At 35.7% G+C, this 144,179-nt stretch overlaps 7 protein-coding genes and 1 pseudogene across 18 annotated transcripts; 5 read left to right on the top strand and 3 right to left on the bottom strand.

The window, feature by feature from the left end:
* Window positions 1-61,742: 61,742 nt before the first annotated feature.
* On the top strand, window positions 61,743-69,401 carry LOC115959373 (DIS3-like exonuclease 2). The gene is made up of 7 exons (XM_031077735.1): window positions 61,743-62,213; window positions 63,052-63,518; window positions 63,630-63,683; window positions 63,792-63,860; window positions 64,190-66,418; window positions 68,107-68,178; window positions 68,300-69,401. Exons 1-7 carry the CDS (start codon window positions 62,090-62,092, stop codon window positions 68,711-68,713), a joined length of 3,429 nt encoding a protein of 1,142 aa, XP_030933595.1. The 5' UTR covers window positions 61,743-62,089; the 3' UTR covers window positions 68,714-69,401.
* Window positions 69,402-86,652: 17,251 nt separating this feature from the next.
* LOC115959460 lies at window positions 86,653-90,964 on the top strand. Of its 2 annotated transcripts, XM_031077866.1 has the most exons (8): window positions 86,653-86,856; window positions 86,942-87,089; window positions 87,635-87,736; window positions 87,884-88,008; window positions 88,802-89,088; window positions 89,164-89,257; window positions 89,935-89,980; window positions 90,435-90,520. In XM_031077866.1, the coding sequence occupies exons 1-7, from the start codon at window positions 86,779-86,781 to the stop codon at window positions 89,941-89,943; spliced, it is 843 nt and encodes a 280-aa protein (XP_030933726.1). In that variant the 5' UTR covers window positions 86,653-86,778; the 3' UTR covers window positions 89,944-89,980; window positions 90,435-90,520. The 2 variants fall into 2 exon arrangements, with proteins under 2 accessions (XP_030933726.1, XP_030933725.1); XM_031077865.1 differs by lacking the exon at window positions 89,935-89,980 and having other exon boundaries at window positions 86,655-86,856; window positions 90,435-90,964.
* A 1,406-nt stretch (window positions 90,965-92,370) lies between these two features.
* LOC115959754 lies at window positions 92,371-96,283 on the bottom strand. 9 transcript variants are annotated; one of them, XR_004084983.1, is made up of 4 exons: window positions 96,052-96,270; window positions 93,707-93,881; window positions 93,345-93,429; window positions 92,371-92,833 (listed from the first exon to the last, which is right to left on the bottom strand). XR_004084983.1 is itself a non-coding variant. In XM_031078297.1 (4 exons), exons 3-4 carry the CDS (start codon window positions 93,386-93,388, stop codon window positions 92,599-92,601), a joined length of 279 nt encoding a protein of 92 aa, XP_030934157.1. In that variant the 5' UTR covers window positions 93,389-93,429; window positions 93,707-93,760; window positions 96,052-96,254; the 3' UTR covers window positions 92,371-92,598. The 9 variants fall into 9 exon arrangements, 8 of the variants coding, with proteins under 8 accessions (XP_030934157.1, XP_030934155.1, XP_030934153.1 ...); XM_031078297.1 differs by having other exon boundaries at window positions 93,707-93,760; window positions 96,052-96,254; XM_031078295.1 differs by lacking the exon at window positions 93,707-93,881 and having other exon boundaries at window positions 93,345-93,439; window positions 96,052-96,253.
* Window positions 96,284-103,334: 7,051 nt separating this feature from the next.
* LOC115962246 (kinesin-like protein KIN-4C) lies at window positions 103,335-113,021 on the top strand. 3 transcript variants are annotated; one of them, XM_031081147.1, is made up of 14 exons: window positions 103,335-103,645; window positions 103,729-103,878; window positions 103,969-104,121; window positions 104,202-104,404; window positions 104,577-104,755; window positions 105,407-105,498; window positions 105,971-106,213; window positions 106,302-106,682; window positions 107,419-107,441; window positions 107,543-107,588; window positions 108,711-108,764; window positions 108,877-108,945; window positions 111,608-111,703; window positions 112,524-113,021. In XM_031081147.1, exons 4-8 carry the CDS (start codon window positions 104,334-104,336, stop codon window positions 106,629-106,631), a joined length of 915 nt encoding a protein of 304 aa, XP_030937007.1. In that variant the 5' UTR covers window positions 103,335-103,645; window positions 103,729-103,878; window positions 103,969-104,121; window positions 104,202-104,333; the 3' UTR covers window positions 106,632-106,682; window positions 107,419-107,441; window positions 107,543-107,588; window positions 108,711-108,764; window positions 108,877-108,945; window positions 111,608-111,703; window positions 112,524-113,021. The 3 variants fall into 3 exon arrangements, with proteins under 3 accessions (XP_030937007.1, XP_030937008.1, XP_030937009.1); XM_031081148.1 differs by having other exon boundaries at window positions 112,500-113,021; XM_031081149.1 differs by having other exon boundaries at window positions 107,524-107,588.
* On the top strand, window positions 107,362-112,596 carry LOC115961674 (general transcription and DNA repair factor IIH subunit TFB4-like). The gene is made up of 6 exons (XM_031080611.1): window positions 107,362-107,441; window positions 107,543-107,588; window positions 108,711-108,764; window positions 108,877-108,945; window positions 112,120-112,145; window positions 112,500-112,596. Exons 1-6 carry the CDS (start codon window positions 107,362-107,364, stop codon window positions 112,594-112,596), a joined length of 372 nt encoding a protein of 123 aa, XP_030936471.1.
* A 1,127-nt stretch (window positions 113,022-114,148) lies between the features above and the next one.
* Window positions 114,149-115,169, bottom strand: LOC115961673 (zinc finger CCCH domain-containing protein 57-like). Its single transcript, XM_031080610.1, has 3 exons — window positions 115,165-115,169; window positions 114,703-114,895; window positions 114,149-114,477 (listed from the first exon to the last, which is right to left on the bottom strand). Exons 1-3 carry the CDS (start codon window positions 115,167-115,169, stop codon window positions 114,265-114,267), a joined length of 411 nt encoding a protein of 136 aa, XP_030936470.1. The 3' UTR covers window positions 114,149-114,264.
* A 1,688-nt stretch (window positions 115,170-116,857) lies between these two features.
* On the bottom strand, window positions 116,858-121,639 carry LOC115962088 (annotated as a pseudogene).
* Window positions 121,640-134,536: 12,897 nt separating this feature from the next.
* Window positions 134,537-135,545, top strand: LOC115960330 (cold shock protein 2-like). The gene has a single exon (XM_031079170.1). It carries the CDS (start codon window positions 134,709-134,711, stop codon window positions 135,264-135,266), a length of 558 nt encoding a protein of 185 aa, XP_030935030.1. The 5' UTR covers window positions 134,537-134,708; the 3' UTR covers window positions 135,267-135,545.
* Window positions 135,546-144,179: the final 8,634 nt, after the last annotated feature.

The following is a 144,179-nucleotide window of genomic DNA, read 5'->3' as shown; positions in this document are numbered from 1 at the left end:
AGGAGCTATCTTAATATTAAACCGGTAGTATTCTAAGAATGCATTGGCCATCTCTCTCTAGTTTGAGGTCTTTTCCAATCTCACATACTATGTAGTTGCAGGGCCAGTTAAGCTATCAGGGAAAATCTGGCAAAGCAAAGGATAATTGTCTCCATAGGGTGCCATCTTCCTACAGAACATGAGCAAATAGGCACAAGGATCTCCAGTGCCATCATACTTGACAAACTCAGGCGCCTTGAACTTGGGAGGCATGATGACCAAAGGGAAATTAGTCAAACTATCTAGATCGACACCTCCTCAAGTGCCAGAGCCCTCTATGATACGGATTTTCTCAGTCAAAGTCTCCACTTGACTTTTGACCTGACCGTAACCAGACTCTGAGGTCTTATCCTTAAGAGGATCCATTTCTTGGTTATTCCCTTGTGGGGTGAATGGTGGTGTAGTTTGGCCCTGATTTGGATCTGGTGGAGGTCGGTTCTCATTTTCAAAATAAGGCACGGTGACCTTTAGAGTGGGACTAGATGATTCTCGGTTCCCTCATACAACTAGCTGTTGCATCATGCACATCATTTCTACCATCTGTTCTTTCATCTGCTTTAACTCGACAACACTTACTTCAAAAGCTGAAGGGTCACTAGTAGACATCTCTCTAGCACGAGACCTAGTGATAATGGGATCACAACGTGAGGGTAGCTTAGACTTTTCCTTTGACCAATCTTTTCTCTTTAGGATCTTGGAAAGGAAAAGAAGGGGATAGGAAAGAAATAGGGTACATTTGAAAATTTAACAATGTGAAAACATAAAACAAATCCAAAGTTAGTGTATGTTCTTGCTCATTGAAAATGCACCTATCATTTTTGAAATATTGGCTTGGACCCTATATCAAGTATTTTTCATGGTGAGTTTCTATAGTGATGCAGAGTTAATGCACAAGCTTGGCAAGTAACCGGAACTTTCATATCATGCTCAAGATTGCGGGATGGACCCTTCTCTTTTGATTACATGGAAAAGTAATGCTTTTACAAAGTTTGACTTTTTACAATTCCCCAAGATCATGGGCTATAGACAATGGCTCCAACAGTGGGCCTTCTACAATACAAGGAAATTCAAATTTACAATGAAGAAACTTCATTCTGAATGGTCTTGCCTTCTCAAAAAAGACCTTGAACTCTTGGCAATGTCCTCATTGGCGCGGAGTTCTAGCTATTTGCCACTAATTTTATCTGTACACATTTACATGACAGGGCCATTAGTGTATGCATGCATGCCCTTGTAGGGTTGGAAACCCTTAGGGACCGAGTATGATCTAATGTGTGAGCAACGGGGTTGCATTTCCCTAGGGGTTAATCATAGATGTTGTGTAAGCAAGATGGATAGAAACTGGAGTAAAGCATGACTCTTTGATGCAAGCAAAAAGGGCAAACTTGTAAACAAAAATGGACACTGTCCCCTTGACTCATTTTGAAAACAATCCTATGAAGGATATCCTACCCTAGGCTGGGATGTTCACTCGGATTTGGCTCTTCCTGGTCCTCACGGGTCTGACATAGTCTAGGCCAACTATATGAGACACAGCTTAATTGGTAAGTTGGTCCTATTCTTAGGGGGGATCTCGATCATCTAATCTTTCCCTTCATAGAAGTTGCAGGATATAGCAGATCAAGGGGGCCTTTTCTGCATAATCCTATCCACCTATATACCCAAGAAAATCCTACAATTTGGCATCCATTAACTATCTAAGGTGTTCACATCCAGCATTAGCCTTCAATGCTGCGTCCGGTTCGACCCAATATGAGGGCTGATGTCATGCATTTTGAAATGAAAGGGGAAAGACTAAAGCATAGATAAAGTGTAGCAGAAATTAAGTCTTACTACCCTTGGTTCGCACATGTGAAGGAAAGCTGTAAAGCATGCTTTAGGAAAGCAGGAAAGCTTCACACATATGAAAATATCTCAAAGTCTATTTTTGGAAAACAATTTCGAAAAACATTTTTGGAAAATATTTTTGAGTTTTGAAAATAGTTTACTAGGATAGAGTAAAAGCAATTTTCAAAAAGAAAGCCCCAAAGGCTAATGCCAATTTCAAGCCAATGTCCAAAGATTAGGATGTTATCAAAAAGCTCTAAAGGCTAAACTCTCTAAGTATCCTCAGTGAAGTCGCCAGTATGTCGATGCCTAGCGACTGCTCGACCACCCATCACGGCAATGCTCGCACCTCTTATTTTTATATCGGCCTCGATGCGAGAGATGATTGTATGGAGGTGTGTCGTTCCTCGAGTGTATGAGTCAATTTTATGGAAATTACCAAGGGTAAGTGAAGTCGCTACCAATCATTGGGTTTTTATAGGTGTGATTGGTCACCTGACTCTATTTTATTTTATGACCAATCCTAGGCTAAGAAAAATGTTTTTTTCCTAATCTAATGTGTATGGGTAAGTTCTAAAAAAAAAAGAAAAAAGAAAAAAACAATGTGTATGGGTAAAAAATCTTGATTCTTGAGTTCGGAAGTTTGGTTATGTGTGGAGAAGGTGTTAGGCACCCCACAACGCTTGTTCAGGGACAATCCTTTATTTTGGTAAAATCATAATTTAAGAACATTGGCAGTTTAAAACAAGCTATAGGCATTAGCTTTCGAGGCTTTAAATGTGTTGGGTTTTGAGGTTTGGTTTTGGAATAGGTGTGGTCCCGATTGATGCTTTCCAAGTGTGTTTGGAATTGTTGCCAAATTTCCGTGACAACAATCCAGCAGCATTTTGCCTTTTTTTTTCGTGGTGGAAATCCAACAGTGCTTTGCCTCAGATGCGTAATAGCACACAAAATGCTATTCTCACCAAGCCTTCAACTTGAGAATAAGGCAATAGGGATGCCCTATTTTCACGACGAAAATCCGACAGAGTTTCGCGTTTGGTGCGCTGGCACATCAACAGAGTTTCGCATCTGTGTATACGGTGCGTATCAACATGCTCATATTGTGACGAGCTGAAGCCCTTCAATGCATCAAGCATGCTTATGCATGTCGCATACATGAGAAAACCAATGTCACTTGGTGACATGGATCGAGACAATCACACTGCGATGATCATGCACACAATATAGCATGAATATGCACCTACGGTAATCGCCTTGAGCACATACCCATAGTACAAGGTCAAAAGCTCTTATGACTAGAGACAGTCACTCCCATAGCCACAAGAGTCCATCATACAAAGTGCAAAATCACCCACACACATGCAAGCATATACATATACATACATCATGCATAATGCTATCACACAGAGTAGGAAATGAAATACACATTGCCAACATTCTAAAGGTGTGGCCTAGCAAGGTATAGGAAATGTAAATCAGACATTGCCATACCCAAGGAACGTGGCCCGAGCAAGAAGCAGGAAAAGTAAATGGGTACAAGGAGAGGGGGAACCCTAATACATGCTTAAGAGAAGAGGCTTAGAGAGAGAGAAAGAGAAGACCGCTCTAGAGGGGCTAGGCCTCCTAATCAACTGAACACTACTTGCTTCCTTGGCCTTCTTCTCATGCCTAGAAGGTTGTACCCTTGCTCTAAGTGTCCTCACTCCATGCTTGTACATGGAAAGACAAAAAACAAGCTAGCAGACAAGCAAAGAAATAAATGGAAGGAAAATCATGCTAAAGACAAGCTAGGAAAAGACACCAAACGGGGGCAAACAAACATATGAAGCACATAAAAAGGCAAATAAACATGTCATCAAACAAAAGGAGGTGTCTTAGGAGGACAAATGTAGGTTTGGATCGAGTGTTCATAGTTCCATTGGATTAGAGTATAGATGACACATAGACTCATGCATGAACATGCAGGCAAGCGTGCAAAGATGCAAAGAAGTAAAGAAAGCCAAATGGGTGGCACAAAGCAAACAAGTCCACTCTGTGCAAATCAAGCACACCAACACCACGAAGGTGTATCTCACAAATGGTTACACCCAATCAATCCTTAAGAGATATAGGTGCGGCCACACAAGCACAAGCCCACGGAGGACACAAATCATGGCAAAGCCTAGATCTAGAGAAGCTAACATGAAGATCAAGCGTAGAAGTAAGCAAGCAAGTATAGACATACAAAGGAAATGATCCAAACCTTTTAATATAGGCCTAGGTATACGGATATAGGCCTAGACCACAAGACCTATATCTACACCCTATTGGAAGGGTCAAAACACAAGAAATAGAGATATTAAGAGACAAAAAGGGCTAAAGTAGCACATGGCATAGCAACCAACATAGATCTGAGCCCACAAGCATGGCATAGAGCACATAAACATAAAGATCTAAGCATAAGGATGTAGATCTAAGCACAAACATGTAGATCTAAGCAAAAACATGGTAAAGAACATACAGGCATATGGATCTAAGCATAAACATGGCAAGTAGCCTAAAATCATGTGGATCTAAGTACAAACATTAAATTGAGACATATCCTAGCCCAAGAAGGCTAGGCCAACAACATCAAAGCGATAGATCATGGCATAAGCAAGGAAACATGCTAGAAAAACTATAAAGATGTGCTAGGAAACAAGAACATGCTAAGGAAAGCAATAAAGTATTTTATTAAGCAATAATAAAGTTATGAAAAGTTATAAAGAGAAAAGGTGTGGATTGTAGCTAAAGAGCTACATCCACACCCCAAAACCTCAAATCCAAGGAATGGAACCAAGGAGAAGAAGATTGGGTGCAAGAACATTGCCTTGATGATTGTAGAGAAAAGAGAGAATCTAAGGTGTTTGAAGATGCTTTGATGTGTTTGGATGTGTTTGGGTTTGATTGGATGTGTTTGGGAGAGAAATTAAAGAGGGAGGAGAGAAAGAATCTGCCTAAAAACTACCCAAAACTCTTTCTTTCTTTTTTTTCTTTTTTTTTGCAAAATGAGGGTTATGGAGTCATTTATACTGGAAAAATGACCATTCGGCTTCCGGCGTACCTTGCAGGGCCATCGGCCACCCTATTGACATCAGCAATTTCAGCCTTTTCTTGGTTCAACTTAAGACATGTATTTAAAGGTCTTGGATTGAGTTGATCTTGGTGTCCTTGGAAAGCTGTGGATGTCTAGTTTTTAGAAAACTATAGAAATTAAAAATCTAACAGTCTGATCAAAAGTTATAGCCTCGAGAAGCATGATGATGCGCTTTTTTCGGTTTTCTAGATATCTCAACCGTTTTAACTCTGATTTCGACCCATGAATAGTCGTTAGAAAGGTAATTTGATAATATTTGTAATAGCGCTAGTCCCAACCCATTCTAACAATTGGATCAAAATTAGGGTTTTTGGTGCCCTTCGGAGTCAACTTTGGGTCAAACTTGGTCAAAGTTGACAAAAATAATTGAGTAGCTTAGGTTTGATGTAGAAACATGAAAAATGTTATTTTGGGATGATTTTGACCAACTTTGATTTTCGGTTATCCCAGGGTTGACTAGGGGCATTTTGGTCAATTTGACTTGAAATGGCACTTCAAGTGCTCCGATGCCCAAATAGGATGCGCCACGTTAATCTATTCGGTGATTTTCATCAAATTTGTTTGACCCGAGGTTGAATCTCGGGGGCACCAAAAACCCTAATTTTGATCCAACTGTCAGAACAAATTGGGACCAATTATAGGAAAAATATAGTTTGTATCGCATACAAAACATACGCAGTGGAAAATTAACGGATCTACTTCATTCGCAATTGATTACATGTACTATGTAAATTTCAGAATTTAACAACAAGAGAGTGTACCTTGGTGCAGTAAAATTCAAAACCAAAGATTAGAAGTACTTGGGAACACTTTTAATCTTCAGTCCAATTCCACTTATGTCCAAGAAGTATGGTATCTCAATTAGTTTATATATATGTGTTCAAGGGAGAATAAGAGAGTGGCTTACACTCACATACACACCATTTTCATAAATTACAAAATTTTAATGTTTCTCTCCTTATATATAACTGATTAATTATATTTAATACCACTTTATAAATATAATTGCACTCTAGGCCTTATTAATAAATTATATCCCAAGACTTTATTATACATTCAACACTTTCATTAAAATATTTGTAGTAATACAAAGTCATAAATGTTGACTACCACTTTAAAGATTACTAAATTTTAATCCTTGAGTACTCGGTTTAATCCTTAAGTTATTCATCATATATTTATGAAATCCAATTTCATAAATATATAATTTAGTAACTTCTTATTAAAGTGGTTAGGCCTAACACTCTGAATAACCAAACCCATTAAATTTATCTCAAGGGAATATTTTATATCTTCGTTAAGAGATTATGAATTCCATCTTTAGAATATATGTTCCTTCAATATTAAATGAGGCTGTCCAACAAACTGAGGTTTTGATCGTGACCTTAGATCTCAGTCCTAATATATCAAAGCAACCTACACTTTATATTCAGGTTCATTATTCTCTTAGGATTGAGAGTTTATGTAAATAGAAGTCGTGAGATTTATTATTCATTTGACAGTTGTTAGTAGAATAATAAATCTCACAGCAATCTAGTTCAATATGTCATAACACTTAAAACATATCAACATATCAACTAGAAGTCTCCACTTCCATGATCAAGACAAATCATCTTAGTTAATATGTTATAGTCTTCGCAGATGAAATGCCCAATTTCATCATCGACTATGAACTAAAATTCTGAGTTTACAAAGAACTTGTGATATATATCTTCTGTAACTAAATCACATACTATGCATCTCATGGACTATATGATAATGTCCAAATATTCTTGTTACCATTATTTTAGATAATAATAAAACAACTTTGTTAATCACAACATAATATCATACATAGCATCTTACAATAGGATTTAAAGGGCACATATATTAACACTAGTGCCATTGTGAAGATCAGAAAATCACCTTTCCAATGACTATTCATAGGTCAAAATCGGAGTTAAAATTGTTGAGATATCCAGAAAATCATGCAAAATGCGCCAGCACGCTTCCCGAGGCCATAACTTTTTATCTGACCGTTGGATTTTCAATTTCTTTACTATTCTGGAAACTAGACACCCAAAAATTTCTAGGGACATCAAGATCAGCTTAATACGAGTCCAAGAAGGCCTTCAAATACATGTCCAAAATTAGACTAAGAAAAAGCCAAAACTACTGGTCAATAAGGGTGGCCGACGGCCCTTGTTTGGCCGCTAGCCAACCGGAAGCTGAAGGGTCACTTTTCAGTTATAAAAACTTCCAGACCCCCCATTTTGCAAAAAAATAAAAAATATTTTGGGTAGATTCTCTTTCTCCTCTCTCTAATTTCTCTCCCAAACATATCCAAACACCTTTGATTCTTCTCTTTTCACCACAATCACAAGGTAGTGTTGTTGCACCCAATCTTCCACTCCTTGGTTCCATACCTTGGATTTGAGGTTTAAGGGGGTGGATGTAGCTTTTTAGCTACAATCCACGTCCTTTTTTCTTGTTCAATAATGTGTTTTATTGCTTTTCCTAGCATGTTCTTTCTTCCAAACATGTCTTTATAATTTTTTGGCATGTTTCCTTGCTTATGCTATGATTTATCACTTTGATGTTGTTGGCATAGCCTTTTTATGCTAGGATATGTCTAAGTTTAATGTTTGTGCTTAGATCTTCATGTCTTTTGCTTTCTATGCCATGCCTGTGCTTAGATCTATATCTTTGAGTGGTCTATGCCTTGTTCATGTCTCTAGATCTACATGTTGGTTGCTATGCCATGTGCTTCTAAAGCCCTTTTATCTCTTGATGTCTTTCTTTCTCGTGTTTTGGCCCCTTTGGTAGGGTGTAGATCTAGATCTTATGGTCTAGGTCTACATCCATACACCTAGGCCTATATCAAAGGGTTTGGATCATTTCCTTTATGCATGTCCATGTTTGCCTGCTTGCTTCTATGCTTTGTGTCTATGCTTGCCTCTCTAGATCTAGGCTTTGCCATACTTTGTGCCCCCTGTGGGCTTGCTTGTGTGGTTGTGTCCATCCCTCCTAGGGATTGATTGGGTGTAGCTGCTTATGAGATACACCTCTGTGGTGTTAGTGTGCTTGGTACACAACTTTCTTTGCTCCGTGCGATGTTTATATGCCTGCCTTGCTTGCTTTGTGCCACCTGTTTAGCTTTATTTGCTTCCTTGCATCTTTGCATGCTTGCCTACATGTTCATGCATGAGTCTATGTGTCGTCCATACTTCAATCCAATGGAGCTATGGATACTCAATCCAACCCTACATTTGTCCTCCTAGGAGACCTTCCTTTTGTTTGATAATATGCTTGTTTACCCTCTCATATGCTTTGCATGCTTTGCTTGCCCTCGTTTGGCTCTCTTTGTTAGTATGTTCTTTGCATGTTTTCCGTATCTCCTTTGCTTCTTTCTTTGCTTGTTTCTTTCATTTTTGCATGTACACATATGGAGCATGGACACTTGGAGCAAGGGTGTGACCTTCTAGGCACAAGCAAAAAGGGCAAATATGCAAGCCCACAAAGGGCAATGTTCAGTAGATTAGGAGGCCTAGCCTTCCCAAGTGGTTAGTCCTTCTATCTCCCTCCTTAAGCCTCTTCTCTAAAGCATGTATTAGGGTCCCCCTTCATGTACCCCTTTTTATTTCCTTCTTTTTGCTTAGGCCACGCTCCCTGGGCATGGCAATGTCTGTTTTACAATTCCTATACCTTGCTGGGCCATACCCTTAGAACATTAACAATGTCTGTTTTGCTTTCCTTCTCTGTGTGATAGCATTGTGCATGATATATGTGTGTGTGTGTGTGTGAGCGTGTGTGTGTGTGCGCGCGCGTATGTGTGTGCATGTGTGTGTGTGCACACCTGTGCTTGTGTGGGTGATCGTGCACTTTGTATGATGGACTCTCATGGTTACGCGAGTGACCCTTGCTGATCACGAGTGCTCTTGACCTTGTAGTGTGGGTATGCGCTTAAGGCGATTGTTGTAGATGCATATTCATGTTATATTGTGCGCACGGTCATCGCGGTGTGATTGTCTTAACCCATGTCCCCTAAGTAACATTGGTTTTCCCATGTATGCAACATGCTTGGTGTTTTGAAGGGCTTTGGCTCGTCACAATACGAGCATGTCAATACCTGCTGCATACACGACGTGAAACCCTACTAGTGCACCACAACACACTAAACGAGAAACTTTGCTAGATTTTCACCATGAAAATGAGGCATCCCCATTGCTGTATTCTCACGTCGAAAGCTTGGTGAGAATAGCGTTTTGTGTGCTATGACACATCTAAGGCGAAACACTGCCAAATTTCTGTCGCAAAAATAAGGTGAAATGCTGCCAGATTTTTGCCGTGGAAATTTGGCAACGATTCCAAGCACACTAGGAAAACATCGATCGAGACCACACCCATTCTAAAACCAAACCTCAGAGCCCAATGTGTTTAAAGCCCCCAAAAGCTAGTGCCAATAGCTCGTTTTCAACTATCAATGTCCTTAAATTATGATTTTACCAAAACAAAGAACTGTCTATGAACAAACGTTGTGGGGTGCCTACTACCTTCCCTACACATAACCAGAATTCCGAACTCAAAAATCAAGATTTTTGGCCCATACATATCAGATTAGGAAAAATGCTTTTTTTTCTTAACCTAGGATCGGTAATAAAATCAAATAGAGTCAAGTAACCAATCACATCTTAGAAAAATCCAATGAATGGTGGCAACTTCACTTACCTTTGGTAATTTCCTTAAAATCAACTCAGATTCCAGTCACACATCCGAGGTACAACACACCTCTATACCATTATATAACTCTCACATCGAGATACTAGATAAAAAAAGCATGCGAGCGTCGCCGTGATGGGTGGTCAAGCAACCGCGAGGCATCAACGTTATGATGAAACTCAACAATTAGATTCTAGAAAAGCTTATAGTATATAACTCAATATGACATTTTGGAAATTAAGATCTTTCGGACTCCTATCATTTTGTATCGATGTCCTTTCTAATGGCTTTGTTTGGACTCTTAAGTAAACAATCCCTGGAAACAATTTGTTAATGATCATACAACCACCAAATAGTCATAATAACCAACTCATCACTCTAGTGCCCAATTCATTATACTTTTAAGTTTTAATGCACATTTATATAAATAAAAAATAAAAATCTTACATGTGAAGTATTTTAACTTCTGAAATCTTAACCTTCACAATTCCACATTGCAGATATATCAGCACGGTTCTTAAATCAAAGAGAAGTCCAGTTTGGTAAGGGAAATTAGGCCATCTCACATTGCAAACAACCATAAAGCTATGGCATGTGTTTCTTTTCCTATTAAATATTATTTATCAACGAAGAGCTCCTCATTTTAGTTGGCCCAAAAGTGTGTAAAAGCTTGAAAATTAAAAGCAAGAAATTCCAAAAGCATGAGTTTAGCCATTAGGGAGACATGTTCTAGAATCTTCTTTCCTACTGGACCTCTTTACTCACTGACACTGTAGTGTGAGCATCACTTGGTTAACACTGCATACTGGACTCCTTAAACCCCTAAACAAAAGACCCAAAAAATTGAAGCCACAAATTAGAAACACATACCCACGGTGGTTGATAAGGGTGATTCAATACATGACACATAAAGAAGCCAATGGTCCCTCTAGACCCTTCGCCTTCATATAAGGGGATCCAAAGCAATGGTAGCATATGGCCGATGGCCCCACAACATCTAATGAATGTCTCCATCAACCTGACGAGAAATCTTTGGATGAGGCGAGTGGCTAACGGGGTGAAGAGGCCGACGGTTCCAGCATGACTTAGTGGGATCTCCATGAATGTCTATACATGGAAATGTCTTATTTCCCATGACCAAACCCAATCAAAGGAATCCCTACAAGGAAAGGATCTTGCAAAATATGTGTATTAATGAGGATCTTCCCTACAAGGAAAGACCCTCTCCGCCAAGAAATGAATGTCAGCTCTATGCTACTATAAAAACCTCAAAGCCCTCACAAACCAAGGTACACGAAATTCTCCCAGCTCTGGCACTCTAGATTTGTAGAAATTCTCTCTAATTTAACCTTTAGAGGGTATTTGGCTAGTACCACACCGGTACTCTCTGCACGGTCTTCTTTATTTCTGTTTCGTAGGTTCTGTCTAGAGCATGTGAGGACTATGTGGCTTACTGACGATTTTTGGCATCACCAGTTGGCGTCGTCTGTGGGAAACTTGACAATAGCAGCCATATTACCACTTCCCAGACAAAGAGTTGTATGGTATTCACTCACTCGATGGCAACCAATAACAATAACGGAGACCACGCATTACTACCCTTGAAAGATAGGTATAGACCCTAGCCGTGGCTATGGAATGCCTTACTAAGCAACACCACGACTTGGAGGAATAGCTACGCCAAAGGGATGTTGAGCCCAATGGTCATGGAAAGGAGCAAGAGGGCACTAGCACCGAAAGGAAGGACTAAGAATGACCAGAAGGCGGTAATGCCCCGAGCAGACAAGAGCGACAAGATACTAGCCATCCATCTGTCACAGATACAACACCACCACATATGGTCGTAGAGATGCAGATGATGAAGGAGAGGATGGACTTCATGATGAACACCCTTAAGGGGCAGGTGTCAAACGACCTTGACGAGCTGGTCCACTGGACGGACTCACCATTTACGGCACCCATCACTTCATGCCCCCTTCTTACAAAGTTCAGTATGCCACAAATAGAAGCCGACGATAGGTTAAAGGATCCCTTTGGCCACTTAGAGTCATTCAAAACCCTCATGCACTTACAAGGTGTTCTGGATGAGATTATATGCTGAGCCTTCCCAACTGCATTGAAAGGTCCTACTAGGATATGGTTCAGCATATTGACACCCAACTCCATCGGTACCTGCAAAGAGCTAAATGCATAGTTTGCATCGCACTTCATTGGGGGAACAGGTACAAGAAATCCACTATATGCCTGATGAGCATTAAGTAGTGAGAAGACGAGATGCTGAGGTCCTACATAGCACGTTTCAACAAAAAAGCTCTTTCAATAGACGAAGTTGATGACAAGATATTGTTGCTGCATTCACCAATAGTCTATGGAAGGGGAATTTTTTGTTCTCCTTATATAAGAACGACCTAAAGACCATGTCAGATATGCTTTATCGAGCTACTAAGTACATGAACGCAGAAGATGCGCTACTAGCCCGAGAGGAGAAACCCAAGAAGAGGGGAAGACAAGAAGATGCACAGAAGGAAAGGGGATGGAAGATGACTAAAACCAGAGACCGACGGGAGGAGAGGAGCTCCAAACGCCCCACTAGAAGGTTCACCAACTTCACCCTACTGACTGCCCCGATTGATCAAGTATTGATGCAGATAAAGGACTATACGACCTTGACGTGGCCTAGCAAGTTGAAGGGAGATCCCAACAAAAGGTCCAGTATTTTCATCGGGATCACGGTCACGACACGTTTGAATGCTATGACTTGAAGCAACATATTAGAGCCTTAATCAGACAAGGGACGGTTTGTCAGCAAGGAAAGGGTAGACCCACCATAGGAGCTGGCTGTAAAAAGGGATAATGAGCACCCCAAGCCACCCCTAGGAGATATAAGGATGATTGTAGGGGGCACCAGAGCTTCTAGTTTGTCTAGAAAGGCATGTAAGACTTACCTAAGGATGGTTCAGAGCATCCAGCTGACGGGTTTCATTCCAAAGATGGCACGGGTCAACAACCCCATAATTGGGTTCTCGAAAAAAGATGCTCGACATCTCCACAACCCACACAACAATGCACTCGTTGTTAGCATACGAGTAAGGGATTACAACACTCACCGGGTCCTAATTGATAATGAAAGCTTTGCTAATATCCTCTATTACCCGACATTCCAACAGATGAGGATTGAGAAAGAATGGCTTGCACAGACCATTGCACCGCTCGTCGGGTTTGGAGGAACGAGAGTATACCCCCTCAATGCGGTCACATTGCCCATGACTGTTGGTGATTACCCTCAACAAATTACTAAGAATGTTACATTCTTTGTCATTGACTATTCATCTACTTACAATGCCATACTGGGTTATCCTACCCTCAATTCGTGGAAGGCTGTAACTTCGACCTATCAGTTGATAATTAAGTTCCCCACTGAGTATGGAGTAGGAGAGGTACGTGGAGACCAAGTGGTAGCACGCAAGTGCTACATAGCGATGTTAGAAATGGATGACCACTTGCAGACTATGAGCATAGAAGAGTAACAGACAATTGCAGAGCCTGTAGAGGGGTTAGAGGAGATACTTCTCAATAACTTCATATCTAAGCAAACAACCAGGATCGGCACCCTCACCAATCCGCCAGTCCATCAAGCACTCACAACATTCTTGAGAGAGAACTAGGATGTCTTTGCCTAGAGCCATGAAGACATGCCCAGGATCGACCCTTCAATAATGGTTCACAGGTTGAATATATCACCCTCTTTTCCCCCTATCCGTCAAAAGAAGCGAGTGTTTACCCAAGAATAAGTCAGGGCTATAGCGGAAGAAGTCCGCAAATTGTAGGATGCAAAATTCATCAGGGAGGTATGCTATCCCAACTGGTTGGCCAATGTAGTGATGGTCAAGAAAGCCAACAGAAAGTGGAGGATGTGTGTAGAATTCATGGACTTAAATAAGGCATGCCCCAAAGATAGCAAGACACCAGTTGTTGAGCTTCATGGATGCATTTTCGGGTTACAACCAGATCAAGCTAGACGAGGTTGATCAAGAAGACTTTATTCGTCACCAGCCAAGGCCTTTTCTGCTACAAAGTGATGCCATTCAGTCTCAAGAACATGAATGCAACGTATCAAAGGCTAATGAACAAAATGTTTGCACATCAGATTGTGAGGAATGTCCAAGTCTACGTGGATGAGATGCTAGTGAAAAGTCAATCGGAAGACGACCATTTGGACAACCTCAAGGAGACCTTCGATACCTTCCACTCTTACAACATGAAGCTCAATCCAAGCAAATACGCATTTAGGGTGATGGTTGGAAAATTCCTAGGGTTCATGGTGTCTTAGAGAGGTATTGAAGTCAACCCATACAAGATCTAGGCCATAATGGAAATGACGCCACCAAGGAACATAAGAGCAGTACAAAGCCTCAACGGGAGGGTAGCTGCACTGAATAGATTCTTATCAAGGGCAACAGACAAATGCCTACCTTTCTTTTGCACGTTGAAGAAGTCCTTCAAGTAGATAGTCGAATGTCAACAAGCATTCGAGGACCTAGAAACATACCTTTCTTCCCCACCATTGCTAAGTCCCTTAAAACCAAGGGAAGAACTATTTCTCTATCTGGCCATCTCCCCGGCTACCGTCAGTGCAGCCTTAATTAGAGAAGAAGAAAGGGTCAGAAACCCATATACTACACTAGCTGAGAACTCCGAGGCACTTAGGAGAGGTACCCACTGATGGAGAAGCTTGCCTTTGCCTTAGTGGCCGCAACTCGTAAGCTTAAACCATACTTCCAGGCCCACACTGTGGTCATTCTGACAGACAAACCTCTAGGAGAGTGATAACGCCTTAAACTGTATACTTGTTATATATATATGAGGACGTTATCTCCTTATTACTATGCTTAATTTGTATAATTAAGCCATGATTTGTATTAGTCCCTATTATTTATCTTTACATAATTTCTTGAATAAGATGCTATTCATTGTGTGTAATTTTCTACTTTCAAGAAATCATGTGAGAAAGATGAGTTTACATGAATTTGTGAGAGAATGGAAGCCAAACTAGAATTAAAGTGGAGCTAGAGGACCATGCTTAAATGTCTAAGGAGGTGCAGCTGGAGTGCTTGGATCATCTACCATGATTGGAAGCTTCAAATAAGGAAAGAAATCAAAGAGGCAGAATCTGAAAAGGAAAAATCTGATTTGAGTACTGATCAGTATTTTGGGCGTATCTCTCTCCTCAAAAATCCAATTGACACAAAGCTAGATGGGTTGGAACCATGACTTAAATATCTACAATTTTACAGTTTTGAGTTTTTCGAAATTCTCAATTTTTGAAGGCTGAAATTAACTCACAAGTTACTGCTAAAAACCTGAACGGAAATTAAAATAGTAAAAGTTTTATTTTCTTTGGACACTTTTATGTTAGGGTTTTGAAGAGAGGCTGTGTAGAACGAATTTTGGGCAGAGCAAACATTGTATTTTTCTTTCTCTAATGGCAGCCTAAACACTTTGCTAGGGCTAGGGGTTATGTTTCTTCTATACGGTATGAAAATTCAATGTGATTCTTTCTAGGATTTTATCAACAATATATTTGATTGTTCAATTAGATTTCTTTTGATGTATTAGTTCTTCCGTGCTTTCAATAAGTTCAATCATGTTTTTCTTAATGTTTAGATGAATTTTCAATAGCTTCAAATAGAAATCAGGTTTTAAAGTGAATGAGTTTTTCTGAAAACTTTTCTAACCGCATTATTAATTTAGGTTATCATGCGTTCTTGAATTGTCTCAGTTCAACCAAATCATAAGTATTTGATTGTATAAAAACAATCAATTATGAAATATATAATTTCTTAGATCATAAAGAATTTCATGTCGATATAAGGAAACACCCCGATGTCCTAGTATTTACATTATTGATTTAAATAAGTTTTTATTATTATTCTTGTTAACAATCACCAAGCAAAAGTATTTTTCTTCTTTAGCCAAATTTTTGTTTAATTATATTGTCTTTGAATCTATCCTGCTTCTTGTGGTTCGACCTGAATACTCCGAGAATTATATTGCTACGATCTCCTACACTTGGGAGTGAGCAAGCAGAGAGCAATGAGTAATCCTCAAGCCGTTGGACGGATGGAGCTATGGGCAATTGAATTGAGCAAATTCAGCGTACAATACCGCCCGCGTACTGCCATAAAGGAATGGGCGGTCACTAACTTCATTGCAGAATTCACCAATATGGAAGGCCTGGGTAGAAAAGCATCCTCAATGGAGTATCCACATAGATGGATCATCTAACAGGTAGGCTAGCGAAGTAGGTATAGTACTCCACTCTCCAGAAGGGGACGAGATCAAGTGCATGATTCATCTCGACTTGCCTATAACCAACAATGAAGTGGAGTACAAGGCTCTTGTGGCAGGATTGGATCTCGCCAAAGTAGCAAGGGCCACAAGTGTGGTTATGTATTGCGACTCTCAAGTGGTCACAAGTCAGGTGAACGGTGACTATGAGTGCAAAGGTGAAATGATGAAGAAATACCTAGAGCAAGTAAGGAAGTGGGTGGGTGACCTTCAAGCCAAGTTTGTTCAAATCCCAAGGAAAGAGAACAAGCAAGCCAACCGCCTTGCCAAAGCCACATCAGTAGAACACATGCTCATCTCCAATAAGGTACTTTCTTTTATTCAGCTTTCACCTTTGATAGATGGCTTCAGTGTTGAGGAAATATACTCAAGAAACAACTGGACCACACCGATAGTTCCTTACTTAAAAGATGGCACACTACCTGACAGTAAGGAGGCCGTAAAAAAGCTAAAGGTTCAAGCGGCACAATTCATCCTAATAAAGGATGTCTTGTACAAAAGAGGCTTCTCCCGCCTATACCTAAGATGCATACGCCCCAAGAAAGTGGATTATGTCATGAGAGAAGTCCATTCAGGGTCATGATCATTGGTGCACAAGCTGATTTGGCCAGGATACTATTAGCTTACCATGCAGAAGGATGCCCAAGCCTATATCAAAGCATGTGACAAGTGTCAAAGGTTCAACAACGTCATTAGACAGTCAACAAAAGACCTCACTCCGATGACCGTCCCATGGCCTTTTGCTCAATGGGGGTTGGATATCATGGGCCCATTCCTAATACCAATAAGACAATTGAAGTTCCTAGAGGTTGGCATAGATTACTTTACCAAATGGGTAGAAGCTAAAGCCCTGGCCACCATCACGAAGAAAAATTTACGAAACTTCGTCTAGAGAAACATCATCTGCAGGTAAGGGATCCCTAGAGTCTTGGTCTCAAGTAACGGAAAGCAATTCGACAACAACTCGTTCAAGGATTTTTGCTCACAATTGGGGATCAAGAATCCCTACTCCTCACCTGCCCACCCTTAGGCCAACAGACAAGTTGAGGTCACGAACCGATCCTTACTCAAAATCATCAAGACTTGGCTCGAAAGGGCAAAGGGTATATGGTCGGAAGAGTTGCCAAGCGCACTATGGGTGTAATACCCCAATTTTGATTTTATGATTATCACTCTACCTTGTCAATTTTAATATAGAGTTGAGGTACTGTATGTGTGTGCATAGTAAGATGGGAGTAGACAATTTTGTGGTGCTACAAATATGGGAGAAAAATTAAAGTGTTAGTGCATACAATTTGGTGCAGCAATTAAAATAATAAATAAATAAATAAAAGATGAAGATGTTTTATGGGTTTCTTGGAGACTAAAGAGATAAGCTCAAGTGGATTTTAAACTCCAGCCCACTACCCCACCAAGCCCACATCTCTAATGTGTTAAAATATAAGTTGTAGGAAAAGATAAATTAGGATTTTCATAGGAAGGGTTTTATCAAGGAGGCTAAAAGGTGTTTTTCCTTGGAGTTAGAGCACATACAATTGAAGAGGTAGTTAGATTGTTCAAGGTATGATTTCTCTCCATTAGAAACAAAGAATTAAAAAAGTTAGAATCTTATCATGGAATTTCAAATCTTAATTATGAATATGGCTTTAACGTTTGGGGTTATATATATTAGGTAGATTTATCGTTTTTCTTGGGTTATATATATATATATATATATATATATATATTAATTAGAGGATGGCTATAAAGACCTCAATAAGGTTAATCCAAGAGCTGCTGAATCTTTAGAGATAGTTGCAATTTGGAAAAAAAAAATGGCTTTAACATTAGGATGGCTTTAACGTTGTTTCATTGTGAGAGAGAGAGAGAGAGATATAATTCTAGTTTTGGGCCACCATGTGTAATCTATGAACTAAGTCATGGATCAAGATATTATTCATGGAGATGGCCTTCACGTGTTCATCAGAGTTATATAATAAAATTCTAGGTTGCCCACTGTGTGAACAAGCCATGGATTACAAATATCTATTCAAGTATATGGCTCTTACATTTTCATTGGGGTTTTATATTAAATCCTAGGTCAATGATATTTTGGCTACTGCCTTCCTCATGGCAATATGAGTTCCGATTAATGCAAGGGAATATTATTGGTTAGAGAAACTTTAATTTAGTGTTAAAGTGTTATCAGTTCAGCAAAGTATTTTTCCTAGTGAGTCAGTTTGTATAATTCAATAAGTTTTATATTTTGTGGAGGATATTAAGTAATTTTCATGATTGATTCTAGGTCCTATCTAAGAGTATTTTAAGACTATTTGGAGGGTGTTTCAACTAGACTTTCAGAGTGATTCAAGTGCTGTAAGTAATTATGCATAATAAGCACAAGTTTTGTCTATTAGGTTCTTAGAAGTTAAAAGTTTTCAAAAGTTTTGTATTTTAAACTTATATTTTCTAAAGTTTGTCAAAAGTATTTTTGTATCATTGCAAGAGAAATTTCGACTATTAAATAATGTTTTAAAAAGATATTTCGAATTTTAAATAAGTTTTGAATGTCCAAATCTCATTTAATAGATGATTTCTAAACCAAACTATTTTCCATAAATAATTGAGTTTCAATGTAAGTTTTCTAAAAAGGTTCTTGTTCTTTAAATTTGTTAAAACCAAGTGATTTCAAGGTCATATTCCTATTCTCCAAAAGGTATTTAAAATGTTTCTTTTATCAAATTTAGTTTTCAGATTTATTCAAGAATTGTAATATATTTACATAAACTCCTCAATCTCTATTCGTTCCCCAAGAGAGTCAAGTATCCTTTGATTTATGTTCTATTCGATATTGTGATCTTTGATATGCCTCTGTATTTGAAAAGAAATTTTTAATATCAAGTAAATTATTATATTTTGTATAAACTTTGCTTTGTGATATGTGACTCAAAATAAGTGTTTTTTTAGAATTGATCAGATATAACAGATATATGTGTAAATCCGGTCACAGGATTGTATGTGAGAATATGTGTTGATCCCTCACCAACAGGGGTTAGATGTTGGTATCCGCTCACAGGATTGTATGTGAGAATATTTGATGTGTATATGTGACACTGTGCTCTGATCAATTATATGTATGTGATTTCAAATGGCTTTAAGATGCGATTTCATATGTATTGAGTGATTCATTATATGTTTTGGAATAATTATTTTGTTATCATTGAATGAGTTTGTGAAAAATAAAAATTCTTGTGCTTTGCTTTACTCTATTCCGTTGTGTATTCTGTATAATTACTTACTAAATGTGTGGCTCACCCCATCAATTACTATTTTTTCAAATTAAAGTGTAGCTGGGAATATAGAACTGTTGGGTCGCTTTGTAAGGTGCAAGGTAGAGCATGGAAGTTGTAGGCGACTTCAGTATGAGTTGAAGACTTATAGAATTTTAGTTACCTTTATTTTGTAATTCATGTTTTTGTTATGGTGGAGATTATTTCCAATTTGTGGAGTTTATATTTTTGTAAGAGGTTTTTAAGAGTATTGTTTCTTTGGAGTATTGATATATTTTGGATTAATTATGTTTATGGAATTATATAAGTTTAGCATGTTAGTCATGCATCTAAATTCACATTCCATGGATTTGGGTTGTGACAATGGGCATACAAGATGACGACCAAAACACCTATAGTAGAGACGCCATTTCGACTAGCATGCAAAAGCAAAGCCATTATCCCAGCTGAGGTTGAAATCACAAGCTACATAGTGGAGAACCATGATGAGAGTAGGAACGATGAAGCCATGCGCCTACAACTTGACCTAGTAAACGAGGTCAGAGCAACAGCTGAACAAAGGTTAGCACGATACCAGAACCTTATAGCCAAGTACTACAACACCAGAGTCAAACACAGAGATTTCTAAGTTGGAGACCTTGTCCTGAGGAAGGTGATAGGTGCCACAAGAGATCCCTCCGAGGGAAAGCTGGAACCTAATTGGGAAGGACCCTATAGAATCACTTCGTGGTAAAGGAAATGCACCTATCATCTAGAGACACTCGACGGACAAAAATTGCATCATCTGTGGAACACCGAGCACCTAAAGAAGTACCACCATTAGATGATAGCATGCAGACCACTCCTTATTTTCCAGTTTATTTCATTCTAGTTGTTTTTATTATCTATAGTACTTTTTAGCCTAAAGGGCAGCTTTTTATTTTTTCAAGAACAATTTTGTTTATGCATGTTTTTATCATAATAAGAGGAGTTATTTAGAATTATCATGCGCATATTTACATTTCTACAAAACCACGTCTACAACCAAATCCTTAAGTGAACGGATGCACCATAAGGATGCATTAAAATTTATACAAGTCCATGAATGGATGGATGCATCCAACGGATGCCTTGCGACTTGTTAAAATCCATTAGTGGACGGATACATCCCAAGGGATGCCTTAAAATTTATACAAGTCCATGAATGGATGGGTACATCCAACGGATGCCTTGCAACTTGTTAAAGTCCATTAGTGGATGGATACATCCCAATTGATGCCTTAAAATTTATACATGTCCACGAATGGACGGGTGCATCCAACGAATGCCTTGCAACTTGTTAAAATCCATTAGTGGATAGATACATCCCAAGGGATGACTTAAAATTTATACTAAGTCCTTAAATGGACGAGTTCATCCCAAGGGATGCTTTGAAATTACTAAGTCCTTAAGTGGATAGGTTCACCCCAAGGGATGCTTTGAAATTACCAAGTCATTAAGTGGACAGGTTCATCCCAAGGGATGCTTTGAAATTACTAGGTCCTTAAGTGGACAGGTTCACCCCAAAGGATGCTTTGAAATTACTAAGTCCTTAAGTAGATGGGTACATCCAAGTGGACGGATTCATCCCAAGGATGCCTTAAAATTCACTAAGTACCCAGAGGGATGGATACATCCAAAAAGGGATGGATGCATCCTCAAACGGACAAATGCACCCCATAGGATGCCCTAACATGTATACTAGTCCCTAGGTGGATGGGAAAAAACTCCTTAAAATAAACGAATACAAGAAACCCAAGAGACTTTATATTTTAACCAAGGTAGATCGACGAACACAGACACTGATGGGTGCTTAGCCTCAAAATTTCTACCAGGTCCAACCCCCAAGGTGGACAGATAACCACACATCTCAAAATTAGAAACAAACACGTAGCAAAAGCATACTCAAAATCACAAGACTAAAAGTGACAGATACAATAAAGAGAATAAAGAAAAAACCATAAAAGGCAAAATGTTTACAGTGGAGCCTAAAAAACAAAAGGGCACTTGCTATTGTTTGAAAATAAGATGGGGTACATAAAAAATTAAAAATTGAAAAAAGCTAAGTAGGAGGAGCATCCAAAGTAGACAGGTTCTCAACGTTCTGGGTAGAAGGGTCTTTAGCAAACGGGACCAAGGGAGCGATAGGGCCATCGGGAACGGGTTAAACAAGAACCACACCGTCATCTTTCGAATCCTGCTCCTCTATATGAGTGGAATCATTGGACTCTTCGTCGATAGTGTTGCCACCACACGGAGTCGTCGACACAGGATCGTTAAGAGTAATCTTGGACAAGTTAAGGTTTGGGTAGACGAATCCGACTTGCTTTAAGAAGTCCTCGAAACCAACACCATAATAGATGCCACATGCATCAATAAAGGATTGGGAATCCTTGAACTTCGCCACGACGTCGGCCTTTGCCTTTTCCATCTGTTCACGAAGAGAGGCCAATTTCGTCGCCAAATTGGTCTTTGCCTTCTCCGCTTCCTCGAACCAACGGGTCTCTTCTGCAAGTTCTTTATTCTTAGCCTTCAGCTCCTAGTTAAGGGTACAGATAACCTTCGAGTATTGAGCTCACTCCTTATTTTCAATCTCTTGGCACTTACGAAACTATCGGATTACCCCTTTGCTGGCCACGCACCTATCCTAAAGGGCTTTCATGTGCACCAATGCCTGGGATCAAGACAACCGTCAGTAAAAGGATGGACAAATAAAATGTAAGATAGTCTGAGAAAAAAGAACATACCCTAGATAGATTAAAGGGACCTGACGGCCCTAAGTCCTCAGTCGTCTGATTAGCACAAGGGTCCAAATCCGTCTCCTTGATGATTGAGTCAACCATCTCAATGGCACAATCCTTATGCATAAGCAAATGACAGACATCTCCTTGAGCGACAGGACCCTTCCCTATCATCAGCCCTTTGCCAACCCCATGGTTGGGTTCAGGAGGTGACGACTGCTTTGGTTACTTTTCGCCTACAGGTGTGCCCATCCCTTTCTTCAGCGAACGTTCCTTTTTGCCATCATTCTTGCTTTTCAACGTCCCTTTAGCGATGTCCTTGGAGGCCGACGCCAAAGACCCCTCCTTTTGCTACTGCTACTTGCAGGCCCCAGCAGATTGCCTCACCAACACCCTCTGCCTACCTACCTCTATTTCTAAAAAAGACGAGGAAAATTAAAAATAGATGAGCAATTTGTAAAAAGAAATTTAATAAATTGACAGGTTAAGAAACTTACGATGATGGGAAGAAGCGTGCAGTTGTCGAGCTACAGGTGTTGGCTTCAGACCACCACAAAAGGCATGGAGGGTGTCAAGTGTTACCTAGTCCTTCCACTTCCTTTCTTCAAAGGTAATAGCCCAGACCTTCCTAAGGAAATTTTCCTACTCATTAGTTATATCGGGAGGGACAGAGGCTGAAAAGTAAGAAAAACAAGTGTTAAACACGGAGCTATGACTATCCAGGGTACAAAAGCTGACGACTCACCAGACTCCTTGATGATTTCCCAAGAATTATGAAAGCCGTCGAGAATACTTGCCCATTCATCAGGTCTACATACCCACTCTGTCCCTTGGACAAAAAGTACCTATTTTTCCAGTTCCTATTAGAATTTGGCATGTCAGACACAAGCCTAAGCGACGGTTTCCAAGCTAGAAAGTGATAGATACCTTATGACGAGGATATTTGTTGGGGCTTGTAGCAGTAAAAGAACTCGTCAAGTGTAAGGCAACGGTTCCCTCAACTTAGTTGACCCCATATCACTTCAACACCGATAAAAATCCTCCATGAGTTTGGAGTGATCTAGCTAATGGATAAATCTAGGAAATTGGCAATTTGTCGGTGTAGTTCAGTCAAAGGCAACCTCAACCTCGCAGTAAAAATCGCATCATACATCCCTACATCCACCATTTTACCCGAATAACATCTCTCAAATTTACCTGGCAGACGGATAGGGATGTTGTTGGGGATTTGATGACAATCACGAAGGGTGTTAAAGACCATTTAGGACATGGTTGGATAAAAGTCATTCACCATCCATATTTTTGGAAGAATAAAAGGCCAACTGCCTATTCTATCCGTTTGGTCAATTGACTCATCGCTTTCTTCGTGATCCCCTTCATCACTCTCTTCCTCCTCATCTTCCCTCTCCTCTCCTCCCTTTCCGTCCTCTACTTCCTCACTGTCCTCTCCCCCATCTGCTTCATAATCTTCCTCCCTCTCCTTTCTAGGGACTACGTTAAGCCCTCTTTGAGCCCACGACTTGATAGGTAGACCTCGTCATAGCCCACACCCTCACAGATTGACGAAGATTGTTCACTTGTTGCTTCACTACCACCTGACATCTATTCACCTACAAGCGACGGAGGTATTCTAAGAACCTATTTGATGGATCTTTATAGAGGTGACAACTAGCTAGAAAATAAAAGGAAAACAAAAAGGAAGAAGATGACTTAGAAGATAAGAAGACGACACTACAAAGTTGACAAGATTTGCAAAGCTGACATAGGCAACGAATGCTTGTAAGAGACGGCTTGGCATGTATGCTTTGGTATTAGAGGATAAAGAATAAAGTAGAGTAAAATAAATAGTGAAAGGGGGGAGAACTATTTATAGAGAAAGGAGGCACAGTATACAAAACAACGCTCATAATTGGAAACGAGACTAACCTGCAAGCGCCACATGTCACCTCTCATGTTCACCAAGAGATACCTACACCATTTAATGGCACATGCTCCAATAAAATCTATTAATGGTCATAAATGCTCATATACTCCACGGCCTATCAGCTAAGGCCGACAGAACCTCGGAGAAGGGGGCAGCTAATAAGAGTGATTCAAGACATGACATATAAAGAAGCTGACGGTCCCTCTAAACCCGTCGCCTTCATATAAGGGGAACCAAAGCAATGGTACCATATGGCCAACGGCCCCACGACATCTGATGAGCGTCTCCATGAAGCTGACGGGAAATCTTTGGACGAGGCGAGTGACCAACAGTGTGAAAAGGCTGATGGGTCCTGCGTGGCTTAGCATAATCTCCACGAATATCTATACTTGTGTATCACGACCAAACCCAATCAAAGGAATCCCTACAAGGAAAGACCCTCTCCGCCAAGAAACGAATGTCAGCTCTACGCTATTATAAAACCCTAATGCCCTCACAAACCAAGGTACGCATAATTCTCCCAATTCTGGCACTCTAGAGTTGTAGACATTCCCTCTAAATTAACCTTCGGAGGGTATTTGGCCGATACCACACCGATACTCTCTGCAAGGTCTTCTTTGTTTCTATTTCACAAGTTCTATCTTGAGCACGAGAGGACTATGTAGCTCACTAATGATTTTTGGCATCATCAGTGGTAGACTTGGTTGGCAACAGGCTAAGGGGCTGTACGCAATAGCTCTTTTGTACATCTAGGGTTTTGTACCCAAAAGCTCTCTAAGGACTTTTTTTGAGTTATGTATTGAATCTTTTGTGAGATCTGAGAGATGTTTACCTTCATACACACAAATAGAGTTATCAAGATCAAGATTCACATCAAGAACTTGATGATTGCTTCAATTGCTGCATAAAGAACTTTAAAGAAGATCTCAAATCTTTGAGTCTCTCAAAGTCACAAGTAAGAGAACTAGTAGTTGCTACAGATCAAGGAAATAAGTAATCCATGGACTCGGAGCTGTCACGTGGTCATGGTAGTAAGTTTTCTACACGAGGTCGTAATAGGATGTTAGTGGTCTAAGTCTTATTGTACAAACTTCAATTCTTTCATAGTGGATCTATTTTTACCTTGAGGATAGCTAGGTTAAATCCTCCCCAGGTTTTTTAAGGGTTAAGTTTTCCTGGGTCATCAGATATGTGTGTTTTGTATTTTTTTTTTTTCCACATTATATCCGTTTTACACATATTGGTTTAACCTAGATCTAAATTAACAAACTGGTTAATCAACTTGGCTTAATATTAGGTTAAACATATTGTGTTAAGGGGTCTAAAAACTAACAACTTCAATTTGTGTTACAATTTGATGAAGAAGTCATTGCTTGAACATGCAATGGCTTACAAAAAATTTGTTAGACAATTTCAGATATTGCAAAAAAAAAACTTAAAAATTCAGATATTAAAACTTCTAAAAGACCAAAAATATTAAATGATCAGATGATTCACTGCTTAAAAATTATTGAAACAAATATATATATATATATATATATATAACTAAACAATAGAGAAATATAAAAGAATGATGAATTACATCCAAAAGAATAATTTCAATTATTGCAAGCTTTTTTATCTTGTAAAAAACAGCTAAAAAGAGTTTGGTTGTTTAAAAAAATACATGAAAAACCATAAAATAAATTATTTCTTTTTTTTAAACAAAGTATAGGAGAAGAAAATAACATAAGAAAAGCTCATAACTCTACTCGACTTAAAAAAAATTAAAAAATAAAATAAAATTGGGGTTTGCATTGCTTTTATAGTGTTCATGATTAATCTCAAAAAGTTTAAGTTTAGGTTGGACTTGTTAGAGAGATAGAGTTTCACTCTTTGTTAAGTTTGGACTAAACAAAAATAATTTTGTTAAAAAAAATGATAATGATGCCTACTAGGCATCTTAATTACTACGTTGTTGTATAAGAAGTTGCAATAGAATTCTTCTTTATCCAAAGAAGTTGAACTTTATCAATAGTTGATGATTTTTATATTTATCCAAATAAAGCCATGTTTAGGATAATCTTAATATAGGATTTATTCATGTTTTCTTTTTAATCAACGTTTGAGTTTGAGTTTAAGTTAGACTTGTTAAAGAGATAGAGTTTCACTCCTTGTTAAGTTTGGACTAAACAAAAATAATTTTGTTTTAAAAAAATGATAATGATGAGTCTGAGTTTAAGTTGGACTTGTTAGAGAAATAGGGTTTCACTCCTTGTTAAATTTGGACTAAACATAAATAATTTTTTTTTTAAATGATAAAAAAAATGATGAGTTTGAGTTTAAGTTGGACTTGTAAAGAGATAGAGTTTCACTCCTTGTTAAGTTTGGACTAAACAAAAATAATTTTGTTTTTATTTAAATAAAATGATAATTTTATTTAAATATTGTGTTAACGTGAAAAATTGTGGAAGCTTTAGAGGTTTCGATTATATATATATATATATATAGAAAGTTTGGACTAAACAAAAATAATTTTGTTTTAAAAAAATGATAATGATGAGTTTGAGTTTAAGTTGAACTTATTAGAAAGATAGAGTTTCACTCCTTGTTAAGTTTGGACTAAACAAAAACAATTTTATTTAAAAAAATGATTAAAACAAATGATGAGTTTAAGTTTAAGTTGGAATTGTTAGAGAGATAGAGCTTCACTTCTTGTTAAGTTTGGACTAAACAAAAATATTTTTATTTTTATTTAAATAAAATAATAATTTTATTTAAATATTGTGCTGACTTGAAAAATTGTGGGAATTTCAGAGGTTTCGATTTTATATATACTAGTCTTTAACCTGCGCAATGTGCGGGATATTCCTAACAAAGCGACTTATATTGTAAAGGCATTTTTTTTTGGATTAGTTTTCTATTATTTTTTTAAAAGTCAATACTTTCTATTCAACCCAACTCAAGTCTGATGTGATTTCTAGTTACAATCGTCAAATTATAAACCAATCCCAAATCTAATCTTATTATCAATTATCATAGCTAATTTAGCACTTATCAAACTTTATTTTCTTTTTATTTTTTATCCTTTGGGTAGCATTCAAATTTGGCTTGATAGTCCTACAATACACCTACCATTTTTACTAAAAATACATTACATATTTTTCAAATTAAGTGACATTGTGTCTCAACTTTTAAGTAGAGGGCAGGGTATGACCAAACATCCAGTTTATAGAAATGTAAATTCTACATAAAGCAAAACATAAAGAACATTATAGCGTTGCATCCCTTCCTCGTTCTGATTGTGCGAGGTCTTTCATTGATCAAAACAAAGATAACATAGTCTTCATCCCATACCCACAATTATGAGAGGGGGAAATGCCACAACAAATAATTGTATGATCACATATTAATTCAACTTTTGGTTGTTCTTTCCCTTTTGAAATCATCCTGTAATGACCAAGATAATTAAAATAATAATCCATAATTCAAGCATATTATAGCAACAAATACAATTTCAAAGACATAAGATTAAAATTCACTTTGTTAGAGAAAAAACATACAGGTTTTTGGAGTCAATTATGATGCAAACAAAGAGAAACTAAGGAGAGACACCAAATTCAAGCTATAGCTAGATAAAAGTATCATTTTTTTAGAGCAAACATTAAAATTGCTAGCTATAACAAAATGTAGGCACAGTGATGCATCCAAAAGAGTAATGGCATAGAAATAAGGAACCAAACCAACAAACACTAAGGCATACGCTGCCAAAAAATACACTTATGTATAAAGAGTTCATACTATTACTTTAGTTTAGTAGCTTTCCTTCTTTGTCATCTGAGTTGACAGCTAATTGGCATTTATCAATTACCTTTCACAATCTTAGGGTGCTATCTTTTAGAAGCAGTGGCCACAGTAATTCCATCAGCACCTGTATATACAAAACAACTTTAAAATTGACAGTGCAAAAATGTAGTCACTAAAACCTTGACCATTAGAAAGAAGAAGCCATTGGCAAACAAAGAATGAATGAAAAAGCTATCTTCAAAAACCAAGTAGGAATAAAAAAAGAAGGTATAATAATATTACTAAATTTCTTCAAACATACATAATTTTTAAACAATTCAAGCCAAAGAAGTTGCAAGTTAAGGTGCAACGGTTAATTTTGGTATTTCTAGGAAGTAAGCACCACTTTAGACTATCAATCACTATACCTTATACCTTTTGGGTTGATGACACCAACAAAAGCAAAACCACTAACAAAATTTTTCATAATTTAACTTCTTAAGAGCATTTGCATCAGCTTGTGTAAAAATTTCTATCTATTTTAGCACAAAAACCTACTTTTTTTTTCTTCTACTTTACATACTTTTCGAAACACCCTACATAAGATAATCTATTTTACACTACATTTCATAAAATATCAAATTTTCTTAAATTTTTTTAATTATTTTTCTTTCTTCATGCACAGCCATCACCATCCACTCTCTTCCTTCATTCTTAGGATACGTAAAGAAAAAAACTAAATGCAAAATGAATAGTGTTGGTGTAAATTTACACGATTACTATATAGCAAACTCGTAAATTTACACAATTATAAATGAATTGATGTGGGTCATTTTTAGGAAAAACTATGTAAATTTTACATATTTTTCTATTATGCACTAACTGGTGTGAGTGCTCTAACAATGGAAAAAGAAATACCCTTTCTTTATCTCAAATTTAGGCTTCTTAAAACCTTCCTTTTCCTCTTTCTATAACAACAACAACACCACCTTTGCAAATAGTTTGATGTCCTGGTTGTTGGCTTCTTAGCTTTAGGTGCATCATAATTATAGAATGAATTAGCTCCTGGTATTTAATCCAAACCTTTCATATTAACCTAGAATGGACTTTTGTTATTAATTTTTTTCATAAGAAGATGAACAAAACTTTAATTGAAAAGCACAAATTGAAAGAAATTATAATAGAGAGATATTTGAGAAAGAGAGAGAGGCATGGAGGTTAAGTATAGTACCATTTAATTGTATCTTTTTGGTTCTTTAATTTGGCAAGACCAAACTCCCAACTCTTTAAAATCACCATTTCTCATCAACAATAAATTTCTCAAAAAAAAAAAAAAAAATGCAGTCGTATTTGAAATTTACATATGCATTCAAATTTACATAAATAAACGCACTCTCACTCAAATAACCAACCCCTTGTTCTTCTCCAAAAAAAATATGCATAAATAGTGCTTCAAAGGAAATTAATGACAAAAGCCTTAATCATATTTTAGCAACAAATTTGGATTAAAAATTTAAAACTTTAACAATAATGTGTGCCATTATCTAAAATTCAGTGTTTCTTCCAATAACAGTGCTATGCATAAAAAAAAATAAAAAAAAAAATTTTAAAAATTTTTTTTTAAAAATGGACAATTCGAGAAGTTGAGCTGGTGGCTATTTTGCATTGCTGAAATTTTGCTCATGAAGAACAGAAAAATGCTTATATTTTAGAAGGTGATTCAGCTACATATCCATATGGATATTGATCAACATGGTTAGAAACATCATTGAGGAGGTAAGACCATTACTGAACAACTTTGAGCACTTTGAAGTTTTTGTAGTAAAAAGAGAAGTTAACATGGAAAATCATACAGTGGCTAGGCATGCTCAATTTGTGACAAATTTGAAAGTGTGGATGGATGAAGCTTTGTCCAATTACAATTTATCCTTGATGCAATTGCAATAAAATATATGTTTCCTTCAAGAAAAAAAAAATAGGAAAGCTAATTTATTTAATTATTTGTGAAGCATTTGGATTGGCATTTTAGAGCTTCAACAATTATGAGGGAAGCAAATGGAGAATTATTAGTTAAGCTTTCTGCTACTTCTATTTTTTTTATTGTTGATGGAGTTGTCACCCTTTGGTTTTCCTACAACAAATCTTTTTTGTTTCCTACAATTTGACATTTAAGGAAAACGATTCATCAAACTGTGCGAAACATATCCATATTACATACTTTAAGCTTAACTTTCTTATGCAACTAAAGATTAATCAAATAAAGATGTGGACACATTTATACTAAATCATATTCATAGTAAGTTGAAAACCATTAAAAGTGCAACTATATTTTTTCCCTCAACCAATATATGTCATGATCATTAACATGAAAATTCTCTTCAAGTATGAAAAATGCACAATAAGGTTCTTTAGTTATATATTTAAATTCAGTCATGTGAGTTTAAGTGTACAGAGCGCTACAATATTTAGATTTACAGAACCCAAGAGATCCCCCTATACTAAGCCAGTCAAAAGTATTGAAGTATCTTAATTCTAGTATGTTTAATGTAAAAATTTATTTATGTAAAACTACTATTGGTTTGTTTTCATTTATATTTTAAATGTTTCCTTGAAATCAAAGTAAATAAGCAGATCACTAACTTTTGTAAACAATGGCAACTCTAGCCCTACAAAGTATAAGGTGGTGGTTATGGTCTGGAGGCATTCCTCTAAGAATATTTCAAACATATTACCAAAAAAACTGAATATTCAAATAGTGTGTAAAACACCTTGAACGTTTAGATCCCCAATTTACAATTTACCAATTCAAGCTTATTATTAAATAATGTATGTGCGGAATATAAACATAAGCTTAAAACAAAATTGATAAAAAAATCTAAACCAAATAAAATCACAACCATAGCAAAAATTAAATTGCAAAGATTAAGGAAAGAGAAATGCAAACACAAAAACAACATAGCGATGTGTTATCGAAAAGGAAACCAAAGTCCTCGGCGTAAAACCTCTTCGCCGCCCTCCAAGCGGCCAATAGTCCACTAGAGAATGATGTTGGGATACATGAACAGCGACTCTCCAAGCCTAATCTACCCAGTGTACCTAAGCCCTCCAAGCTTCTTGCTCCAATGAGATTACGCCAAACCTTTGTCTTCTCTAGCTTACCGGATCCTGTTATAACCCATAGCATCAACCAATATCAATTAGTCCCTTCCTAACTACTTCCTAAGAACCAAACAGCCTCCTCATAGATATGGGTATGGTGAGAAAAGGTTTTGGCTAATGTATCTCTCAAGGATGTAATAATGGAGAGGGTAAAAGTAGAGGAATTTGGAGAATCAACAAATGAAGATTGTGGATGAGTCAATCTTGTTTTTCTCTAGGGTTTCTCTCTCAAAATTCTTTCTAGAAGCTCTCTAAAATATGTGGGTATAAGGAGTATTTATGCTAGTGTGTGTTTGGAATGCGAAAGGTCAATTTTTCCCAAACGAAGTGGTCTGGCGACTTGGCCTCGCAACTGGACTGGGTCACAAGTTCAAGTCACGAGCTAATTGCCTAGCCAACCTAGGACTTTTATCCTGTAGTGCAACAACTGGTGTGACTCTTTACCTCCTCTACATGCTTCACACGTGTGCCTCTTTGGCGACTTGCCAGCCACGTGCCAATCGTGAGATCCAGTCGTGAAGCCCTGCTGAGTCGCACACTTCTAAACTTTTCTTCACACTCTCTCACACACTACCCTTACATGATTCCCACCTAACTACAGGTTTCTAAATGCTAAATTACAAGCAAATTTGGCACAGAATAAAGCCAACAAAATGGTTGATTAAATTCAACCTTACAAAAACAAAGAGAGAAAAAGATCCATGGATCAAAGAGATAGTAACTGGCATCATACAACTATGGGCCATCCTTGACCTTCTCTTTTGTAGGCATCAATTTTATGAGTCAATAATGCAATCATCTTTTAATACCTATGATTCTATAGTGCAATCATCTTAATGGTATTAAAAGTCAGAGGATTTGTTTTATATATTTTCTGAACAACATAATTCTAAGGAATTCAAATGCAAGTTCATAAGACATTTTGTCAAACACATATAATGCTATAAAACTCAGCCAACAGTCATGCAAACACTGTTAACTCAGTTAAGATAAATATGTTGTATATTAATTAGCAGCCCAAGTATTAAAACAATCTAAATATCTTATCCTTAGAATTATAAGTTTGGAGTACCCTAAAAAATAAATCCAAACATTCCAAGCAAAACCAAATCATTTCAAAGGTTGCAGAATGAAGAAGTAATTGAATTTAAAATCAAATAAAAAAAAATTGAAGATTTTGGAAATCTAACAATTACAGCATATGTAAAATTCAAGGCATAGTCAATTAAGATAAGCAATCTTTTTTCCAAAAAAAATTAAGATAAACATTATACATAAACCATATCGGTTGTGAGATCAATGCATGCCACTATTGAAGGCCAAAGAGGTATTATGTACTAAAAGTGACTCAATAACATATAATTAATTAACACCAGAAAACTAATCTTCATGTTGATCATGGGAGTATACACTAAATAATGGCATCAAAAATTATTTTAAAATAAGATCAGTGTGAAAAGGTCTTTAACAGAAGTAAAAGAAGTCCAAAAACAAATGGGAAAAATTACAAAGCGTCTCATATAAGAAAGGTGAAGAAGAAATAAAACCTATGTTAGTGAAAGATTGCTTTAAAGAGTGTGAAGACGTATTCCGTCAACTCCAAATCTCCAACCAATCATGGCGAAATTACATCCTTTGATGGACATGCTTTTGATTCTCTCATCACCTTTTCTACTTTCTGCTTTATACACAGATGGAAAGTCAATGACAGATAAACAAGGTGTTAGGACATATGTAATTCACTTGCTTGGAACATATGTCACTATTTTATTTAATTGGCAAATCCTTTGATAAAACGCACTTTACTTGTAATTGGGTAGATCTAGGATGTGTTTAATACTTCAAGAAACTGTGTTTCAAGTTCATGTATTAAAGCTGAAAGTTCAATTAGTGTATAAAACACTATGAACGTTTAGACCCCCAATAAACAAATTACCAATTCAAGTTTAATATCAAACAATTAATGTGCGGAATATAAACATAAGCTTAATACAGAATTGATAAACAATCTAAACTAAATAAAATCACATCCACAGCAGAAATTAAATGGCAAAGATTAAGGGAAGAGAGATGCAAACACAAGGATAACACAACGATATGTTATCGAAGAGGAAACCAAAGTCTTTGGCGTAAAACCTCTCCGTCGCTCTCCAAGCGGTAAATAATCCACTAAAGAATATAGTTGGGATACATGAATAGTAGAAGACCCTCCAAGCCTAATCTACCCAATGTACCTAAGCCCTCCAAGCTCCTACTCTAGCGAGGTTACGCTGAACCTACTTCTTCTTTAACTTACCGAATTCCGCTACTTGATCATAGCATCAACCAATATGAAATTGGTCCCTTCTTAATTACTTCCTAAACACCAAATGACCTTCTCACAGATATGGGAATGGTAAGAAAAGGTTTTGGTAATGTATCTTTCAAGGATGTAACAATGGAGAGGAAGAGAGTAGAGAAATTTAAAGAGTCTCTATGTGAAGATTGTGGATGAGTCAATCTTATTTTTCTCTAGGGTTTCTCTCTCAAAATTCTCTCTGGAAGCTCTCTATAATTCGTGGGTATAAGGGTCTATATAATAGGGGTGAGAAAGGAATGCGAAGAGTCAGTTTTTCCCAAACAGAGCTAGTTGGCAGCTTGGCCTCGCAACTTGACTGAGTTGTGAGTTCAAACCGCGAGTTAACAGAACGGCCAAGCTAGACTTTTTGTCTTGTAGTGCTCTAGCTGACGTGACTGTTCATCTTCTCTGCACGCTTCACTCATGTGCTGCAGTTGGCGACTTTCAAGTCGCGAGTCACCCACAAGTCCCAGCCGAAAGTCTCTGCATCCTTGCACAGTCTTGAATATTTCCTCACACTCTCTCACTCACTACCCTTACATGATTCCCACCTAAATACAGGGTTACTAATTGCTAAAATACAAGCAAATTTGGTATGGAATAAAACCAACAAGATGGTTGATAAAATTCAATATTACAAAAGCCATGCAAGTCTATCCAAGAAACAAGCTGAAGAAGTGTTGTTCATTAAAGCTTGATAGCTAGCTATCTATCGAGCTTAAAGAGCTGTTCAGCCTCGTGGCTCGACGGCAGCTCGATAGATAGGGTATCTGTCGAGGTTTTCGAAAAACAGAATTTCAGTTCTATTTTGACTTTAATCTGTGATTATGTGTTTGGGCCTTCTTTTCTCACAACCCTAGACATATAAAAGGATTATTTTTAGGGCCGTAAAAGGTAACACAAGTTGCACAAGTGTTGAGAAAAGTTTGTTAAAGTAAATTGTGACCAGAGACAGAATTTGCCCTAATTCATCATTCTTGTGAAGAAGTTGCTATGTTTGTGCTCTGTAAGGTTTTGTAACCAAGTATCTTCTTGATCTTCATCGTTGGGATGAACTGAAGAACTTTGCAGCCAACAACCTTCTCTAGTTGGTGATTAAAGTTGCGTTCTGGGATTCACGCAATTAGTTAGTTACGTACTGAGAGTTGTGCATCGAAAGTTAAAATTGTTACTATAGAACAATTCCAATTGGGTATTAGGGTAAGGATTCAACTGTAGGTTGGTATAAGATACTAGGATTTCTTTACTTGTAACCGCTTGTTGTGATAATAGTGGAATTTCGGGAGTGGTGATCTGAAAATCACCTAGTGGGGTTTCCACTGCATACTTAGTTTAATTGGTGATTTGTTTGTGCTACCACATGTTTACATGTTAATTAACTTAATTAATTTACTTGACTAAATTAATTAGTTAATTTATTACAAGGAGTCAATTCGTATTTGGCCTATCAAGTGGTATCAAAGCAGGCACACTCTGATTAGGGTTAATCTTTGCTATGTTTCATCCATTGACCCCTGTCTGTCATGGATAAAGGACAGTCATTAATTATACCTCCTTTATTTGATGGAACTAACTATGCAAACTAGAAAGTACGCATAAGAGCTTTCTTGCAGTCTCTAGATGAAAAGGTGTAGCAAGCTGTAGAGATTGGTTAGACCAAGCCAAAGGAAGTGCCGGCCGATTGGGATGATACCAAGATTAAGGCGGCAAACTTCAACAGTAGGGCATTGAATGCTTTATTCAATGCAGTTACTAATGAGGAGTTCAAAAAGATATCCTCTACTAAAACTGCTAAGGAGGCATGGACCATCCTCTAGACAACCTATAAAGAAACTAAGGTTGTCAAGGACTCGAAGTTTCAGAGGTTCACTACAAGCTTTAAAGAGATTAAGATGGAGGAGGATGAGTTGTTCGATGAGTTCTATGCCAAGTTCAAGGACATAGTGAACTCAGCTTTCAATCTTGGGGAAACTATTCCTGAACCCAAGATTGTAAGAAAGGTGCTAAAATCTCTACCTGAGAGATTCCATGCCAAGATTACGGCGATTGAGGAATCAAAGGACATTGATAAGATTCTTTTAACAGAGCTGGTTGGCAATCTACAGACCTACGAGCTAGGGTTAACTAGAATTGGGAAATCTGGTAAAGGCAAAAGCATGGCACTGAAGGCCAAGAGCAGTGACATGGATGAGTCTTCAAACGATGAAGATTCTAAGATGAAGTCCTACATCACCAAGAAATTCAAGAAGTTCATGAAGAATGAAAATGGGAAGGGCTACGGCAAGGACCGTAGGGAATCCAATTCTTCTCAATTCAAGAGCCAAGACAAAGGGAAGAAGGATGCTAGGAATAGCGGTCAATACACTGTCCCCGCAGGACCTAAGTGCTTTGGGTGTCAAGGCTTCGGTCACATGAAACAGGAGTGTCCTACATATCTCAAGAGCATTGGGAAGAGCAAGGCACTTGCTGCTACTTTGAGCGACACCGAGTTTGAGGATGATTTCGACAATGAGGATGACAGAATCCTAAATGCCTTCTCTGCCACTGTCAATCCAACTGAGGGGATTGTTGAAGATGTGGATGAAGAAGAGGAATTGGTGGAGTCCAAGTTTGAGAAGATGGATGATCAAGATGATATCCATACAGCCTACGAGAAACTATACAAGCTTTCTGAGAAACATGAGAAACTTTATAGGCTTACCACCAAGAAGCTCAGTGATGTGAAACTTGATCGTGAAGAGCTTTCCACAAAGTTTGATGAAGCTAATCAGACTATTGGAGCATTGAGGTTTGAGAATAATTTCTTGGCTGAGAAGACCAAGAAGCTTGAAGCGGAGCTGTTTCAAGTCAGAGCTCAATTGGAAAGGACTTCAAGTGCGAAGCTTGATGAGATGCTCAATCTTCAAAAATCTGCTTTTGATCGAACAGGTTTAGGGTATGGTTTCTCTTCTTCTAATATTGCTTCTACTAGTACTACTATGTTTGTTCCTCCTAGTAATAATGTTGAAATTGAGAACAATAATGTTAAAACTGATTTAGCTAGTGAGAACATTGACAAGGGTAAATCTATCTTAGGAGCACCGCTAAAAACCCTAGGGTTAAAAAGGCTAACTCTCAAAAGCCTAAACAAAAGAAGCAGCATCTCTGTCATCATTGTGGAGTTACCGATCATACTCGACCAAATTGGTATAAGTGGTTAGCCACTCAACAGAGTAATGGCATGATAGCATCTGGAAGCCAAAATCAGCTTCAATCCTCTCTTGCTCCCCTTGGAGATCTTATCAAAGCCCTCATTTTCCTCTCGAACTTGAACGGTTTCAATTTTTCCCCCTCACCCCCGATTCAAGGGTTCACTCAAAGGAAAGGTTCTTCCAAGGCGTGGAAGGAAAAGGGCTCAAAATGATTCTATCACTTTTATCTTTCTCTCTTCTTGTTTTTGTGTGTGCATTACTTGTGTGTTTTGCTTTCAAGTTTTGAGTCAGTCTAGTTTTATACTTTGTTTTGTTTAACATGTTTTTGTTTGTTTTCAGTTTTGTTTATTTTGTTTTTCTTTTGTGGCTCGTGTTTGTGATGAGTAAAATTAAGTAATCTCTTATACTTAACACTCATATCACTCTTTTTGACGGAAAGGACTACAAAATTCTAAGAGAAAGGCATAAATAACCATCTCATCACTGTTGCCCGCCAATCATGAAATGACATTTGTGTGCTTAGGCATAGCAAAATTGGAATGTCAAAAGTTTAACATAATTGGGTATTTCTTTTCTATCTCTTATATGCCCATGCATGATTTGCTTAAAAAGAAAAATATGCAAAGAAAAATAAAAAGCAAAAAGAATAAAAATACTTTATATATGATTGCAAGCGTGTATTCTAGGAGATGTAGGAGTTATAGGATGTACCTCAAAGATGATAGTCCTCATCAAAGAGTTATGATTGTGTATGAGTTAATGTGTTTACTCATATCCCAAATCATCATAACATGTATACACTTATGTAATCTTGCGATATTTTTCACACACAACACGCAATATTCCTCACTACTCTTGATACATGTGCAGGTACAATGTTATTTGGCCATCACAAGATTTACATGTGTTAATGTATGATCATTAAACCATCTTATCTTATTTTTGAAATATAAAATTGTTAGACTTGTTTAGTGTGCGTGTGTGTTTTTGGGATCTTTGTGCTTAAAATTGTTGTTGAGAGATGATTTTGAGAGCTCAAAATGCTAATTGGATCCTTGGTTGAGTTGCATGCTTGATTGCATTCATATTTGTGTTTTCCCCCTCTTGAAATACTGATTTTTATGCAATCTTGACACCTGGCTATCTGTCGAGCTCTTAAGTTGTTTCTTATCGCAATCTCAACACTTCCTCGACAGCTAGGTGGATCGATCGAGAAAGTTCCTGGATCCTCGATAGCTTCTCGACAGTTGATGGATCGATCGAGCTTCTTTTCTTGTGTCTTTGCTTTGTTCTTGACACCTTCTCAACAGTTGCATCTGTCGAGGTTGTTTTTCTCGACACCTTCCTCTACAGATGGCTCGGCACCTTTTGACACCTCTATCTGTCGAGAATTACTGAGAATCTATATATAGGCTTCAGTGTGATCCGATCCTCATTTTCTCAATCTCTCTCTATTTATCCACGCCTATTCACCTCCCAAACACTTTCTTCTCTCTCAAAACCTTCAACCCACATGATTTCGGCCTTTCCATGCTTCAAATCACTTGGTATGATTTCTTTTTCTCTCATTTTTCATGCATTTAGACCTAGGTTTGGAGTTTTTGAAAATTTTGTGGTTTTTCAAAATTGATGAGTTATTATTGAAATTTTGGGATGAGTTTTTGCTTAAATAAGTTTAAAACCTCATGCATTACATCACACATGCATTATAAATATATTTTCATGCATTTAGATGTGTGTTATATATGTTAAACTGATTGTGTGCTGGTAGGTTTGGATTGGGTTGAACCCATGATGCAATTTCTTTTGCATATCATATGTTCATGCATTTCCCATGCATACATATTCTCTTTTCAATATACTTGTTATATTTGAATTGCTTTAGGACTTTTTTGATTGTCTCTTTCTCTCCCTCTCTTTTCTGTTTACGTTAGTCATGTCTATGGCACTTAAGCGTAAGTCGGCTCTGTCCTAGAACCCTTTGCGTTCTAGGGCATCGTCTTCGTCTTCGAATCCTACTCCTCATATTCGGTTTCGTGATAAGGATGCCCGAAAGGACTTCTTGGAGAAATTTTCTCAATAAGGTCTTCATTCGGAATGTGGAGTCATTTTGGCGAACTTCACCGACACTAACCTACCTGAAGTCATTCACAGTTGGGGTTGGGAGTCACTGTATGACGTCTCAATCACATGTCCATCCATGCTAATTCAGGAGTTTTACTCCAACATGCATGAATTCAATTATTCAGTACCTCTTTTTTCTACTTACGTTCAAGGTATGTGCATTGTTGTCACACAGCAGCTTGTTGCAGATGTGCTCCATATTCCGAAGGTAAAGCATCTTGACTACCCGGATGTGAGCGTTTGAGGACTATGTCTAAAGACGAGATGATCTCTGCTTTCTGCGGCGCCCTTCTGATTGGGGTGATCATCAATTTACACCATGTAAGTCCTTTGCTAAAAGTCTTGGATTCATAAACATGGTGATGACTTTTGTTTTGCACCCATTCTCTCACTACAACTCTATCACAGAGCCTCGTGCTCGATTTTTGTTGTCTCTTCTTGAGCACCTCACTAAAGATTTTCCTTCATATTTTATTATTTCTCCTATGGATGTGTATAGGGATACGGCTACCTGTGATAAACTCAATTTCCCTTCAGCTATCACGCAGATTTAATACCCTTTTTTTGTTCCTTTTCCTTCTTCCGACTATTTTTCTGTCATGTGTGCCATAGAAGCCGCTACCGTTAAACATAGCGAGGCGCAGTTTAGGTCACAACAGTCGAATTCAACAACTCCTCCCTCCTGTTCGCCTCCATCTCGTTATGCTCTATCCACATCTGCTCCTTCCTCTTCTATAAGCGATGTGTCACTCAGAGAGATCATGGCACAGTTGCAGTGCATGGATGCTCGCCTTAATACACTCTCTACAGAGCTGTATCGGGTGAACGTTCATGTCGATCGTATTGGACGATGGCAGGCGATCATGGGTGGCTTTGCTCCTGAGGCTTCTCCTCCACCACCTCCTTCAGTGGCTTCTGATTCTGATTTTGAGGATGATGATAATGGTGATGACAATGATACTTCTGATGATGATGATGATGATGATGGAGATGCTAAATCTACCGATGAAATGTCTACTTGACACTCTTATCCTTTGTCACTTGTGACAAAAAGGGGGAGTAGTTTGGATATGAGAGTAGTCATTCGTAGGGGGAGAGTTAGTATAGGACATTTTTGTTAGGGGGAGTGTTGATATTTTTGAGGGATGTAGTGAGGCTTACATATATCTTTTTTTCCCCCCCTCTATTTTAGATGCATTTATTCTTGTACATGGGTCTTATGACCATTTTTGATATACATTGTACTTATTTTTTTTATATGATGATGTATATTTCTTTCACCTATCCTTGCATGCATTGTTTCTTTTCTTTCTTTATACACATGGTTCTTATTACTTGTATGCAATCTATTATTTTTGTTTCACACAAAGATGCCTTGATGAGTTTTGTTTAAAGTGTTTCAGAAATACAGGTTGTCAAAGTCAACTTGCCATAAACTCTCTTCTTGCAAAGTTTTTTAAGAGTTTGTATTAGGATAGATTTTATTGTATTCAACAAGTGAATATGAGTTGAGTGATTTATGACTTCTCTCATATCTCATTTGTTTGTTGTGGTTTTGTCATGGATTGCCAAAGGGGGAGATTGTTAGGACATATGTGATCCACTTGTTAGATCCTTTGACAAAACACATTTTATGTAATTGGCTAATCCTTTGACAAAACGCACTTTACTTGTAATTGGATAGATTTAGGATATGTTTAATACTTCAAGAAACTATATTTCAAGATCAAGTATTAAAGTCATGCAAGTCTGTCCAAGAAACAAGCTGAAGAAGTGTTGTTCATTAAAACTCAACAGCTAGCTATCTATCGAGCTTAAAGAGCTGTTCAGCCCCATGGCTCGACAGCAGCTCGACAGATAGGGTATTTGTCGAGGTTTATGAAAAACAGAATTTCAGTTCTGTTTTGACTTTAATCCGTGATTATGTGTTTGGGTCTTCTTTTTTCACAACCCTAGACATATAAAAGGATTATTTTAAAAGCCGTCAAAGGTGACACAAATTGCACAAGTGTTGAGCAAAGTTTGTTCAAGCAAATTGTGACCAGAGACAGAATTTGCCCTAGTTCATCACTCTTGTGAAGAAGTTGTTGTGTTTGTGCATCGTAGGGTTTTGTGACCAAGCATCTTCTTGATCTTCATCGTTGGGATGAACTGAAGAACTTTCCAGCCAACAACCTTCTCTAGTTGGTTATTGAAGTCGCGTACTAGGATCCGCACAATTGGTTAGTCACATACTGGGAGCTGTGCATTGAAAGGAGAAATTGTCACTACAGAATAAGTCCAATTAGCTATTGGGGTAAGGGTTCAACTGTAGGTTGGTATAAGGTACTGGGATTCCTTTACTTGTAACCGCTTGTTGTGATAATAGTGGAATTTCGAGAGTGATGACCTTAAAATCACCCGATGAGGTTTTTTCCGTGTAGGTTTTCCCCATTCGTAAACAAATCACCGTATCAATTTATTTTCCACTGCATACTTAGTTTAATATACTTAGTTTAATTGGTGATTTGTTTGTGCTACCACGTGTTTGCATGTTAATTAACTTAATTAATTCACTTCGCTAAATTAATTGGTTAATTTATCATAAGGGGTCAATTCATTTTTAGCCTATCACAAGGAAGAAAAAAATCTAATAAAAGCATCATACATAGGGGGGAAAAACAGATCAAGCATGGCAAAAGAGTAAGAAAAAAATTGTACGTCTATAATACATTATCCCCATACTCATGAAAGCTATGACAAACACTCCAAAGGCCAAGAACTGTTCTCCTACATAATTGTTTGAAACAGCAATAGTAGTCCAGTTGAAACTTTAATCAAGATATCACGATTGCTATGTAAAACACATTTCAATTCACTAAAGCTGCAATGAACCCATATCAACATTTAGAACAAAGGCCTCCAAAATCACATAACAACCCAATTCAAATTCACTAAATTTTCAATGAACCCATACCAACTCCTAGAACAAAAGCCACCTAAATCCCATTCACTAAATTTACAATGAACCCATATCAATAATTTGAACAAAAGCCTCCAAAATCACACAAAAAAACCCCATTTCAATTCACTAAATTTACAATGAACCCATATCAACACTTTGAACAAAAGACACCAAAATCATACCCATTTCAATTCACTATAAGTTTACAATGAACCTATTAGGACATATGTGATTCAATGTTAGGAACATATGTCAACATTTTATGTAATTGACAAATCCTTTGACAAAACACACTTTACTTGTAATTGGGTAGATCTAGGATGTGTTTAATGCTTCAAGAAACAAGGTTTCAAGTTCAAGTGTTAAAGCCATGCAGTCTGTCCAAGAATCAAGTAATGAAGTGCTGGATTTTAAAGCTCAACAATTAGCATCTATCGAGATTTAAAAGCTGCTGAAGCTCGTGGCTTGAAAGCTAGCTCGATAGATGGCTATTTATCGAGGTTTATGAAACTTAGTTTTTTAGAGCTGTTTTTCATCTAATTCGTAGGTATATGTTTGGACTTTCTTTTCTCATAACCCTAAATATAAATAAGGATTATTTTGAGGGATATAAAAGGTTACACAAATTACACAAGAGCACAATTCCACAAGTGTGAAGAAAGTGTGACCGGAAATCAAGTTTGCCCTAGTTCATCTTTCTCTTGAAGAAGCTGCTGTGTTTGTACACCTTAGGGTCTTGTGACCAAGCAACTTCATGATCTTCATCGTATGATGAACTGAAGAATTTTGCAGCCAACATTCTTCTCAAGTTGGTGATTAAGTCGTGTACTGGGATCCGTGCAATTAGTTAGTCATGTATTGGGAGCCGTGCATTGAAAGAAGAGATTGTCACTACAAAACAAGTTCATTTGGGTATTGGGGTAAGGGTTCAACTGTAAGTTGGTATAAGGTACTGGGATTCCTTTACTTGTAACTGCTTGTTTTGATAATAATGGATTCTCGGAAGTGGTGACCTTAAAATCACCCGGTGGAGTTTTTTCATGTAGGTTTTCCCTATTCATAAACAATTTACTGTGTCAATTTATTTTCCACTGCATACTTATTTTAATTGGTGATTTATTTGTGCTACCATGCATCTTGCATGTTAATTTGATTAATTAATAAACTTGGCTAATTAATCAATTAATTTATCACAAGGGGTTAATACATTATTGGTCTATCAAGTGGTATCAGAGCAGGCACACTCTGATTAGGGTTAATCTTTGCTATGTGATCCATTGACCCCTGTTTGTCATGGATAGAGGATAATCTCTTATTATACCTCCTTTATTTGATGGCACTAACTATGCATACTGGAAAGTATGCATGAGAGCTTTCTTGCAGTCTTTAGATGAGAAAGTGTAGCAAACTGTGGAGATAGGATAGACCAAGCATACGGAAGTGCCAACCGACTGGGATAATGCTAAGATCAAAGTGGCAAACTTTAACAGCAAGGCACTGAATGCTCTATTCAATGCAGCCACTAATGAGGAATTCAAGAAGATATCCTCCGCTGAAACTGCTAAGGAAGCATGGACCATTTTCCAGACAACTTATGAAGGAACCAAGGCTATCAAGGATTCAAAGCTTCAAAGACTCACTACAAGCTTTGAATAGATAAAGATGGAGAAGGATGAGTCGTTTGATGAGTTCTATGCCAAGTTCAAGGACATAGTGAACTCAGCCTTTAACCTTGGAGAAACCATTCCTGAACCTAAGATTGTAAGAAAGGTGCTTAAATCTCTACCCAAAAGATTCCATGCCAAGATCATTGCCATTGAGGAATCAAAGGACATCAACAAAATTCCTTTGACAGAGTTAGTTGGAAATCTGCAGACCTATGAGTTGGGTTTGACAAGTATAGGGAAATCAAGCAAGAGCAAGAGCAAGAGCATGGCTTTGAAAGCCAAGAGCAGTGACACGAATGAGTCTTCAGATAATGAAGATTTTAAGATGAAATCCTATATCACGAGGCAGTTCAAGAATTTATGAAGAATGCCAATGCAAAAGGATTTGACAAGGACCAAAAGCAATCCAATTCTTCGCAATTCAAGAGTCAAGATAAAGGGAAGAAGGATGCTAGGGATGGCGATCAATACACTGTACCCTTAGGACTAAAGTGCTTTGGGTGTTAAGGTTCCGATCATATGAAACAAGAGTACCCTATATATTTCAAGACCATCGAGAAAAGCAAGGCACTTGCTGTTACGTTAAGTGACACTAAGCCTAAGGATGACTCCGATAATAAGGATGATGGAATCTTAAATGCCTTCACTGCTATTGTAAATCCTACTGAAGGGGGAATTGTTGAAGATGTGGATGAAGAAGAGGAATTGGTGCACAACCTATGCAAAGTTATACAAGGTCTCTGAAAAGCATGAGAAGTTGTATACATTGGCCACCAAGAAGCTTAATGATGTGGAGCTGGAGCGAGAAGAAATCTCTACAAAGTTTGATGAAGCCAATCAGACTATTGGAGCACTAAGATTTGAGAATAATTTCTTGGCTGAGAAGACCAAGAAGCTTAGGCAGAATTGTTCCAAGTTAGAGCTCAATTGGAAAAGACTTCAAGTGCTAAGCTCGATGAGATGCTCAATCTTCAGAAATCTATCTCCGATCGAACTAGTTTAGGGTATGATTTCTCTTTTCCTAGTATTATTTCTACTAATACTACTGTTTTTGTTCTTACTGCTAATAATGTTGAACTAAGAACAATGATGTTAAGAATAAATTAGCTAGTGAGAATGTAGACAAGGGTTTGCTAAACAGAAAGGTTCTTCCAAGGTATGGAAGGAAAAGGGCTCCAAGTGATTTTGTCACTTATTCTCTCTCTCCCCCTTGTGTTTTTGTTTTGCATTACTAGTGTGTTTTGCTTTATTATTTTGAGTCAATCTAGTTTTATGCATTGCTTTGTTTAAATTGATTTTGTTTGTTTTCTTTTCAGTTTTGGTTTATTTTGTTTTCATATAAAAATTTAAAAAAAAAAATTGAAAAATCAGAAAAATACAAAGACAGTGTGTTTGTGTACATTGGTACTTGTGTACCTTGGATGGCCATTGAAACAAAGTCTTTTAAACTTTGTATCTTTTGTAACTTAGATGAGCATCTCTATGCACAATTAGCAAGTGAGCTTTATGGCTCATGTTTGTGATGAGTAAAATTAAGTGATCTCTTGTACTTAACACTCATATCACTCTTTTTGACGGAAAGGACTAGAAAATCCTAAGAGAAAGGAATAAATAATCATCTCACCACTGTTGCCTACGAATCATGAAATGACATTTGTATGCTTCAGCATAGTAAAAGTGGAATGTCAAATGCTTAACATAATTGGGTATTTCTTTTCTATCTTTTATATGCCCATGCATGGTTTACTTAAAAGAAAAATATGCAAAGAAAAATAAAAAGCAAAAAGAATCAGAATGCTTTATATATGATTGCAAGCGTGTATTCTAGGAGATGTAGGAGTTATAGGATGTACCTCAAAGGTGATAGTCCCCATCAAATAGTTATGATTATGTGTAAGTTAAAGTGATTTTCTCATATCTCAAATCGTCATAATATGTAGACACTTACGCAATCTTGCGATGTTTTTCACACACAACATACAATATTCTTTGCTACTTTTGATACATGTGCAGGTACAATATGATTTGGCCATCACAAGCAATATCTTAACTTGTTTTTGAAATATAAAATTGGTTAGACTTGTTTAGTGTGTGTGTGTGTTTTGGAATCCTTGTGCTTAGTATTTTTTTGTAGAGAGATGTTTTTGAGAGCTTAAAATGTTGTTTGAATCTTTGGTTGAGTAGCATGCTTGATTGCATTCATATCTATGTTTTTCTTCTCCTTGAAAAACTATTTTTAAGCAATCTCAATAGCTTCTCGATAGCTCTCGACAGATAAGCTATCTATCGAGACCCTTTAGCTTCTTTTTTATCGCATTCTCAATAGCTAGTTTGATCAATCAAGAAACTTTTTGTCTCCTCGATAGCTGCTCAATAGCTACCTCAATCCATTGAGCTTCTTTGTTAAGAAAACCTCTCTTTTGATCCTCGATAGCTCCTCGTTAGCTCTTAGATAGCTAAAAGGCATGTTTTAAACCTCGATAGCTCTCGATCGATTGAGGTTTATGATTTTCCTATAAATAGGATTCTCACGATTTCTGTCTCTATTCTCCTCGATCTCTCTCGATAGACAGACTTCTCTCCTTCTCTCATTCACCCAAAACTCAAGCTTTTCATCTTCCTCACTTCATTTTCGGTCTCAAGATCGTTGTTCCTCATCTGGTATGATCTTTTCTTCATCTTTACCATCCATTTTCATGATCTTTGACCTAACTTTTGGGGTTTTTGAAATTGTTTGAGATTTTTCAAACTTTTGAGTTTTTGTTAAAATTTTGGTATGAGTTTTTGTTAAAATGATCTTTAAACTTCATGCATTGCATCACATGTGCATTATAACAATGTTTCATGCATTTTAGATGTGTGTTTACTTTGTTGCTATGTTGTGTGCTGGTAGTTTTGGATTAGGCTGAGCCCATGATGAATTTATATTTGCATGTCACATGTTCATGCATTCTCATGCATACGTACCTTCGATTCTATATATTTTGATATATTTGTTGTTTGGTACTTTTTTTATTGTCTCCCTCTCTTTCTCTCCCTCTTACGTTAGTTGCGTCATGGCACCTAAACGTAAATCCATTCCGTCCCGAAACCCTCTTCTTTCTGGAGCATCTTCTTCGTCTTCTCCTTCTAACTCCACTCCCTCTCATGTCCGATTCCGTGATGAGAAGTCCAAATTGGACTTCTTGGAGAACTTTACACGACGCAGCATTCATTCGGAACGCCAAGTCATTCTGTCAGACTTCTTTGACACTAATCTACCCAGTGTCATTCACAGTAGGGGTTGGGAGTCACTTTGTGGCATCATGATCACGTGCCCTTCCGTGATCATACAAGAGTTCTACTCCAATAGGCACGGATTTGATTACTCTATACCTCAGTTTTCTACTTGCGTTCGGGGTATATGCATAGTAGTTACTCCAGATATTGTATCTGAGGTACTACACGTCCCTAGGGTAGTGCATCCTGACTACCCTAGTTGTTAGCATCTAAGGATAGTGTCCAAAGATGAACTCTCATCTCTATTTTGTGAGACGCCTTCTTCATGGTGTGACCGTCAAAACACCTCATGCTCAGCCTTTGCTAAAGGTCCAAGAATCCTAAACATGGTGATGACATTTGTTCTTCATCCGTTGTCTCATTATAACACTATCACAGAACCCCGTGCTCGCTTTTTGTTATCCCTCATTGAGGATCTCTCTATTGACTTTCCCCTCACACTTTATACTCTCCCTTAAAAATGTCTATAAGGATACGACGACTCTTGATAAACTCATTTTTCCTTCCGCTATCACGAGACTCCTTCACCACTTTTCTATCTCCTTTCCCAAGTCTCCCCACTTCTCATATATGTGTGCCATTGGCACCGTTACTGTTAAGCAGAGTCTTGCACAACTTCACTCGAGGTAGCCCCGGACAGAAACAGTAGCTCCTCCGACTTCTACCACTCCATCCACCTCCACTCCTTCTTCTTCAGCGGGTGGAGTGACACTTGAGGCCATCATAGCACAGCTTGTGCACATGGATGCTCGCCTTGACACTCTTAGTGATGAGTTGTGTCAAGTAAACACCAATGTCGATCGTACGTGCGACAATAAGCTGTGATGGGTGGTTACACAGTGGCTTCCTCTCCCAAGGCATCTGAAGATGAGAGTGACGATTGCTTCGGCAGTGCTGATGATGTTGAGGATGATGATGATGGCTCGCCTAGTGATAATGAGATGTCTACTTGATTTACTTGCCCTTTGTCACTCGTGACAAAAAGAGGGAGTAGTTTTGAGATGAAAGTAGTCATACTCATAGGGGGAGGGTTAGTTTAGGAGATAGGGGGACTGTTTATATTGAGGGATGTAGTGACGATTTTTGTATCTTTTCTTTTCTTTCTATTTTAGATACCTTATCCCTTGTATATTGGTCTTGTGACCATTTTGACATACATTGTACTTATATTTGATTTTTATATATATTAATGTACGTTATTCACCTATCTCTCCATGTGTTGTTTCTTTTCTTTCTTTATACACATGTTTCTTATTTATTGTATGCAATCTATTATTTTTGCTTCACATTAAGATGTCATGATGAGTTTTGTTTAAAGTGTTTCAGAAATATAAGTTGTCAAAGTCTACTTGTCATAAACTCTCTTCTTGCAAAATTTTTCAAGAGTTTGTGTTAGGATAGATTTTATTGTATTCAACAAGTGAATATGAGTTGAGTTATTTATGACTTCTCTCATATCTCATTTGTTTGTTGTGGTTTTGTCACGGATTGCCAAAGGAGGAGATTGTTAGGACATGTGTGATTCAATGTTAGGAACATATGTCATTTTATATAATTGGCTAATCCTTTGACAAAACACACTTTGTTTGTAATTGGGTAGATCTAGGATGTGTTTAATGCTTCAAGAAACAAGGTTTTAAGTTCAAGTGTTAAAGCCAAGCAAGTCTATGCAAGAATCAAGTAATGAAGTGCTGGATTTTAAAATTCAACAGCTAGCATCTATTGAGATTTAAAAGCTGCTGAAGCTTGTGGCTCGATAGCTAGCTTGATAGATGGCTATCTATCGAGGTTTATGAAACTCAATTTTTCAAAGCTGTTTTTCATCCAATCCGTGGGTATATGTTTGGGCTTTCTTTTCTCACAACCCTAAACATATATAAGGATTATTTTGAGGGCCGTAAAAGGTTACACAAGTTGTACAAGAGCACAATTCTACGAGTGTGAAGAAAAGTGTGACCGGAAACCTAGTTTGCCCTAGTTCATCTTTCTCTTGAAGAAGTTGTTGTGTTTGTGCACCTTACGGTTTTGTGACCAAGTAACTTCATGATCTTCATCGTGTGATGAACTGAAGAACTTTGTTGCCAACATTCTTCTCATGTTGGTGATTAAGTCGCGTACTGGGATTCACACAATAGATTAGTCACATACTGAAAGTCATGCATTGAAAGGAGAGATTCTCACTACAAAATAAGTCCAATTGGGGTAATGGTTTAACTGTAGGTTGGTATAAGGTACTGGGATTCCTTTACTTGTAACCACTTGTTTTGATAATAGTGGATTCTCGGGAATGGTGACCTTAAAATCACCCGGTAGAGTTTTTGCCGTGTAGGTTTTCCCCATTCATAAACAAATCACCGTGTCAATTTATTTTCTGCTGCATACTTAGTTTAATTGGTGATTCGTTTGTGCTACCACGCATCTTGCATGTTAATTTAATTAATTAATAAACTTGGCTAATTAATCAATTAATCTATCATAAGGGGTCAATACATTCTTGGCCTATCAGAACCCATATCAACACTTAACACAAAATTCTACATAATCACACAAAAAAACCAATTTCAATTAACAAAATACGAAACCCAATTTCACCAGAATGAAACTAAAAACCACAAAAAATCACAGTGACAGACATACACCTCTTTGTTCATATCAGCCTTCCTAGCCATGACAGCAGCAAAGAGCAACTTAGGAACATGATCAAATTCAAAGGCCTCGATTTTGGAGGGCCAAACCTGGGGGTTCTTGTAGCAAAGGAAGACATGGCACTAGTAGAACTCGACTGACCCGGCGAGTTGACTTGTCCTAAAGTCCGGGTAAGAGAAACCAAACTCAGCATCAAGTGGGTCTGACATTGCCTTCTTCACAATTGTCTTTGCCAATTATCATAATCATTGCCCATTACCTTATCATTCCATAGTTGCCACATTACAATGAAATTTTTAATGTCATACATATAAAGTCAATATATATTCCAATTCGAACGCCCACCAAAAGCCAAACACAAACAGAGAAACCAAGATATTGAATCAGAAATCTAACAAAAAAAGCAAAAGACACTATCCAGTATTGATTCTGTCTACTCTCTACGATGATTGCAAAATTACTACAAAAAAAAAATCATCCAAATATCCAAAACAAAACCAAAGCTAAGCAAAAACAAATTATAACCAAAATACCTTCATCGAAACCATATTTAACCCAAATGCCTCAATCAAAATCCTATAATCAACACAATAAGAAATAGAGAAAGCAAAAATGTAAAGGAAACATTAATGAAAGACATTTCAATTAAATAAAAAACACAAAATACATTAGAAAGCAAATAGAAAGCCAAAGGTTATAAATGCCAAGGAAAAACATACAAAGAAAGAGCATTACCCCATCAATTAACTATGCAATTGAAGTAATAGTATTTGAATAGGAAAAGCAACCATGGGAAACAATGAACTGGCAATTGCATAAACTACTGGCAGAAACAATATTTGATTAAGAGAAAAAAAAATTATGCTAACCTTGGGTATATATGGTTAAAGTATATTTAAATTAAATATAAGTAAAGTAACTTAGAAACATCTAATAGAAGTCCTATAAACAAATAGAAAAGAGAATAGAATAACTCATATAAGAAATGTGTAAAAGATTATCTATTCAGTGACAAATTGTTGTAGAGAGGGAAGCAACATCTGACAAAGAAAATATGGTTGGCAGCATAATATGCATATTGTAAAATTAATCACATAACAGCCTAACCATACACCAAATCTAATCCAGTAACCTTAATCAAAATCAAATCTAATCCAAATGCCTAAATCGAATCTATAGTACCAAACACCAAAACATAAATCATAATTTTGGCGTAATTTTAAAAAGAATAAAGAAAACCTTTACCAATAATAGTTCCGACTGCACTACGGTGGTGGCTGCCCAAACCTAAGTCTAAATCAAAATCAATTCGATTGAAATAACCAAGCATAAATCATATTTAAATGATATAATTTTAAAACAAAACAAAAAACCTTATCGGTAAAGGTTTCAACGAAGTGACAGAACAGTAGAAAAAATAGTGAAGCGGTTTGCTTAATCGGCCAAATGAGAAGTTTGGATCTTTATCCTTATTTGGCAGTGGATTTCTCATAACCCACAAAAATCTTTGATCGTTGTTTTCTAAACCCACCGCTATTTCTTTCAACTGTTTCCCCGAAAAAGATCCCAAGCTTCCGAAACATAGAAACACAACGCTTCGGCTCAGTTGTGAGTTTAGTCGATTCAAACACTCGTGCTCTTCGCCATCTTGATTGGTGTCTGATGTTTTGGGTTTCAGTTTTTAGGGCATATAGCTTTTGATCTCTCGATCTCCCTCTCCTTCTCCATTCTCTGTATTGTAAGTTTTTTTGGGAGTATTGCAAGCCCTTTTAATTGTATTTTAAGCAATTAGTTTTCTTTTTATACTGAGAGGCTTTTAAACGGTGTTGCAACGTTGCCAAACAATATAATTTATCGCTTTTTAACTTAAACATGGTTGAATTTTAGATAGGCATTTTTCCTACATGGCAGCACCGTCTTAATTGTAGGAATCAACTCTCTCAGCTTCTACTATTATATATAGTATACGATATAGATTATTTTAATTTAGAATAAAAGTATTTACTTCCAGTAAATTTCATCAAATAGTATTTTAGTTGTTTAATTTTAGCTTAACATCATCCGATTCAACCCATTTAACCTTATTTATAATAAGATAAACGGTTCAATATAGGAGTTTTAAATAAAAATAAGATGATTTTGTGATAAAAAGTTTTAGTTCTATAGGACTTGGAACGGGTTTGGGTGTAAAATATTTAATAGGTTTTTTTTTTTTTTTTTGATAAGAATATTTAATAGGTTTGAATTTGAGAATACTTTTTTTCTTTATAAACCCAACCTGTTTGTCATTCCTGATGAATATTATAAGGTGTAGTGTAAATAACTTGATATTCTAACAATGTCAACTTTTAGTTCCTCTATAATGAAAGGCCACTAGAATATTGTGGACTGTTCTTAAATTTGAAAACATTTGTTAATTTGTGGAGTTATGCGTGTTAAAAAGTAAATTACATTTAAATATCATCCTCAGAGGTATTAGAGTACGATAAAATCAAATGTTGATGGATTAAAAAATATGATTAAGAAATAAGAGATTATATATTCTTAGTTTAGTCAAAATTGCTATTAAAAAAAAACAACAAACAAACTTCTTAACAGATGTGATGCAAAAAAAACAGACGTGGTGCAATTATTGACAGAAGTTTAGGTACACACGTGATTCCTTAGAAATTAGCAAATATCATCCAAATTTGACTAAGTTATGGTATCTTTCTTTTTATAAAGAAAAGTTATTGAACCTTTTCTTGTTTGTAAAGTCTAAGATGTTATTGATGAATTTGATCATGTGATACAGCTTCCATAAGGAAATGTGGCCCTTCTTCCAGCCAAACATCAAGACCCTTTGGATTTCTAGCCCTAGCTAGCCAATACAGGCTAACACATTTTTGCTACTTTATTACATCTCTTCTTTGTTTAGCTTACAGATCCAGCACTAAACGCCTATATTCAATCTCAACTACCACGTCTCTAACTCCTATCCTATCTCCGTTACAAAGAGAAGCGTATATGCAATACTTTGAGCTGTAACAGCTGTTGAAGGAAATTTTAAACAATAATCACAATAAATGTAAATCTATCCTCTCACACGAATAGTAAATGTCACTAATTTGTTGCATTACTTGCATGCAACACAGCTGGCCAAAATTGGGAATTAACATTATTTTTCAAACAATATAATTAGTAGGCACTGTTACAAAACTATATTTTTTTACTAACATCTCGAGTTTCAAAGACTCGATTTTGAGCTTATAAATCAAGTCTCAAAAACTCGATTTCAGTGTTCTGATTTGGCGTATTTTCCATGTGGCGTCCACTTGGAAATCGAGTCTCTAAAACTCGATTTATAAGTCAAAAAAAATAAAGAAATCAACACAACAATCCCAGCACAATGAAACCTCCTTACACACATGTTCAGCTCTCTCACCATCACCATTCACCACAAACATCAACAACCACCAAAACCCACATTTTGCCTATCCCACATCAAAATCCACCCACCACCATGGGGTTTGTAGAAGATCATGACTAAGCAAAACCCACCACCAAAAAAAAAAAAAAAAAAACCCAAGGTGAGCAAGCCCAGATCCACGGCGAGCAAGCCAAATCCACGGCAGCAAATCTACGGCAAGCAAAATGTAGGCCCACGGTGGCAAACCCAAAAATGATCTGATCACCACTTCGTCTGCCACTCCCAACCCAGCCACCGATTTCATCCAAGCCCAGCCAGCCACCACTCCCAACCCACCTACCCAAAATCAAAACCCACCCATCACCCCACCCATCAGCAACCATCAAAACCCACCCAGCCACCCACCCGTCAAAACCACCAATCAGCAACCACTACCACCTGGATCCATCACCACCACCACCACCTACATGCAGTTTGCAAACCCAGATTAAAAAAAATTTTAAAAAAAAAAATTGGATTGCAAATCAGGTGAGAAAGGAGAGAGGGAGAATGGTGAAAAGGAAAGAAAAGAGAAAGCAATGAGAAAGGACCTGATTTACATTTTACTTGATTTTTAAATGGTTGGCTTATAAATCGAGTCTCTAAGACTAGATTTCTAGGTAGACGCCACATGGAAAAAATGGCACATCATGCGTGATCAGACCATGGAAATCGAGTCTTTGGGACTCGATTTATAGGCCTAAATCAAGTCTTAGAGACTCGTGATGTTAGTATTATATATAGTTTGAAAACAGTGCCTACTAATTATATTGTTTGGCAAACAGTGTTAATTTCCAATTTTGGCCCAACACAACTCGTGGTAACTATGAATCCTCCTACGACGATTACCCCAATGGCCACAGTATTGAGGTGATTAGGTCTTACCACAGCGTTGCACAATTGATCCCATATATTTTTTCCAAGAAGGTGGACTCCAATGTGTCTAGCTACTAGTCCATCCCTACTACTACCAGCCCATTCTGCAGAAAATGCTCATGCATGTATCTCAGATTCTCAGTATCTGTTGTAGTTTTTGTTGCTGTTAGTGTGATGGATTGATGAGTGGCCTTGCTTGATGCATGAGTTCCTCCATATTAGCCATGCCATGGTATTAAAAAACTCAAACTAAGAAGGGACTAGCCATTGTATAGGTTTCACTGCATCAGTTTGTTTAAGGGCAACAATATAAGCTGATTTTGAACATTGGAATTTACTAGGATATGTGCTAGTTCAGATCAGCTTATTTTGTTGCTGGCAGGAAATTTTAACTAGTCCAGACCACTTTGATGGGTGAAAAAGCTTGTTCTGGTAGCTAGGAGTTTCAGTACTTCCTATTCTAATGGTCATTTAACTCAAGACTTTGGCATTCTTAGACAAGGTGTTTGGTGTCATTCTGACTGATTGTGCTCTATTATTTGGTAGCCAACAATCTTTCCAAACGAGTATCTTATTCTATCACCTACCCTACCCCTTACACCTACTCGTCTTGCACAATTTTGAAATTTTTTCTAAGGTGTTGACAAAGAAACTTAAATTATATAAAAATTTAACAGAGAGATTACTTGAAAATATCAATATCACCAAAAAAAAAAAACCCCTAATACATGAAAGAGGAAAAAATTGACCAATAAGAGATAAAGTGGAAAGTAAGAATGCTGAGATAAAAATAATAATTTAAAATATAGTCTAAATGATATAATAGAGAGAGAGAGAGAGAGAGAGAGAGATGATACCTGTTATAACTGTCAGTTGAATTGTTGATGGTAGCAAAATTGTTACAACTACAAAGCCAAAAAGAGTATAACTGCTAGCACCACCAAAGAAAACTCACAACTACAATATTTCTTTTAGTATTTTTTTTTTTAGAAAAAATTAAATTAGAGATTATTTATATGTAATGTATCAAACAAGTTACAAATTTGAGCAATTAGAAATTTTTTTTAATAGGTTTTTTGTTGAATAATTTGTTCACTTGATGTTGTTAAGTCTAGTCTTATTTCTGTTTGAGTTATTTTTGTTGTTATTTGGGCTAATTTTTATTCTTGTTATTTAAGTTTTCTTTTCTTTTTTTTTTTTGGTTTAAGGGGTTAATGATTAAGTTTGTGGGGTTAAAACTATTTTTGGAGTAATGTTACATCAACAATATTTTCACAATAAATATTATGGAACAAGTTATTACTGATGGGTAAAAACGTTATGGCAGGATTGGGCTCAAATTATAATCAGTTATAACTTACCTACTGCATAGAATTTGTTGAGAAATTATTGTGACAATGTTGTGAATGTAATACTACTCTTATTTTTGTTGAACCCAATTTCTTATAATTCTTAAGTAAACGTGTTTAACGTGGAACTCTGCTACGCATATGAGGGAATGTTGTCAAACTTTGTAGTCATAAGAAATTTTCAAAAAACTTAAATTAAGAAGTGGGTTCCAGTTAGCTTAACTAGTAAAATCTCTAATGGTTGAATAAGAGATCTGGAGTTCAATCACCACCTACACCAAAAACTAATTGGTGTCTTGGTCTGATGATAAAGATCTATCATCAAAAACAGATGGCATAGGTTGAAAACTCTCTCAAAAAAAAAAAAATTAATTAAGAAAGGACAAATATGAAATTATGGCCTATGTTCATAAATTTGCGAAAAAATTGGACTGATTTGAAGTCAAGGACGAATTATGGTAATTTGTTTCAACTTGGGACGTAAACAAAGACAATTTTTATCTTTTTGATTATTTTCTAACCTTTTTGGATTTAACTTTGAATTTCATCATGTGATAGATTAATCAATTTAGGAATAAGATTAGTCTCATGGTTGATTATCAAAAAAAAAGATTAGTCTCATGGTTGATTGACTTAAATCTTTGAATTTAATGCATATTAGATATAGGTCGTTGATTGATTAACATGATTGGTGATAGTCGTCTACCTTTCTTTGAATTAAGCATGTGATAGATAAGTCTAAATCTTCTTTACAACTTTTTATGTACCGCTCTATGTTCCACTAATCACTACTTGCCATGTTTTTATTTTACTTTCCTTATAAAATAGTGTTTAAAATGGAAAGCAATTATACACATGGAAAATAGTGATTAATGGAACATAAAGTGGTACACAAAAAGTGGTACAGAGGATTTGCATTCTATCAAAGGATAATCTTAATCTTAGTGATTAATGTGTGACTACATTGGTTCTCAACCAAAAAAAGAAAAAAGTGACTATGTTATTGTTGGTGCTCCTTAGCAAATCTTCCTTCCTCGTAGTGGCGGTTCCACATTCAAGTCAAGGAGCTTGTTTATTTCATTAAAAAAAATTATGTTTTAAACAACTATATTTTTTTTTTTAAAGTAAAAATAAAAAGGAAAAATAATCACCCAAAAGAAGCTTTAAACGTTTGTTTGATGGTTGTCAGCATTAGGTTCCTTTTCTTTCTGCTATATGATTGATCTTTATACTTTAAGAGATTGAATTTTTTGCTCCCATGTATACTTCTTATATACATGGGTTCTTCTTTTTTCAATAAATACACTTACTTTTAATATATATATATATATATATATATATATACACATTGTTGATACTCGTTTTTAACAAAAGGCCCAATAGCAAAAAAGTCCAACAACGAAGAAAGATGAAAGGGGAAAAGTGTGGAAGAAACATGATGAAAGTAAACGGGCTATGAAGGCCCAAGAAGAGAGGTAAAAAGACCCAATGGGCCAACATGACAGGAATAACAGCTAGCAAGTCCATGGGCGCAACAAGAGGTAAAAGTAAAGTAAATGGGCTATGAAGGCCCAAGAAAAGAGGTAAAAAGATCTAATGGGTTAACATGGTAGGAATGACAACTAGCAGGCTCATGGGTATAACAAGAGGCAAAAGTAAGGGAAATGGGTTACGAAAACCCAAAAAAAGACGTAAAAGAACCCAATGGACCTACGTGGTAGAAATAGCAGCTAGTAGGCCCATGGGCATAGCAAGAAGAGAAGAGAGGCCACTAGGTTTGAAGAAATAAGAAAGGATGGCAAAAGTCCAATGAATTGGTTGGGTAGAAACTTATGCCAAGCCAATATGCAAGCCCATGAGGAAATAAGAAGAAATAATGCAAGCTCATGCCTTTCGTGTCATGGAAGATAAGCACGAACAAAAGAGACACAGCAGAACGAGACATGGCAGGAATGGTAGAAACGACGTGGGGACGAAAGAAAACAAACACAAATGATACTAGAACGAGCACACAAGGACTGGAACACCACCCACTTGTGCCTAGGCAATACAGGAGAGGTGGGCCCATGATCAAGAGATTTAAAGGGTGTGGTTTGGTGGTGGGGGGAAAAGAGTCTATTTTGGGTTTCCAACTATAACTCCTTTTGGGAAAAATTCCTTGCTGGGATGGCATTTTGCCTAAAAGTGGTAGCAAATAGCAAGACCACCTAATGCATGTCATAGAGGTAGGTAGTGAGAGACCTAAGCCCTTATCCATTCTAGCAAGAAGGGAGAGGCAAATAGCAAGAACAAACAAACAGAGATTTTTTGTCATGAGATGGGTAGTGGAAGAAAGAGAGCACACTGAGCTTACTCAGTGGTGGTAATGGCCGGGCAACCAATGGGTTGGCAGGTAGTCCTAAAGGGATGCCCATAACAGACCAAAAATAGTTAGCGAAGCCCTAGGGGTAAAAAGGAGAAATCCCATGAAATCAACCTACTATAAAAGGGGAAACAACCATAGATGAAAAGGGACAGTGAGGCAACAGTAAGAAAAGACTAGGAAAGAAAATGGACTAAGAAAAAGAAAGAAGGAAAACTCAATAAGAAAAGGAATGCATCAATAGACCATCTTTTCCCACTCTCTAAAAAAAACGTACTCTTTAAAATTTCACCAATGGTAACGAACAGCCATTTAGGCCCTTTCTTCAAAATGTACAACTTTGATGGCAAAAACCTATGCTAAGATTGTTCAAGTTAGGGTTTGGGTTCCTTCTTGGTGTTGATACCCATTTTGGACAACAAACCCATAGACAAAATAAGAGGTAAAAGTAAAATAAATGGGCTATGGAAGCCTAAGGAAAGAGGTAAAAGGCCCAATGTGCCAACGTTGCAGGAATAATAGCTAGTAGGCCCATTGGCCTAGCAAGAAGAGAAGTAACAAAAGCAAAGGCCCAATGGACTAGATAGGCAGGGAATTCTGCCAAGCCAATATCCAAGCCCATCGGGAAATAAGAAGAAATAGTACAAGCCGCGCCCCTTCATGTCGTGGAGGATAAGCACGAACATAAAAGACACAAAGCAAAATGAGACATAGCAAGAACGGCAAAAATGGCATGGGAGTAAAAGAAGACAAATGCAAAGGATAATGGAACACACACACAAGGGCCGGAGCACCACCCACTTGTACCTAGCCAATACAGGAAAGGTGGGCCCACAGCCAAGGGATTTCGAGGGTGTGGTTTGGTGGAGGGGAGAAAAAGGTATTTTGGGATTCCTATTGAGGCCTCTTTTGGGAAAATGCATTGCTAAGATGAGATTTCACCCAAAAGAAGTAAGTGAAGGGCTAGGACCACCTGATGCGTGCCATAAAGGTAGGTAGAGAGAGAAGCTCGAGCCCTTATCCATTCAGGTAAGGCAAGAAAGGTAAGGAGAAGAAAAAACAAGGTAGAGTTTTTTCCTAGAACGAGGAGTGGTGCAGCAAGCACACTTTGAGTAGAGGTAGTAGCTGGGCAACCAACAGATTAGTGGGCAATCCTAAAGGAATGCCCATAAGAAACCAAAAGCGGTTGGATAAGCCTTAGGGGTAAAAGGAAGAAATCTCATTGAATCAATTCACTATAAAAGGGAGAGGTAGCCATAGATGAAAGAGGGAGGAGGAACCCATGGTGAGAGAATAGCAAGAGACTAAGAGTAAAAAGGGCTAAGGGAAAGAAAGAAAGAAAGTGGTAAAAGAAAAAACAAAGAGAGAAGAAGAATGCAGTAGAAATAAGGTCATGCATCAATAGATCACCATTTCCCTCCTCTTGACAAACCCACTTTTTGGAACTCTATAAGTTATAATTCACAACCATTTAGGCCCTTTCTCCAAGACGAACAATTTTGATGGCAGAAGTCTACAACAAGGTTGGAGTTCAGTTCCCTTCTTGGACATTTTGTTATTGGTAGACTTAACCCAGAACTAGGACGGTGAACCCATTTGCTTGGAGTCAATGCCATTTTCCTGTCGCGGTCTCTGTTAGCTTGTTTAACATCTTTATCGATATTTATTCTGTTGTAGTGTCTTATGCTATTAGTTATTCTATTGTAGCACCTTTTTATTATATTTGTTGTATCAATTATTCTACTATAGCACCTTTTTATTATATATGCTATATCGGTTGTTCTGTGGTAACACTTATTATGCCATGGTACTCTTCTTATTATACATATTGTACTAGTTATTCTGCCATGATATGCATAAGATAATCAATTTGGTCAATGTGGTTGGACTCTATTATGGATTTTTGACCACATTTTCCATAGGGCCCTCCTATTTCTTCCTTCTCCAAGCTCGGGTTATAAAAGAAGGAATCGAGAAGAAAGTATCAGCAGCAATTGGTTTTATTATGGGAGAGCTCATAATTACCAGCACCAGTTTGCTGTAGCACTTACCGTCTCATCGAATGCTGGGAAGGCTTGACTTGCACACAAGCCGGTCTGCGACATAGCCCTACTGGATAATAGGCTGGTCCTAACTCCTTGAAACCTTAAATCACAGGCTTGAGTGCAGCAAAACGATCCCTGACCCATCAACGTGAAAAGGCCCCCACACTTGGTTCACTTTCTGCTAAAAGATTTGACCCATGGTTTTGATTATAGACATATGTAGTCTCATTTGCTAAAAATCACAATCATTGTTTTGTTGTGGCATTATTTATTTATTTATTTTGTTGTGCTAGTCGTTTTGTTGTAGCGCCTCTATTATATTTGTTGTACTAATTGTTCCTGCTGTGGCAATCTTTATTATATTTTTCATATATGCTATATCAGTTGTTTCTATTGTGGTATTTTTCATATTTGCTGTATCGGTTGTTTTTTCTGTGGTACATTTTCATATTTGTTGTATTAGTTGTTTCTGCTATGGTATTTTTCATATTTGCATTATCAGTTGTTTCTGCTGCGGCAGTGATTTAGCCGCGCGAGTGTCACGTTTGCCACAACACCTAGTTTGCCACGACACCTAGTTTGCTATAGCGCTGTTTGCTCGATCTGCATATTGGGAAAGCTCGGTCTGCGCACAAACTGGCCTTTAGCGTGGTTTTGCTAGGATATTAGGCCAGTCCTAGCTCTTCAACCCACAACCCTATGGGCCTAAGCATAGCAGAATAGGCCCGGGCCCATTAGCACAAAAAGACCCCTCCCCCCCCCCCCCACACACACACACACAATGCTTTATTTATTTATTTATATTTATATGAATTAAGCAAATTAGAATTAAAGTAGACAAATAAAATCTACATTTAGAGAATTAGAGTAGACATAATGAAATATACGTCAATCAATTCTAGAGTTTTGTTTAAATGACTATTATTTTCTTATAATTTTGTGATAATCATAAGAAATATATGTAATTTACTTTTAGCTTATTATCAAGAGTCTAATAGCTTGTGGGTTTCAGTTAACTCAACTGGTAAAGTCTCAAAATATTCAGGATTCAAATATAATTTGGTAGATACCAAACTTGATGACAAAATACGGATTTCATTGACAAGCTAAGTTGTTGTTGTTGTTCTTGTTGTTTCTCTCTCTCTCTCTCTCTCTCTCTAATACTTTAGTATTTACAATGAGGTGAGGATATTTGAACCTTAAATATTTTGAGATTTTATCAATTGAGCTAACTGAAACCCACAAGTTATTAGACCCTTGATAATAAGCTAAAAGTAAATTACATATATTTCTTATGATTATCACAAAATTATAAGAAAATAATAGTCATTTAAACAAAACTCTAGAATTGATTGACATATATTTCATTATGTCTACTCTAATTCTCTAAAAGCAGATTTTATTTCATTGTGTCTATTTTAATTCTAATTTGCTTAAATTATATAAAATAAATAAATAAATAAAGCATTCTCCTTATCAAAGCTTCTTCTCTTTGCCCCCACCACCCACAATCATAAAAAGTTTTTCTTTATCATTATTTTCTTCCTTCCTTTCCTTCCTATGGTACCATGTTTTCCCATCCATGATCCATCATCATCTTCAATTCCAATTTTCCAAATCCTCCCACCAAAGAAAACCCAAAAAAAAAAAAAAAAAAAAAAAAAAAAAAAAAAATCACACACCACGCAATATAAAGGTCTGTTTGGAAACAACTTATTTAGTTGAAATTGAAAATTTTTTGCTGAAATTGTGCTAAAGTATGTACCTTGAAAAAAATTTGAAAATGTGAAAAAATGCAGCAAAAAGTGAGGTTTTAAAAAGCTGTATATAAAAGTTAGAAGTTAAAAACTGAGTTTATAAGCTCATGACAAACACACTCTAAGGGTTTGTTTGGGATTCACTTATTTTGCTGAGAGTACTATAGATAAAGGTAAAAATTAATTGAAATAGTACAGTGGAACCCATAAATAGTACCAAAAAAGTACAGTGGGGCCCATGAATAATAGTAAAAATAAATTGAATAGTAAAATAAACTAGTTTTTTTAATTTGGAGCTAAATGCACACTAAGAGTTTATTTGAGAACAACTTATTTATTCGAAACTGAAAACTTTTTTTTTAGAATACTAAGAATTTTTAACACATACACGTAGAGAGGGGATTGAAAACTTTTTATTGAAAGTAATATAGATAAAACTAAAAGGTAGGTAAAATAATATAATAGAATACATAAATAGTATAAAAAAGTACAATAAGATTCATAACTAGTAGTAAAAATAAGTTGAATAAATAATAAAGTAAAAAAAGAAAACTGGCCTTTTAAGCTATTGACGGATGCACCTTTTTTTAATACACGTACAAGAAGATGGAAGAAGAATATTTTAAAGAAACTTACCGCGGTGAATATCTAAATGGGCGGCCAGATCCAATCTAAGTGGTCTAAAAAGTCCAGAAGAAAAAGGACAACACGTGTCGAGAGATCCAAGGCCCCCAGCTTCCCCACTCCACTCTCTCTCACTCTCACCCAATCAAAAAATGAAGGAAGGCGAAAAGTTAAAAAATAAAAATAAAAAGAAAGAGACAAAGGAATCAAGAGTCGGCGCCTATGTCCCCGCCGACCATTCACCACGTCCTTTTCCACCACCATTACCATCTTCCACCTACCTTATATATAAAACCCTAACTCTCTCTCTCCCTCTGGTTTTTTTTTTTTTTTTTCGTTCTTTATTTTTCGCTTTTATTATTTCTTCTTTTTTATTTTTACTTTTCTCATTATTATTATCGGTTTCTTCCGGTATATTTTTTTACCCAATCGGAAGATCCCCCCATTTTTATCTCTTCGTCTTTTCTAGGGTTTCCAATTTTCTTTCTTTGTTTCTTTGATTTTTTTTTTTTTAATTTAAAAAATTTGAAATTATGAGGCCTGGCTTAGTTCAACAATCTGTGGTTGAACCAAATTGTGAAGGCGATAAGGAGAAGAAGAAGAAGCGCCGATCTAACCGCCGATCCAAACAATCCACTCCTCCTCCTCCTACTTCAGGTTTCTGTTTTTTCATGGCTTTTTGGTGAATTTTAATTTATCACTGTTACCAAGAACAAAGTGTTGGATTCACTTTCGATAAAGATTTTACTGGGTTTTTGTGATAATTGTGTTAGGTAGACAGAGCAAGATTAGATCAATTTACATTTGGAATAGTGTAAATCTTTATTGTTATGGCTTGAGCAGAAGTAAAAAAAAAAAAAAAGCCATCAAGACATAGGAACCTTTCTTAAAAGAAGAGTCCTATAGCCTGTAAAACCTACGGGAATTCACTTAGGTGCAAGATTTCACCGAGTTTAATGTCAAAGATTTCTAACATGCTTTATTTAATTAAGTTGTATACGTTTTTTTTTTTTTTTTTTTTTTTTGGGTGAAAACTAAAGACACACCCAGTGGGTTCCCTCCATTCCATTGATATGGGAGGAGGAAGTTCCGGTTGAGTTATAGCTGGATTGGCTTGAATATCAGTAGCTCAACTGAAGTTTCTTTATATGTGCTATATATATATATATATATATATATATATATTCAGGCCTAATTGTTAATTATATTTGATCCTAGTTCTATAGCGCAATAGTAGTCAAGACAGTTTATCATAATGTTAGCTGATGTTTATAAAGCTTTAAAATTTGTGCATGTCCGTGTGTCAAATTGTTGTCAGCCTAAGACATAAATACTTCTACCTTATGTCACCTCCCACAGCCTTAGCTGAGGCTCAAAATCTCCAAATCCCCCCCCCCCCCCTTTTTTCTCTTTCGTTTCATCTAAATGATGGCTGTGGCTGTTATCAAACTTTTGACACTGACTATTTTTTTTACCCTTCTTTTTTCTTATTCAGTAAATGGACTACATGGGGAAGCACCAGAGTGTTTGGGAGATGGTAGAACATGTAATCATGTAACTGCATCTCTGAGTAGTTCTTCAACAAAGCAGCATGTATTGGACATGCGTCCTCCAATGGATCATGGATGGGACATGCGTCCTCCAAATGAGCACGCATTGGACTTGTGTCCTCCAATTGAGCATGAATTAACCCGAGCATCAGACGTTGGTTTCTCTTCTATGCCAACAATGCGTATCTGTGAACAAGTGAACCCCATGGAGGAGCAAAACATACCAAATCAGCATGTATCTGATTTTGGTCACAGAGTCATGTCACAATCTTGTCCTGAACCAGTTTTTTACAGAGGATCACCTGGGACATCTAAAAACAACTATATGTTTCCTTCCCCTCATATTGAGGGTTCTCAGAAAAAATATTTTGATCCACACTGGTCCATGGAGGCTGTTAATGAGGCATTAAAGGTCAGTTTGAAAATGGGTCTTGATGTGTAATGTCTGTTGGAACATTTGCGGTTGTGTTTCTTGAGAATGGAAAATTGTTGACTCATTTGTTATCTTCGTCTTATGTCTCAGAAAGGTGATGCTTTTAAAGTTTTGTTTCGTGTCAATGCCCACAATAGACTTGAGGTTTGTTACATTTTTTTAAATATAAATTACAATTTTGATGTTTCTCTATGCTCCTCATTTATAAATTTCTTAGTAAATAATGCAAATACCTTGTTCTTTTGCTGGTAGGCTTATTGCAAAATTGATGGGGTACCAACGGATGTTCTCATTAGTGGAATTGCTGCCCAAAATAGAGCTGTACGTTTGGATTTGGTTTATTTTGCATATCTTTGATTGCCTCAAGAAAAAAAGTAATTGGTGATAACTTAGATCTGCCTTTATATCTGTTATGGTACATTGTTTTATAATGAAAACAAGCATGTATTGACTTTGTGTGCCCCTTTTACGAGGCAACTTTATTGCATGTATCTGCTTTCAGGATTCAGATAATTCATCATTAAGTGTTAACAGTGTGATTTATTCTTCTATATATCAATAGTTTTGCTAGGGGATGAGGCTTAAAATTGCTCTGGGTTCCTTTTTTATTTTTTTATTTTTATTTTATTTTTTAATAAATAATAATGCAGGTGGAAGGAGACATTGTAGTGCTCAAGGTTGATCCTTCGTCATTATGGACCAGGATGAAAGGGTCAACCGGGGTATCTAACAATCCTGCACCAGTGGAAGATTGTAACATTCTCCTGGAAGATGGTGAAATTGCTAGTGATAACTCCAAAGGTAAAAGTAAGGTAGATGCAGATTACGAGTGTGACCATTACAGAAGTTGCCCCTACCCTGAGAAGGGGTCTTGTTATGGGGAAGGTACTTTTGTGGGTGAAACTGTTCATTTAGAACCGAGTGGACCTGCTAGTTGTAATCTTGTTCACCCTGCTGCTTCAGATTCTTTGCATGTAGGTTCTTTTAATGGGCAGAGTGAAGTTGTAAAAGCAGTGGGCAGGATTTGTTCTTCAATTAGCACATTCCCTTCAAAACGACCTACTGGCAGAATTGTTTCCATAATTAAGAGGTCTCCTCGACGAGATGCTATTGTTGGCTATCTTAATGTTAAGAATTGGTTATCTTACCATGAATTCTGCAGAAAAGAGACAAAGAACAGAAGTTCATTGACATTGTCTGACAGTGAGTACATCCACCTGACACCAACTGACCCCAAACTTCCCAAAATGATGGTCTTCGTGAAGGGCTTGCCAGACTGCATCAAGAAAAGATTGGAGAAGGGTGATTCAACAGTTGAAATGGAGCTGGTAGCTGCACGAATTGAAGAATGGGATGAAGAAAGTTCTGTTCCACTAGCCCATGTCTTGCATATTTTTGGACGGGGCAGTGAAGTAGAGGCACAGATCAATGCAATTTTATTTGAAAATGCAATCCGTTCATCTGAATTTTCTCCTGAATTACTATCTAGCATTCCACATATTCCTTGGGAGGTGCCACGTGAGGAAGTTAAAAGTAGAAGAGATCTTCGAAATTTGTGCATATTTACTATTGACCCTTCCACTGCCATTGAACTGGATGATGCTCTCTCTATTGAAAAATTGTCCAATGGCAATTTCAGAGTAGGAGTCCACATTGCGGATGTGTCATATTTTATTTTACCTGACACAGCCATAGACATAGAAGCACAGGTTCGATCAACAAGTGTCTATCTGTCACAATACAAATTACCAATGTTGCCCCCAATGTTTTCAGAGAATCTGTGTTCTCTTAACCCTGGAGTAGATAGACTTGCATTTTCTATTTTTATGGACATCAACTATGCTGGGGATGTTGTTGACCATTGGATTGGCCGCTCTGTAATACAATCTTGTTGCAAGCTTTCATACAAACAGGCTCAGGACATTATTGATGAAATAAGTAATGTGGATAGTTCTAATATCACTGAAAATGGGAATCCCCAGTTGTATGGCCATTTCAAGTGGCCTGATGTTGTTAGATCTGTTAAAAGCCTCCATGAAATCTCCAAAATTTTGAAGGAGAAGAGATTTAGTGATGGGGCTTTACGTCTGGAGAGCTCCAAAGTTGTTTATCTATTTGATGATCATGGTATTCCATATGATAGCATGCTTTGTGGACAGAAGGAGTCAAACTTTTTGGTTGAGGAGTTTATGCTTTTGGCAAATAGGACAGCTGCGGAAATCATATCTAGAGCTTTTCCTGATAGTGCATTACTGCGGAGGCATCCTGAACCAAATATGCGAAAGCTCAGAGAGTTTGAAGCATTTTGTTGCAAACATGGTTTGGAATTGGACACTTCTTCTTCTGGTCGGTTTAATCAATCGCTGGAGCAAATCAGGGAAAAGCTCAAGGATGATACTGTGCTGTTTGACATTCTGATCTCATATGCTTCGAGACCAATGCAAGTGGCTACTTACTTTTGTAGTGGAGATCAGAAAAACGGTGAAAATGATTGGGGTCATTATGCACTGGCTGTTCCTCACTACACTCATTTTACTTCACCACTGCGTCGGTATCCTGATATTATAGTGCACCGGACACTGGCTGCAGCCATAGAGGCTGAGGAGTTGTACTTGAAGTATCGAGGATCTTTGCCAAAAGTTAGCAGGGGAGAGAAAGTAGCAAGAAGATGTTTCACTTGTATTCATTTTGATAGAGATGCTGCGGAATCCCTGGAAGGTAAGAAAGCACTGTCAGCTGCAGCAGTAAAGCATGGAGTTCCCTGCTCTGAATCACTTGCAGATGTTGCTGCTTATTGCAATGAAAGAAAGCAGGCTAGCGGGCATGTGAAGGATGCCTGTGACAAGCTCTACATGTGGGTTCTGCTAAAGAAAAAAAAGGTATTTTTTATTCTTCCTTCAGCGCAATTTTAATTTGCAGTCCTCTTTCGTTAACCTTTAAAAACAAATTATTACCACTGGTGGATTGTGATTGTGGAAAGATATTAGTGCATCACTAAGGTGCTACATTGTCCTACATTAAATGCCGCATTCACTTTGGGATTTGTTATCTATGTCTGCTTTTGTCATACCTCCTGCCACCATACTCTGTATATTACATATTTCATATCATATACTTGCATCATGATTTTGGTTATCTTTAACTTGAATTCCAGTGTGTGTGTATATATATATATATAGTTCCTTAGTATTTGGCAGGAATGCTACAACCAAGTACCCTCACTATGTGAAATGTGTTCACCCTCATTCTCTTCATGAGTAGCTTTCTATCAGACTTGATAGTTTAATAATTCAAAGCATTGTACTGTAACTACTGTTCCAATCTTGAAGTGTGCATTCTTAATTAGAAGCTTAATGTAAAATCTAAGAAGCACAGACACTGACATGGCATGAGACAAGGCAACATTGCAATTCTTAAAAAACTAGGACATGACATTGTAGGGACATGGTAACTAATTAATTATTTTTAGGTATTTTAGGGTGTAATTTATTAGTAGCAATCACATTTTTATTAATTTTATCTACAAATAATTCAACTTCAAACATAAATAAAAAATGCAACTAAATGATAATTTTTGACAATAAAATATTGTATTTTTAACAGTAAATTGACCATAATGTACTAATAAATAATAATTTTAACAGAAGATTTATATTTTATAACAATTAATAATAAAAAATGAATAAAATCCAAAAACTTAACCAGACTATAATTTATTGGTAACTAACAATCTTAAGGATTTAACCAAAAAAGAAATTACAATTTAAAACCCCTTGTCTTGATAGATACGAGAGAATAGAACTCTCTAGAAACAAAAACAAAAATAAAATAATATATATATATATATATATATATATTTTTTTTTTTTAAAGTCAAAAACATTAGAGTAGAGAACAAGGCCAGGTGGGCAAGACCGCAAGAGAGATGTAAAGTTGGTGGTGAGGAGTGATCTGCAACAACTTTGAGAAATCTGATGGAGGTGCAATGGCCCTTTTGGGTCACCGATCTGACACTGAGGATGGCCAACAAGGTGTGATGCTGCTGTTTGGATGATCTGGCAGTGAGAAAGCCAAGGATGGCTGGTAGCGCAACACAGAGAGAGTGTGTGAGAGAACTGGGGAGCTGTTTGAGAGTGTGAAAGAGAGGGAAGTTTGTTTTGAAAAGTTTTGTTCTACAGATCGATGATTGTTTTCATGGTAGACTGGTAGGGAAGAAAATCATTGATTTTTTAGTTATTTATTTTTTTAATTGTCAGCTGTGTTGAGAGTGGGCTGCAACCATGTCAAGCCCGTGTCCCAATTAAAAAATAATTTTTTTGGTCGGACACTCCACAGGCGGGCATGTAAGCAGCCATGTCTGACACACATACACACAACCATTTTCGTCACGTCCATGCGTCCTAGTATAAAATAACCAGTAAAATTTTATCAGTCTGATTGAGCCAAATACTTTGAATTCGAGTTGGTATTATGGTTGTTTAGGCATTGCTCTCTTTGTTATGTTCATCCTGAGTGTTTCAGTGTTTGGATTGTGCTTCATGTTTGGCCTATCTATTGTCCTACTGCAGATTTTATTTTCAGAAGCAAGAGTATTGGGTCTTGGGCCAAGATTCATGTCCATTTATATTCAAAAGCTAGCTGTAAGTTGTTTCTGACTTCTATCTTCCTTAATTAAAAACCCTCTCTCTCACTCTCCCCCTTTTTTTTTCCCATTTGTTTTTCTCTGTGCTGCCCTTAATTTTTATCCTGTCATTCTATCAGATTGAGCGCCGGATATATTATGATGAAGTAGAAGGCTTGACTGTAGAATGGCTGGAGACTACTTCCACATTGGTGCTTAGTTTAGCTAACAAACGCTCTTCTAGGAGAGGTGGCCCTGGTAAATGGAGGGCACTTGAAGACATTGCATTTGTTGTAAGTCCATGTGATGTGAAAATTGAACGGGGGGTGATTGGAGGGAGTTCTAGTGAACAGGTAGGTGATACTGGTGTTGCTGCTCAGGCTTCAGAGCCCATTTGCAAATCTGTCATTTCAAATACTGAAGTTGATCCTGGAGTTTTCCCCCTCACAGTGCATCTCCTTTCAACCATTCCTGTAGTACTTCATGCAGTAGGTGGGGATGATGGTCCCCTTGATATTGGGGCAAGGCTTTACCTGAGCTCATATCTAAGGTAACTTGGGTGTTTGGTAGTGTCAAACTACTGCAACTGAAGGAGACTCTGTGGAGATGAAGATAACAGAGCTTTGTATGGAATGGGCAAGCTCTGTTGTAGATATGAATTAGTGTATAGTTCACAAGAGTTTTAGAAGAGAGAAAAATTTGTGGTTCAAGTCTGGTGATGCTCTATGAATCTATGATGCTAAAATGGTGGCGTAGCTGTAGATAATGGTGGCGGTTTTCGTTGTGGCTTTAACTTAAGTGGTTTTTCTGTTTTTTTAACAGATGCAGCTTGCTGGAATAGGCCCTTGTTTTTGTAGGCCAGTTCCATCCAATATTTTACTTATTGAAAATCTACCTTCAACTTGGGATTTGAGCTTCGAAGCCAAATTCATGCTGTATTTTTCCCCTTCTGACTGCAGCCCAATATATTTTTTGATTTTGGGTGGTCGGATCTAGTAACTTCAATTTGGTATGTTATTGCCTTTATTGTATTTTGAACTGTTAAAACTGGGTGACTGGCAGTAGCTCCCAGTCAGAATAATGTGTTGTCATCTTTCCCTAGGTGAAAACTTGAACTGGAACTGTAATCATCTTTTGAAGTGCTGCTTGGCTTGTATTTCAGCTCAAGCGTGCAGCAGCACATAGATCTCTTATTAATGGATATTTTTTGTTGGGTATTAATTTAACAGTTTCTTTGAAATAGTAAGGGTGACAAATGGGCAAGTTGGGTCATAAATGGGTTGAGTGTATAATTATCCATTTATTCATTTATGACTCGTTTATATATAAATTAATTATCTATTACTAACCCAATTCATTTAATTAGTAGTAATCCACCCACTTAACCCAATATGACCCAAATATCTCTTAAACTACTTGAATACCCTCTTGACCTCCAAAATTACCAAAATACTCTTAAATACCCAAAATGACACAAATATCCCTACACTTCCAAAATTACCAATATACCTTTGGACATCCAAAATTATCCCCAAAGTCTCTAAAATGAGCAAAATATTGTCAAAATCTTTAAAATGAGCAAAATACCTATGAAATATCTAAAATAATCAAAATACCCTTGATATCTCTAAAATTACCAAATATGCTCAAAAACCACTAAAATGATCAAAATACTCCCAAAATCTCTAAAATGAGCAAAATACTCATGAAACTTCTAAAATGATTAAAATGCTCCCGATATCTCTAAAATTACCAAATATAGTTAAAAACCACTAAAATGACCAAAATATCTCCAAAATCTTTAAAATGAGCAAAATGCCCTCTAAAATCTCTAAAATGTCCAAAATATCCCCAAAACTTAAAAAATTACCAAAATACCTCAAAAACCTAAAAATGATCAAAATACCCCTTAAACCTAAAAAAAGATCGAAATATCCCCTAAACCTAAAAAATGACCGAAATACCTTTGAAACCTTAATATTACGAAAAATACCCGTAAAATCTAAAAGATGACCAAAATACCTCCGATACCTAAAAAATGACTAAAATACCCCCGAAACTTGAGAAAATTACCAAATTACCTGTAACCTAAAAAATGACCGAAAAACCCCTGAAATCTATAAAATGACCAAAATACCCCCTAAACTTAAAAATGACCAAAATGCCCTAAAAACTAAAAAATGACTAAAATGCCCCCTAAAATCTGAAAATGACCAAAATACCCTAAAAATAATTGAAATATCCCTAAAACTTAAAAATTAGCAAAATACACCCTAAAACTAAAAAATTACCAAAATCCCCCCTAAACCTAAAAAATGACCGAAATACCTTCGAAACCTAAAAAATGACTGAAATACTTTTAAAACCTAAAAAATTTCCAAAATACCCTGAAACCTAAAAAATGATCGAAATACCCCAAAACCTAAAAAATGACCAAAATAACCCTAAAACCTAAAAAATCGATCGATAAAAACCCCTGAAACCTAAATTATGACCAAAATACCCCTAAACATGTAAGATGACCAAAATACACCTGAAACATCTAAAACTACCAAAATAGAGGTTTGGGGTATTTTGGATGTTTTGAGAATATGTTCGACAAATTAAAGGTTCTAAGAGTATTTCAATCATTTTATAGGTTTCGAGGGAATTTCAGTAATTTTTTAGGTTACAAGGGAATTTCAATAATTTTTTAGGTTTTGGGGTTATTTTGATCATTTTTTCGATTTTAAGGGTATTTCAATAATTTTTTAGGTTATGAGGGTATTTCTGTCATCTTTTAGGGTTTTAGGGGTATTTCAATAATTTTTAGATTTTTTTTGGTTATTTCGGTAAATTTCTAGGTTTCAGAAGTATTTTGGTAATTTTTAGGTTTTGGGGTATTTCAGTAATTTTTTAGGGTTCAAGGGTATTTTGGTCATTTTCTTGGATTTTGGATTTTGGGGGTATTTTGGTAATTTTCAAGTTTTGGGGGTATTTTGGTAATTTCTAGGTTTTGGGGGGGGGGATTTTGGTCATTTTTTGGGTTTCAGGAGTATTTTGGTCAATTTTTAGGTTTTGGGGGGGTACTTTTGTAATTTTTAGGTTTCGAGGGGGTATTTTGGTCACTTTCTAGGTTTTAGGGGTATTTTTGTCATTTTTTGGGGTTTGGGGTATCTTGGTAATTTTAGGTTTCAGGATATTTTGGTCATTTTTTAGGTTTCGAGGGTATTTTGGTCATTTTTTTTGGGTTTTTAGAGTATTTTGGTAATTTTTAGGTTTTGAGGGTATTTTGGTCATTTTTTAGGTTCCAGGAGTATTTTGATCATTTTCAAGAAATTTAGATTTTATGTTGTTTATTTTAAATTTTAGATGGGTTTTAGTGGGTATTGGTGGGCTTATCCATTAAGATCTATATAATTAAATAACCTAATGGGTCTGTACCAATTTAGCCCAAATATTCAAATGCATTGGGTTAAGACTTATCCAAATTAGATGAGTAATGATGGGTGGGTTCATGGATATGGATAAAAATTACCACATCTACTAAATAGTGATTCACTATTACCTTGTATGACATTGTACCAAAGATAAAAAGCAATTCTAATTAGTTTTTTATGCCAAGTTTTTGAAGAAGATACTTGTAGGTTGTAGTTTCCACCTCAAGCTTCTTGTTTATGAGGTCCTACAAAGCTTGGGGTATTATTTGGACGCCCCCCCCCCCTCCCCCTTTTCTCAAAAGAGATAGATGAACGAAAACTCAAATATTTTACTCTCCTTAAATTTGTAAGTTGTGTAATATGAAATTTATAGAAGGCATAAATTAATCAATATCAAATGGATATGTGGAGAACCCCCCACCCCTACTCTCCAAAACTCCTAGCCTCCAAAAGAGGTGGAAAAAAGAGAGAATATTATTTCAAAATATCTAAAGGTTTTTGCTGAGTTGGGGGCACTAGTTAAGTATGAATAATCTTGTTTTTTGGTTTCGTGCTTGTATATTAATGTGGTAATAAATATGAGAATAAATTAGAACGTGTAAATACACTGGTTTACACCCTCTAATAATAATGTGACATGTCATATTTTTACTATATAAAATATAGAGCACGACGCATACAAATACACAATTACACCCTCAAAAATACATAATATAATAAAAATTAAAACCCACATGACCAGAAAATCAAAACTCAAACTCATTGTGTGGACAACCAGCCCAACAATGAGCCGTTGGTGATGATGACGGTGACGCTGCCAAGCTTTGCTTACTTTGGAGAGTCATAAGAACCTAGGTACTGGCATTGGGGGGGGGGGGGGGGTGTAAACACCCTTCAGTTGCTATTTTACAACTCAAGACATTAAAAACCCACTCCATCCGGATTTTATACTTTAAAAAAATTGCAACCTATGAATAATAAGGTTGCAACAATGAGTGTTCTAAATTGCGTCCCCAAAGTAATCAGGTGATGGAAAGAGACGGAAGCACAGTAATATTGTAAATAAAATAATGTATGTAACTTGAAAAGTAAATAGCTTGAAAGTAAGAACAATAAATAGCTTGAATGTAAGAACAATAATAAGGCGGTAGAACCAGCCAAGCAGTATGTCAAAATAATTCAAAGTAAATGAAAGCAATTTAGAACCGTCCGGTATGGCAGTAATCCATCCAAGGTGGCGGTAGCAACAAGTAAAATAATGAACATAAAACTTAAAATACTTGTTATTGAAAGTAGGATAAACACTTACAGTAGTAGTAGTGAATATAAGATTTCAACAGTTACAGGTTAACAGTTACAAAGTTTGAACTAGTCCTAGTTACAAGGTTTGTAGGATTACAAGGCTTGTAGTGAACAAAGGTGAACAAGGTAGTAGTAGTAGAAGCAAGGTGGGTTCTCTCTCTAAGAAGGCTAGTTTTAAGGGAAGAGAAATCAGAACTAAAACTTGACTTGAAAAGCCCTTAAACATAAGGGACAACCCCCCTTAAATAGGCATTTAGAGTGAACAGTGTCATGAACAGTAACGGATGAACAGTGACAGTGAATAGTGACAGTGAATAGTGACAGGTGAATAGTGACTGAATAGTAAAATAGAATTTCTCCTCTTTTTTGACTCAAGATTGTAGGGAACCCAAAAGATTATGGGAATCCTCCGTAGAGATCAGCAATAGGCATATAAGTATAGGGACAAGTCCTCATTATTGGTGTCCTTTAGTGACAAAAGAAACCAATAAGAAAAAAAAACCAACAAAAGGAACCAACAAGCATGCACTTCCATTGTCTTCACGTGAACAATAATCGTTGGGATCCTTTAGAAGCATCATATTGGTGGGAAACAAGCTTCTAGTAGTAGTAAATATTGAAGCATTGGCCATTGTGCAGGCCAGACAAATAAGAGAATCAAAATCTCCCGCAAAATCCGGAGAATCATGAAACAGTTCCAGATTTTCAGCAACATATTCGCTCAAGGACAGAGAAATATTTTGGCTTTTGTGCAAGCCAAACAAATAAAGTAGCATCTTGCAACAGTAGTGACCTCATCAATCAGTAGAGGGAAACATAGGGAAACATACTCATCAATCAGTAGAGGGAGCATCGGATGGATAACCATTAAAAGGATCAAAAGGACCTTGCGGAGAATCACATTCATGCTCATGGTAAATAGAATACTTATTACAAAATCCGCAATATAAAATTGGCTCAAACTTTGGAGTTTTCCCTGGAATGAGAAGACTTTTTAGGTTAGGATGATCTTCTGTTTGTAGGTGAACAAGGGCATCAGCGTAGGGTTTGGGACCAAAAACAACAATTCTATCTGTGCTTCCTATGAAATGATAGTTTTTCCATAGATTATGAGCAACTTCACGAATTTGATTATTAAAATAATTTCTCCAACAATTTGCAAGACCAATAGGATCTTTAAAGGATAATTGAGAATTTCCTTCAAACCATGGCCATTGGTGAGTGTAACCATTAATGAGAATGAGATGCTTTGAGGGTTTAACATTCATCCAGTTATTCCTTTCCCATTTTAGCAGAGTGCTCCAGCATCTAATAGTAACAAAAGATCTAGTGGAAGAGTTTTCAAACCCTTTAATAGCATTCTGAATGATCTATGGAAGTTGACTAGCTTGCTTATGGCTTGTTAACTTTACGAACCTAATAAAGCCAGATTCGAACATTTGGGAAAGCCAGCTAGGATTAGGATCTTCATCATCACCATCATCTGAATCTTCATCAGTGAAATATGAGCCATCATCAAAATCAATAAGGAGACCAGGAAATGGATGTTTCTTTTCATATACTCTGAGACTACTCCCAAAGTGATCTTCCATGCAAGCTGAATAAAGACATTATCACCTTCGTCTAATTCATTAGGGTTAGGAATAGTGGTAGTAACAAGTTTCCTAAAATACTTGGATCATAGGTCAAAAGACCTAAACATAGCCTTGCTATCCAGAATACGAGATTGTAAATCTGAAGGCAAGTTGGCAACAGCACTTCTTAACATGGATTGGGTCTTAAGACTCAATCTAGTATAATCAGTGCCCATAATAGTCTCTTTATCCATTGAATGGATTTCCTCTTTGCCAAAGAGTTGACTAGTGTAGGCTTTAAGACAGCTCACAAGAGCCTAATTTGTTGAAACAAGGTTATTTTCCGAAACAAAGTCAATATTTGAAGCAAGGTCATTTTCTGGAATAAGGTTACCATAATGGCTCATATAAACCTCATTTTGAGCAGCAAGGTTAACAAGGTGGATTTCAAGGTCTCTGAGGGTTTTTTGGAAAACATTACAGTGGTTTTTGGTAAAAGCAAACTGAAGGTTGTCAAGAATGAATTTAATAGAATCTGGTAATTCTGAATAGGTTCCATTGTGGAATTGTAAATTTTTTGACAAAACTTCCTGTAAAGCAATTAATATATCACCATTAGAGTATGTCACCTCTGCCGGGACATCTCCTTGAAGGGATGTTGATCCACTGGGTTTTACCCCAGAAGATGCGCCTTCATGCATTTTAAAAGGTCGTCCCGCTGGGAACCCTTTGTTTTGAGAATAGTCCTGTGCAGGAGCTTTTCCCTTGTTTTTCTTTTCCATAATAATCCATTTACTAGTGGTATAAATGTGAATATTATTATTATCCCACTTATTAGTGGTATTTATCCACGCATCATTGTCCGATTCCTACAAAGAATCATTGATAATGTTAGGATAATGGATAGTTTTTAACATTTTGGTATTATGAAAATTACCTTTAAAATCATCAGTAAAATATTGGTAAGAATTCATCACTGGTTCTTGAACAAGTTCATTCATGGGAGAATCTGTCTTATAAGACAGATTATCAATATCAATTTCAAATTTTGAAGCAAATTAGAATTTTACTTTTTGTCCAAATGGATCAGTAGTAATTCCATCATGTTCAACAAGAAAGGGATACAAAGCATTAATAAATGGCAAAGCAAGAATCACTTTATCAGTCATATTTTTGACAAGAACAGAAGGAATCTTGAAACAAACATTATCATGGAACACATGAGCATTATTCAATTCATACTTAATTTTCATTTGAGAACCATTAGCAGAAACCAATCTTTCAGTAGATTTCTCGAAATATTTTGAAGGAGTTAATCCTTGTTGGATACAGTTCATATCTGCACCAGAATCAATCATAGCAATAACAGTGAAATGATAATCAGGAGAAACAACAATTTTAACTTTTGTAAACCATTTTGGAGGAAGTAATTTATTAACAAAAGCAAGTTGAGGATCAGTGAAAGTATCAGGAATACCTTTATCAGAAAGAAGAGCCTGTTGACTGGATTCATCTCCATCATTGTGCTCATTTTGTTTATCTTGTTCCTTATTAGATTTATTGAGATCTTTATCAATTTTTAACATTATCAAATCTTGTTTGAGAATATTGTTATCACTTTTCATGCTTTTAAATTCATGTTTTAATTCATTTATCTCTTGTTTAACAATATGAATTTCATGTTGGAGATCATTAACAGTTAGTTCTTTAGATTTCTTTTTATTAAATCTCTCCAAAGTTTCTTCAAAGCATATAGTAGATTTTGGTTTTTTACCCGTTTCATCTCTTATCAAATTTTTCTTAAACCTATCCAAATATTCTTTCTGGAGTTCAGGGTTTTGAATTTGATTTATTAGTTAAATTATTAATTTTTCATCTTCTTCACTCTTGGTGAGAGCATTAATAGTTTTTATAATATTGCAACAAGAATCTCTACAACCAATTTTAATATTAGGAGAATCAAAAGAATCATCAGCAGATTGATAGCAGGAATCAGATGAAGAAGAAAAATCATCTTCCAAAGAATCAGACGATTTGTTTGATTCAAGGATTCTGAATAATTCTTCTTACTCTTTATCATCAATATGTAGTCTGTTAAATTTGTCTTTTAACTTACCAGGTTTTTCCTTACAGTCTTTGCTAAAGTGTCCAGGTTTACCACAGTTAAAACATTTACCTTTACTTGATCTCTGTTTAACATGTTTTTTAGAAACATTTTTCTTCTTAGCATAGAAATCATTAGGTTTAACAAAGTTATTTCTGTATTTTTTATATTTTTTTTATGGCTTTTATCATGTTTTTTACCTTTTTGCCTAGAAGGAGCAATAGGAGGCAAACCATATTGTTCACAGAAATTTCCCATTTCATATTTAGCTTTTCTTTTATTTTTTAATTGGTATTTTAGCAATTTTTCATCATTACACATATTGATACCAAGTTTTTTAATAGTACTGAAAATATCACCATAAGTTAATTTATCATAATCAATAGAATCATTTTTACCCATTAATTCTTGTTTTACCTTATGAGCAAAGATAGGAGGCAGACCGTCAATAAACTTTTCTTTCCAATAAGGCTTATGACAATCTTTCCGGAGCATCACTTTGGAAGTAAAAACATCTTGATACCATCTGTAATCAGACATAGTTGGACAACTCAAATTATTCAAATAATCAGAAAAACGAGATGAAATATTGGATGGAGTACCAACAAAATGTTTGAGAATAGTATAGATCAAGGTATTAACACCATCAGGAATACCACGACCAATACTTTCATCAAAAATAGGCAAACCTTCATCATTCTTTTTAACAGCATGTTTAATAGACTCTTTGGATTCTTCAGTGATGTATGAATCCCACCATCTACGAAGAGTACCAGAAAAACCAGTAACAAGTAAATTAACAATTTCAGGTTGATCAAGATCATGGTTATTTTGATAAGCAATACCAACCATAGACATGTGACTCATTTTATTAATAATTTCCTATTCAGACAAACCATCAATATTCCATTCATAAAGCTTATCAGCAGAAACAGAAAACTGTGTTTGAAAAGATCTCTCTTCAAACTGCATATCAGGAGGAGTAGGTTTCGAATACCAGTTTTTAGTAAAAGACATGGGTTTGGAGTTCCCAACAAATCTTTTAATTTCTGGGAAATCATCATCAAAGATTCTTTTTGCAGAAACAGAAGAAACAGTATCAGAATCTGTATTTTCTTTAGAAACAATTTCTTTTTTGGAAATAGTTCGAGCAGTTGGAGTACTTGTAGAAATACCCTCAGTTTTAACCTTTAAGTCAGAAAGCATTTTTTCAACAATTTCAAGAGTCTTGGACTGAGAAGTTTTAAACATTACTTTTTCTCTTTGACTAGGTTAATCAATCAAAGGTTTCTCAGTTTTAACAAGAATAGATTTTTCAGAAACAGAAACAGATTTTTCAACAATTTTTTCTTCAATACGGTCAAGCTGTTGACCAATAACATGCAAAGATTGATTAGTAAAATTGTTTTGTTCAATAAGGCTAACAATAGGAGTTTGATCATCAGCAATTTTGAAAGGAAAGGCCTTCACTTCCTCTTTTGTCACTTCATCTTTCTTAGTAGTTATCAAAATTGAGTCAAGAGGAGAATGACTAGACCTAATAATGGTTTTATCTATCTTAACAAAATTTGATTTCTTTATCACATTTAAATGTTGTTTTGAAACCTCATCTTCTGAAACATAATGGTTTTCAAGAAAATCAAAAAACAAAATATGTTTTTTCAATTGATTCATTTTTTCCAACCAGTTTCTTTTAACACGGTCTTTTTCAGATTGAGCAAAATTATTTTGGAAACATTTTCTTTTGGTCATGTTTTTTGCAAGCATAAACTCATTGTACAAAGAATCCCAATCAATTTCAAAATCATCATTTAAAACAGTCAAAAACTCTTAATTGATTTTGGTAAACAGGAGGATTTTCAATAGGGGGAGAATCAAAATCAGATGGAGTAACAGTAACAGAGTCTGCCTCATCTTCATTAGCAGTTTTACTAAATGGAGAGGAAGTTTCAGGTTTAGTAGAATAGTAAACAGAGCTAACTTGAGATTTATCACTTGAAATACCTTTTAGCTTTAAATCAGAGGATGTTTCCAAATTCTTTTTCAAAAATTCATTGATCTCTCGATCTCTTTTTGAAATACTTTCAGAACCAGCAAAGGAATGTCTTCCTTCGTTGATCCTCAAAGGTGGATTGTTTTGAAAACTTATTTTAACAGTACCATCAAGATATTGTTGAATATGGGTGAGATCAAGTTCATCAAAAATGGGTTTAGCAGGAGGGGTTTCTTGTTCTAATAACCAATCATTGGGAAGTTTAACATCTTGCCATTGAATCATTTTTGGAACTTGAATTTTAGCATCAGGAGTTGAACATTGAATTAACATGGTTTTACCCGAAGGTTCTCTAGGAATCATAGCACAAGGATTCATTTGAGTACCCATTAGTTTATAATAAATGCGATGGATCAAAGCAAAAGGCTTACTACCCTCTTCCATGTGATAACCAGATGAGGCAATATTCAATGTCAAAGCTTTAACAATATTAGGATCATCCAAAGCAAGAGTAAGATCAGGATAACAGTTAAAATAAATAGGACCATCATACATAGAAGCAGTAATCATACCAAGGATGCTATCTTTAAAGATCTTAAATCTAGCATCTCTTAAACACATGAGAACAGAAGCATTAATACCCTTTCGGGTAAGCGGTTTAATAGCAACTTGAACCATACCAATATACAAATAACTGAATTTTTTAGCAGCAAGGAAGTCATTAATATTCTTTTTAGTGAACAAACAGCATTTTTCATGAAATCTCGAAATAGAGAAAATTTGTTCAACAGTTCTAGCTTTGTAAGCAAAATAAAAAGTGCTTTCAACAAAACTAGTTTTATAAACAGTTTTAGTATCGACTTTAGGAATAGTCCATTTACGAAAATCAGGGATCAACTCATTATCATCAATAGTGTGATCTTCTTCATTTACAATATCAGGAGGACAACTAGTCCTGGAGCTGATAGAGGAGTTGGATCTCCACAACTTATCCATATTATCCTAGGTTCAACACTCAGTTATCATGTTTTTGTCACAACCGTTGCATTTCGTAACACATACCCTAACCAACCTTATACCTCTCATGCCCTACACAGCCTCTCTTGGCTCAAACGGGCCTTACATTTAGGTTCAAGGACTTCACTTTACGACTAGGGCAGCGCCAACGACGGTAAGAAGGGAACACAACAACGGAATATCAAGCGTTCGGGTAGACACGGACAAGAAACAAAGAACACAACAACACTACCACCGGCCAAAAAAGAGTGGCTCTGATACCATAAAGGGGGAAGGGGACGCACAGGTGATGGAAAGAGACGGAAGCACAGTAATATTGTAAAGAAAATAATATACGTAACTTGAAAAGTAAATAGCTTGAAAGTAAGAACAATAAATAGCTTGAATGTAAGAACAATAATAAGGCGGTAGAACTAGCCAAGCAGTATATCAAAATAATTCAAAGTAAATGAAAGCAATTTAGAACCGTCCGGTATGGCGGTAATCCGTCCAAGGTGGCGGTAGCAACAAGTAAAATAATGAACATAAAACTTAAAATACTTGTTATTGAAAGTAGGATAAACACTTACAGTAGTAGTAGTGAATACAAGATTTCAATAGTTACAAAGCTTGAACTAGTCCTAGTTACAAGGTTTGTAGGATTACAAGGCTTGTAGTGAACAAAGGTGAACAAGGTAGTAGTAGTAGAAGCAAGGTGGGTTCTCTCTCTAAGAAGGCTAGTTCTAAGGGAAGAGAAATCAGAACTAAAACTTGACTTGAAAAGCTCCTTAAACATAAGGGACAACCCCCCTTAAATAGGCAAAATTCGGAGTGAACAGTGTTATGAACAGTAACAGTGAATAGTGACAGATGAATAGTGATAGGTGAATAGTGACTGAATAGTAAAATAGAATTTTTCTTCTCTTTTTGACCTAAGATTGTGGGGAATCTTCAAGATTGCAAGAATCCACCTAGAGATCAGCAATAGACTTATAAGTTTAGGGACAAGTCCTCATTATTGGTGTCCTTTAGTGACAAAAGAGACCAATAAGAAAGAAACCAATAAAAGGAACTAACAAGCATGCTCTTACATTGTCTTCACATGAGCACTAGTCTTTAGGAACCTTTAAAAGCATCATATTGGTGGGAAAAAAGCTTCTAACAGTAGAAAATATTGGAGCATTGGCCATTGTGCAGGCCAGACAAACACAAGAATCAAAATCTTCCGCAAAATCCAGAGTATCTTGAAATAGTTCCAGATTTTCATATCCGTCATGGACAATGAAATATTTTGGCTTTTGTGCAAGCCAAACAAATAAAGTAGTATCAGTCTTGTAACAGTAGTGACCTCATCAATCAGTAGAGGGAGCATCGAATGGATAACCATCAAAAGGATTAAAAGGACCTTGTGGAGAATCACATTCATGCTCATGGTAAATAGCATACTTATTACAGAATCCTCAATATAAAATTGGCTCAAACTTTGGAGTTTTCCCTGGAATGAGAAGACTTTTTAGATTAGGATGATCTTCTGTTTGTAGGTGAACAAGGGCATCAGCATAGGGTTTGGGACCAAAAACAGCAATTCTATCTATGCTTCCTATGAAATGATAGTTTTTCCATAGATTATGAGCAACTTCACGAATTTGATTATTAAAATAATATCTCCAACAATTTGCAAGATCAAAAGGGTCTTTAAAGGATAATTGAGAATTTCCCTCAAACCATGGCCCTTGGTGAGTGTAGCCATTAATGAGAATGAGATGCTTTGAGGGTTAAATATTCATCCAGTTATTTCTTTCCCATTTTGGCAGAGTGCTCCAGCATCTAATAGTAACAAAAGCTCTAGTGGAAGAGCTTTCAAACCCCTTAATAGCATTTTGAATGATCTGTGGAAGTTGACTGGCCTGTTTATGGCTTGTTAACTTTACGAACCTAATAAAGCCATATTCGAACATTTGGGAAAGCCAGCTAGGATCAGGATCATCATCATCACCATCATCTGAATCTTCATCAGTGAAATATGAACCATCATCAAAATCAATAAGGAGACCAAGAAATGGATGTTTCTTTTCATATACTCTGAGACTACTCCCAAAGTGATCTTCCCATTCAAGCTGAATAAAGACATTATCACCTTCGTCTAATTCATTAGGGTTAGGAATAGTGGCAGTAACAAGTTTCCTGAAATACTTGGACCATAGGTCAAAAGACCTAAACATAGCCTTGTTATCCAGAATACGAGATTGTAAATCTGAAGGCAAGTTGGCAACAGCACTTCTTAACATGGATTGGGTCTTAAGACTCAATCTAGCATAATCAGTGCCCATAATAGTCACTTTATCCATCGAATGGATTTCCTCTTTGCCAAAGAGTTGACTAGTGTAGTCTTTAAGACGGCTCACAAGAGCCTCATTTTTTGAAACAAGGTTATTTTCTGGAACAAAGTCAATATTTGAAGCAAGGTCATTGTTTGGAATAAGGTTACCATAATGGCTCATATAAACCTCATTTTGAGCAGCAAGGTTAACAAGGTGGATTTCAAGGGCTCTGAGGGTTTTTTGGAAAACATTACGGTGGTTTTTGGTAAAAGCAAACTGAAGGTTGTCAAGAATGAATTTAATAGAATCTGGTAATTCTGAGTAGGTTCCATTATGGAATTGTAAATTTTTTGACAAAACTTCTTGTAAAGCAATTAATATATCACCATTAGAGTATGTCACGTCTACCGGGACATCTCCTTGAAGGGATGTTGATCCACTAGGTTTTACTCCAGAAGATGCGCCTTCATGCCTTTTAAAAGGTTGTCCCGCTGAGAACCCTTTGTTTTGAGAATAATCCTGTGCAGGAGCTTTTCCCTTGTTTTTCTTTTCCATAATAATCCACTTACTAGTGGTATAAATGTGAATATTATTATTATCCCACTTATTAGTGGTATTTATCCATGCATCATTGTCCGATTCCTGCAAAGAACCATTGATAATGTTAGGATAATGGATAGTATTTAACATTTTGGTACTATGAAAATTACCTTTAAAATCATCAGTGAAAGATTGGGAAGAATTCATCACTAGTTCTTGAATAAGTTCATTCATGGGAGAATCTTTCTTATAAGACAGATTATCAATATCAATTTCAAACTTTGAAGCAAATTTAAATTTTACTTTCTGTCCAAATGGATCAGTAGTAATTCCATCATGTTCAACAAGAACGGGATACAAAGCATTAATAAATGGCAAACCAAGAATCACTTTATCAGTCATATTTTTGACAAGAACAGAAGGAATCTTGAAACAAACATTATCATGGCACACATGAGCATTATTCAATTCATACTTAATCTTCATTTGAGAACCATTAGCAGAAACCAATCTTTCAGTAGATTTTTCAAAATATTTTGAAGGAATTAATCCTTCTTGGATACAGTTCATATCTGCACCAGAATCAATCATAGCAATAACAGTGAAATGATAATCAGGAGAAACAACAATTTTAACTTTTGTAAACCATTTTGGAGGAAATAATTTATTAACAAAAGCAAGTTGGGGATCAGTGAAAGTATCAGGAGTACCTTTATTAGAAAGAAGAGCCTGTTGACTGGATTCATCTCCATCACTGTGCTCATTTTGTTCATTACTGGATTTATTAAGATCTTTATCAATTTTTAACATTGTCAATTCTTGTTTGAGATTATTGTTATCACTTTTCATGCTTTTAAATTCATGTTTTAATTCATTTATCTCTTGTTTAATAATATAAATTTCATTTTGGAGATCATTAACAGTTAGTTCTTTAGATTTCTTTTTATTAAATCTTTCCAAAGTTTCTTCAAAACTTATGGTTGATTTTGGTTTTTTACCAATTTCATCTCTTATCAAAATTTTCTTAAATCTATCCAAATATTCTTTTTGCAATTCAGGATTTTGAATTTGATTTATTAGTTGAATTATTAATTTTTCATCTTCTTCAGTCTTGGTGAAGGCATTAACAACATAGCAACAAGAATCTCTACAACCAATTTTAATATTAGGAGAATCGGAAGAATCATCAACGGATTGATAGCAAGAATCAGATGAAGAAGAAAAATCATCTTCCAAAGAATCAGACGAGTTGTTTGATTCAAGGATTCTGAATAATTTTTCTTGCTCTTTATCATCAATATTTAGCATGTTAAATTTGTTTTTTAACTTACCAGGTTTTTCCTTACAGTCTTTGCTAAAGTGTCCAGGTTTACCACAGTTAAAACATTTACCTTTACTTGATCTCTGTTTAACATGTTTTTTAGAAACATTTTTCTTCTTATCATAGAAATCATTAGGTTTAACAAAGTTATTTCTGTATTTTTTATATTTTTTATGGCTTTTATCATGTTGTTTACCTTTTTGCCTAGAAGGAGCAATAGGAGGCAAACCATATTGTTCACAGAAATTTCTTATTTCATATTTAGCTTTTCTTTTATTTTTTAATTGATGTTTTAGCAATTTTTCATCATTACACGTATTGATACCAAGTTTTTTAATAGTACTAAAAATATCACCATAGGTTAAATTATCATAATCAATAGAATCATTTTTACCCATTAATTCTTGTTTTACCTTATGAGCAACGATAGGAGGCAGACCGTCAATAAACTTTTCTTTCCAATAAGGCTTATGGAAATCTTTCCGGAGCATCACTTTGGAAGTAAAAACATCTTGATACCATCTATAATCAGACATAGTTGGACAACTCAAATTATTCAAATAATCAGAAACACGAGATGAAATATTGGATGGAGTACCAACAAAATGTTTGAGAATAGTATAGATCAAGGTATTAACACCATCAGGAATACCACGACCAATACTTTCATAAAAAATAGGCAAACCTTCATCATTCTTTTTAACAGCATGTTTAATAGACTCTTTGGATTCTTCAGTGATGTATGAATCCCACCACCTACGAAGAGTACCAGAAAAACCAGTAGCAAGTAAATTAACAATTTCAGGTTGATCAAGATCATGGTTATTTTGATAAGTAATACCAACCATAGACATGTGACTCATTTTATTAATAATTTCCTGTTCAGACAAACCATCAATATTCCATTCATAAAGCCTATCAGCAGAAACAGAAAACTGTGTTTGAAAAGATCTCTCTTCAAACTGCATATCAGGAGGAGTAGGTTTTGAATACCAGTTTTTAGTAAATGACATGGGTTTGGAGTTCCCAACAAATCTTTTAATTTCTGGGAAATCATCATCAAAGATTCTTTTTGCAGAAACAGAAGAAATAGTATCAGAATCCGTATTTTCTTCAGAAACAATTTCTTTTTTGGAAATAGTTCGAGCAATTGGAGTACTTGTAGAAGTACCCTCAGTTTTAACCTTTAAGTCAGAAAGCATTTTTTCAACAATTTCAAGAGTCTTGAACTGAGAAGTTTTGAACATAACTTTTTCTCTTTGACTGGGTAAATCAATCAAAGGTTTCTCAGTTTTAACAGGAACAGGTTTTTCAGAAACAGAAATAGATTTTTCAACAATTTTTTCTTTAATACGGTCAAGCTGTTGACCAATAATATGCAAAGATTGATTAGTAAAATTGTTTTGTTCAATAAGACTAACAATAGGAGTTTGATCATCAGCAATTTTGAAAAGAGAGGCCTTCACTTCCTCTTTTGTCACTTCATCTTTCTTAGTAGTTATCAAAATTGAGTCAAGAGGAGGATGATTAGACCTAATAATGGTTTTATCTATCTTAACAAAATTTGATTTCTTTATCACATTTAAATGTTGTTTTGAAACCTCATCTTCTGAAACATAATGGTTTTCAAGAAAATCAAAAAACAAAATATGTTTTTTCAATTGATTCATTTTTTCCAACCAGTTTCTTTTAACACGGTCTTTTTCAGACTGAGCAAAATTATTTTGGAAATATTTTCTTTTGGTCATGTTTTTTGCAAGCATAAACTCATTGTACAAAGAATCCCAATCAATTTCAAAATCATCATTTAAAACAGTCAAAACTCTTAATTGATTTTGGTAAACAGGAGGATTTTCAATAGGGGGAGAATCAAAGTCAGATGGAGTAACAGAAACAGTGTCTTCCTCATCTTCATTAGCAGTTTTATTAAATGGAGAGGAAGTTTCAGGTTTAGTAGAATAATAAACAGAGCTAACTTGAGATTTATCACTTGAAATAACTTTTAGCTTTAAATCAAAGGATGTTTCCAAATTCCTTTTCAAAAATTCATTGATCTCTCGATCTCTTTTTGAAATACTTTCAGATCCAGCAAAGGAATGTCTTCCTTCGTTGATCCTCAAAGGTGGATTGTTTTGAAAACTTATTTTAACAGTACCATCAAGATATTGTTGAATATGGGTGAGATCAAGTTCATCAAAAATGGGTTTAGCAGGAGGGGTTTCTTGTTCTAACAACCAATCATTAGGGAGTTTAACATCTTGCCATTGAATCATTTTTGGAACTTGAATTTTAGCATCAAGAGTTGAACATTGAATTAACATGGTTTTACCCGAAGGTTCTCTAGGAATCATAGCACAAGGATTCATTTGGGTACCCATTAGTTTATAATAAATGCGATAGATCAAAGCAAAAGGCTTACTTACAACCTTACTATTCATAGGTTGTAAAGAAAAAAAAATAATATTTAAGTGATAAGTTTTTGTTTTAATTATATTTTTAAGGAGGAAAAGAGAGAGAGAGAGAGAGAGAGAGAGAGAGAGAGAGGGTGATTCGAGAAAGGTGGATTGAGCTAATCCATAAATTGAGTGTGCTACTATTTATTTGCATTTTAATTATAAGCCAATTTATTGCTTTTTTATTTATTTATTATTGAGATTCAACGTAATTACAATATGCAATTGTACTGTGTAATTAAATCCCCTCTCTCTCTACTAACACTTTAAATCCTAGCCATTTATCACAATTGTATAAGGTTCAATACATTTTTTTCCCTACCATTTGCAGGTCCCTTGTAAGTTTCTGACTAATTTTTTTTAGATTTTTACCTTTTTATTATCTACAATACTTTCAAAAAACAAATTATATAGGTTGTTTTGAAAATATAAAAAACAACGGTTTAAAAAAAAAAAAATCCTCAAATTAAAGGCGCCAAAAAGGGTGGAAAGTCTCTCACTCTCTCTAGTCTGATAGTCTCTACTCTACTCTCTACAGTAAACCTAATAATAAGTAAGAAAGTAAGTGGGAAGAGAGAGATGACATCAGCAATAGGATGGTACGGACCCCTCATCGATCTCTCCGAAGCCTCTCTCCACGTGGGCGATTTCACCGATCAACTCCTACTGTTCAGGTCGAATGTTATTCATTTGGATGTTATTCATTTTTTGTTTGTTTGATAGTTTATTAATTGAATTTTGGTATTGCAATTAACGCAGTACAAGTTATCAAAAGGCGGAGGAGGAGGAGATCAGGTAATAAGGACAGAAATTCAAGTGGGTGACAACACACGACCATTTTTTCCTGTCTCCCTATGGCACAAGCAAATGCAATTATCTACACCTGGTGATGTCATTTTGTTACAAAGTCAGTTCTATACTCTAATTTGCTTTTTAAGATTGCAACATTTGTTTCATTACTCATTAAAAATAAATAAATAAATAAATTAGATCCAAATTAGTTTCTAACGTGCCTCAATTTAATTATTACAATTTTTGGTGTTAACTGTTAAGTGACTCATTCATAATACTCAGCTCCAAAAGTAAGACCACTTCATCATGCACAATATCACATTTTTCTTTTCTTTTTGGTTGGGTAGAAATTCCAGTTTCATTTTATTTACAACTTTTTCAGGATCAAAGACCATAAAAGCTTGATGTTTTTAAAAGCTTAATAGATTCTACATTTCCATTTTCTCCAAAGGGCTGCGCTGCACTGAAATATCTAATTCTATTTTACATTATCTCTAGGATACAATTACTCACATTGGATTCTTCTACTTCAGAATGCATTCTGTTGAACGTGTTATTTCGGTTTTAAAATTTGGTTTGATTTCTGACATAATCTACTGTTAGAGTTCTGTTAAATAATATTATTAAGTTTACCTTTTTAACATCTTTTTTTGAACTCAGATGTAAAGATTGCAAAATTTGGAGATTTTGTTGAGGCCAGAACTGTCCAATGCTCATCGTTGCAATGTTTAATCCACCCTCATGAATCACTTTTGTCAAAGGGTATAGCACTACTACTACGATATGTTATTCTTCTACTTAAATTTCAACTGATTTTAGATCTTTACAGCTAGGAATCAGCATGTAATTAGTATTAAGTTAATTGAGATTAAAAGAAAGACATGTAAAATATTATGTTTATATTTGTAGGCGTTGATGATTTAATAGCAAATTGCCGAGTTGGGACAACAACAAAGGAAAAGCTTACGAGAGTAATAGAATGGTTACAGCGGTCTGGATCCACTCTTTGCAATCTTAACGTGCACAGTGATCAAGTATTCTATTTACCCTTTTATGTTTACCTCTATTTTCAAATTTGATATAATCTATTAATGTGGCTAATAATAGGAATCTGTTGCTTATGGAGCATGGATGCAATTTTCTTTTAAATGAATCAATTTGTGGAAAATGTTATCTTCTTCTTTTTTGGTGGTTATGAATCTGTGTTGAGTTGTGTCCAAGTCATTTTATTGCATGCATATAAATTTGGCCATCGTTGCTACTTTGTTTTTTGGTAAATGCTTCTTCACTTTGTGGTTCTGTTGTCTATACTTGGCTTCTTTTTGTAGTCCCACTGGTCACTCTAATTCACATAAAATGAACAGTGAGTAAAGTCACATGTTCTGCCTTTGGCTTCTTGATTTCATGTTTACTCTGTGGTATATATTATGCATCTTATGATATCATATTTTGAACCCATTTTGGTTTTCTAGGTAACCACAGATTCCTGCATGAAGATACATTCTTACCCTGATAAAATATCTCACAGTTTGTGTTAAGCTCAAAACCGTGTGGGATATCAGTAGCATTTCTGCAATTGACAGATACTACTTTCATTTGGAGAATTATATTACCATATATGATATGCTTATGCTTATAAAGCTTTGATGCCCCCAAGTGTTCTCATTGCTTTTCTATTGCTTGTGACCCTGGGTGATAAATGGGATGTTTGTTTGTGTTGGTTTTTCAATATTCAATCATATCTGCATCTTCAGTTCTTGTCTGGCCTTCATGTTAGACTGCATCATTTAACTTTTTGGAGGAAATTACTGATAACAACTTGTGCAGAAAAAGGGGCATTTTTTAAGAAACTGGAAAGTGCTGGAAGAGACGAAATCTAGGGACTGTTATTCCCTTTCCGAAGTAACTCATCTATCCAACTCCTGCAAGGCAGTTTTCCATGCATCGGTTGGTGAAATTTTTCTGCCATTTACTCAGAAACCTCTGGGTGATTCCGAGAAGGAAAAGATGTTTATCAGCAGGAGATTATATAAAACAGGAGACACTAGTTTAGTAGAGGATCTCATTTGCACAGGCTGCCAGCTTTGTGGTTCCCCTTTGGATTTGGAGTACAGGTATAAAACATTATATTTTATGCTTTGTTGCAGTGGCACTCTATAACATTGAATTTCTTTTGCCTTTCATTGTAGCAAGTCCATGTTTGAACAAAATTCCATTCCACGATATTGCTCAGAAAGTTCAAACCGCCTTCATGCAGTGAGCTTGATATATAGGCCCCTTATGGTATGGTTTTGTTCTTGTACCATTTTGATTTACATATTATTTTCCTCATTAAAACAGTAAAGTTCCACACCTTTTTTCCTTGATGGAAAACCATGTGTTCACTGAGGTTACCCGCGATTATTCTTTGCTCTGACTTCAATTCTCCAATGTTTCTTCAGAGTATATGGTCATTTTCACATGACCAACATCATTTAGCAGTAATTCACATGCTTTAATTAAAATGATGAAAAACTTGGAAAAAAGCCCCCAAAAAAAAAAAAAACACTGAAATGATGAAAAGGGAAGTACTAATCATTTTGGATTCATTCAGTAGAGCTAGACAAGGACTAATTGATATTAATATATTATCTATTGGAGAACTGCAGAATACAAAGCCAACAAAAGTATGAGCTTGTATTTCTCATATGGATACCTAATTCTTGAAATATAAGGTGTATGCCAAGCAGAAGAGGATGGGATCAACCATCACTTGGTATAGAAGACGAATGATTTTTGAACCAAAAACCTTCTAAAATATGTTTTAAAAAAATGGACTTGCATCATTTCTATGAATATAAACAATGGACAGACTAATTTATTATTACTGATAGGATGAAGATTGCCTGATAAACTAGTGTGCAGGCAGAATTTCTGGTTTGATGCCCAATCCTAATGTTATTACATTTTGTCCTTTTCAGAGTACTTGAAACCAATAAACTCAAACTCAAATGGCATTTTCACTAGGTGGGTGTGAAATTACCCCCCCAAAAAACCATGGAATACAGTGTATGAAATCTCAACAATCTGGTGACTTAGAAAGCCAAAGCTTTCATGGAGATGGACCTTAATGGTGGTTTATATCTTATTAGAAAAACTCAACAATGGCTAATCAATCATCCACCAAAGGATTTGATAGGGGGACCTTTTATGTGGTTGTGGATTCCTTTTATTTGTAAATTAAATTGTCCTCCTGTCACTGTTTCAGCAAGGAAATCATTGCAGAGGCTGGATAAAATATATATCTCATTAACAAAAACTGAACGAACATCCAAATGAACTTATAATAATTTTATTTTAGATTCTTATTCATTATCAACATTAATCATCTTGCGATTGGTAACTACTTTAGATTCTGTTAGTTTTTGCATGTTCTTATATGTTTTCAACGTGTTAAGCTAATCTTTGCATTCAACTGCAGTTGTATGTATGGGATGAATCAGAATACTTGCCCTTACTTGTCAGGAACAAGGCTGCAGAAATCTTGTTTGGAAACATTAGGGCTGAAAGGGTCTACTTATGCTATAGAGAGGAAAAGCACGATTGGCAGCCTGATCCAAAAGATGTTCACAAGGACAGGCATTTTTGCACTAGAGTCTCAAATCACCCCAAAGCTGCTGCTGGATTTCCAGGTTCTTTTTCATCAGATCCAGAGATGAGTCTCAAAGGGAAGGGAAAACAAAGTTGTGACAAAAAGATGAAGCTGTATTTCATTTGGTTATTTTTTCTAAAATTGTTGCTACAACAAGGAAAGAACAGTCCTTTGAAGTTTGAAGTCACTGTAAATGCCAGCTTAGATAGGGAAAATGGGAGGTTTCAAATGGTTTCCATGTCGATGCCATGCTTCAGAGCAAAATGATCCAAAGTACATTTCATTCCTGGAATCTGTGGAATTTATGTTACAGTATCTTCTTATATGGATAACCGTTCAAAAAAATCCATTATAACATACACGTGCGAGTCATGCGACAGACCAGTTTAATTACCTCGACAAATTAAGAATATGAACACAGGGAAGTACTTGGAGATGTTTAGCCAATGCTCTCTTTAAGCGAGTAAAAATCATTGTAAATATAAGATGGTCAACTTGGCAACTAAGCATTTCAATGACCTCCTCTTCCAAATTAAAATATGATCACAGGGCAGTACTTGGAGATCTTTAGTCAATGTATACAGCTCACTTTAAGCAAATTATAGTTATCATGAAATGTAAGATGGTCAACTTTACGTTTATTTGTAACTAAATAACTTGCAAGTCCTAGTAGGGTCATTTTTTCTATGTATTAGCTATTCTTTGACAAAACGCACTTCACTTATAATTGGGTAGATCTAAGATGAGTTTAATATATCAAGAAGTATGCTACTTAGAGACATTAAGTGGTATCATTAAAAACATGGAGATTGATTCAAGAAATAAGTGAAGAAAAGTCATTTCATTAAGTCTTGACACAAGCTCAATTTGTCGAGAACTACAAATTCAAAATTCTCAAATCTGAATTTCGGCTCAGGATGATTTAAATGATTAGGGTTTCTCTCTCTATAACCCTATTCATATATATATAAGGTTTATTTTAAAAGTCATCAAGTATGGAAACAGAAACCTAAAACTCATATACTCTATGTGAAGCTACTGCATTTGTTGGCCTTAGGGTTTTGTAACCAAGTGCTTCCTGATCTTCATCGTTTATGAAGTAAAGAACTTTGTAACCAACAACAATCAATTATGTTGCTAAAATTAGTCACATACTAGGATCCGTGCAAAGGAATAATTACAGATTTGAGATTTGTGCAAAGCAAAGAAATCTGCTACAAGATCAAGTTTAATTGGGTATTGCAACCAACAACAATCAATTAAGTTGCTAAAATTAATCATGTACTAGGATCCATGCAAAAAAATAGTTACAGATTGGAGATTTGTGCAAAGCAAAGAAGTTTGTTACAAGATCAAGTTTAATTGGGTACTAAAGCGAAAGTTCAACTGTAAGTCAGTATTTTAAGATAGGCCAAGGTAATGGTAAGATTCCTCATACTTATTACCGCTTGATTATTAATTAATGGATTCTTAGAGTGATAGCATTAAATTCACCCTATGAGATTTTTGTCTTACAAGAGATTTTCCCGATTCATCAACTAATCACCGAGTTATTTATTTTCTACTGCATACTAATTATTTGGTGATTTATTAGTGCCTCTTTGATTTATTGGTGATCTATTTTAACCCAACAAATCCACTTATTTTTCAAGTGATTTAGAGATTTTTCATGGTGAACTAAATGTGTAGAGATCACCTGCAGAAGCATATTCTCAGCAAAACAAACCAGGGCCTTTCTCCCGTCCCCAAATAAATCAACATAAAGTGACACAAAAACTTAAGTATTATTAGCTGAATAGTTTTGCAGCTGATTATTTGGAGTTTACCGCCAACAACTCTAGAGTGATTTTTAATGCAATGAACAAGTGAACATAGAAATCATGGGAAAAGAAATTTTTTTCACTTATCAAAGAAATATTCATCTTTTACAGCAAAGCAAGTTGAAACAAACTGAAAGCTTCCAAACATGAGGCATCTGACTATAAGCTTGACATCAAGACTCTGCAACAGTCTCAGCAAGAGAAGCATCAGCTGCAGAATTTTGAGCTTCTAACAGCTGCATCTGGCGTTCTGCATGTTCTCTTTCGCAGGCAGTGATTCCCATGATAATATCAAGCATCGTACCAGTTGTGCCGAAGAACACAAGGGGTGCTAGAGATTTCCGTTTTATACCCACTGGAATTGCTAGCAAAGCCCCTGCTACTGAAAATACCCATGTGCCCAGAGCGCTGCGAACATTTGACACTCAGTAACAACCATCACATTTTTATTTATAACACTCAATATATTAAAAATAGAAAAGGACATTTATCTACCATGTCAAGCAAACACCTGAGATATGACCCCATAAAATGAAAACAAGATAATGGTTTTTTGCTTATCAAAAAAAAAAAAAAAAGATAATGGTTTTTTGCTTTTCATTTCATAAATAAAGGATAGCAAGGGTTGGGAAATAAACATTTTGATAGAATTTCTAGTTTTTCTTCCCTTAAAGTAATAGATCGATGAAACTAGCAAAGCAATTGAAATGAGAAGCACAAAGCTAACTCCAGAAAATTATTATGCCAATTGGCCATTTAAAGTTAGAAAGGTAGGACTGGGAGGTGAGGATCAAAGAGGTTCAAGATATCAAACTTTTAATCACACAAACACACCCATTTCACTGTACTCTTGGTTCAACACAATAACATAGCAAGAAAGATAAAAACGAATATAATATATATATATAGACACACTGACTTGGAGACTGAGCAGTCCTCAAGATGCTTCTCTTGGCCTGACATTTCTCACTCTCAGCTACTTCTACTTATTGGTCCACTTCAACCTGTTTCATTCTTTCATGTAATTAAGATCAACCATTAAAATGGATAGCATATGTAAAATTGTCTGTGTGTGTGTGTGTGTGTGTGTGTGTGTGTTTGTTTTGATTGTGAATTATGACAATTTGAAGTGAATGTAGAAAAGCAAAGATAATTTTATTTGTGAAAGCTTTTAAGCAATACCCAAAACCCTAAAAATCTATCAACGCCCAAGAATTTTAAACAGTTATTAAAAAATAAAAACTTTAGCATTAAGGCTGTAAAGAAACGTTTGAAGCTCACCTGATCAAAAACCCAGGTCAGGAAGAAGAAGAAGCCAGTTACTCTCTAGTTTTGCTGTGATTTTTTTCTATAATTTATTAAGAATCATGTAATGCAGCTTACAGTCCCAAAAGAAAATTACTATAATTTTAATACTATTCCAAAAGCTTTGAGACTTGATTAACCTTAAAGCTACCTGTGTTAACACACATAAACAACTAGGATTACAACCCATAACCTAATATAACAATCATCACAACACAAGTCAAGAAATTCAATCCTATAACTCATATAGGCAATTTATCAAACACTTGGTAAGCAAAAGACACATGCTCACATTACTTGCACAAATTTATAGTTAACACCACAATCACAACTACATATGTCAAAGACATTTCAAAATGCAAGGAAACCCTCTTTCAAAAATTAACCCCAATCTCCCATATAAATCAAAAACCCAAATGATTTTTCAAGAAACCCAACTCACATGGTTGCCAAACAATAAATCCATATCACCCCATTAAATTAAAAACCTCAAATCAGGTCTTAAATGTCCCAACAAACACAGCAATACAACCCCTAAAACGAAACCCACACAACAAAGAGCAATCTTAACAATATAGGATAAAAACCCAAAGATATTAGAAGGTGGATCATGGAGATTTTACCTTACATTCATGTTGGGAGAAGTCAAACCATGGAGAAGAGTTTGATGACCGAAAATTTAGAAGCTAACTGAGAGACCAAGAGGGAGGAGAGATTCGGGAGAGAAAGGTAGAGGGATGTGTGTGTGTGTGTGTTTGTGTTTGTGTTTGAGTGTGAAAGAAGAAGGGCACCCGGTCAAGAGGGAGAGAGATATTTGTGAGGTTGTGTGGTCGAGAAGGAGTTAGTGGGGGTGTCACATGTGGGTCTAAAAATCTGACACTTGTTTTTTTGTGTGTGTGGTAAAGGTTGGGGTGTTATATTCTTCCCCCTTAAAAGAATTTCGTCCCGAAATTAAACCCATAATATTTCAAATTATAACCATGCTTAAAACCTAGAGTACAGATGGGATCAAAATAATAATCCTTGAAAAAATAGGTTTTGCTTCCAACTAGTTTCAAGCACCGATGAATGATAAAACCTTGAGGCCAAGAACTTGAGTTAAGAGTTTAAAACCATACCAGTCACATGAAATTTTCTCATTCACAAGGTTTCAATTTTGAAACTGGGTTCAGAGTTGTCTTTTCTAAATACAAGTCACATACATCCCACCAAACTTAAATACTTTTCAAAGTGATAAGAAAATACTAGTAGTTAAAACTGAAGCCTTGAATTTATAAATATAAAATCAATTATAGGACAAAAGTACATCCATAGTAAACAAAAGGTTCGCCCAATGGACTTTAAAATGGCTTTCAAAATCCATCCTAAGTATACAAGTATTCTTCGATAACAAACCAATGCTACTATTATCAAACATGAAAACAGCTTTAAGGAAAGCATGTCCAACTTACAACAACAAAAGTTGTGAACTATTATTCCAGCTATTACAACGGCTGGAATTTACTCAGGAGTGAACAATGGTTCTGTCATATTCATTATTTTGATGTAGTCAATAGTTTTCACACCCTTGTGCATACATTCTGGAAATTAAATAAATAAAACTAAACAAAAATAATTGACCAAGATAAGAACTATTAGTATTTTTTACATAAACTGATTAACATGATTATGATCTCATATACAAATATACAGTGCTTCAGGGCCATTAGTTAAACATGGTTGTGGGGAATTGTTTTAAACAATCATCGAGTCCGTGTCCCACAATTCTAATCAGCATTTTTTTTTTTGCTTATGTTGAAGTCACAGCTACCAATGAATAGGCCAAGTATACGAGAACTCCTATCAATACATATAAACCACATTGTGAGACAAAGTGCAAACATGGCCTCAAAGGGAATCAAACATTGAATTCATATCAGATCTGCTAATTCAAATTCTAACAAGGAATCTTGGATCTCAAACATATATCATAAACTAGTATACAATAAGTTCACCACAAATTATCATAATGCCACACATAAATAAAACCCCCAAAAAAAACCCAGATCTGAAAATCATAAACCCTAACTCATATCAAACAACCAATGTCAAAATCATCAAAAAAATAAATAAATCTCACACAACCAAATCAACACCGAAAAACCCATATGAAAAATGACAAGAAATCAAATATGTGTAAAAAATTATGATTCATCAAAAATAAAACCTGAAACTTTGAGTTGTTTTTCCAGCAAGGAGCAGAAATCGAACCTAAGAAAAACCAGAGAAGGGTTAGAGATGAAGAAAAAGGAGAAATCTAATCTAAAAGGGCAGAAAAGTACCTGATTTTGCCGGCGATGGGCGGCGCCGGAGGAAGCTGTAGCTGGCCGGTGGTGCCTTGGACCTTGGAGCCCGATATTGACGGGAGAGGGGACCGGAGGTGGCTGGGTTTTTTTGGAGAGATATCTGAGAGGGGGGCTGGATTTTTTTGGAGAGATATACGAGTGGGAGAGTCTTGGAGTGATAAGGGCCCGTTTGGTCATAGAGTTTAAAAATTATTGTTTAAAAAAATGTGAAAATTATAGTTTAAAAAGTGTTGTTAAAATACATGTTTTTAGTGTTTATAAAACAAAAAAATGTGTTTGGTATCATAGTTTAAATAACATGTTTTAGTGTTTAAAAAAACATAAAAATGTGTTTAGTATGTGTGTTTGATTTAAAAATAAAGTAAAAAAACTGACACCTTTAACCAAAATAAACATTTTTTTATTCAAAAAATATTTTTTTAATGCCTAACAGGACTGTATGGGTGCGACTGCCGAGACAATACAGCTTCGATGTCTGACGTGGGCCATACAATGTTCAACATAATTACACAATTGCCACTAAAACACTAGTTTTTGTTGTTTAAAAACAGGTTAGGGCCCGTTTGGTATATGTGTTTAAAAACTGAAAATTGTTGTTTGAAAATATTTGTGGAAATACGTGTGGGTGAAAAAGTGCGTTGAAATGCGTGAAATGCTGTTTAAAAACTGAAAATGGTTGTTTAAAACTACAAACCAAACACCCCCTTAGAGATGATTTCAAAAATATCATTTTAAACACTGATTTTTGAACACTATTTTCCAAACAATCCCTGAACAGGAATGACACACCAAACGTCCTTTTTTGTTTTTGAACATTAGTGTTCAGTGTTTAAACACTGAACACTACTGTTTAAACTGATAAACCAAACACGCTCTAAGTATTGGGGCGTGAGGACCGAGCAAATGTTTTACATAAATTTGATTTGATTGAATAAAAATATTTTACTGTAAGATAAATATTGTAAAATTGAAAAATATTTTTCTGAAAATAATTTTTTACTGAAACAATCAGAACGTATGTCTCATACGCAAATCTTAGGTAAACAAATCTTTTTAAGCGTAAAGGTAGGAAATCCAAATTATAATTCTCTAAGGCCAACCGTGCCTTAATGATTAGTTTTGCTGTGATTATTTTCTCTAAAAAAAAAAAAAAAAAAAGTTTTGCTGTGATTAATGTTAATTAGGAAGGCAAACCCATGGTCTAATCGATATCTATGGGTCGGGCAGTCGGGTTGTTTTAATAAAATATTTTAATTAGTTAATTTATACTATATATAAAATGATTTCTTTTTTTTAACTAAACTTTTATATGGTTTAAAAATATCTTTATTAATAAAGGGTAATAAAAAATATTTCGTTACAGTATTTTCAGTAATAATTTTTAATTTTTAGTAAAATAAACAGTATCCACATGCATACGATGTGTTTAATATCAAAGAGCACTTACAATAATGAAACTAAAATAGTTATCACCAAAACACAAAAAAAAAATAAAATAAAATAAAAATACACTACATTAATGTATGTAAAGCCAAAATTGTACGAAGCTGCTTTTGGTTTCGGCTTCGCTAAAAGTTTAAAATAAATTTTTAATTCCTACCTGTATTAAAATAACACTTCTTTTTATTTTTTATTCTTACACTGTGTTTGGTTGGAGAGAATTTAGAAATGATGGAAAACATAGGGAGGAAAATAAAGTGGAAAACAGTGTTTTCCATTGTTTGACAAAGGATGGAAAACTTGGGAGAAAATTTTCTTTCCCGGGTTCGCAAATCTCATCCTCCCAAATCGGGAGGAAAAGTTATGAGAGAAAAGTGCTCCCATAAGTCTTTTACCATACTGCCCTCTCCCACTAACCTCATTCATGACTTTCTCTTGTTTTTTTGGTAAAACACTCATGACAGGGTTCTAACAAATACCCCACCTGATGTCTTTTGCTCACAAATACTTATCACTTTTTTGCCTCTTATTATTGTATTGACTCCTTATTACATTGAGATTGTTAAATCTAAATGTTTTCATTTTTATCCCCTTCATATATATCCTCTTATTATTGTATTGACTCTTTATAATTCAAATATATATATATATATATATATATTTTTTTTTCTATATTATAACTTAATTTTGGTTGTATTTTTTTTAGTTGTAGTCTTACTTTTTATGTTCTTTTTCAATATAAATAATAAATAGTTTGTCATTTAAAAGGATAGATTTCACTATAGTTTATCATATTATACTCGGAATCCCTTTTCATTAATGGAATTATGATGTATATGAAGGAGTGCGGTTTATTCAATAAATTTCTACCTCTTTATCTATCTATGGGAAGTTTGAATATTTGAAAAATCTATATTCATGTAGAAGAGAAATGATATATCTTTTTAGACTAAAACATAACCTTTTTTTTTAATGAACATATATACTAAAAGATTTGTATTAATTAAGAAATGGATAGTAGATCCTATTGCATTTGAGCAACTATCAGGTCATATAGTTTCACTCAACCATATTTGTCATCTATAGTACAAGCATGATTTGCAAAGAAGTGGGCTACAGCCCATTGCCTTCTGTCAGAAGTTTCACCCCACGGGTACTTCCTATCTATATGATGGAGTCATCAAGTAAGTGGTAACTTTAGTGGTAATACTTCTGTATCATATAGCCTCTTCCGGTAAAATAGTTTTGCATTGCCTTGCTATCTCCTAGTTTCTTCCTCAATAAGGTGGGTCACGATTGGTCCATCCGTAAACTCAACTTTTAGAGATATCACTGTGATAAATTACGGATTGTCGCAAAAACTTAAGAAGTCAGAAAATGATGAATTTAATCATTTAACCATAATTTTAACACTCTTTTTCACATGTGGGCCCAAACTTCCCTTAATAAGTGGGGCTCAACACATGAGACTTTTAGTATTTTAAATAGGAGGTAAAGCAAAGATTGAAGTTGAATAGAAATTGTGAGTTTTTTTATTTAACCATAATTAACCATTTCCCCTCACGTGTGTATCTAAATTTCTCATCATGTGTGGGGCCCAATACATGGGATTTTTAACATTTTAAATGGGAGGTAGAATGGAGACAATGATCAAATTCAAGATCTTCTGCTCTAAATATATCATGATAAATTACTATTATCCTAAAATGTTAAGCTATTAGGAAGTGGTAAATTTAATCATTTAGCTATAATTCTAACACATTTTTACAATGACGCATCAACTTTCATCCTTTCTTTGCTAGCATAGCTAAATTAATTAATTGAAAGTTGTGAAAGCCCGGACACCATGTAGTTTCAATTCATATAGCTTTACAAAGCTTATCCATGCTATCTTTTTTTCCTCTCTTTGGTTAACCCCACCATAATTTTTGACATTGAGAATCTAGTTCTCCACACAAAGACAACAATATTTTAAAGCAACTCATAACAAAAATGGGAACAACTTAAGCAACTACTTTTATAAAGATTTTTCTACCAAACATAAACAACAAATTCTCCTTACACGGATACTTTCCTTGACACTCATTCCTTGATATCTTTGAACACACAAAATTTGATCTTCTAATGAAAGAGGGCATGCCAAGAAATTTCTAATGGGAATTTTTCCTAACCCTTAACATACCTTTGGGAATTTCCAAGGTATAAAACATGTTATTTAATCTTATACTTTGGGAATTTCTTTTATAATATATATATATATATATATATATATATAGAGAGAGAGAGAGAGAGAGAGAGAGAGAGAGAGAGAGAATCTAGCCATTTTTGCAAGTCACATACCTAATCCAAAAAAAGCAGCAACACATTGACAAATCTTATCATGACCATTTGGGGAGCCTAGATAGTACTCAAGTCTCCATTGGCTACCAAGTGGATACCTCCTCCTTTAGGCTGGGTTAAGGTTAACTTTGATGTGGCTATCATACCCCATCTCTCTATGGTTGTAGCTGTTGGTAGGAATGACCTTGGTGAGGTTCTTTTTGCCCATACATCCTTATTTCCTCCATCTTTGCCACTTCAAGAAGAAATTAATGATGCACTCCTAGCTTTGAACCTATTTGCTCTCCATAATCTATCATATGTTCAATTCGAAGGAGATTCTAAAGTTGTCATATTCTTCAATTCCTCCAGGTAATTTAGTGATTGTAATGCCTATTATTAACTCCATTTTGAGATCCATTTCTTATTGGGATTTTTGCTTTGTACCCAAGAACTCTAATTTTTGGCCCATAAGAGCATAGACAACAGATTACCTAAAATAGGGTAAGAGGTGAATATAGTTAACCAAAACCAAAAAACACCCAAAAACCTACCCGCATTAGCTTACCCATTTCCCTCCCTACAATTGCTCCCTATCTTTAGGGAGCACTATTCATTCCCTAAATATCTGTTTATTATTTTCTTATTGTTAGAGATATATTAGCCCAATAGTATAAGCCAAGGTTTTGAATTCCGTTTCGGAGACCATTCTGGATTGATAATTGGAATGGAATATTCTGATACCGATGTATTTCGGTGCATCGTTTCAGGATCACGCACTGGATATACACACACACACACACACATCTACATAATTTATATATTTTTAACTTCATATTTCATTATATCTAATTAACCAAAACAAAATTTAAAATATTATATGGGAATAAAATGAGTCAAATAATGAATTTTGGGCTTCAAAGTTTAAAAAAATCCAACATAATCTAGAATAGGCCGAAATTTAGAAACCAGAATAACCTGAATTCATTTGGTATACTGGAATATTCCGGAACAACTCGAAATTTAGACCGAATGGAATAAGGGGGTATGTGCACCGGATTAAACACCGGAATGGAATGGAATGGAATTTAAAACATTGGTATAAGCCCCAGTCCAATTCTATTTTGTGTGCAAGCTAAGTCTTCTACTTATACTACAAGTTTATTAATCATAGTTAATGTGTAGTTAGTCTAGAGTTTAGCCTACTATATATAGCCATGTTGGGTTCATTGTAACACAAGGTTTGTACTACATTATCATATAATAAAGATGTAACCCTTAAGGTTTTTTTTTTGAGGATAGCTCGTAAAGTTGAATCACATAACTCTCATGTTCTTGTGTTCTTTATTCTATGTTTCCGCTTTCGTATCTTTTCTAGCATATATATAACATAGTATTAGAGCTATTCAACACATGTCTTGGTAACCATGATAAAGTAAAGTGAGTGTTTTAAAAAGTGAGAGGAATAATAAAAATAAATGAAGAAACAACATTTAGTTTATAATAGGGTTAATAATAAGGAATTTGACGTGTATGAAAAAGAAAGATTAGCTAGAATAGGAAAAGTAGGTTCTTATCCTAAAATTGAGAGGAATTTTAAATAGCATGCTAAGTACTAACAATGCTCTAATATTGAGAGTTGGATTGCTTATTGTAGCTGTGATGGGCCATTAACCATCTCCTCTGTTCTTGATTGGATATTTTGTCCTGAAGGTAAAGATGAGTTCGAGCCTTCCTCCTCTTTTTTTTTTTTTTTTTTTTTTTTTTTTTTTTTTTTTTTCTTGAATACAATTATTTTTAATTATATATATAAAAGTATTAATTATAGGTCATACACTTCTACGCAACATGCATTTTAAAGTCTTTGTTTTGCATCATTCCCAAAAAAAAAAAAAAAAAAGTCTTTGTTTTCTGTTTGTCTTTTGATTAAGGAGGAAATCAGGAAATATATTATAAATGAAGTCTTTGTTGCTTCCTAAAGTGAAGCACCCGTGTAGTTTGAATGCTGTGTTTACAATTACCGACAAAACTTAATTAAGAGGTGGATAAAATAAAGACTGGCGGTTATATATTAGTTACCCTTAAACTTAAAACTTAAAAACCCGTTTACCTAGATTTTAGTTTTGATAATTCGTTTACTTTAGATTTTAGTTTGGTAATGTTGTTCTAGTAACATTGTTTGTATTTTTTAAAAATATGTATAGATGAAAAAATGAGTAGAAATATGTGTAATGTTGTTTAAATACTGAAAACCATCGTATAAAATACCTTATCAAACACCTCCTAAGTTGTCAGAAACATCCATGGATTGGTAGTGGAAGTTTGAGGAAGGTTGAGATTTGACTTTAATTTTCAACGTTTTTGATGGCTCCACTTCAGAGAATATGGGAAAATTCCTCAATTTTTTTTTTTTTTTATTTAAATTTTGTAATTCATCCATCATCGTGTGGGGGACACTACAATGTTTCTCTTTGTTGATTCTAATTGGTTGTATTTCCGCGGTTATGGTTTATTTATGCATAGTGGAGGTTTATTAATCTTAAGGAGAGACTCATTAAGGAGAATTTATATTGACTGAAACGGTGATAATCATCATTATATTAACTTTTGTTGCCCATTTAATTTCGGCATAACCTTAGGTGATTGAAATTTATGAGAAATGTACATTTTACAATATTTTTACAATAAATTTTAAATGACAAATTATTGTTTGTTGTTACAAGTGAGGAAAAAAAAATTTTAAAGTTGTGAATTCAAATTAGAATTAATAATAACTTACTACCTATAATTTGTTGTGAAAGTATTGTAAAAATGTTTTAGACATAACACTTTTCTTAATTTATATTAAGGTAAAAGAAAAAAGGAAAATTTATATGAGAGGTGTTTGGTACTTTTTTTTTTTTTTTCCTTTTTCCTTTTTCTCATTTTACCAAGGTAATAGATTAATAAATTCTCAAAAAAAAAAAAAGGAAAAAAAAGAAAAGTGATAGATTAATAATATCTGTCTTATAATTACAAATTTTTACCTATAAGAGCACGTTTGGTAGATTGCAACGGTAATTATATAAGAATGAGAATAAGTATTATAAAGGATAAAAAATGACATAATATAATACTTATTATTATTTATTTATTTTTATTTTTCAAAAAAAATTATTCAAGTGCTAAAAACGGATAACCACTAATTTGTAGTAATAAAAAATATTTTATTACAGTATTTTCAATAATAATTTTTAATTTTCAATAAAATAAACAGTATCTAAATGCATATGATGTGTTTAATATCAAAGAAGCTAAAATAGTTATCAAGAAAACACGAAAAAAAAGTAAATAAATAAATAAATACATTATCTACATTAATGTATGTAAAGCCAAAATGGTACGAAGCTACTTTTGGCTTCAGCGCTAAAAGTTTAAAATAATTTTTTAATTCCTATCCGTATTAAAAGAACACTTCTATTTTTTTTTAGTCTTATTCTTTTCTCTTTGCCGTTGCTCTCCTTCTCTAGCTCTCCTCTCTCCTCAGATCAGCTCTCAAGACTCTGAAACTCTCGAGCCCCTCTCGAACCCTCTCAAACTCATTCTCAAAGTAATAGCAACAGTAACATTGTATTTCTCTCTCTCTCTGTTTCGTTTCGAAAAAAAAACCCAAACAAAACCAAAAGCCCGTCGATCTCTCGCAATCTCTCTGGTTTTGGAGATGGAGAATTCGGAAGCGAGGAGTTCCCAACGCGTCCGAGTCGCGGTTAGTATCAGGCCAGATGACGGTACGGATTGCATTTCAGTGGTTCATGGTGAACCTCTGCCTCAGGTACTTGATTTTTTAAAAATTAGTTTTAATCTAATTTGATGATATGTGTATGATTGAGCTTGAAATTTGGTGTTCAAAATTAGGTGCAAATTGGTTCGGAGTCCTTCACCTTCGACTATGTTTATGGTGGTAGTACTGGCTCGCCTGCTTCTGCATTATACGGTGATTGTGTTTCTCCTCTTGTGGATGCACTATTCGATGGTCGTAATGCCACTCTTATTGCATATGGCCAGGTATAACTTTTTATTTTATCTTATAGAGTTAGAACACTCGAAAATATGTTTTGATACATTGCTGAGTTTACTCTGTTTGTGTTTTTTAAGACGGGGTCGGTGAAGACGTACACCATGGGGACTAACTATTCAGGGAAGGGAAGTAATGTAGGAGTCATACCTAAAGTAATGGAAGACATATTCCAGAGAGTCGAAGTGATGAAAGATTCAAGAGAATTTGTTATTAGAGTCTCATTTATTGAGGTAAAAGAAATACTTCTACTTAGCTTGTTTCGTTTTGTTTCCTTCGCCTCACTACTTGATGTGGTATGATGTGATGACAGGTACTCATGAATAAAGTGTATGATTTGTTGGATCCAAATTTGCATGCAAGGGTTTCCTTACAAATTAGAGAAATTGATTGAGGAACAACAGTTGCTGGAGTCATTGAGGCAGAAGTTAGGACAAAAGATGAGATGGCAACACATCTATCTTGCGGTTCCCACTCTCGTGCCACTGAGAGTACTGATATGAATGACCAATCAAGGTGAAAATTTCATAGTGATATATATTTTTGAAAAGTGTTGCCAATGAAAATCTCTAGCTTTGTAGTTTTGAATGAACATTTCATAATTTGAACTGTTGCCATACTTCATTATGTTGAAAGTTATATAATTTATAATGTTGAACTTCATGTTAACTTTTTGTATCGTTTTCAGTTGCTCACATGCTATCTTTACAATTACTATGGAGCAAAAGAAAGTTGCACGCTTCATAGCCGGAGTAACTAATGAAGACATTGGTGATGACAACATATGTGCAAAACTGCTTCTACTGGATCTCGCTGGTTCTGAATGTGCAAAACGAACGGGTGCAGATAGCAAGTTTCTTGTAGAAGGTAGTACGGTAGAGACTTGGTCTTGGGGTTTCAATTTGTTACAATATGGTTAATAATATAGTGGCAAGATGAACATCTATAGCTTTGTAGTTTTAAATTCTAAAATAGCCATTTGTTGTGAATGTGATATATGGAATGATAAGTATGTTACATCATTTAAATTGGAGTTTTTCCCATTTGTGTTTGTTTTAATAGTTTATTTGATGTAGGAAAACATATCAATAAGGGTTTATTGGCACTTGACAAAGTGATAAATGCCTTGGGAGATAAAAACAGAGATCACATTCTGTATCGTGAGAGCAATTTAACCCGCTTGTTACATTCTGGTCATGGATTAATACATTATATTTTACATAACACAAGAACACATAGTAAGAAGTTGTAATATGGAGACTGCCATAAGTACCAAAATAATGGAATAAGGGTTATTATTTACATTTTTTGGTATTTAAAGTGAAAATTTGATTGATTGTAAAAAATTCTCTCATGATTGTTTATTGAAATTTGAATCTGTAGGATTCTCTTAGAGGAAACAGCAAAACGGTTATGATTGGTATGTGTCAATATACTTATTCAAGCATCTTAGATCTTTCTTTCTTGTAATTCCTCCTTTTTATTTTTAATGTTAACAATGTTTTGTATTGATTGAAGCTTGTGTACGTCCTGCCATCGCAAATCGTAAGGAAACCCTGAGCACATTGAAGTATACAAATCATGCTCGCAACATTCAGAACAAGGCAGTTGTAAGTATTCTCTCAACATACTTTATTGGTTCAATCTACTGTTGAACTGTGTTTGTGGGCCTCTTAGATCCCATCTTTCTTAGGGTCTGGTCATGGAAATGGTAGAGTGTAACTATACATACATATATCAATCTATGTATGTATACATAGATTGATAACTATACATACATATTCTTTCCTAGAAAGAGATTTTTCTCCATTATTAATTTGCTGTCCAAGAACTGTTTTGGTAACCACATTATCATTGAGTGCAGCATACTGAAACCAGGTAATTTCTCTCTAGTTGATTGCTTAAAAAATCAAAACAATATAAATTGAAGATATTAAATATAATAAAAAAGCAGATATTTGTGTAACAAAGTTACCTGTGTGTAGTTGGCTGTTGTTTTTATCATATTTGTATGTTACCTTTAATGTGCTTAGGTGTAGGGCTTTAACTGTTATTTCATACTTCTTTTTTATTACATACAAGGTTTTGCAACGAAAAACAGAAAAAGCTTCTATGTCTACAAAATGTTGCATTGACTGTAGAGAAAAGGACTCAGAAATAAGAGATTTGAAGGAAAAGGTTGTGAAGTTGGAGATGGAAAAAGCAGACTGTAGAGAAAAGGACTCAGAAATAAGAGATTTGAAGGAAAAGGTTGCGACACTCAGTAAATATGCCAGCAAGTTGGAGATGGAAAAGGCAAAACTTATACATCAAGAGGAGTCACTGGTAAATATTGCTGTTCTTTTTTTACCATCAGCCAAAACTGTTTGCATTTTTTTTTTTTTTGGCTGAATTATTCTATACTTGATTTTAGGGCTACAGGAGCTCCTCTAGATTGGAAGACATGGATACATCTGAATCAGAATATTTGGATGATTCGGATGATGATGATTGGGTGCCAAAGTCAGAAGAAGAAGAAGAAAAACCTGTTAAGAAAAGGATTTGTAGAACAAGTGTAGCATTCAATCCGTTAGATACATTAGTTTGCAGCTCTTGCAGTAAAAACTCTTCTTGCAAAACAATCAGATGCCCATGCCATGCTTCTGGACGTAGTTGTGGGACTTCGTGTGCTTGTAAGTGTGCCAACCGCAGAACTGTCAAGGGTGGCTCACCAGAGTTCCAAATTCATGAGTCCATTCCATGAATAGATATACAGAGAGTTTTTCGTTCAGGACCACTCCATCCACATCCTCGAGTGAGTATTCATATTTTTAATTCTTATGGTTTTTGCTAAGTTGGGATACTGATATTTATTTTGTTCATTTAACTGCCCATGTATCGTGGAGCTGTGGGATTTTGTTTTCCAAGATGATATGCATGTGCTATAATAATCTTGTTATTTGACAAAACAACTTTGGAAAATATGTGATATGTTAATAGCTACTACAGCCTTTTTCAGGTTTGTAAAAACTAAAAACTACAGTTATCCGTTAGTGATTCCTGTAGTGTTTTTGTTATGTTTCCTTCTTTACTGCCTTTGCAAAAATTTATATAAAGATGATGCTGGTTATTGATGCACTAAAAAGTGTAATTATTGAAAATGAATGCAAGCGCCATTAAGACCTTAAACGGAATTTTTTCTTTTTTGGTTCTAAAAACTCTTGATTTATTATGAATGTTGACCTGTGGTGATGTTCTTGTTGATATGATACTTAAACAGCTTTTGTTATCATCCAAACTCATGTGAATTATCATCCAGATTGATTTATGTGGCTGGCCTGATCAGAGCAATTGGCAAGGCCAATTTATATATGCATGTGCATTGCTTCTGTTTCTTAGAGCCAACCTTCTGTGGGTTTTTTTGTATTTCTATTTTTATCTTTATTTGATGTTTCATCATTTTATCACATTCTTATAGGATTTTCATGAACTTAATGGTATATTTCTCTGGTAAAGTTACTAACATATGGGAGCAAATTTTATGTGTGCAGGGATCGTCAGATGGGCCAGAACAGTATGTTCTTTATAATCTTTAGAAGTATTTTATTATTATGTTATATTTTTTGTACTGCTTGGTTGAGCTTTTTCTCTGAAAGTTTTTCTCCCCTTCTCCAGATATGTTGCAATCATGAATTCAATATTCTCAGCACAGCGTTCAATGGTGTGCAGTTTAAGCTTTTAACATGTCTTATTAACAATCTCTTTACAACAAACTAATTTTTGGATTGCGAATGGCTGGATCAGTAATTAGAAGTAGTCCGGTGTCTTTCATTCAATTTCCCTTCAATTCCAATGAAGGTTGAGAATGATTCTAGGAATTCTAGTTTGATATCTTATTATGTTAACTTGTACCATAAATGACTCTGGTTTTGTGTCCCCAAACATTTAGTATGAAAAATTGGCTATTATATGTGGAGCATATTCAGGAATAATCAAAATCAAAGTCCCTAAGTTGTTATTATTGTTTGGTTGTTAAGCATGAAAGCTATACTATGCATTTTGCTATAGATAGACAAGAATTAGGTGGCAAATGTAGTTCATTTTGCCATAGTTCTATAAAATAATTGTGATTTACCATCATATGTAAATCTTACTTTGGAATGAGAATTGTGGCTGATTACCATGCATTTGAATTTGATTTAGGCATTTGAGACGGGATAATCTTGACACATAACAATGTTCTCTTGGGTCCATGTGAAATATTGGGTTTATCAAATACGATTGTACCCCATGGTTGAGACATCCCCTTATAAATATACACTTGCAATATGGCTGTGTGAACCAGGAGTCTAAAAGACGAAAAGTGGGCCTATTGATTGTTAAACATTCAGCTTCTTTGTCTGACAATTTAGCCTTTAAAGGAAAATGTTGGTCATCATTCGGTTTTGTTAAACTGTTTTTGACATGTTCTAACACTCTGAGTGGGGAAAAAACTACTATCAGCGAGTGCTGAAATGTGTCAACAACATTAGGGTATGTAATTTCATGTTTTTTCAATGCTGTGTGAGATATATGATGGCTTATTAAATTGTCTGTGTATCAAAGTAACTCAAGCTTTGTTGAACAGGTTACTGCCATGCCAATTGGATGTCGAGTTAGATATCTTTTTTAAACTGTATGCATACTAGTAGCATGTAGATTATGATTGCTTTAGGTACATTGGGAGAGTACAAAGGTCCTCTTATAAGATTTTTGATCCTTAACATCTTTTAATAGATTGAATTATCATTTTTGTTTTCAAGTTAAAGATGTCTCATGTGAAATCAATGTGCTCCTTTTGCAGGTTCCTATAGATTCTTGTTATATAGGTTCTAACAATTCTGCCTTCCTACAGCAGGTACTTTGTCTTTAGCACGCATTCTTAATGAATTTTTTGCCAGACATGAGTTATTATTAGCATCAGCCCTCTGTTTACTTCAGTGATTGCTTTTAATGTTTGTGAACAACAGGCTTCTTACATAACTGGTGGTGTGTATCAGAAACCCCAGCAACTGGATGGGCTCTTTCAATACCTCTCGGTAGGTTGTGTATAATTTTGGCAAAGTTCTTTCAATTTGTTGCCCTGTATCTTGTTCTCTGCTGATTGAGCTGGCTTGTCCTGTACGAACTTCATAATTTATTTTAAAATATTATGTGATATGCGTGGCAAATTTTAAGACTATTTGGACTATAACATGAAATATATAAAGGGGAAGCTCAAATTGCATTATCTTCAAGATAAACACTACAATTCTGTCTGTCCGTTGCTAAATTTTCCAATAATCTGATGAACATTTGAAAGAGCTTACTTTCCTGATTATGTATATTGCTGATTACAACTCAGAAAAGTCACTGCAAATGCAAATTAGACTCCATTGATTGAGAGGCACGACATATGACAAATATACAGTGTTCTTTACAACTCTGTTACCTTGCTTATGTCGATTTTCCTGTCTGTCAAAACGGGGCTACACAATCTTCACATCGTTAACTGGTCGTAGGATAAAATTGGCATTAGCTATAATGTTCTGTGATGCTCTGAAAAAATTTCCTTGTTTATGTTGATTTCCTGTCTATCAAAAACCAGGGCTACACGATCTATATGCATGGTTAATTGGTCATAGGTTAACTTAAAATCGGCATTGGTTATAATGTTCTGTGATGCTTTGTATTGTTGAGAGAGCATTTCAAAAGAACCATTGCATTGTCAAATAACTTGGTTCATGAAACCTGAAACAAAATCTAATACTGGTGCCGAATTAGTGAGTTTACTATCATATCACTTGGCCTGTGCATATCTTAAGCTCAGGTTGGCCAAACTTGTGTAGCTCCAATGGGTAAGACTTGGACATGGTTTGTTTAGATTATGTTTCAAAATAGACATTGTTTCTTGTTCAATGTGGCCTGCTCTTTTTTTGGTTCTTCATAGGTTGTTTGGATCATTGATATTTGAATTCTAGGTAATTTCTCATATCTGGCTCAATAACAATGGGGTATGAAGCCTGCCCAAGAGTGAGTTCTTGAGATTTTTGTTGCTGTTGAAGGATAATGGTGTCATGCCAATGAACTCTCAAAAAGGGACTCGTGTTTGTGGAAACAAAAACAAGAACAAAAAGATAGGACCTAGGAATCACCGCCAAGTAATGAAAAAAGAAAATATAACCTACAAATCACCACCTATGGTTGATTGGAATCACTACCAAGCACTGGAAGAAAACTTCCAACCCAAGTTTTATAAATCAATATATCAACTATTTACTATAGTGAGTCCAAGGGATTTTTAATAAACCCTTAAAGTTACATTCAACATGGAAAGAAAATAAACTCAAAATACATAAGATATGAAAATAAAAATCAAATCCCTCTACTAGCATCAATCAATGTCAATCACAATCAATCAGGTCCAACAAAATCAGTTAGAATTAATATGTCCAATTCATTGTTTGCACCAACTCTCCCTAGGTGGGAACCTTGTCAAGAGTAGCTCATGGTGGCACAAGATGGATTGTGAACCTTGGACAGGCTGGGACTTCCTTCTTCTTCTCTCTTTTAATAGTAAAGGTGTCGGGTTGAAGAGCTTGCAGGGGTTCTTTAATGGGTTGGGTTGTAATCCTTAGAAAACCAAGTGGTGTTGTTTTAAACTTTAGAAAACCAGGTTGAAGGGCTTGGTGGTGGCAGCAGCAAGTTGGCCTCTACTGCAGGCTTTGTTGGCACCACCAGCTTGTCTCAGCAGCGCTTGGAGATGTTTGGGCTGTGTGACAAAAAGACCCTTTGTGGTCAAAGTTGATGGCAGAGCGATGGGTTGATGACAGAGCTTCAAGCTGGTTTGGGATGTGTAACGAAAAGACCCTTTGTGGTCAAAGTTGATGGCAGAGTGATGGGTTGATGACAGAGCTTCAAGCTGGTGGTTTGTTGAGCATGTTCACGGCTAGGGAGGTTTGGCAGCAACAGTGTGGACTGAATAAACATGGCAACTGTGATTATCCCTTGAATATACTGCCTGTGCTACAACTGACCTTAATTTGATAAATCTAGTGTATGTTTTTTTTTGTTTTTGTTTTTGAGGGGTGGGGGGCTAGAAAATACAAACTAATTAGAAATATATTGTTTCTATGTGCAATGAATTGATTATCTGTATTATTTTTACATAAAGCTAAACATTAGAGGGTAGTTCTCAACTTTTCTTTTGGATCCAGATTGATGAGTTTGTTTGGGTGCCTAATAATAGTGGATACAGCTAACGCACTAGAATGTCACAATGTGTATTGTCACAATATAACATCTTCCATAAGACCATAGGAAGTGATGAAACAACCCTTGGGTTCCTAATATCAGTTAGAATGTCACAATGTGTATTGTCACAATATAACATCTTCCATAAGACGATAGGAAGTGATGAAACAACCCTTGGGTTCCTAATATCAGTTAGAATGTCACAATGTGTATTGTCACAATATAACATCTTCCATAAGACCATAGGAAGTGATGAAACAACCCTTGGGTTACTAATATCAGTCATGATAGTCTGTTTTCTTAATCAAAGCAAAGCCTTCAATCTCATTTTCTATCACTTTGAAGCAGTAAAAATCTTAATTTGTTTCCCCATATGTAATATGTATTAGCAATAATTTAGCATACATGCACACTCACACACCCACCTTTTGAATTCCTTGCACCTTATTGAGACTATGAAACTTGCAGGTGCTTTTGCCATAAAAAGACGATAGACATGGGCTACATATGTTCTGTATGCTTGTCCATATTCTGTAAGCACCACAAGAAATGTCCAACCTGTGGGTGAGTAGATATATCATCTTTAAGTTGTATTATGATGTTTATGACATGTTGCTTACAATAGTGTCACCGCTCATAATCAAACTAAACCCATTGGTAGTCGTTAGAATAATGGTTAAGTAATTAAATTCACTATTTCCTAACAATCTAAACTTTTCGGACAAGTGATAGTTTACCAGACTAAGTATAAAATCACAAAGAAACTAAAAGAATTTTTTGCTTTGAGGATATCCTTAATCCTATTGCAAAAGGCTATCTTTCTGATTAAGCCTGAGATGTGGTCTTGAATCATCAGACTTGAGGGTTCAAGGGAGTGAGAAATCTTTTCTGCTCTCCAAATAGGATATGGGGGTTGCCAGTAGCTGGATGGTGAAGCCTAATACAGTTTGTGATGAATTTCTACGCTGAGCTTTTTTCAGGAGTTTGAGAGGGGACAGGAGAATTTGTTAGTATATTATTTAGTTAGGCATTGTGGAACTGCATGATAAAGTGAGTAAGGTAGACAACAACATGAATGGAAAAACTCATTGTAGGAAGAAATGCTTTACAACCTGAAGTTAAGTTAAAATGAATTAGTGGTTAGGTTTCTGGTGCAAACTAAGTCAAAAATAAAAAGAAAGAAAAGAGAAAACAGTCACTGTAGATTGCTACTCTTGATCTTTGGTGTCACAAAAATAGTTCTCTAGATGAATCAAATTACTTCTGCCTTGGACATCATTAATTTGCCAAATAGTTATTTTGGGAAAAACAAATAACAATTGCTCTGCATTTCTGATTGATTTGCCTCTCTTGATTATAGCTATGGCTTTTGGACATCATGCAGGTCAGTATTTGGTCAGGCTCAGTCAGATGTTACCTCAGCTTCCAATCTTAAGCGAAAGACTCCAGAAACATAATCTTACTCTTCTACAAGCAGATGTATTTTTAATTATTCATTTTAGGTGATTCATTAGAAGTAAAATGATCTGTTTTTGATGCTCTTCCATATATTACAGTCCAATTATTTGTGTTGTTGAACTGGTATGTCTAGTTCGAATTTCCTAGCAATTGGTTTTTTTCAATTGAGCTGTTTGGGAACCAGAAAATATTTGCTGGGACAATTTTGGTATACTGTATACATTACAATTTTGGCCCCTATCATATCAGAATTTTGTTTTGAGATGCAGCAATGCTTAATTTTGCATTCAACAAATTGTGCTAAAAGCTAGCGGTTGTACCAAAAGGTACTTGACAATGTTGCACTTGTCTTTTATTTTAATCTTGGCAAGTATGTTGCCGCATATGAACATTTGTATGAATTCTACATCTTTTTCTCAATGGATTTTTCCGAACCTTATCAATAACGCAATATTTATACTTAGTTAATGTCGTTAGTGTGGGATGCAATTTATAGTTAAGGAAACGTTATTATCAAGTTTGCAGGAGCGACTGACTTGTATTTTTTATTTTTATTTTTCCATTTCTTGGGAATGACTTGTGCGTATTCATGTCAATCAAAAGGAAAAGCAAAAAATAAAAAATAAAAAGCATGAGAAATTGAGAGATGGTCGCATGGCTTCTATCTAGCCTTTACAATCATTTAGGAAAAACATCGGAAGTGGAGCAGTTGAGCTAACTTGACTTCACAAATACAAGAAATCATATTAGAATAACTCTTGGCACGTTGCAATGTGTTGCTGGAAAGAAAGAAATAACAGACATAATGAATCTTTATGGATGCCAATACGTAGATGGCAATTATATATTTATATATATATATATATATTTTTTTTTTGTTGGGGGGGGGGGGGCAGGGCAGCTAGAGATCAATCGAAACAGCAAGTCATTGAAGGAGTACACCGGTTTCAAAGGCAAATGCTATTCACAATTATGTACAAGCAAAATAACCACAGTTGACAGGAAGTGTTGAATCATAAAATTGATTTTTCTATACACACGAAAGAGTAGGAATGGCAATAGGTCGGGGTTGGGTTGGGTTTTTTCATACCCAGACCCGACCCACGGGCCTAGACTAGCAGCCCAAACTCGGCCCGTTTATTAAACGGATTTTTTTCGGAGCCCAAACCCGGCGCCAGGCTCCATGGGCCCGTTTAGGCCAACCAGATTTCGGCCCAAATCATGGCCCAATTGAAAAAAAAAAAATTGAAGCCCAAATTCATTTTTGCCTAGATTCAAGCCCTATAACATGTAGATTCAAGCCCATATATCGTGGCCCAAATGCCAAATCAGTTCAAATCATAGACTATTAATCATAAATCAATAAATCATTTGTTAATTATAAATTTATAAATCAATAAATCATAGCTAATATCATAAATCAATAAATAACCTATTAATTATAAATCAATAAATCATAACTAAGATTATAAATCAATAAATCACCTAGTAAATCATTGCTAAAATCACCTGCTAAACATAAAAATAAAATAAATCTAATAAGTCCAAGAAATTAAAAAGCTACAAAATAAATCCCACAAGTTTTTTTTGGTTATATTAATAAATATAAAATTACAAATCCTTGGTTCTGTGATTCCTAAAAGCTAGGGCCTTTAATACAAAAATTTTTACTCAGGCTGCTGCAGGGTAGCATCACTTCCACTTCCACTTCCACTCCCAGCCACTCCAGCATTTTCTGTAGTTACAGAGATACCATAGGAAGAATGCTGATCAACTCCAGTCATAGGTGAAGAAGGTGGATCTATCGGATGGTCAAATTTACAAGCCAGCCCGAACTTGCAAATGCCATATAGACTATAATGTGAACATATATTCTGCTCCTGGATTTCAAAGAAAAAAAAATTCATTATAGGAACTAATTAGGGAATAGAAATTACATGAGAAACTTTCCAGAAGAGACAAGTATTAAAAACAGTATGAAACTTCCTGTCATTTTTTCAAAATCATACTGGATTTTGGCTCCATTTAGTGGGGAGAGAAATTTGAAACTACTTCCCAGTTTTCAAATTCTTTCACAAAATTACAGCCCAGAGGAATAAACTTACAGGTCTCAGAGGAAGGCCCTTGTCGCTGAGAGCACATGGGGGTGACTTCACATTCCGATTCTTAGGGTGGTGATATTTGCAATTAGATTTAAACTTACAATCCCCAAGGAAAATAAACACAATTAAAATAGCAATCAAATCCCTCCAGAACCTCAAAATAAAATAACAATCAAATGAATTAAAATTACATAGTCTGAACCAAATCAATCAGCATTAATCTGATATCCACACCAAGTTTAGACATAATAAATTTTACACAACAAGAAGACAGGCCTCTTGATGATTGAAACAGGAATGTTAATGGTAATGGCAAACTGCAAACTACAAACTGGTGGCAGTTGATTATATTGCTCAATTTCATCTAAATTGGTGGTAGACAATAGTTTCAATAAAAAAGAGAAGATGAAAGAGAATTCACACTTGATCAAAGAAATAAGAAACAGCCACTATCATCTCTGATACCCCATCATTATCAATGTCTGCTATGACCCGACAGGAATAAAAAGAAATTTTTTTTGATAAGTTTACCTAAACCTACCAACAAGGCTTATCAGTAAAATTTAAAACAATAATAATCAAATTTTCAATTTTAGACTCACTGGAGTGCACAAGATGTGTGAGTCAATATGCACATAATCCTCCACTGTCTCATGTACCCTTTCAGTCCATTCCTCCTCTCCCCAGAAATGAAACTAAATCCAACCACATTTTCTTTGTTGTTGCTTTAGCAAACTAAACTAAAAGCTATGTTATCAAAACCAAATTATAGAATGCGAGAGAAAGAAAGAAAATAGCGGAGCTGAACAGAAAATACTCTTTTTCTCTCTCTCTCTGCAATTGCAAGAAATCTAAAATCCCAAGGAATTCAAAATCCTAATTAACAATAACAGTAATAATAACAGTTATGTCTCTTTCATTCTCTCTTCTCTCATCACCAACTCAGCCTTTTCCTTTTCCTTATAACAGTAATAATAACAGTTGTTTCTTTGTTCTCAATATTGACCCATTCAAAACTACTTGATAATAATCATTTTATAACACTTTATAAGATTTCATTTTGACCCTTTCTACATATTGATCATTTCAATGTCATTAGATTCTTAAAAACATTAGCATAGAAACTTAAAAAAAAAAAAATTGTAACTAAATCATAACCACATTTTCTCATTGTGGTTGCATTAGCAAATGCATTATGATATTCAAATCTGCTCTACTCTGTTTCCAAACATTTAAACGTTAACCCCTAAAAACTCAAAGACATAACCATTAGATCATAGCAAAAAAAAACATAGTCAAGAGATTGAAATGAGAGAAAGAGAGAAAACGAACCTGATTGGAGGTGAAAGTGATGGCCGGCGGTGAAGGGCTTCAGGCTAAGGCTTGCGGTGACAGATGTTCAGGCCGGCGGTGACAGATCGGAGGTTGGGGGTGAGAGAGAGGGAGTGACTGAGTGAGAGTGGGAGAGGAGAAAGTGAGTGGGGGCAACTGGGCTGAGTGATTGTGTTGTGTGAAATGGGATTTGGGTTTTTTTTTTTTTTTTTTTTTTTTTTTTTTTAACTTCTATATAAATGGGGATATTTTAGTATTTTTAACATATATATATATATATATAAACGGGTTGTGTCCGGATCCGGTCCGGGTTTTTGCAAAAATCCCGGCGGTGAAGGTCTTCAGGCTAAGGCTTGCGGTGACAGATGTTCAGGCCGGCGGTGACAGATCGGAGGTTGGGGGTGAGAGAGAGGGAGTGACTGAGTGAGAGTGGGAGAGGAGAAAGTGAGTGGGGGCAACTGGGCTGAGTGATTGTGTTGTGTGAAATGGGATTTGGGTTTTTTTTTTTTTTTTTTTTTTTTTTTAACTTCTATATAAATGGGGATATTTTAGTATTTTTAACATATATATATATATATATATATATATATAAACGGGTTGTGTCCGGATCCGGTCCGGGTTTTTGCAAAAATCCGGACCCGACCCGAACCCACTTTGGGTTTTTTTTAAAACCCATATCCGACCCTATAATTCATCGGGTCAGGTAAAATCCGACCCATTAGGGTTGTGCTGGGCTGGGCTGGGCTGGGTATCCGTGGGTCGGATATAAATTACCATCCTTACGCAAGAGGCCAGCATTAATGTGTCCAACTGCAATCAAATGGTTCACAGCTATGGAATAACCATATTTAGAGAGCCCTCATAACCACTTTGCTGGTTGTGTGAACGCCCAGTGCTGCAAGTTTGAACACAGCACGAGTCTTATATAACCTGCAACACAAATCCCTTGTCAATGAAGAGATGTCACAAAGACAACACATACTCCAGTCCTTTTTGCTGAGTCAAAGGCTAAGAATTCTATTTAGAACACAGCTGAAAGCTATTGTTATTAGGACACATACGCAAAACCTTGCAACTTATCAAACACCGGTGCTATAAATACAGATATTTAACCTGCGGTACTAATAATAAACTTTGCCTCCTAACCACAACTTGGAATTCAGATCATGCAAGTTTCCAGGTTACACACGCACCCAGTATCGGAGGATGAAGTGCTCATTGGCTTTAAAAGGGTCTATTCATTAAAATTTAAATGATTAAATGTAAAGATGCCATAAAAATCATAATCACTGTCTACACATTGTAATGCATTCAAATATGTAACGAAAGATGAAAGTGATCTCTTGCCCCATTGGTTGATGGATTGTACAACTGTACGAAAAGGTCTTGCAAGTAATTGATTGCATACCTATAGGTACTTAGGAAGTTGGGTTGGTGCGGGTATTGGGGAAGAGGGAAGGACAGATGATTTCAGTATATATATATTTTTTGCTTGCCAATACTAGTCTTGTGTCTGATCTTCCATGAAATGTGATGCATAAGATGCATCTGTTGTAAAATATTTTAAATTATGTAACTACAGCAAATATGAGTGTAATACCATATCTGCATGTTGGAATAGGATCAAAAATAACATTCACCAAAGCATCCTTACTGTATACTTAAAAAATTAAACTCACCCTGCTAGAGCAAGTCCCCAGGTGGACAGGGTATAGAACAGAGTCCCAGCATGCCAAATGCCTAAAACCTTCTCTAGTTTGCTGACACCACCTACTGCCTTCGCAACAGCTGCAAGTTCATAATATCACAAAGATAAGTAACATTGACAATCACTCCTGGCTCACAAGACTACATGCCACGGGAGTAGCCAGAGCCAGGTCTGTCATTTACTATATCTCTGAGAAAAATGCGAAATGTTCCAAGTTACCCCATCAAACTCAGAAAGTGAGTAACTTGTACACAAGGTATAAGGAACGTTTCTGATGATGCCGAAAATAATACCACCAGTGAGTCACACGTTCCTCGTACGACCGCAAATGGCACCTGCACAACGGAAAGGAATAACCTAACAGAGAGTACCGGTGTGGTACCGGCCAAACACCCTCCGAAGGTCAAGTTAGAACTATTCTTACTGCTCTAGAGTGTTAGAGAGGGTAAATTATGCGTACCTTGGTTTGTGAGGGTGCTTGGGTTTTTATAGTAGTAGAGGGTTGACATCTTTTCCTTGGAGTAGAAGTCTTTTCCTTATAGGAGTCTTCTTGGGCGTATTTTACGGGATTCTTTCCATATAGGAGTCCTCACGTTTCATGAAACGTGGGGAGCAAATTATTTACTTATACACACAAATGTGGCGATCACGCATTCCATGGCTGACGTCGTCAGTATACGTTGTTTCGTCAGGTCTGGAACCGTCAGCTTCAGGATGTCCAGCATCACGGCACTTTACATGTGAAGTCTCTTCACTCTATTTCACCCTCAGCCATCCACGAATGCTGACGGCGAAAACCATCCCGTCACCCATGTCCAAAACTTGTCCCGTCACTTTTTGTCCACTTATTTTATCCTCATCAGTTTCTATGGATTTGACATTTAACTAATCCATTAATTTAATGTTGTACAAAAACAAAGCACATACAAACATCTACCCAATTCATTTTCTTTTGTGGTTGTTAATAAATGCTAGAGATTCAGATAACAAAGTTGATTCCAATGAAAATTGGTTTCCTTATCCAGCAACAGAAGATGATTACAAGATAAATCAGTTATTACCAAAAAAACCTTACTCACTCCCTATACTACAAAATAAAAAGGTTACAATGATAACAGATTATATGAACTTTATGAAGTTTTGGATTAAGAAATAATGATGGAAAAAGCATGCTCAAAAATTTTAGACTGAAAACTTACTTTTTTGCAACTCTTCTGGTGGCAAATTCTGTAAGCACAAGGAAGCAAATGGTTTTAGATACAATATATTAAATAGTTAAATAGCAATAGGCTTTGGTTGCCATTTACCTGAGCTTTTGGGTTTGACATAATGCACCTAGCCATAAAGTTGGCAACCCCATCCACCACGTGCTCCTCACTAACAACTACATATTTTTCATCATCAATTCCACTCCATTCCTCAACATTGCTTGGGAGCATTTCATCTGTGACCCATACCCACCAACTGGGTTCTTCACCGTCAACTTTGATTAAAATTTCAGCTGAACGCATATCAGCATCTAATCAAAGAACAAACCCAAGAAACCCGGGAAAGATCAAAATTGTGTTACTTATGGTATAGATAGGATGTGGCATTGAAGTTTTCAAATCCATTAAATAAACTAAAAAACCTGTGGCCTCCTTGTAAGGAAACTCATAGCTAATTCCATTGACCGATGCTTGCTGAAGGGATTTGAGGCGAGCCAAGAAGTGTTCAGAATCCACAGTTGCTACAAGCCGAGCATACAACTGCAATTGGAAATTGAACACCGCACATCAATAAAAAATTGAATCTATCACGAGCGACCAATTTCATTACTTTTCAATATAAAGATATTTTAATTTTGAATTTTGAAATTATAACAACAACAACCAGGGGCGTAGCCAAGAATTTTTGCTTGGGGGGGCTAAGGTAAAACTATCATTTTGATTTGCAATTCAACGAAAAACTACAGTATATTTATAACACAAGATTATTGATAGAACTTTTTTGTCGGTGTAATTCTATAGCACTCAAATATCAAAATACTAACAAGTTAATTGACCAATTGAGCATCTTAAGTCTTTTTTTCTTGAGTTTTTCCTGTTCTTTTGAAAAACCATAAGTCCATAACATTCATAGAAATCAAATATAAGTATACAACAAAATTGCAGAAGAAGAAGAAAAAGAAGAAGTTGGTATTTCTCAATATTTGCTTAGCTTTAAATAAGAAAACTATTTGTTAAGGAAGAGGGAGAAACTAATGAAAATGTGATTATGTGAGAGCATCCCATGAAAGAGTTAATGAAGAGTAACTGAAGAGAGAGTACCAAGTGATGAGGAGAGTCTTTTCAGTGGTTTTTAAGTGGAAAGGGATATTGCAATAGTTTTGAAAAAGGACAAAACTTAAGTACAATATCCTAAGTGTAATATATTAGGTTCTTCAATTAAATTCAAGCACATGTTTAACATGACCTATAAAATACAAATAATGTTATTATTTTTAAGGACAATAAAATTCAATACATATGATTTTAATCAGGTAATCTGATATACTACACCTCAGTTATATCCCTTCACAAAAATTGAATAACTAAAAACTAAAAAAATATGGATGTGGCTATCATGCTTTAGAGAAGAATGGAAAAGACAAAAGGAGTTAATTTTTATGATTGCACAGTTGGGATTTGGGGTGGGAAGAATTTTGTGAGTGACGTGTTGGAGGGGGGGCCAATCTTTTAATCTTGTGGGGGCCAACTCTTAACTCAAAATGATTCTAGCCTAGTTTTACCTATAATTAGAGAGGTTTTAGAAAATTTTGGAGGGGCCATGGCCCCCCCAATGCATAAGGTGGCTCCGCCCCTGACAACAACCAAGTCTTAGCTCTAGAATTGTGGTGTCGGCTAGATCCTCAATAGACTAATCAGGGTTAGCCACAAGAATTATTTTTTGTTATTCTATTCTATCCCAAGTTATACTCTTCATTACCACCTTAATGGACATGTCCTTTTTTACTACTCCTAATAATGTTATTTTATGTCTTCTTCTACCTTTTCGATCCCTCGACCTAAATCAAATTACTCTTCTTCATTGGTGCATTAATCGCCCTCCTCCTCTATGACCAAAACCATCATAAGTGACTCTTTCTCATCTATTCATCAATATGGGCCACCCCTATATTTATGCAAATTTCCTCATTTCGAATCTTATTTTTCCTTGAATTTGTACCTATCCATCTTAACGGTCTCATTTCAACTACACTCATTTTTATGGATATGTTGCTTCTTAGCAGCCAAAATAATATAGCATTAGCTAGTCTTATGGCAAACTTATTAAATTTTCCCTCTAACTTAGTAGGCTCGAAATGATAAAGCCCAAAAATAAAACAAGTAGGAAGCAAAATTTAACAATGAATTTGGTAAGTCTTTAATGAAAAAAGCCAAAGACAACTAACTACATTTGATAAAATATTGGACCTTGGAAAAAGACAAGTAAAGGGTATGTGAAGGAAGCTAATTTCGTAATAAAATTATCAACTTCCTCCAATTCCATAAAACCCACACGAGGAATTCCACAAAATTCAACATCAAACGATAAAAACACACAAAATATACACACAACTAAAGAAATCAATCAAGCTTGAAAAGAACAAAGACGTACATTTGGAGGGCAGTCATGTGATAAAGAAGGGGATTCAGAGAGGTTCTGAAGGAGCTTGAGATTCTGCTCCAGCAAGTTCTTGAGACGACGATTCTCTGATCAAAGAGACTCCAATTCTTTGTTTGGAGTTGCGGTGTTCTATTCCTGGTGTTCGTGTTCGTGTTCGTGTTCGTGGTGGTGGGTTTTTTCCAAGGCCATCCAGGCCATGTCGGCAACCTCTATGATTGTCTTCGCCACCTCTACTGTGCCATGGGCTCTCATGGTTGTGAGCGAAACCTTGGAACCAGCTCATCACCAGCTCTGGCCTCATCTAATCTATCGTTGTTGGGAAGATTGGAGAGGTTGTCGTTTGTGTGTTGGTAATGGTAATGGGAATGGTAACGGGATCTTAAAACACATTTCTTGAAGTATTTAAACGCATCCTAAATTTACCCAAATATAAGTAAAATACGTTTTGACAAAGGATAAGCTAATTACATAACATCATGACATATGTTCTTAACATGTGAAACACATATGTCTTAACAATCTCCTCCTTTGGTAATCCGTGACAAAACCACAACAAACAAATGAACATATGAGAGAAGTCATAAATCACTCAACTCATATTCACTTGATAAATACAATAAAATCTATCCTAACACAAACTCTTGAAAAACTTTACAAGAAGAGAGTTTATGGCAAGTAGACTTTGACAACCTGTATTTCTGAAACACTTTAAACAAAACTCAGCAAGACATCTTTGTGTGAAACAGAAATAATAGATTGCATACAAGTATAAAAAACATGTGTATTAAGGGAGAAAAGAAGCAACACATGAAGGGGTAGGTGAAAGAAAGACATACATCAACATAAATAAGGAGATAAGTACAAAGTATGTCTATAAATGGTCACAAGACCTCATGTACAAAAATAATGTATCTAAAAAGAAAGAAAAGAAAAGATACATACTATCCTCACTACATCCTTTAAAACATATCAACACTCCCCCTAACAAAATGAACCTATACTAACTCTCCCCCTAAGAATGACTATTCTCATATCCAAAACTACTCCCTCTTTTTGTCACGAGTGACAAAGGGTAAGAGTGTCAAGTAGACATCTCATCAGTAGAGCTAGCATCTCCATCAGCATCATTCGAAGCATCATTGTCATCACCATCATCATTATCCTTATCCTCAAAAGCAGAAGCCACGGGAGTAGGTGGTGAAGGAGTAGCCTTAGGAGCAAAACCACCCATGGACGCCTGTCGCCGTGCAATACAACCGACACGAATGTTCACCTGATACAACTCCGTAAAGAGTGTATTTAGGCGAGCATCCATGTGCTGCAGTTGCGCCATGATATCTCCTAAAGTTACATTGCCCGAAGAAGAGGGAGGAGCGGATGTGGATGGAGCAGAACGGGAGGGAGGAGCAGCTGAATTTGACTGCCACGATTGAAGCTGGGCCTTGCTACGTTTAACGGTAGCGTAACCTATGGCACACATGACGGTGAAATGGTCGAAAGAGGGAAAATGAACGGAAAAATGGCGTGAGATCCTCGTGATAGCGGAAGGAAAGATGAGCTTATCACGGGATGCCGAATCTAGATGAACATCTATAATAGATAGAATGAAATGAGAAGGGAAATCTATAGTAAGATGCTTAAGAAGAGATAACAAAAATCGAGCACGAGACTCTGTAATGGAGTTACAGTGAGAGAGTGGATGCAAAACAAAGGTCATCACCATGTTCATGAATCTAGGACCTTTAGCAAAAGGTCGACATGGTATAAACAGACGCTCACCCCATACAGAAGGGCGCTTACAGAAAGCAGACATGAGCTTATCCCTGGATACAGTCCTCAGACGCTCACAACTAGGATAGTCAAGAAACTCTATCCTAGGGACCCAAAGCACATCCACAACAAGTTGCGGTGTGATAGGAATGCACGTACCTCGAACGCGAGTGAAGAAAAGAGGTATTGAACGATCAGTCCCGTGCATGTTGGAGTAAAACTCTTGGATAAGCACGAGAGGACAGGTGATCGGGATGTCACACAGTGACTCCCATCCCCTACTGTAAATGACAGAGGGAAGGTCAGTGTCGGCAAAGTCTGACAGAATGACTTGGCCTTTCGAATGAATGCCTCGTCTAGAAAATTTCTCCAAAAATGCCTTGAAGGCATCGTCATCACAGAACCGAATATGAGATAGTGTAGGATCAGATGATAAAGAAGCTCCGGAACAAAGAGGGTTCCAAGCTGGAGTGGATTTACGCTTAGGTGCCATAGACACCACTAATGCAAACAGAAAGAGAGGGAGAGAAAAGAAAAACAATCAAAAAAGTCCCAAGCAATTTCAAATATAACAAGTATATTGAAAAAGAGTACGTATGCATGGGAAATGCATGAACATGTGACATGCAAAAGAAATTGCATCATGGGCTCAGCCCAATCCAACCTATTAGCACACAAACAGATAACACACATCTAAATGCATGACTATACCATTATAATGCTAATGTGATGCAATGTATGAGGTTTTAAACTCATTTAAGTGAAAACCTATCCAAAAATTTCAATAATAACTCATCAATTTTGAAAAACCCCAAATTTTTTCAAAAACCCCAAAACCTAGGTTTCAAAACATGAAATGCATGAATGTGAAAGGATTAGAAGCTTACCAAGTAAAGAAATTCTTGAAAAAGCTTGAAGAAACCTTGAGGAACAAAGATTGGAGTGAGATGAGAATGTTTGGGAGAGAAAAGAGAGAAGTATCGAGAGAGAGATCGAGTAAAATGAGTTCCGGATTGCATAAGGAGCTTAAATAGTGCCAGCAGTAAATCTCGACAGATGCAGGTATCAAGAGGTATCGAGATATCTGTCGAGGGAGGTGTCAAGAAAATGGTCGTCGACAGCTGAGGTAACGAGGAGGTGTCGAGGAACAACCCAATAGAACCAAAAATTGAAGCTTGATTGATCCACCAAGTGTCGAGAAGCTATCGAGGATGCAGAGCCATTCTTGATAGATCCACCAAGTATTGAGAAGCTGTCGGGATTGCGATTAGAAAAAGCTAAAGAAGCTTAACAGACAGCAAGGTATCGAGGAGGTGTCGAGCTAGAATTTAAAACCAGTTTTTTGAGATGTGAAAAACACAGACATGAATGCAATCCAACATGCAACTCAACCAATGATCCAATCAACATATTTAGCTCTCAAAATCATCTCTCAATAACAATTTTAAGCACATGGATCTTCAAAAAGAAACACACGCACACACACTAAACAAGTCTAACGAATTTTATATTTCAAAAAACAAGTCAAGACAGTTTAGTGAGCATACATTAACACATGTAAAACCTTGTGATGGCTAAATCACATTGTACCTGCACATGTATCAAGAATAGCAAAGAATATTGCATTTTGTGTGTGAAAAACATTGCAAGATTGCATAAGTGTATACATGTTATGACGATTTGAGATATGAAAAAATCACTTTAACTCACACACAATCATAATTGCTTGATGGGGACTATCACCTTCGAGGTACATCCTATAACTCCCACATCTCCTAGAATACACGCTTGCAATCATATTTAAAGCATTTTTGATCTTTTTGCTTTTGATTTTTTTGCTTTTGATTTTTCTTTGCATATTTTTCTTTTAAGCATATCATGCATGGGCATATTAGAGAGAGAAAAAAAAATACCCAATGATTTTTGACATTCCAATTTTGCTATGCCTAAGCACACAAATGTCATTGACACTGAACTTTTGTCATGCCAAAGCATACTGGTGTCATATTATGATTAGCGGCCAACCATGGTGAGATGGTTATTTATGCCTTTCTCTTAGGATTTTCTAGTCCTTCCCGTAAAAAAGAGTGATATGAGTGTTAAGTATAAGAGACAACTTAATCTTACTCATCACAAACACGAGCCACAAAGCTCACTTGCTTAGTTGTGCATAGAGATGCTCATCTAAGTTACAAAAGATACAAATTTTAGAAGACTTTATTTCAATGGCCATCCAAGGTACACAAGTACCAATGTACACAAAACACACACTATTTTTGTATTTTTCTGATTTTTCAATTTTTATTTTTATTTTTATATGAAAAACAAAACAAAGCAAAACTGAAAAATAACCAAACAAAAATATGTTAAACAACCAAAGCATAAAAACTAGATTGACTCAAAACTTAAAAGCAAAACACATAAGTAATGCACAAACAAAAACAAAAAGAGAGAGAGAAAAGTGACAGAATCACTTGGAGCCCTTTTCCTTCCACATCCTGGAAGAACCTTTCCTTTGATTAAAACCTTGAACCGGTGGTGAGGGAGAAAAACTATTCAAGTTTGAAAGAAACATGAGGACTTTGAGAAGATCTCCAAGGGGAGCAAGAGAGGATTGAAGCTGATTCTGGTTCCTAGATGCTATCATGCCGTTGCTCTGTTAAGTGGCATGTCACTTGTAGCAATTTGGTCGAGTATGACCTGCAGCTCTACAATGATGACAGAGATGCTGCTTCTTTTGTTTAGGCTTTTGAGAGTTAGCCTTCTTAGCCCTAGGGTTTTTAACATCTTTTTTCTCAAGCTTAAGGGGTGCTCCTAAGATAGATTTACCCTTGTCTATGTTCTCACTAACTAATTTAGTTTTAATCTCATTGTTCTCAATTTTAACATTACTAGCAGGAGGAACAAAAACAGTAGTACTAGTAGAAGCAGTATTAGAGAAAGAAAGACCATACCCTAAACCTGTTCGATCTAAAACAAATTTCTGAATACTGAGCATATCATCAAGCTTTGCACTTGAAGTCCTCTCCAATTGAGCTTGGACTTGAAACAGCTCCGCTTCAGGCTTCTTAGTCTTCTCAGCCAAGAAATTGTTCTCGAGCCTCAGTGCTCCAATAGTCTGATTAGCTTCATCAAACTTTGTGGAAAGCTTCTCACAATCAAGTTCCACATCATTGAGCTTCTTGGTGGTTAGCCTATATAGTTTCTCATGCCTCTCAGAAAGCTTGTACAACTTCTTATAGGCTGTATGGATGTCATCTTGACCATTAATCTTCTCAAATTTGGATTCCACCAATTCCTCCTCTTCAACCACATCTTCAACAATCCCATCAGTAGGATCAACAGGGGCCGTGAAGGCATTTAAGATTCCGTCATCCTCATTGTTGGAATCATCCTCAGGCTCGGTGTCACTCAGGGTAACAGCAAGTGCCTTGCTTTTCCCAATGCTCTTGAGATATGTAGGACACTCATTCTTCATGTGACCGAAGCCTTGACAGTCAAAGCACTTAGGTCTTGCTGGAACAGTGTACTGACCACCTTCCTTAGCATCCTTCTTCCCTTTCTCTTGGCCTTTAAACTGAGAAGAACTGGATTGCTTGCGGTCCTTGTTGAAACCCTTTCCATTGGCGTTCTTCATAAACTTCTTGAACTGCCTAGTGATGTAGGACTTCATCTTGGAATCTTCATCATCAGAAGACTCATCTGTCTCACTATTCTTGGCCTTCAGTGCTATGCTCTTGCCTTTACTCGTCTTGCCAATCCTTGTTAACCCTAGCTCGTAGGTCTGCAAGTTTCCAACCAGCTCATGCAAAGGAATCTTGTCAATATCCTTTGATTCCTCTATTGCCGTGATCTTGGCATGAAATCTCTCAGGTAGAGATCTGAGCACCTTCCTTACAATCTTGGGTTCAGGAATGGTTTCCCCAAGATTAAAGGCTGAGTTCACTATGTCCTTTAGCTTGGCATAGAACTCATTGAAAGACTCATCCTCCTCCATTTTTATCTCTTCAAAGTTTGTAGTGAGCCTCTGAAACTTTGAATCTTTTACAGCCTTTGTACCCTTAGAGGTTGTCTGGAGGATGGTCCAAGCCTCCTTGGTAGTTTCAGTTAAGGATATCTTCTTGAACTCCTCATTGGTGATTGCACTGAACAATGCATTCAATGCTCTGCTGTTGAAGTTTGCCGCCTTAATCTTGGCATCATCCCAGTTGGCTGGCGCTTCTGTAAACTTAGTCCAGCCTATCTCCACAGCTTGCCACACTTTCTCATCTAAAGACTGTAAGAAAACTCTCATGCATACTTTTCAGTATGCATAGTTAGTGCCATCAAATAAAGGAGGTATGATTAATGACTGTCCTCTATCCATGACAAACAGGGGTCAATGGATCAACACAACAAGGATTAAACCCTAATCAGAGTGTGCCTGCTCTGATACCACTTGATAGGCCACAAACTGAATGACCCCTTGTGATAGAATTTAATTAATTAATTAGCCAAGTTATTAATTAATCAACTTATCATGCAAAAACGTGGTAGCACAAAAAAATCACCAATAAACTAATTATGTAGCAGAAAATAAATAACACGGTGATTTGTTTACGAATGGGGAAAATCTAACGGCAAAAACCCCACCAGGTAATTTTCAGGTCACCACTCCTGAAACTCCACTATTATCACAACAAGCGGTTACAAGTAAAGGAATACCAAGTACCTTACCAACCTACAGTTGAACTTTTACCCAATTGGACTTGTTCTGTAGTGACAGCTTCCCTTTCTGATGTACGACTCCTAAGTACGTGACTAACCAATTGCGCGGATCCCAGTACGCGACTTCAATCACCAACTAAGAAGGTTATTGGTTGCAAAGTTTTTCAATTCATCCACACGATGAAGATCAAGAAGATGCTTGGTCACAAAACCCTACGGTGTACATACAGAGCAACTTCTTCAAGAGAAAGAGATGAACTAGGGCAAGAACTTCGTCTCCGGTCACAATTTGCTTGAACAGAGTTTGCTCAATGCTTGTACAACTTGTGAACTGTTTGACGACCCTTAAAACAATCCTTTTATATGTCTAGGGTTAGGAGAAAAGAAAGGCCAAAGACAAATTCATGGATTCTAAGAAAATCAGATTTGAATTATAAAAGTCTTAAACCTCGACAGATAGGAGGTATCGAGCAGCTGTCGAGCAGGTGTCAAGCACATTGGGCTTTAAACAGCTTTCTTAAGCTTGATAGATGCAGCTGTCGAGTTTTAATGAATTTGCACTATCAACTTGTTTTCTTGGACAGACTTGAAGGTTTCAACATTTGATCTTGAAACATGGTTTCTTGAAATATTTAAACACATCCTAAATCTATCCAAATACAAGTAAAATGCGTTTTGTCAAAGGATAAGCCAATTACATAACATCATGACATATGTTCTTAACATATGAAACACATATGTCCTAACATCATGAATGACAAAGGGTACATGAAGCTTTAAAACTTCACCCGAGAAACATAAAGATGATCAAAGGGGCACAAGGAATCCATATAGATGCATGAATGTAATGAAATAAGATGCTATAGATGATAAGATAATAGAAAGATACAAAACATGTGAGAAATAATGCATGCAAGAGGGTCCCAACAGATCTATAAGCTGTCGAGCTGCTATCAAGCAACTATTGGCCAGACAGAAACTTTCTCGATGGATCGAAAATCTCTGGAGAAGCTATTGAGACAAATTCCAGAAAGTTTCGATGGATAAAAAATGCAATAAGATTTGTCCAGAAAAGAAGTCCAAGGGTCTTGATAGATATCTATCTGTTGAGATCTGTCTAGAAGTTGTCGTGCTTGATAAAAAAAAAAAAAAAAAAAAAAAAAAAAAAATCAAAGAGAGGAAAAACACACAGAAGTGAATGCAATCAAGCAAGCTATTTAACCAAAGATCCAAGCAACATGTTAAGCTCTCAAAAACATCTCTCAATAAGAAAATGTAAATCATTCATAGATCCAAAACACGCACACACTAAACAAATCTAACCAATTTTATATTTTAAAAATAAGTTAAGATAGTTTAGTGAACATACATTAACACATGTATCCCTTGTGATGGCCAAATTACATTGTACTTGCATATGTATCAAAAGTAGCAAAGAATTTGCATGTTGTGTATGAAAACATCACAGGATTGCATAAGTATCTCATGGTATGACGATTGAGATATGAGAAAATCAATTTAACTCATACACAATCATAACTGCTTGATGGGGACTATCACCTTCGAGGTACATTCTATAACTCCCACATCTCCTAGAAGCACACTTGCAACCATATTTAAAAGCATTTTGATTCTTTTTGCTTTTATATTCTTTGCATATTTTTTTTTTCTTTTTGAGCATATCATGCATGGGCATATAAGAGAGAGAGAGAGAGAGAGAGAGAGAAAGAGAGAGAGAGAGAGAGAAGAAATACCCAATTATGTTAAACTTTATACATCACAATTTTGCTATGCCGAAGCACACATATGTTATTCATGATTGACGGGCTTTAATGGTGAGATGGTTATTTATGCATTTCTCTTTGGATTTTTTAGTCATTCCCATAAAAAAGAGTGATATAAGTGTTAAGTACAAGAGATTACTTAATCGTACTCATCACAAACACGAGTCACAAAGCTCACTTGCTTAGTTGTGCATAGAGATGCTCATCTAAGTTACAAAAGACACAAAGTTTAAAAATTTTTGTTTCAATGGTCATCCAAAGTACACAAATACTAATGTATACAAACACACACTGTTTTTGTATTTTTTTTTCTCTTTTTATTTTGAAAAAAAAAAAAAAAAAAAAACCAAACAAAAACAGACAAACAAAATGAAAGAATGAAGATAGATGCAAATGAATGAAAGCATGATTCCAAAAGTAGATAAGAAATCAAGCAAAGTGAGTCCTACTTTAAATAAAAAGAATTAAAGCAGAGGACAACAAAAAAACAATTAAGTCTTAGGATCCTTTGTCATCCACATAGCACGAGTCTTTGACTGTGAAGATGAAAAGACATGTGTTCTAGTATGACTACTAAAGGATATAGAGGAATTAGAATTCTCCTGAAATTGAGTTAAAAAGCTCAAAACTTTTAATAACTCACCAAGAATAGGTACAAAGCCTTTAGACAAAGGATGAGACCTATTGGACGCTCGCTTATAAGGAAACAACTTGAAACAATTAGGACGAGTGTGACCTAAAGCACCACAATGGCAACAAACATGAGTAGTTTTAGAACTACTCGGTTTCCTAGAAGGAGATCTAACCTTGGGGGCTGACAAAGACCTTAATTTAAGACAATTTGGCCTAATATAACCAACAATATGACAATGATGACAAGTGGGGACAAAAACAGAATTTTTATTCAACCTAGGAAGAGTTTTAGACATAGATTTAGAAACTTCAGCGTTAACATCAGATATTTTACCTTTGTCTATCCTAGCAAAATTAGCCTTCAACTCTTCATTATTCCTTTTAAATGGAGGAATATAAAAATATTTTTTATTTTTGAGTTAGGCTCAACAACAAGTTTGACATTAGTTAATTTTTCAACTTCAGTTTTAAATTTAACTAGTTGCTCTTCCAAACTGTTAATTTTGTCCACCTGAGATGAAATTTGATTTTTAAAATTCTCATTCAAATTATTGACTTCATCTAATTTTGCAATCAAATCATCTTTTTCAAGTTTGACCTTTTTAAAATTTAGCTTTTAATTTTGTAGAACATTCAAGAGATTTCATAGAAAAATTATAAAACTTGCAATAGACATCTTGAATATCATCATCATCATCATTCAACATAAGATCATGTAAATCAAAACAATCAAGAGTTTCCATGACAATGGGGGTCAATGGATCACATAGCAAAGATTAAAACCTAATTAGAGTATGCCTGCTCTGATACCATTTGTTGGGAAATTTAGATCCCGGTTGATAGAATTAACAAATTTTAAACCTAAGTTGTTAATTGGATTTATTATGAATAAATCTTGTTAAAACAAACAAACATCAATTTCATGTACATCGGAATAGTAAATAAGACAAGATATGATAACCCAAGAAAGCCAATAAAACAAACTAGTTTCATAGTAAAAAACCTAGGGGGAAACCTTCCTGAAAAGCAATTCACTATAGTAAAGAGAAGTTTCAGATCTAGTATAAAACTTTTGTCCCTAGACTCCACAATCCTCGTAGATGAACTTACAGCAAAAACCTTCTACTGCTTTAGAACCTCTGAACTCTTCAATATATGAACATCATCCTTTTACACGTATCACAGTACGTGACTAACCAATGCACGACTCCCAGTACGTAACTAACTCACCAACTTAAGGAAGATTATTGGCTGCAAAGTTCTTCACTTCATCAACAATGAAGATCAAGAAGTACTTGGTTACGAAACCCTAAGGCGCAAAAGACGTAGTAACTTCTTTGAAAGAGAACAAGGCACTAGGTCACTGTTTGCATGTATTCTCCATGTATGGTCACTCAATACATATGTGATGGCCTTTAAAATAAGCCTTATATATGTCTAGGGTCATGAGAAAAGAAACCCTACACATACACATCAACTTGGGCTGAAAATCAGATTTAGAAATTCTGATTTATTAGATCTCGATAGATACAGCTTCTGTCGAGCTGCTATTGAGATCCATCATTAAATCTCAATAGATATTATCTGTTGAGCTATCTGTTAAGGTTTAATGAACAACACTTCTTCACTTGTTTCTTGGATAGACTTGCATAGCTTCAATACTAGACTTGAACTCTTGTTCCTTAAAGTACTAAACCCATCCTAGATCTACCTAATTACAATTAAAGTGCGTTTTGTCAAAGGATTATCCAATATACAATAACATATGTTCTAACAAGTTCCACATATGTCCTAACAAACTTGACCCATCGGAATAGTAGGGTAACGATGGCACTTGTTAGGTATTGAGTTAAGTCGCTCAATAGCCTAGTTGGTAGGTGGGCATAGGCCTTTTTGATGACATTGTGATCTCGAAATATGTCCACAAATATGAGATAATTGTATTAATTTGATGCAAATTTTGGTGCAAATCTAGGGTTATTGCACCATACAATAGTGAATCAATAAATGAGATTGAAAGTTAAAAAATTTACTTTTAATCTCAACCTTTGGATCAAAAACACATGTAACCTTTGAACTTTTTACCTCTCCACTTAAAATTTTTATATATCTCTCAATTATATGGTAATTGTACTATGGAAATTATTGCATGAGATCCAAATTCAAGTTAATTAAGTTAACGAATTTTGACCAACTTACATTGAGGTTTGATCATCGAAGCTTTCAAATGTCTTGACTCCACATGTTTGATTTTTGATAAATCAATTATTTTATTGCAAAATTATAAATAATTAAAAAAAAAACAAAAGTATATAAACTAAAAATATTGTCATTAGAAAAAGACAAAAAGTATACTGACAAAAGAGAAAAATAACAAGAGAAATGCTAGGGACATCAATTTTGGCACAACTTTGTACAACAACTCACCATATGGCGAGTTGTGATTGGTTAGAATGTGTTAGTGGCCATGTGGGGACACACTCTTATCAATTATAACTTGCTATGTGGCGAATTGTGACACAAAATTGTTCCAAAATTGATGTCACTAGCATTTCTCAGAATAACACGCCCCATGTCGTGAGGATAAGCCATAAAACATGCTTGTACTTTGGGGGATTCTAGCATTTTGCCCTTAATTTTAAAAAAATTTAGCAATATGTCCCTGTTTTGAAACTATTTAGGTATATGCTCCTGTTTTGAAACTCGATTTTGATAAAATTGAGTTTCGATTGGTTTAAAATCGAGTTATGTATGCCCGATCAAACTTAAAAAGGAAAAAAAAAAAAAATTCATGTAACTCAAGTTCATGGAGCTTGAGTTTCATACTTATAGCTGTGTTCAGGGAGACCTACAGTGGCGTTTTAAATGGAACTTGAGCTCCATGAACTCGAGTTCCATGCAAATATTTTTTTTATTTTTTTTATTTTTTTATTTTTTATTTTTATTATTTTTTTTTCAAGTTTGATCACCCTAAACCTATAACTGTGTTCAGGGAGTGCTATAAAGGCGTTTTAAATAGAACTTGAGCTTAATGAACTCGAGTTCCATGCAAGTTTTTTGTTTTTGTTTGTTTGTTTGTTTGTTTGTTTTTTTGTTTGTTTGTTTGTTTGTTTGTGTTTTATTTTTTATTTGTTATTTATTTATATGTTTGATTGCCCCATACCTATAGCTGCGTTCAGGGAGTCCTATAGTGGCGTTTTAAATGGAACTCGAGCATGGATGGAGCCATGGTTGGACTTGGGGGGGCAATTGCCCCCCCAAATTTTTTTTTTTTAAAAAATATTATTATATATATGAGTTCTAATTTTAGCAATTTTGTTTTAGAAAATTACACTTTTACTCCCTTAAAAATATTATTGATTCTTTTAAGAGTATTGTTATAGTCACAAATTTTTCTATAATATTTTTACAAACGGTTAAGGTAGCAAATTCTTATTGGTTCGTATTTGGGCTCACCACTTACATTATCAACAATTTGTAAAAAAGTTTATAGATCAAACATTTTCCACATTTTAAAGACCATTAAAAAAATATTTATAAGTCTAAAATCTAAAAAAGAAATATGCAAGCCCAAAAAAATTAGTACAACAACAAAAATTATCAATAGTAAAACTAAAAAAATTAAGCCTAGTTAACCAATTTTACTTAAAACAAACAATCTGACCCTTTAAAAAATTTTAAACAACTAGTAGCTAAGTGACTAAGTAGCAACAAAGTCGAAAGCCGAAGTCACTGCACACAATCGACAGCAAAGCTGCCCCCCCTAACTCTATGTTCTAGCTCCGTCCCTGAACTCAAGCTTCATCAACTCGAGTTCTATGCAAGTTTTTTGTTTTTTTAAAATTTGATTACCCCATACCTATATCTACGTTCAAGGAGTCTTATAGTGACGTTTTAAATGGAACTTGAGATGGAACTTGAGTTTTATGAACTCAAGTTCCATACAAGGTTTTTTTTTTTTTTTTTTTTTTTTTTTTTTTAAGTTTGATCGGGTATTACTCGATTTTCTATAAACTGAGTTTTTTTATTAAAACTCGATTTTTTCAAAATCGAGTTTGAAAATAGGACAATAAATCTAAATAGTTTTAAGATAAGGACATATTAATAAATTTTTTTAAAAATAAAGGTAAAATGCTAGAATCGCAGTACTTTGCACCAATACGATCCAACAGTCCAGTATCCCCGTATCAACCGTCCGATCTCTACAAACCTGGTCCCACCTAATTATACCCTCAAAAAAAAAAAAAAAACCATTGGATAATGCAATTCCAACTTCGCTGCCACTCTATCACTCGTACTCGTACCCTCTCAGCCCTCGTCGACCCTTTCCTCTTTCCCCTATGGCCAATCACTACTGATTAAAAAAAAAAAAAAAATCGAAGAAGAAGAAGAAGAAAGTTCTAGAAGATTCCAAAAATTCTAGATCAATGGCGGAGACGAAGAGATCGACGGGCATAGTGAAGTGGTTCAGCGCGCAAAAGGGGTTTGGATTCATAACTCCAGACGATGAAGGCGAGGATCTCTTCGTGCATCAGACCTCGATCCAATCCGATGGGTTTCGGACTCTTTCGGAGGGTCAAGCCGTCGAGTTCTTCATCGATTTTGGAGACGATGGGCGCACCAAGGCCGTCGATGTGACCAACCTCACCAGATCCCGCCGCGGCGGTGGAAGAGGAGGTGGGAGGGGTAGAGCTGGTAATTTTGGCAGATTTGGTGGTGGAAGGAGTGGTTTTGGACTAAGAGGTGGAACTGGAAGAACTAGTGGCGGCGGTGAGTGTTACAATTGTGGGCGAATTGGTCATTTGGCTAGGGATTGTTATCAAGGCTACAGTGGTGGAGGCAGCGGCGGTGGTGGTGGTGTTGGGACTCGGAGATACGGCGGAGGCGGTGGTGGGCGTGGATATTATGGTGGCGGTGGCGGAGGAGGAGGGTGTTATAATTGTGGAGAAGAAGGACATTTTGCGAGGGATTGCCCTAACGCTTAAAATATTATTACACGTGGCGTGTCCTGATTGGTTAATTGGGCATATAGAATTTTTTTTTTTTTGGTTGGGTTTGTAATTTTCTTTTGTTGGGTGCTGGGAGATTGTTGTTGGGAATGGAATGCAAAGCGCGCTTGTTTTTGTCACCAAATTATTTCTGGTTGTTGGGTTTTTGCTGGGTAAGCTTGTTTTTAATTTTTTTTTTCTTTCTCCCCTAAGTTTCATAAATATTACATATATGGTCAATAATTGAATTAATGAAAAGGTATATTTGTTGATACATGTCTCTGCCTTTTGTTTTCTTGGGCCATTTCAATTTTCTTTTTCCATGTATGTCATGATATTGTCATCAAAGTTGAACCGCCATTGTTAATTTTTGAAGGTTTTAATTTGAGTTTCTGGAATTTGATATTAAAACCCAATATAATGTTTTTGTACTATTGGATAAATTTGGAATGAATTGTTGAGCTGTTTATGTGGATAGAATAGATAGGTACTAGTTTGCTTTTGTAATCCTTATCTTGAAAAATTTATTGTGGATGTTCTTTTTTTTGGTAGCTGATGAAAGTAGTGAGTAGTGACATTAGAATAAATAAGTGGGGTATAGTAGAGAATAATTTGGATGATGTAAGTTATCTTCAGACTCTATTCATTACCTTAGAAAGTTCGACCAAATACAACAACTTGTATGTATAACCAAATTAATCTATTTCTTGAAGAAAGAAGATGAAGAACCATGGGCCCTGGGAAAAGAGAGAATGTGTTAGTGTTTTCTAATCCATGCATGTTTAGAGGACCTTGCGATCTCATACACCTTATCCCTGTTTGTAGCCATTGAGAGGTTGATGTAGATGGTTTAAGATTGCTTTCTGCCCCTTGGATGCAATAGGACCTTGCGATCTCATACACCTTGTGATCTCATACACAAAATCTAAGTTGATGTATGCTTATCACAAAAAATTCAGCATAAATCATGTGTGGTATGTTGCAGTGATGGTTAGGATGTTAGCCTAGACCTATCTTGCAAAATAGGAACCCTTGCAGATGTCATGGTTCAGTTTTTAATAATTGGAAAACTTAACTTTAATATTCTTGGGCAACCTTGACTGTATTTTTGTCTATATTCTGATTTTAAGGACTAAGGAGCCAACTTCACCAATTTTTATAATTGTGATCATTGTGCTCATGCTAACATGTGCACTGACTGATGGCTTTTAGTTTTTTTATTATGTCTTCAACACAGGGTCCTACAATGGAGTGGACATCTACTAACTCCTGCTTATGTATAAATTTGCTCAGTAACACTCTCAATAGCACTTGTCTTCTTGATCCTTTGGAATTTAATCAACAGGGGTGTGGGTGTTCACTTGGTGGTTTCTGAATCCATTGATCTTATTCATGCTACCATATATTACTTGACCATTTGAATTCTATCCATCTTCCTTTCTTATTGGGATGAACTACCTTAGTTCAATTGTTGAAAGTTATCTAGTCTTGTGATTCAATTTCCTTAGGCCTGTAATTAGTAGCGTACAAGCCCCTCACATCCAATATCTCTCCTCATTTGGTGTACAAAGCAAACAGTTTCTTAAGCTTGCATGAGAAGTAAAAAATTTTGAAATACTACCGAGCAGCTCTATTCCCAATTCAATTTCAAAGGCACTTTCTTTTTGTAAAACTTATTCAAATCACCATTTGCTATCTTGTTTACAGGAAAAGCTGTAATGAAGGGTGTCTGAATGTTTAGACTCAATTTTGCAAGTCGGAGCATTTCTTTGAGTTCAACTTTTAATTTTGTCTTCATTTTTTTTCTGTTTATGCATCTGAGTGAATGCCATCAAACAACTCTGAGAAATAGCCCATGCTTTTTAAGGAAATTGGCATTCTCTTCCCAGTTTCTCGTTTGAGTCAAATATATTTGATACTCCAGCAATATTCTTTCCTTTCACATGATTGGTAATCCAAATTTGAGTTTTGCCTATAGTGATTGATGCTTTAAATCGTGGGTGGAAATGTTTGAACAAACTAGGCTGACATTGTAGGCTTTGCAGGTATATTGAGCCCAAAACAATTTGCATTTTTCTTCAATTTGGACATGCTCAAGTGATCAGCAATTCGACACACATAAGGACAGCTGTCTCTATTGTTTAAGCACCTATTTCCTAAATCAAAAGTATGATTTAATGCCCATTTCCAGTGTTTCTTTTAATGGTCAATTCACTTTGGTTCATGTTGATTTAGGGGAAAATATTGAGATCTTGCTTTTTGGTGCTAGCAAAAATTTATTTGAACTGGTGTCTGATGTCTTTCCTTACATAGGACGATGATGTAACTGAAAGAATTGTATTTGTTTTGACTGTGATGTGTTTCAAAATTATGATGTATCTCTCCCACTGCAGGGTAGAGGTAGAGACTAGCCCATAAAAGCAAGGACCATGATTGTTACACCCATAAAAAAATTTCAGACTCCGTACACGTCATGTTTAAAATTTGGAGATTCTTGAAAAATTTAAACATTTGGTGCCTATATTTTACACATGGTATGTACGGAGTATATATGAATGTAATAATTTTCCTAAACTTTAATATCAACACTATTTGATTTCAAACTTATTTCTTACCTCTCTCTCTCTCTCACACACACACACACAAGTTTGCAATTCCTTGGTCAAGAGGTTTTTTTTCCCTCCGAAGTGAAGTTTTCACCTACAAGGAGCAGTCAGATATTAATTTAAAGACGATTTTTTTCAATTTTCCAATGCTATTTTCAGAATTTGAAGCCATATAGATTTATCCCACTTTTGATTGCCAATGGAAGAGCAATAAGGTTATGGACAATTTTTTTTTTTAAAATATTTTTTTTAACTTGTTAATGAAATATTGTGAAAATTTTCGTGTCACTACAACTTTGATTGAAGAATGGCGAGTTTAAGCGAATTATGGTTAAAAATGAAAACATATTAGAGAACAACTTAAGAATAATATTAGATGTTAGTATAATTAAAATGTTGGAAGAGAATTGAGGGTGCAAATTGGACGTTTTACAACTAGGATTTGGAAATTTAAATTAAAAAATAAAATAAAATAAAAAAATAAAATAAAAAAGAGAAAAGAAAAAGAAGAAGAAGATATATGCTTCAAGATTTTTTTCTAGGAAAGTCAGCAATGACAGAGCTAGAAATTTGTCATGGGGGATAAGTAAAAATTAAAATGATATATTTATTTTTTGCACAACTTCCATATTATATATAATAATCTAAAATAGTATTTTAAATACAATTCTGTATACAATACAACTATATATAGTATGTATGTGGTACATGGAAGTGCTATTCTTTCCCCATGCTCCTGTAGCACCATATGCCTATTCCCTTCACCAGAGTTAGTCTCCCTAACACCCCCCCCTCTCATTACTAGCCTTAATCACACTCCATATCCACTACCCATAGCCATCTCTTCAAACCGCATCCAACCATTCTCATCCCCTAGCAGATTTCCCTAATCTCCTCATGGAGGTGTCCAATATAGTTAATCGAACCACTAAAGTCTCATGCCTGGATATACACTTAGAACTCCCCCCAAACCAAGTCAATACCAATCTTTCCCAACACAATCTTCTGGGTGAACTCATTTCCTCTAAAGTAATAGGCTTCAACTCCATTAAAGATGTGGTCCTAAAAGCATGGAGGCCCACTTATGCATTAGAGGTGAAACGACTAGGAGGAAACGTTTACCTGATCAATTTCCAGCACAAAGCTAACCTTCATAAAGCTTTCCTCAGAAGGCTAGGGTCAATTAGAGGCAGCCATCTGATCCTAAAGAAATGGAGCCTAGAACTTACCTGGCAAGAGATTGATTTCTCCCTCTCATCCTTTTGGGTTCAAGTTCACAGCCTCCCAAGACTATGGCAATTTGAAGACAACCTAAAAGCCATAGGTCGTAAGTTAGGAGCGGTCTTAGAGGTCGACTTCAATGGCAAAGGAGGTGGTGAATGGAGAAAATTCACTAGAGTCTGAGTAGGTTTGGATATCCAAACCTTTGATCCTAGGCTTCTTCCTCCCTCGTCACAATCTTAAGGACCTTTGGATTAGTCTGAAATACAAAATGTTGGTGAATATCTGCTACAACTGTGGCATTATAGGCCACGAGGAAAAAAATGTGTCAAGGAAATTTTTTGCCTCCAAAACTCCGTCCAAGCACCATTTAAGGCAGCTAGACCATGGCTTAGAACTGACTTCCACAACCTTCGAGATGGTTTGTTTGACATGCTCAACCTCGCTCAGCTAATGATTGAGGCAAGCATGGATGCAACTCCAATGCTCGCCACCGATTCAGGACAAACCCCCATGCCAATGTCTGACCTCACACCATTCAAGCCACTGTCCATCCATGAAATACAACAAAAGCCTTGATCCAATTCAGTCCCAAGATGGCCACTCCACAATGCCAGATACAAATAACTCTATGGTGGTAAAGAACGTGGCCGAGACTCCACAATCCCACTTGGCTTCAACTGCTCCTTCTGACATGGGGTCCACTAAAGATGATGAGGAAATTCACAATAGCATTGCCAACCTGTGGACACAAGGGGTCATTTTTGGAGTCGCCACCTAATTTTTGCAAGGGTTTAGGAACTATATATATAGCGTTCTTTCGAGGAAGGACCTTTAATCTTACTACCAGAGTATGGATTCGAAGAATATGTACACTCTTGGGAAGGTGTTAGGCAGCCAAGATCGCCCAACCTAAGGTTGGTCTCCCATCATTGTGTCATGTGTCTTAACCTTATTAAAAACAATCTCAACACTTGTATCCTAAACTCACACACACACTAGCATGCATCTAACATACAATTGTGGCATCTTTATCCCTAAACAAATATACTTATCTATCCATAAAGCAAAGAAAGCCAAACATGCAAAAGAAACCCTAACTTTCATCTAACATGTGAAAACCCTATCATACATCTAAACAAGGCAACAAGCATATCATCCAATAACACATATCAAAAACAAAGTATCAACACATTAGAAACCCTAATTATACATCTAAGCATGTTTTATCATATCATCAAAATAAAATCAAAACATAAATGCATGGACATTTCTAATGCATAACTTACCATTTACTTACCTCTCAACAACATAGCACCTATGGCATTGATGAATGGGCATGTGAATGAATGGCATAGTATAAGAAGAAAATCCTAATCTAGCATGTGATAGCTGAAAGTTCAATTAGTGTGTAAAACACCTATGAATGTTTAGACTCCCAAAATAAAAATACCAACACAAGCTTATAATCAAACAATATATGTGCGGAAAATGAAATATAAGCTATAAACAAATTGGTAACACATTCTAAACCATAATTAATAACCAACACAGCAGTAATTAAAAGGTAAAGAGAAAGGGAAGAGAGATGCAAACACAAAGATAACATAGCGATGTGTTATCGAAGAATAAACCGAAATACTCGACGAAAAACCTTTCTGCCGCCCTCCAAGCGGTCAATAATCCACTAGAGAATAAAGTTGGGATATATGAATAGCAAAAGATCCTCCAAGCCTAATCTACCCAGTGCACCTAAACCCTCCAAGCTTTTTGCTCCAACAGGGTTACATCAAACATTGTCTTCTCTAGTTTACTGAATCCCTCAATAGCCCATTGTATCAACCAAAATGAATTGGTCCCTTCTGAATTGCTTCTTAAGAACCAAAATACTTCCTCACAGATATGGGTATGGTGAGATAAAGATTTGGTTAAATGTATCTCTCAAGGATATGTCAATGGAGAGGATGAGAGTAGAGGAATTTGGAGAATCAAAGGATGAAGATTGTGGATAAGTCAATCTTGTTTTTCTCTAGGGTTTCTTTCTCAAAATTCTCTCTAGAAACTCTTAACATTTTGTGGGTATAAGGGTATTTATAGAAGGGTGTATAAATGTTAGGTTTCTAACAAACAGGGCATTTTGGCGACTCGGTCTCACGACTGGAACAAGTTGTGAGTTTGAGTCGTGAGCTAATTGCCTAGTCAGACCAGAAGTTTTGTCCTGTAGTGCTACAGTTGGCGTGGCCTTTCAGCTCCCTCTGCATGCTTCACACGTATGTCATTCTAGCAACTTGCCAGTCACGAGATCCAGTCGTGAGACTCCCTAAAATTGCACACTTTTGATATTTCTTCATACTCTCTCGCACACTACCCTTACATAATTCCCACCTAAATACAGGGTATCTAATTGCTAAATTACAATCAAATTTGGCACAGAATAAAGCCAACACATGATTGAATAAATTCAACCTTACAATATCCCCCTTTGGCTATTTCGTGACAAAACTCCTAAAACAGACTCTAGACTTAACATGTGAATTAGGAATAGTTTCCAAAAACTCACTCACATCCTAATTCTAGAAACTGTGAAGCTCTTGAATCATACAAATAAGTATTTCCTGAAAACAACAACACAAGATGATCATTGTAAGCAGAAATCTTGAAATGCATATGGAGCAAGCACAATGCGATTAAGTAGTAAAGATTAAAGCAATAAAGCATGACTTGACCAAATAGGAACAATCACTATAAATAGTAATCACAATGAACATTCACACAAGGAATGAATATCTGAACATGCAAGCTAATAAGCTCAATGCAAAATATCATTTGCATGTCCAACACTCAACCGATACAAAAACTCAAGGTAATTGCATCAAGAATATAAAATCCAACAAGGACACAAGAGTGAAGTACTAAAGAAAATGCATAACATTAACTAAAAGTACTAAGCTACAAAGCAAAGGTACAAAAAAAAAAAGTTTAAATAGCTAAACATAATCATGAACTAAGAGCAAAGCAAAAACATAGTTAATATAACACAAAGCTTTTTCTCTCTTTCTCCCCTTATCATATCATTCCCCTATCATGAATCATAGGAGCTGTGGTGAACTTGGAACACATATATACTTGTAACCTGAAGCACTTGCACAAAACACATTAGACCCTCAAGGTAAAGCAAGTAATAAAAGGACAAGTATAATGTAACAAGTAAATTGCGATCAAGTAAACATGATGTGAAACATGTGAGCAACTTGATCATACATCAAAACAGTCATAAAAAAATGACTACAATGATCACATAGCAAAGCAAATGATCATCTGAACATGCATTCAATGAAGCACAATAGCATAAGGTTATATGCATATCCAACACACAAACATGATGCAATAAGAACAACAAAACATAGATGCTAAACATAACTCAAAGCACCATAAAGCAAACAAGAAAACAAACATAAAGAAACACAATCAAAACAAAGTTTTCTTATTAACACAATGTCTTCTCCCGCTTAGTATATGCATCTCCCCTATGGAATATCTTTTCCCCTACAAATGTGCACAAGAAATAGAATTCCTCCCCCCCAAGAACGTACACAAGAGTCATATAGAAATGAAAAAAATCTCCGGTATACTACTCTAGAGTGTATTCTCCCCCTTTTTGACAAAAATAGACAAATGGATCAAGGAGAAAAGAGGACAAGAGATGAAGGTATGAACAAGGAGAATGATGCATGAGGGGTATAAGATGAATGAGAAATGAAACTCAAACTAAAGACAAAATAAAATGTTACAAAGTATAAGGTAAATATGACATGCTAGGATGAAGAAACAAGGTATAGACCAATGTATGACAAGGGTAGCAAAGGTGTGTGCAAGAGGTGGCTATATGCAATGCATGACCAAAGCATGGAAAATGCACATGTGGGGCAAGATGTGTTAAATACACAACCAATGATCCAAACATGTTCCAAATGAGGAAACATGAGGAACCCCAAAGTTTGGTACTCATCGGAGTCTAAACAAGTGAGAAAATGCTTAAGAGACATTTTATCAAACACCTAGCGTACACACTATGAACAACAATGTGAAACAGTGCATGAACATCATGAAATCCACTCTTAATACATGTTCTTCTTGCCACAAGGGGCCAACATCCAAAGCAAATCATCAAAAGAAACCAATCCCATACAAAAATTTGACAAAAAAAAAAAAAAAAAAAAAAAACGTTTTCCCAACCCCTATGATAAAAATCCCAACCAAGAGCACATAAACTCCCCAAAGCATAATCTAAGGATCAAAATCAAAGAAAACAGTTTAGAATTGTTGGAAAATCTGGTTTTGTATCTCATACAAAACACACATAGCGGAAGCAACAAACATGGATCTATTTCATTCATGATTGATAACATGTACTATGTAAATTTCAGAATTTAAGAACAAGATAGCGTACCTTGGTGCGGTGAAATTCAAAAAAAAAAGATTAGAAATACTTGGGAACACTTTTAATTTTCACTCCAATTCCACTTTATGCCTAAGAAGTGTGGTATCTCAATCAATTTCCAAGGGAGAATAATTAAGTGGCTTCACTCACTCATACACACCATTTCACAATGATGTATCTCTTAAAATAAAATTATGTATGTTTCTCCCTTTATAACTAACTGATTATCTAATTGGGTTGGCCTATTGGGCTTTTCCAATGGGGCTTTAGTGTGTGGCTTGGAATGGGACCAAAAAGGACTAATAAGACACTAGCTCCAATGGGTCTTGGACTTTTCTGTTAACTCTTGACAAGTCCAAAGTTACCATTAATTATATTTAATACTACTATATAAATATAATTTCACTTTAGGCCTTATTAATAAATTATATCCCAAGACTTTATTATACATGCAACCCCTTCATTAAATATTCGTAGTAATACGAAGTCATGAATGTAGATTGCCACTTTGAAGATTACTACATCTTAATCCTTGAGTACTCGGTTTAATCTTTTAAGTTATTCATCATATATTTATGAAATCTAATTTCATAAATATATACTTTAGTAACTCCTTATTAAAGTGGTTAGGCCTAACACTTT

This window comes from Quercus lobata, chromosome 9, assembly GCF_001633185.2.
Source record: "Quercus lobata isolate SW786 chromosome 9, ValleyOak3.0 Primary Assembly, whole genome shotgun sequence".
Lineage (NCBI taxonomy): Eukaryota > Viridiplantae > Streptophyta > Magnoliopsida > Fagales > Fagaceae > Quercus > Quercus lobata.
This window is presented reverse-complemented; position numbering and strand designations above follow the sequence as displayed.

What these genes read in the sequence shown, in the direction of transcription:
- LOC115962246 (XM_031081147.1), top strand. Translation starts at nt 104,334, where the DNA reads ATGGCAACACATCTATCTTGCGGTTCCCACTCTCGTGCCACTGAGAGT. An exon ending in GATATGAATGACCAATCAAG is followed by an intron (nt 104,405 to 104,576) that starts GTGAAAATTTCA and finishes TATCGTTTTCAG; the next exon opens with TTGCTCACATGCTATCTTTA. An exon ending in TACATCAAGAGGAGTCACTG is followed by an intron (nt 106,214 to 106,301) that starts GTAAATATTGCT and finishes ACTTGATTTTAG; the next exon opens with GGCTACAGGAGCTCCTCTAG.
- LOC115959373 (XM_031077735.1), top strand. Translation starts at nt 62,090, where the DNA reads ATGAGGCCTGGCTTAGTTCAACAATCTGTGGTTGAACCAAATTGTGAA. An exon ending in TCCTCCTCCTCCTACTTCAG is followed by an intron (nt 62,214 to 63,051) that starts GTTTCTGTTTTT and finishes TTTCTTATTCAG; the next exon opens with TAAATGGACTACATGGGGAA. An exon ending in CTGTTAATGAGGCATTAAAG is followed by an intron (nt 63,519 to 63,629) that starts GTCAGTTTGAAA and finishes CTTATGTCTCAG; the next exon opens with AAAGGTGATGCTTTTAAAGT.
- LOC115960330 (XM_031079170.1), top strand. Translation starts at nt 134,709, where the DNA reads ATGGCGGAGACGAAGAGATCGACGGGCATAGTGAAGTGGTTCAGCGCG.
- LOC115959754 (XM_031078291.1), bottom strand. Translation starts at nt 96,252, where the DNA reads ATGACCAAACGGGCCCTTATCACTCCAAGACTCTCCCACTCGTATATC. An exon ending in CCCATCGCCGGCAAAATCAG is followed by an intron (nt 95,981 to 96,051) that starts GTACTTTTCTGC and finishes GGTTTTTCTTAG; the next exon opens with GTTCGATTTCTGCTCCTTGC. An exon ending in AAAACAACTCAAAGTTTCAG is followed by an intron (nt 95,570 to 95,936) that starts GTTTTATTTTTG and finishes ATGTATTGATAG; the next exon opens with GAGTTCTCGTATACTTGGCC.
- LOC115959460 (XM_031077865.1), top strand. Translation starts at nt 86,779, where the DNA reads ATGGTACGGACCCCTCATCGATCTCTCCGAAGCCTCTCTCCACGTGGG. An exon ending in GATCAACTCCTACTGTTCAG is followed by an intron (nt 86,857 to 86,941) that starts GTCGAATGTTAT and finishes CAATTAACGCAG; the next exon opens with TACAAGTTATCAAAAGGCGG. An exon ending in TGATATATAGGCCCCTTATG is followed by an intron (nt 89,258 to 90,434) that starts GTATGGTTTTGT and finishes ATTCAACTGCAG; the next exon opens with TTGTATGTATGGGATGAATC.
- LOC115961674 (XM_031080611.1), top strand. Translation starts at nt 107,362, where the DNA reads ATGGTATATTTCTCTGGTAAAGTTACTAACATATGGGAGCAAATTTTA. An exon ending in TCGTCAGATGGGCCAGAACA is followed by an intron (nt 107,442 to 107,542) that starts GTATGTTCTTTA and finishes CCCCTTCTCCAG; the next exon opens with ATATGTTGCAATCATGAATT. An exon ending in ATTCTGCCTTCCTACAGCAG is followed by an intron (nt 108,765 to 108,876) that starts GTACTTTGTCTT and finishes TGTGAACAACAG; the next exon opens with GCTTCTTACATAACTGGTGG.
- LOC115961673 (XM_031080610.1), bottom strand. An exon ending in AGGGCCTTCCTCTGAGACCT is followed by an intron (nt 114,478 to 114,702) that starts GTAAGTTTATTC and finishes TTTGAAATCCAG; the next exon opens with GAGCAGAATATATGTTCACA.